Source organism: Cyrtonyx montezumae, unplaced genomic scaffold (assembly GCF_038088225.1).
Source record: "Cyrtonyx montezumae isolate F1298 unplaced genomic scaffold, pur_monq_1.0 scaffold_2, whole genome shotgun sequence".
NCBI lineage: Eukaryota > Metazoa > Chordata > Aves > Galliformes > Odontophoridae > Cyrtonyx > Cyrtonyx montezumae.
The window spans coordinates 53792239-53936417 of record NW_027071936.1 but is presented as its reverse complement, the minus strand read 5'-3'; the positions used below and the strand labels follow the sequence as shown (position 1 = coordinate 53936417).

Here is a 144179-nt window from a genome sequence, read left to right as displayed (position 1 = left end):
GTATAGTCACTTCAGTAAGTTTATAAAAGTTGATGTTGAAACCAGTTAGGTTTCTTGTTCCTCTCATCCTGCTGGGAAGCTGTTCAAGAATCCCACCAATCTGGTTGTTTTTATTGGTTGTTTTTTTCATTTATTTTTCTTTACCGTGGAAAATAAAACCCACTTGCATATTTGGTCAAGTATTTCAGCAGCTCTACTGTGAGAAAGGGAAAGATTATGTATTTCTAAGAGTCTCCTACTTCTAATAATGCCCAATCAAATAAGTGTCTCCAACCTGTATTATGTACAGGTAATGATGATTATCCCTAGTCTCGATGGGAAGGCCATGTTCCTACTTGTATAAATACCGATACAAAAGTACTACCTAGAGCTTAAAAAGAGGGAAAAACAAAGTTTTTTGTGACTTTGGTGTCACGAGTTCACACAACACTTTATATGCTCTTGCAAACAACAGGAGCCAAAACATAAGAAGATACACAGAAGGTGGTTTGATTTTTTCCTGTGGCACTGGTTGATTCAGAGCACAAGAATTTAATAGTTTTGAGCTTAGGCACAGAAGTCCAGCTATGAAACTCTAACAGAAATTCGAGGAGCACTGCATTCCTGGTAAAAATGAAACACATGAAGTATGTGCTTTTAATCAGGGCATAGAGGAACGTGAAATTACAGAGGGGGTTGTGATCAATCTAAGCCAATTTTGCAAGTCTAACTAGGACCAGATATGAGATAAGATTGTAATTGAGATCTGGATGAGAAACTTGAGTGTTCACTGGAAAAGCCAGAATTAACCCTGAACTATGCTATTAGAATTTACAACACAACTGCAGCTGTCCAAAACATAATGAAGATTATGGGATTATGAAATTTAAGCAATTCTCTAACACCAAAGTCACTACTACAGATGCTCAACAAAGGAAAGATCTCATGAAAAAGGTTAGTGGAGTTCCAAATTTTGCACTGTCTACGACAATGTAAGCTGCGAGAGTGGAAATAAGAAACGAAACAAAAGAGGAAAAAATGCAACATACAGGGATGATTGTCCCCTCTAAAGAGAGAGCTAAGTAATAAGCACATGGGTGAGAACGAAACTATAATAACACCTAGAGAAAAGATATCATTGTTATCATGTTAAAACCTCGTCTAACATTCAGTCTTAATAAGCATGTAAACTAAAATGATTAAAGTCTCTGAAACAATCTTCAGACAGAATTTACCCCAGAAAACACAATACAGATAATCTCATCACCTGGACAAATATTGCTTTTTCCTCATGACAGATGCCAGTGGAGGAGGCCAGGAAGCACACGGTTCTGGGCATACCAGAGAGAAACAGGTAAGAGTGTGAGCACGCACAGTGCACATTGTTTAAAAATAAAAAAAAAACAAAAACAAAAAACAAAAACAGAGAAGACAGAAATCATATTTTATTTATTGCTAAGTTATGTAGCAAGGAGCAGGAATGTGAAAAGAGCATTTTTATCACTTGCCAAACAAGAGCTCTGGTAGGAGGGAAGAAATATAATGTATTTCAAATATTTTTCACATGTGGTGTGAGAAGTTGTCCTAATAGTGTAAAAGAAAAACAAAGTTAATATCAATGTGGAAAAAAACAGAAATACCCTACAATTTTTGTATATTCATGTGGATTCCAGTTGATATCATTGATACCATATCTGAACACACTTCAGTATCTGAAAGTACATAAACAGTACTTTGGTTTTTTTAAATAACATTTCAAACTGGAGAAAAACTACAGAAGAGTAAGATTAGAAACTCTAGGCAATATTTGTCAGATCCACATTTAAGACAAAGTAAAACCACAAATGTATAAATCCTGTGTGGCAAAAGTAACAAATAGGAAAGGCATTAACTTAATAGAGCACATAAGCAAACTGGGGTATGATGAATAATCCACAGGAAAAAGTGATTTACATATTACTGAAAGTAATAGAATATAAATAATAGAAATAAATGAAGTTGGGATGCAAATTCTGACACTTCCTTTCATTTCTTCCCAGTGCCCTTGGTGGAGTTTACTGAAAGGCACTGCAGAACATGGTTGGTTGTGGCTGAGGTTGAGGGGCTAGTTCGTTGGAGGTTTCTAAATTGATCTGCAGTAGATTTTGCCAGCACTCATCTCAAACTTCCCCAGCTTTCTCCAGGGTGCAGAGTAAGAGGGATCGAGTTTAGTGCTTAAATTAATTTCTCAAGAGTGTCTGAAGTTTTTCTGCTTTCCTTTGCTGGAGATGAAATATTATTTATTCTCTGATTCTATACTTTTTCAGTCAGTCTCCAGCATTTCAGTAAGCCTACAGGACCGATCCTTCTCGCCTTCCACCACAATTCATTTGTGTTCCATTCTAAAATTTTCTTAAACAAGTACAGTTCTATTCCTGTCAGATTTACCCAGCTCTAAGATCCCATCTGCTTGGTTATATATTCTCAAAGGGAGTCTGTTTGCTATATGCTGACCTAGTTCAGTGTTACATTTGCTCATTGACTATTGTGTACTCTAACTTTTCCCATGCAGAACCACATATCACCAACAAATTAAATGCATTTGGGTTATTATTATTTTTTTTAACTCAGGGCATTTTTATAGATTAGGAACAGTACAAACTCAAGTATTGATCCCTAGGGACCCCATTTAATACTTTATCTAAATTGAAATAGCTCTTTTTACAATCACTTCTTATTCCATATGTGTAACCACTGAGCTTTTCATCCAATTTCGTATTATTGCATCTCTTGAATCCTTGAACCTCTTTACTGTGGGCAGTCTTGTGACAATGCTTGCTGGGTAAATACACCACATTATGCCGCAGCTGCATACATCTGAAGTATGCTATGTGAATCAACCTGGTGTTACATGTTGGGTCACCTAATGATCTTTCTTTTGCTTATGTCTGTTTTGTTTATCAGAAAAGGAAATAACTCTGTTCTTGCAAATGTAACTGTACTTCGTACACTCAACAAAAATGCAGTGATCAAGACTGACTGTCATTTATAAACTGTTCTCTATAGTACAGGGGTTTGGTTGCTCTGGTTGGTACAAACCCATATGTCATGATCAACAAAACGCCTCATTGACAGCAGTTGCTGAGCAGTAACTTCATTTTGACTGTTTTTCCATTCCCTATACAACAGAGAAATTTTACTGGGCATTAATATAGAGCCCACAGTGAACAGACCTTATACCTTATAAAGGGTCCAAAGCTCTACAACTCCTGTGTAAGGCAATCAGGCTGAGAAAGGCTAACCTAGAGATGAGAAGAAAAGTTCCAAACCTATCAAAAATGACTGGAGCAGCCAACTAGAATTTCTTTATAAGTCAAGAAGCAGATTTTGTAGACAAAGGTAGTAGTATAGCTTCGCTTCCTCAGCAAACTCTGTGACAGCAGAGAAAAACCCAAGATGGCAGAAAAAGCCCAGCATTTTAAGATCTTTTTCCCATTTTTATCTGGTTCTTACTGAGAAACAAACTCCTTTCCTCTGCCTTCTCTAACATTACGAGGAATCTGGAGACTCTAATCACTCCTATAACACCTCTCAAGGAACTGGAGAAACCCATTCTTAAAAAAAAAGGAAAAAAAAAAAGGCAATTATGAAACTAAAAGAGACAATGCCGAGACAGAGAAATTGCATAAGTTACTCCAGAAGTAATGACACCTATTCATCTCCATGGAAATTACAACAAAGGTCTCAGTAATACTATTTGACAGAGCACATTCTCAGCTACAAAGCACTACTTTTCCAACACAGACATCACCATTAGCTATGTATTTTCACTAGCGATGAACAAGAACCCGCAAGCTGTGCTCCTCAAAATCTGTACCAGAGGAGATGATCCACTGCCTCTTTCTCCACTGCCGAAATTCACTACTACTGCCTCACTGCGCTCACAACCCCAGTTTGGTCTCCAGAGAAGTTCAGCAATTGTCAGTGAATGTCAATAGGTGCAGCCTTTTCAGCATGGAGTAATTTACTTCCACATATATGCTTCAAATGCACTTCCACGTCAGGCACTATTTTGTCAGACTGCCCCTCTGCTGCCATCTGTCACACAGCGACAACAAGAAATGGGATATTTTTTGGAAGGTTCAGCCTCTGCTGCTGTACCACCACCATCTGCCTCTGACGTAGAGGGCCAACATCATAACGCAGGAGGCATTAATTTACTTACTCACTTTAACAAAATAAGTATTTTCTGCAGCTAAGGGACTGACATGGTAGCTTCTGGTGGCTGAATCTGCCAAGACTTTAGAATAAGTAGATCTCATTCACTAATGTCTCATAATATACTGAAGAGGGACATTTAAGAACTTCTGGACCTAGAGGTGGAGCTGATATGGGAACTACATAATTTAACCATAATAAGAGAAGCTTTACTCCTCTCTTGGAACAGGCATCAGAATCAAAGAAAGGCAGATGCTGATTCTCTTGCAGTGAACTGCCAATTGCAAGAGGCACAGAGATAATTATGTAATTTTGGAAGCCTCACAACATCAGTCCAAAACAACTGATAACTGGTATGCTGGAACTAGATAGGGAAGTTCAAAATAAAAAAGCTCACAGAGATAAGTCAATACATCCAAACTTTTGAAGCAGACGCACATTAATTCATACTCTCATATACAAATGTACAAATGTGTACATACATGCACACTCAGCACACTTAGTGCTCATATTGCAGCTCCTTGGAGGTCTGCCTCAGGATTTCTAATCCCCACATTTGGCTGTCCTCCGCTGCTAATGGGATTACTTGGTAAACGAATATGAAGTTACTCATCACTCTGTTAAGGAATTGCCTGTGGAGGGTCTTCTTCTCATAAACACAAAGGTTACTTAGAAGCTCAACCATATTATTTTCAACGTGATATTAGAACATTATGCAATACTTTCTCAGTCTTTCTTTGATATACAATATGATACATGCCACCAATCACCACTTCCAAATTCCTCCATTCACAGCTGAGAGTGCACCTGGACTTGACCCATTAAATTATCCTACCCTGCCCATTTGATATATTTTAAAATAAACAGCTTTGCATTTTTTCCATGCGACTGCTCACACTTGGAGGAATGCCTTTAAGCATCTGCAAAATTACCTCATTATCCTCTTTTGAACTTTCTTTGCAGCAAACCTTGTGCTGAGGTGGGGTAAGGAGAGAACAAGAGGAGGGCCAGTACGTGTTGTTACCTCCTGCAGAGCCTCAGCAGACACTTGAGGCTACAAGCAAAGAATAATGTTGTTGCTGTTAAGCAAGTTGGAAGATTCTTTTTCCCAGCATCCGTGAAATAATTCTACATTAAGTTTAGCTATGAAAAGCATGACCCTGGAGAAAGAACTTGGCACTTAGCCAAGTGTTTTTCATATTCAGTTTCACTTTCCTGGTATAAAATATTTAAGAAAACATAATTCCATTTAAAATAATTCCATAAAAAAGTCATGAAAGCAATTTCTTGTCTTTTTTGCATGTATCAGTAAGACATTTCAAAATGATTTCGTCCAGCACAAGGCTTCAGCCCCCCCTCATGCTGTAAGTGATCAGTACTTGTGAAAGCCTACAGGGTTTACACTGAAAGGAAAGCAAAGAAAAAAAGAAAAAGAAAAAAAAAGTTCTCTAATGTATTAGAAATCCTCCTCCTCTCATCTCAGTGTTTGTACTGTCACCAGCCATTGGAGAATGTGAATGTTTCTACACAAAACAGATTAGTGCTAATGAAGTCTCTGGTAAACCATGTGGAATTTCTGGCCCTTCTGTCTGTTGAGGCTGTGGAAAAAGCTCTGTTCTAGATGAGATTTTAGAAAATTATGATTATTTAAGAAGTGTGAGTGGTTGGCATTGTGAGTGACATTCTGGTTTTGATAGAAAAACTTTATCAGATGGAGAGGTTTAAAAGCTTTTCTTGAAGATGGCCAATTCAACTCATCTCTGAAAGTTCATTTCACAGTCAAGACCTTTTATCTCCAGCTTTTTCATGTCCTTCTGTATCTGACATATGCTGTACTAAAAGAAAACAAAAAGAAAAGAAAACCAAGGAAACAAATAAACAGAAAAAACAAACAAATAAGTAATAATAATTAAAAATACTGCTCTGTAATTTGGAATCTCTACAAAGTAGAACGTCACTTGGCTAAGATTAAAACACTGCAAGTTTTATAGTCCAGGCAATCATTCTTGTTAACCAGTATAATTTATTTCATTTATTGAACTGTACCATTTGACTTCTTAAATAATGCTTTTATATAATCTTCCTGTAGAGAAGTTTTTGCTCTAATAGTTTTTATGATGAATATAACCTGAGCATTCGGGAGCACTAGATCTTTCCTTTCAATCCAGCATTTTTGAAATGCTCATGATGATATATGTCAAGAAGCTATATTGTGTTCATGTTTTAGAAGATCTTTAGTGCTGCTGGTCTGACTATGCAGCTGAGGAGGATGCCCCCAGAGTGGAAGTTTTTCCTTCACTCGCAGCCACAATGCTTGGCCCTTTCCCAAACTTGGTGCTACAAATTCTACCATATGTCTGCCCAGCTGGGCAAAGTCTGTGAAACTCAAAGTTACTCACAGGCTGTTTTTTGGGTTGTTTTTGTTTGGTTGTTTTTTTCTTTTCTTTTTCTTTTTTTTTTTTTTTTGCTGCATCGCAGAGGAAGCTCATTGATTTTCCACAAACTGGCTGCAGCAGAGCCTGTTTTCTCCTGCTCAATCTATTTTCAGGAGCTCAGTGAAACCACCTGATATTTGATTTAAACAGGGAACAAGAAAGAAATTGAAAGAGGCTGCTAGGCCCAATCATTCCTGGTGCACAGAATCCAGAGGGATGCAACAGTCACTTATTTCCTGAAGTTACAAAACATCAGCCAGCAATGCCTCCTTTTTATGAAATAAATTAAGAAACTGGTATATTTAGTAGCTGAACTTCGTGTAAAATGAATTTCTTGTTGGTTTTAACATAGAAGGGTGAACAAAGTTGCTTACCCATCACCAGCAGAAAAAAAAAAAAGTTCACAAAGGAATTGCTTCTGTCCCACAGGGTTCCTGAAAACCTAAGTACTCTAATATGTAGGACTAAGGCAAAGTAGCAGATTACCACAGGGAAATGAATGATTTCCTGACCAAGAGGACTCTGCTGGAAGTCTTCCTCTCTTTTGCTCCTCAGAATTTGCCAGTCTGTTCTGGCAGCAAAAACTGCCCTGTACAGCCCCAGCTACAACCCACCAATTATTCAGGGCCAGAGAGCCCATCCTTTCAAATGTATCGATCTCACTGCAGTCATCTTTATTATGCTTCTCACTTTTAGGAATTTAGAAAAGAAAAAGAAAAAAGAAAAAGCACTTCATTCATTGAAAGTAATTAACCCTTCAGAAAATAATCATGTTGTATTTCAGGTCAATGGCAGAAGAATAAGCATTCTGGCTTCAGCTCACCAAGGAACGCATACTCCCCTAGGGTATCTCAATACGTTGAGTCAAGTCCTGGTCAGTATTAATGGTTTCCAAATGCAGTTCACTTGGCTACAGCACATACTATCTTTTTTAGTTTACTACAATACCTTATGCCCAGATCACATCACAGGGGTCAAGCACCAAAACAATTTTGTGTAAGCCAAGATATATTGTAACATCACCATTTGCTGATATCATCTATTACCATTCCACATTTGGTCTCCTAAGGCAAACTGGCAAGGACACGATTACCCCATGAACACACACAGATGCTGAAACTATAGTTGGAAATATAGCTTGTAATGTCACATAGATAACAGCAGTTATAACTTTAAGTTAAGAATTAAAGCCACATCCCTGCACTCCAATTTCATGGAAGTTTATTATTTATACATATTTTTCTGTCCTGTGGGTTTTTATATCCAGCTCCTATAGGACAAATAGAAGCAGTATTAATTAATACTATAAATATTACAAATTTTCTGACAACTTTTGCTTTTCTATTTTGTTTTCTGTTTAGCTTCTGTTTGTCCTTTTCATTTTTAGACAAATCTGAACTCTGGCAAACACAGCAACCATACCCTGAGTGCGTCCCTTGGTTCTTACAATCAGCAGCTGATCTTTGGATAAGTGCTGAGTTTCTATATTTGGCATATTGGAGCGCCCACTAATAAGTGAATTTTTATCCCTCCAGAATAAATACTTTGAGGCTTTTCTGTTTTCTTCTCTTTTGTTTATTTCACCCTGGTAAAATACTAGATCATCATTTCCAGCCAGAGTTTATTTTACCCATTTCCCAGAAGAAGACTGTCTCTTTTCTGGTGTTAATTATCATAATGTGAAGTCCTAGTTTTATTCATTTGAATCTTGGTTTAAATGAAGCTTCTCTCTTCTCAGTCTCAATCAGATTATTTACCCCTCTCACCTTGATGGAGTCCCATTTATCTCAATGGCATTATCTTCACAGAAAGGCACAGCTTTCGGAGTACATAGGACCTGCAATCCAGTGATTTAGCAGTAAGGTTTTTAGTATCCTTAGCAAGGATAGCTCTGTTTTGTGCATTATTTTGGATTTTCTTGATTTTCTTTCTTCCATTCCATTTTAGCCCTATAATCAGTCTTCAGCCATGGAACGTTTTCTTCTTTTAAGATTTGCTCAATCGAGTAGCTTTGGAAGAAGAATTTTTATTAGCATTTCACAGCAATTTTATTTTATCTTTAGTTTATGGTTCAGTATAAATTAATTCTTGGTTAAGGCACTGTGTAGCTCCATGGGACATTTTGACATGCCTTACATATTAATAACTCAAAATTTCCAGCCAAGCTTCCTTCTCCCTCCCTTATTTAATGCATAAAAATCTCTTTCAGGACAAAACCCATGTCTGTTTGAGTATTTGTGCCAAAGGATGGGTCCAAAGCATCAGAGGCATTTCCAGGTGTTACACTGCATTCTAGGCAGTTCTGAGCAGAACCCATTTGAAAATAGCAGGTTACATTTTATTACTGTTTGATTGATATTTTGGTGAGATAAATAAATAAATAAATAAATATTTACAGTGACTTTCTATCCAGCATTTGTTATTCAGCAGGACTAAGCAGCAAAAATATGGTTCATATATTTTAAATTTCAAGGTGCATAATAAGCACTGAAGATGAAAATTTTTTCAGTAGCGACTAGTTTCTGGATTACATAACTATATAAGTAACCACCTCTGCCTCCATAGTACTGGTGACAAAAACAAAAGTAGACTGAAGAGTGGAGAAAAAATATCATCAGATCTTCTACCTTAGTCCAAATCAGAAAATGTCTTAAGATTCCTCTATGCTGTAGACCCTTCAGCCTCTCTGTTTGCAAGAAACTGTCAATGGAAACAATATTTTCTTTTCTGTCTACCAGAGAAAAAGGGATATATTTGGACTTCTAGAGTAATAATTATTTCCAGTACCAACTAGATGAATCTGCAGCCAACAGCATGAAAATAGGTAGCATTACTTTCCCAAATATTTTGCTCCAAATATTTAGTTCTGAGAGTCAGGGTTACCCAAACTGGTGATAGAGTAGATTTTGCCATTAGTTTGTTCATTTCCTATTTAAGTTTATTAAGAATACATTTATATGAGTAGAAATAATGCAGAAACATAAATACCATACAAGTAAGAAGCTCCAAATCAAGCATCAATCTTCATCATCACTTTTTCAAAACTTACTGGTTTACTTAGGACAGCTCTGGATTTCTCAAAATCGTAGCATCACTTTATTTATAGCTCCCTTTAGCAAAATAGTTCTGAGGTTATAAAAGTTTAATATTCTAATAATACAAAAATCAGTAGAAACACTGAGAGGCTGTACAGCCTGACTACTCAGTCTTTATTTTCTAATACTCTAAAACCTGCTTTAGCTGATAGAAGTTACCACACACGGAGCTGACAACCACCTTGACTTTATGCAACATTGTTCCAGCTGGTGAGATTTACATATCTGAAAAGTTACCATAGAATCACAGAATGGCCTGGGTTGGAAAGGACCTCAAAGGTCATGTACTTCCAAAGTCCCTGCTGTGGGTAGGGTCACCAACCTCTAGACCAGGCTGCCCAGAGAGACATCCAGCCTTGCCTTGAATGCCTCCAGGGATGGGGCATCCACAACCTTCTGGGTAACCTTTTCCAGCGCATCACCACCCTCAGTGAAAACCTTCTTCCTAACATCTAACCTAAAACTCCCCTGTCTTAGTTTAAAACCATTCCCCCTTCTCCTATTGTTATCAACTCATGTAAAAAAAGACTGTGAATATTTAAGTCATATTAAAGATTTTTTATGAAAGTTCTAGTTACAAACACCTAACGATAATGTAGCAGTACAATCTGACTAATGAATGCATGGGAGTGCTACACCAATAAGCAGGTTTCATCTTGAAGCATAAAAATGATGTTTAGGGGCAACTTTACTATAAATGAGATGGCAGGAGAAGAGAAAGCATTGAAGCTGATCTCGCCTTTGAGCTGTGCTGACCACTGGATCAATAGCTATCATTAGTAGAAGCCTTGCAAAAGAAGCTAGTTGCCACTATGTTGAAATATAACCTGTGTAAGGTAGCACCACACATACATACAGAGAACTTTAAGTTCTTAAAGCTAGAAAAAAGGAAAAGCAAAGAAGATACCAAACCTAAAAACTAACCCTCCCTAAAATGGTTCATATTTTTAATATCACAGCACAATCACAAAACACTGAACATACAGATCATGTTTGCATGTCCATTAAATTAATAAGACCCAAAAATATTTCAAGACTATTATCTGCATGCAGATGCAAAACATTTTTGTCTCTTAAGGCACTGAAGTAAAATCAAACTGTATCTGAATGCCGGATGCCTTCACACATAACACTGTCTAGAAAACTCTCTGGAGAATTGGATTTCTGATAGTTTCATCACTGTGCAATCATCATTATACGAGATAATCCCCTTACACCAAAAAAGTTGTAGTCAGAATAGATAAGACAAAAGGGAAAGACTAGAAAGAAAAACAAAAGGAAAGTGAAATACCCAGAGTTAGATAGGACAGGGTCTTTCAAATTCTATTCTAATACCACGTTCATCAATACCCAGATAACACACACACATAAATAGTGTGTTAGCACCTATTGTTACTGATTCTTGCTTAAAGACCATCTTCCCCCATTCAATCAACTGCACTTAAGAATATCAGACTTAAAATCCAAAAATACAGAAGATAGTTTTCTCTGCAAATTCAGCCTTTTTGTTTTAAAAAAACAAAACTGACTAGTAGGAAAAACCCCAGGTTCCAAATTCTCTTTCAGATTCACAGTCCTTCCAGACAGCAGTCCTCTAGTATATGAGGGATTGCAGAATGTATCTGCTACACCAAAATAGCTAAAAAAGCAACCACTAAACCCATAGTGGAATAGAAGAGTAATCTCAAACAGATTACAGATCCGTGATGTATTCCAATAAGAACGTGGGACAAAAATCCCTATGTGTACTTTGCTTCTGATGAAAAATGTATATACTTTTATATATTTAAGTATGTATATAATATGTAAATATACTTCTGATGAAAAACTAGAAGGCTTTGTCACAAGAAAATGGATGTCAATTTCCTTGCATACCAGAAAAGCCTACAATCTTGCAAAATTACCTTCCTTCCATGTTGCATGGCACTAGGATAATGAAAAGTTCTTAATTTGCCTTTAGAGAGAAGGGAATCCTGTGTAGTTATGCCCTTAATCTCTGTTACGCCCCACCCACACTGATAGCAACATCATGTCACTTCCCACCTCCTCCTTTTTTCCCTCCATTCTCCACTTGCCCCAGCTCAGCAATCACTGACAGCCTGTCTTCAGCTGTCAACTCCTTTTTCCTCAGTGCCCTAGAGCCTCATAGAAAATAGGCCCAGAAACACCTGGCAATGTGGTAAACAAGTTAGCAAGTCCAAACACATGGATGTGGTTGCTTTGATATTTTCTGAGGAAAGATTTTTCACCAAGATTTTTCTGAGAGTAACACAGCTGACAGCAGTGTCTTCTTGCTCATACACCTCCTGAAATACTTCTTTTTAGCAGTAAATAATAAATGAAATGGATGTTTCATTACTGCATTGTTTTTATTTAATGCTCTCATCTCCATCAAAATTTGTTCACAGGATCACTGTGTAGCTTTGGAAACTGCTACACAGTTAAGATAAAAAGAAATACAATATTTGACAAATACCTGCTGCATTCAGTGAGAGATCATTTTTAGCACAATCCTCTGCCCAGCAGCTGTACAGTCTTCTTCCTTCAGATTCTGTCCATTCTGCAGGTGTTCAACACTTGGCAACAATTCTCATTCCCAGAGTTGTCTTTTATGCCCAGACTCACTAGGACATCCATTTGAAAATAAGAATCGTCCTGATTTAGGATGGAATTTAGTTAATTTTCTTCCTAGTAGCTAGTATTGTGCTGTATTTTGGATTTAGGTTGAGAACGATGAAAACATGCGGATGCTATACTTGGTGCAAAGCAGTGCTTACACAGAGCCAGAGATGTTTCACATCCTCACACTGCCCTGCCAGTGAGGAGCTAGGTGCACAAGGAGATGGGAGGGGACACAGCCAGGACAGCTGACCTAAACTGGCCAAAGGGATGTCCCATACCATAAGGTGTTACACTGAACAATAGTATTAGGGGAGTGGGCTAGGGGGGATGCCATTTCCTGGGGACTGACTGGGTCAGCAGGTGGTGAGCAACTGCATCATGTATCACTTGTTTGTTGGTTTTACATATATATATATTCTTTAATCGTTATTATAAATTTATTTTCCTTTTCTGTCCTCTTAAACTATCCTTAACTCAGCCCATATTTTAATTTTTCTCATTTCTCTCCCAACTCCATTAGGGGTGTGAGTGAATGGCTGTGCAATGCTCGCAAAACACATGGAAAGCTGTCACAGTTAACGAGGAACTCAGATAGGAGCAGTCTGATCTAGAACCAACATCAGGAAAAGATGGAGTGTCAGCCCTAAGGAAACTGCCACTTTTTGAGGAGAAAGAACACAACGTAGACAAAATAGATATTTCTTTAAATCAGAAGTATGTCTTATCCTCAGCAGCAATATACTTTCATGGATTAAATTCTAACAGAAATGGATCCTGAATTATTATTATTATTCTTATTCCTGAAACCAAAAGGTACACTTGTGCTAACCTTTCTACTGCAATAATGAGAAAGCAACAACAACAAGATCAATGATTCCAGGAATTTGAGATTCATGTGAAAGCTGCTATAGCTGCCAAAAATGGTAAAACAAACCTAGCAATTTGGGGAGAAGTCCACTCAAGAGCAGATATAATTTATGTGGGTTTAACGTTCTAAAAATGTGAGAATAAACAGTTTTGTTTTTCTAAATAAATCAGAACAAGATAGTAAAGATAAATTTTCTATTTCATCATGATTACCCACAAATACTAGTAGCCTGCTGCTTGTAGGATACAAATAAAGAACATATTTCTTTAACAAACCATTTGTAGGTAAGATTTAGTGCCACCTCTCTTTCATATACATTCATTTCATGGATTTCATTCCATCTTTTGCTTTTAAATAGTTATTTTTTGATAGAAGAGATTTTTGTTGGGTTGAAAACAAAAGAAAGCTTCAAAATATAAAAATTAATTTTACTAGAAAGCTAATGACTGTACCATAACTCAGATTTCCTATGGCTATCACATTAGTGATGAAGAGTTATGAAACTTCATGCTTTTATATGTTTTGTTGAGCTTGCAATCCCAGTTAAAGGAGAGAGCAAATTCTCAGGTGCTAAACATCAGATTGCTTATTGGAACAGCTGCTGCATTGAGCTGAGTAAGCAGAAGATGCAAGGAGGGACTTTTTCTAGGCTAGTTTTTGACCAGCTTCAGTGCTAACACTTACAAATTAGAAAGGAATATCTCCTGTTTAGATTATTATTGCCGTTCTTCTACTAAAAGCAAAGACACAAGTGTTATTTTTGCATCTCTTGCTCTTGGTTACATGGCTTTTATGGAATGCTGGTTAGGCTCTACAGTGTCTATTTTATGTGTCGTATTCTCCAAGCTGTAAGCCCTACTTCAAGCTAGGGAGGGGAAATGAAAATCTTGTTCCTTTTGAGGACCAGGGACATACACTGGGGTAAAGCTGCATTCTCCTCTTCCAAAAGAAAAAAAATACATAACAACACTAGGTCAGGAAATTCTCCAAAGTAAAGGTTCTCATCTCTGAATGCATTATAGGAAAAATATACGTATTCCTTCATTTCACGTTGAGTGGACGGAGAATGTTAAATACCGTGGATTAATACTGATTAGAATTTAGATTATTCAAGATTCAAACTTTCTAACAACAGAAATGAAGCTGGATTTCTTCAATTGACTTTGATGATGAATTGAATAATTTTCTTGGGAACAGGCTAGGCTGATCAACAGTTTAGTGCCTCTGTGATGGAAACAAGATAATTATTATGGTGAACAACAGATTTTGGCTGCCAAGTTAGAAAAAGGGCACTGCTGGAGCACCTTTCACTACAGACCCTCTCAGTGCTGGTGAGCTCTGCAAGCAGGCAGGAATTTCAGAAGTAGAAAAGCATTAATACCCTTTTCCTACCCCTCTTCTCATTTTCAGGCTTTATTTCCTTAACCTTTGATTTCACTCTTACTTTTTCTACATTTTTACTTAACTTTTTTTTTTTTTCTTCCCACTACTGAAGCAGGGGTTCTTCCTTAATAAAAGGTGCTGCTCCTGAGATCCACTAACTTTGAACAACGACTTACTGAGAAAGTCAGCTTCTGTTTCCAGCAGGTTCCAATTCAAGTTAGAAGCCTGCAGGAAATAGGCACATTGCAGCATCTGATTAAAGACTTTCATTACTTAGATTAACACAGGGTTAGCTGGTGAAAAATCTTTCTTTAATAGAAAGCAAGCTCAAACAAAACTAAGAAGTTTATTTACTGACAAGTCAAACACAAAACAACAAAAACCCACCAAATATCCAAATTCTGTAAAATAAATTCTAACAATTGTATGGATAATCTGAAAACTCTCCTAACGTGTATTTTTCTCCCCAGCAGTAAATGGGCATCCATATTCTAACAAAAATCTCCACATGTCAGTAAGTAGAGAGAGATAATTACCTAGAGATCAGGAGATATCTTCCATACATTTTCACTACACTTAACAATAAGCAAGTATAACAACATTCAGAGGTTGATTTATGAAAGTCCAGCAATGTCCTGATACACATCCAGGATGCGGTCAAACCTTCCCCTCTTCACCAGCTGAGGCAGAACTCTTGCATTTTCTGAACCATCACTCTGCTAATTTTCTTTTCACTTCACCATTCAAGATGGAAACTTACTAATCAGTGTCTTGATTCCTAAGTCTGATGCTTCATATAGTCTATCAATATCCTCCTTCTTCCTCCTAAGCTCTCAGGTTCTCAGATTTCTAGCCCTTTTAACAACCTACTCTAAGATTTAATCTCCCAGGTGCTTCCTGTTTGCAGATTGTGGGGCAATAAACAGCAACATCAGCAAGTATGCAAGTTAGCATACTAGCAAGCTACATCTTGCTAGTCAGGAATCTTGAGAACAGGTCTGAGAGAAAGATGATGTTATTTATGTATATCATTTTGAAAACTTTGTAAAGAGCTATGATTATATTTAGCTTTGGTAGAAAATATCTGAACCTAGATCTTTGCAAATTCTTCTGAGCTAATTCACCAAAAATATTCAGTAACTGTGCTGACCACTGTGAAGATGCCCTTGGGCCATTTAGCTCCAGAATGAGTTATGCAGGAAATGTAAGAGAGGCATATCAAATGCTTTCTGAGCAGACAGTTTTAAACAGGTCCATACCCAACATCCCTATGCTTATAAAGTAAGTTTCTTGTCAAAGTAACTGTATGCTTACTTTCCCATTTAAGTAATTTAGTAGAACACAATTTCAAGATTGGACTTTAGTGCCTTCTTAGCTGCTGAAAGATACTTAATATCCTTTGGGAAAGCTGAGTGATGGTCAGGAAAATAGAACCTTCTTGAAGTTCATACCAGACACCTGCTTTCTCATAACTTTTGAAAAGCTTAATCCAAGCATCTCCAAATTAATATATTTTCCTCTGTTTGAGTTCTGTGGTCTTCACTATGTTTCTTAGTGAGGCAATCTTGCAAGTCTTGAAAACTCAGGGTCCCACGGTTTTTGTGATGTTTTTTTGTTTGTTGGTTGGTTTGTTGGTTTTCTTGCTATGTTACATTTGAGTAGTGAGCCAAACACAATGTAACAGCGTTGGTGTGGAGGAGCAGGTGGCTTAATACAGCTTCTTTTCCAGACTAATAAAGAGCCTTAGTTCTTCCTTTTCTGGTTATTTACTTTCCAAGGTCAGACAACCCATCTTTGTCTACAATGCTGACTTCTCTTTGAAGAAATACACAACCTAAGTGAATCATGTTAAAATCTGTATGTAGCAAAATGGAGCCTCACTGTAATTTCCTGCACATTCTATCTTCTCTTTCGAAGTATACCATCCACCAAGACTGTTCAGATTCCTACAGGTATGAAGGCCTAAAGCATACTCTTTCCTATGTCTTTGTCTAGAAAAATATATATATATATATTTTTTTTTTTTCATTTTCCTTCCAAGACTTTGGAGAAATATATGCAAATATGTGAAAAGAAAATAGGGCTGTCTTCCTGAATCTGCCTGCAAGCTGTTGTGGCAATGATATGCTGTTATTACTCAGCATATTCCTCCTGGAACAGACTGAATTTCTAAACTGATTAAAGTCTCTGCTATGAAAAGGGCACAGACCCCAGCTAAGAATCCAGCCAGGAGTCTTTGGAAATTGTCCCCACAGCAGCCACAGCAGCTCATACAAAAACAGCAGACACAGGTAGTATAGTTATTTCTTATGGAAAATGTCTCAAAAAAGATAAGAATTGACATAACAATAAAAAGGGGTTGGGAGGGGCCTCTCCAGAAGTTGCTGGCAGAGCATAGAAAAGCAAATTTCTCTGCTCCTTCAACGTGAACATGGGAGGCGGGGGTGAGAGCATGAAGCAGACAATCCACAGGAAGAACTTAGCACAAAGTTAGATATTCATTCTTTTGGTAGTCTTTCTGAGTGTGACTTTGCATTGTAACAAGATGAACCACTATTGTGTTATAGTTCAAATTTACAGAAATCGGCACAGGTGTCAGTACAGAAATCACAATTCAGCAGCTTACCTAAGGCTAAAAGGTTGCCAGTAGAGCTTGCCCAGATAGGAAATTTAATGCTAGGTTAACTAGTACACAAATTCATACTATACGTACAACTTCCTTGTGAAGCTGAAAGGTGAAAGCAGCTTGTCTTAAATGGAGAAGACCTTATGCCCTGTTGAAGGTAGGGACAACTACATTGCACTTGCTCTTCTCAGTAAGTACCTTGATGATTTGGTAGTAAAGAATAGCTAGTACACTGGGAATCCCTAGCTAACTTCAGTTATATTCTGTATAACACATACCCGGTCTAAACAGAAAATGGAAAAATGAGTAGTAACTCCAGAGTATCCGACTCTATTATACAAAATAAAAATAAATAATAATTAGAAAAGCATAAAGTTTAGATTTGTTTATTTATTATCAATTCACTTAAACTACTTCGTTGCTACATGTCATTTCAATTTTCATTAACAAATCCTGGAGAATAAATTTAAAAGGTCTTCAAGAACTCTCCCCCTCAATTTGTTCGCTGCCATAGTTCAGCATTATTTAGCACCAGTGTGTGTTGGCCCTTTAGCACTTTTCTTCACCTTTAACATAATTTATCAAAGAAGGTAACAAAATACAAGTTGATCAGTCTCTCTAGTTTAATTTAACAAGGCAGGTCATAAAGGCTTTGTTCCTTGACCAGCCATGCCAAAGTGCTGCTTTCACATATTAATGTGACATGACTTGTACAGTCATAATTACTTTGACAAGATAAAGGGAATTAGTTAAAACTTAATTAAAACCACATGCCTTACAACTGAGACACTGTACATATCCAGTAACTTTACTTCTTTATTCCTGGTTTATCAAAAGGGGAAGGGGTCCACATGAATCTTCCTGGTATTACAAGTGCATCAATTAAGAAAGAAAATTAAACACCGATCATAAATAACTAGATAAGAAACAAAACTGAAAGAAGACAAGTACTCTGACTCATGGTTAGTAATGAGTTTTCTCACTGATATCTACATACTAAAGAAGCACTAAAGGCTGAACAGCAACTCCTCTTCCAAGGGTATGAGAAAAAAATCAGTGCAGCGCCTGCGTTGCATTATTGGGAGCCCTTTCAAAGCAGGCATTGCTGAACATCATGAAGAATAGAAACTGGGCTTGTGTTTTCATGTTACAAATAAGGGCGACCAAAAGGTTTATCGTTACACTTCACAGCTTGGTGGAAAACATAGAGTGATGCAATTTATAAATTTAACCCTATATTGTACACTGTAAGAAGCCAGCAACATCTAGTTGTGACTTGCTTCAGCAATCACTCAGTTTTTCTATAAAGAATTCAGCTATGCAGATGTTCTGCTGTTGTTTGTTCCCAGCTTCTCTTTCCTGCTAGGCACTTCCCCAAGGGCAGGGCTGTTTTCTTGTGCTACAAGTACTCACCGGTATCAGAACAAAATGTTACCCTTCCAGGTTTTGGCTGCAGAATAACCCCTTCTGCCATTGTAGAAGTCACATGCTGTTTTTAGCGCAGATATTCTCAATATCATCTGGGCTCCACAGCTTCAGATTCCCACCAATCGGGCATTATTGTCTCAGCAACTTTATGGGCTTCTCATTTTCAAAATCTTAATTAACTTTGTATGTCGATGTGTTTCTTAACCCTTGTTCACTAGAAGGAAATGACAACAACTAAGAGAAAGAGGAGAAAGCAAAAGCAAAAAGTCTTACTGCCTCAGTGGCACACAGGGATGTTTCTTGATTGAAGTAAAGTCGTGGCTTATCTACCACCCTGGCACCAGTGTAGAATCACAAACAGACCTTCACTGCTATATCCTTAAGCTGGAAAGGTGTGTATTGTGGAACAGTGCCAAAACATCTAAAATCTTGGAATTTAACAGCATTCACTGGCAAAATCTATACATACGCCTTTCTGGTTTCCTTTGTAAAGGGAATGCTGCTAAAACAGACAGTTCGCCCAGCTCTCAGTCCAACCCTCAGCCTGACGCAAGCTCAGACTGCTTTGTAGTGACTGCAGCTCATGCAAGCAGCCATAAGCAAGATTAAAACTACCTCGTTCAAGTGTCACTGGTAATGTAGATTCGGCAACAGAATGTGGCATTGCCATCATCCTCATTTAGCCAGTACCTCAAAGGGTGAGCCTTAGTGTGAGCTGCCATGACCATCCAGGTACAGCACCCGTACTTTCTACAGAAAGCTGATGCAGTAACCCTTTAAAGGAGGGACATAATAATAGCAGTCTGGTTCTTCTCCTCACATGACTCAAAATAGTTTCACAAGAATCAGAAAAGCATGCAGCAACATTTAGTTTCTACCCAATATTTTGACATTTACTCCAAGATCTTTTGGCCTCTGAGTACACCATATAAACATTCATTTAAGAGGGTTCCACCTTTTCTGGCTCTTGAAGTAGGAGGAATTAACTGAAATAGAGCCTTGAGATTTTAAGACAGAATTGGCATCTTGCAACTCCTAAGACTAAAAATAATTAAAGTGAGAAATAATCCGATCAATAGCGTATAATCCCTTCTCTCTCAACCTGGGTGAGCCACAATGCAGCTAATTCAATTAGATCACGTCTACATATCAGTAAGACTGTATCTATGTAGATATTGCAATCCTGTTATTTAAAATAGTTACATGTGTCTGCGTACTTTATAAAGTATAACATGTTCTATATGAGTGTAATGCTAGCACAGAAGTAGAAATATTGACAAACCAAAACTCTATACTAATTTAGAAAAGCTTTGTCCTCATGGTAGTTAAGCAGGTAGAAGCAATAAAAATAGAGTTTTTAGATATAACAGACTAACTCCCAGGCAAAGGAAAGTGCTCAATGGTATGAGATGTTATTGTCTGCACTTTTTTACATTACCCACCTGCCTTCACAGCACAGACAACAAAAGCGAGCTCCAGACCACAGCTGACTCTGTTAGCACAGTCTTCAGTTTAAGTAGTTTAAGTAAATGCACCAGAATGTAAACTGGAGCACCTGTAGCAAAGATGCATATTCCTTTTTGTTGCCTTTGCTGACATATAGCCATGGGACAGCATAAAAAATTAAAGGTAAATATACCTTGTCTCATTTCAGAAAAGTCCAGGCATGCGACTCTGAGTGGGATCAGATAACAGAACTCAACTTACTTACAACCTCAGAGCTGTGCCAGCACAAGTCCACCATGTATCGTGCACTTAACAAATTTAGAACATTTCTTAGCTAGTTACAACTCAACACTGGAATTGATATTCTGCAAATTGCACATAAACACCTAAAAAAATGAAGCATGGTCTATCTTTAGCTTTCAAGGTAGACATCCCTCAGTGACTAGCAAAATCATCAACATCTCAAATCAAATGAGAATATTTACACAGACTAAAATACACACCTTAAGGTAGACCTATTGTAACCACTGGGATCTGCACATTTCTAAAATGGTGAAACTCTTTTGGCACCACACCATCTGCAAATGTGAAAGATGTGAAAATATCTTTCTTTCCCCAACAGTAACACATCAAGTGTAGCACTGCTGAAAATGTTTCAGACAGCAAAATTCTTTGAAAGGTATAAATATCAAGAGCAGAAATAAAATCACAGAAAATAATATTTAAGGCTGTAGCAAGCCATGGATACACAGAAGACTCGGATTCATAAAAAAATCCAAATTAAATTTTGTATTTTTAATTTATGAAACTTCTCCATTTTGAGCTGCTGCATATGGGGTTATTTATTCACTGAAAGCTGTAGTAACAAAATAGGCATTTCTAATAACAAAACCCAGACCTGAATGAATTCAGAAATACAAGTATATCCAAGCAGGCAAAACCACAGAAGATATGAAATACTTTCTGAACAGAAACATGACATTGTCAGTGGATGCATGAGGATAGAAATATGCATGAAAGCCATGTAAACATGGAAAATTTTTTGAGCTTCAATCTTTTAAACCTACCAAGTTCAAAGCACTCGTTGGAACTACTTTCCTGCCATTTTGCAAACAAAAACCACTCTGATCCATGAAACACAGCTCCTCTTACTGCTGAGAACCTACCCAAATAGAGTTCTGCATCCCCTGTGCTTTCATCTAGAGATCTATAGCAACGCTCTCACGTTATTTAGATTGTAACCAGAGCAAAACCTCCACAAGCTGTCAAGGGAAACCTCTCTTGCACCCCATCCAACAAAAGCCTTGTCCAGTTCTCCACCTCCAGCTGTAACTTGTAGTAGAAGAGAGCAGGTCATCCTGGTCACCACCAGCACCTTTCCCCTCTCATTTGGTATCTTAAAGGTTTGGGCTGAGTATCTTAAAGGTGCCTGCTTGCCCATTAGCATCTGCTCTCATCCTGCTGGCCAGGAAGTGCTGAAAGCCCTTTTTTGACCCAGCATCACTATCTGCCTCCTCTCCACAGCCTCCTATGGCAAGTTTTACAGGTTCAACACTAGTCATTAAAAACAAAAACAAACAAACAAACAAAAAAACCACAGCTCTTCTTTTTACTTTTCACCAAGTGTCCCTAGATCTAGTGTTGCTGAATTTCTTGAGTAATAAATGAATTCTCGCACACATCAGGCATAATATTTTCAGCTTTTCTCTCTCCCAGGTGAAAGGCCTTTCCAGCCGAAGCATCATCTTTGTCACCCCTTTACTCTTCTCAGTTGCTCTCTTCCATAGCTCTGCTGTGTTCTCTGCAGGGACCAGAATGGCACACAGCACTTCAAATGTGGGTTTTTTTAAGATTGTACATAGCACCAAAGTGATATCTTTTGTCTTGTTCTCAAAACCACTCCTGATGGTGGCTGACATTTTGTTTGCTGACAGTGGCATTGAGCCAATTGATTCAGAGAACAGAAATAGATGGTTACCCTGAAGATCTCTTTTCTGAGCTGGAATTACAAGTTCCAGTTTTGACAGGATTTATGTTTTAAATCAGTTTTCAGCACGTGCATTTCTGTATATTTATCTGTAATGACTTCATCTGATGCATTCTTGTCCCCTCACTCAATTTTGCAAGGTCCTTCTGGAGCTCATCGGCAGTGTGGGATTTGACTACAGTATTGTTCATGACTTTGGAGATTTCATTGTGAATTCCATTCTTCAGGTCACTAATGAAGGTTTTGAATAAACAAAACAGAACTAAGCACCAGTCTCTGGTAGTCTCCATTACTAGCTTTTCCTTCATAGAGACCCTAACGCTGCATGCTTCCTAGTCTTAAAACAGATTTGAGTCCTCAAAAGGAACCTTTCCTCTTGTTCCTTTAAGAACCCCAGCTCTCATTTCTTCCAGAACTCTAGCTTGTCCAAACAAAAAGTAGTGTAGAGAATAGTCTCAATCAAGCAATAATATCCATGCATTCCTTCCTCAAATCCTTACTTTTCCAGAAGATACTCTTTTGTATTATCCTTAGCTTTCTATGTCTCTAGCGACAATGTGATTATTTTCTTGGGCCTTCATTTCATGTTATCTGTTACTTTTTCTCCTCTAAGTAGTTCCAGTGCTGCTATACACCCCTTGTACCTATTCCTCCCTTCCTGACTGTCATGGTTCAACCTTACAGGCAGCTTAGCATCACACAGCTGCTCACTCACTCACTTCAGTGGGATGGAGGAGAGAGTTAAGGAGGTAAAAGTATGACAGCTCATGGGTTGAGATAAATCAGTTTACCAGGAAAAGCAAAAACTATGTACACAAGAAAACAGAAAAAGAAATCAATTTTTAGTGCTATCATAGAATCACAGAATCACCAAGGTTGGAAAAGACCTGCAAGGTCATCCAGTCCAACTATCAGCAATAGCTCTTCTTCACTATCAGCTCATCTTGAGGCTCAGGGGGATATCAACATAATTCTCATAAAAATCCAAAACAGCATTATACGAGCCTCAACAAATAAAATTAACTCTGTCCCATCAAAAACTAGGACACCAATTTAAGTAGTCTTTTTCCTCATTGCACTCTATCTGTTGCTTTACTGAGTCCCAGCAGATTAGAGGAACTGTGTTTCCTTGTTTAGTTGTTTAATTTTCCCAAATAAAAGCACTTGTTTAGTTTCCTGTAATCTTCTTCTGCATGTTTTCATTTAAAAAAAAAAGTGTAACCAAGATTTTAAAGAGCATTTAGCAGACAGGAGGGAAAGTTGGGTAATAATTTCATAAGCAACACAAACGTCTAAGAAATTATCTGCCAATTTGTGACTTAGTTACACTTTCTTTACATAAATGATTTACAGATGAAGAACTAAACGGAACCCATTGAAGGGGTTTTTTTTCATCTAGCTAGCAACTTGCTGCTAGCTAATCTGGTACAGCAGGAACCATGTCAGAGGGGAATGATCAAAGTATTGAACTAAAAAATGAAGTAAAAAGGATTGGGTGACAACAGTTTGATGTCTCATTTTGGAGAGAGTAAGGCTTGGAAACAACTTGCAACATTTGGCTGTATGTTCAAAATTGAATTCCTGTGTAGCATACACCAATTAAGGAAGGAAGGGATATTTGATAATACTATTTAATCTATTGGTGTTTTTCTGGTACTTATTAGCACCTACTTGTCTACACTGACAAGTGAATGTTTTGGATAAATGAGGTCTTTGTTAAATATTCAACACCTCATTTCTGGTTAGGTACCTCATGATAAACAGAGGCCAAGCATTTAAGACAGGTGAGGAACATAGCCCTCCCCAGACTTGGTCTATCTAAGAGTGCAAGGGTATTTCCTAATTTGGGCTAGGAAGCAGAAAATGCCCTCTGTTGGCTGATGCTGCTGGTAAGTCTGTTCTCATGTGCTGTTAGCTGAAGAATTTGGCACAACTTGATCAATTTACCCTAAGGATTATTATAAACGTGTTCTGTAAATCCAAGGTAGACCAAGCACTTCTAACATGAAGACAACCTGTTTCTCCCTTAAATGATCAAAGGATGGTGCTGGTGGCCTATTTTAAGAGGAAAAAGAAGGAAAGAGAAAAAAAAGAAAAACAGAAATAAGAGAGAGGAGAGGGGAGAAAAAGAAAAACAGTAAGAGAGTTCAGAATCTCCTTAACAGAGTTCAACCTACAAAATCAGGGGATAAAAGACAGAAGATGACAGGCACTTAGTCATTAGGCAATTACATTTCTGTACCAAGGTATACTTCTGTATACTCTTTCTAGAGCCTTCTTTGTTTTCCCAGGAATGTCATTCTGTAGACTGCCTCCCAGAGATAGGATTACATCTCTGTTTATATTTCTTGTAATAAAGTAAAACATTGATAGCATGGCAGTTTACATTTTACTGCACTTCCACTATGCTTAGGCTAATACAAGGTGGTAAGCATGAGCATTAACCACTTCTCTTGTGTTCCATTTAGGTGGGATTTGTCTTCCAGTTGCCGTGCCAACATGACAAGAACCAGAACAGGGCTAACTAACACTGACCTACTAAAGCAAGCTGGTTAGCGATGCACTACTAATATTGATGCTGGTCACTTTTTTTTAGCTCCCCTCTGCTTTTCTCTAACTGAAAGGAAAGAAAATACAATTCCTGAGATACATTTTGTTGTCAACTGCAATATAGTTGAAGCATTAAGCTGTTGGATCTTCACTTATGTTTTTGAAAAGCATAGACTGAAGTTTTGTTACATAGACCAAACTGAAAGGGAAAAAAAATCACCAGGGCAACCTGAAGCCAGAACTCCAGGGATTTTTTTGACTTAGGACAATCAGTTCAAGTTAAATAAAATGTTTTTTTGATCTATCACGCTTCTGGGTACATGTTCAGAACATGGAACAAGGAGATCCTATCTTGCTCACACCTTGGAGAACACTGTTGAGACAAATTATTTCAGGTTTATTTCTCTGGAAGAATTTGGCCTGGGCACTGCAAAATCTTGCCACCATCTAGAACTAAGTAAAGAAGATTCTCATCTTCAAGTTCTTAGTCCCATGGCAACAGGAACTATGAAGGATCACTTTAACCTTTTCTTAAAGATAAAACAGAAAAACAATCAAAGCACTGAAACTGTAAAGTTTTAACTCACGCTTTTATATTAACTAAAACTTGTTCCTTTGCCCTTTACTTGTACAGACATTTTTAAAGTGAATCGGTCCTGTTAATCCTTCAGGTTTTATCAAAGATGGTAAGAACTGTCCTTTTAGCAACAGTTGGTATGCATGGGAATTGCTGCTAAAGTTCAGTGTTGCTTTCTTGAAAACAAAACAAGACAAACATACACCTAAAGGAAAGGCAAAAGAACAGCAAAGAGCAGAGGCAGTTTTTGTTGACAGCTTCCCTACTGTGGAAGTCAGACACTGCACAAAGTTTTATCAGCAAGACTTGAGTGACCTGTACCAACATCAACCTGCTTAAGACATTGCTTTTAGTCACCTTCTAAATTACAACTTCATGGCAGTGTCAATAAAGAAGCCTTTTTAGCCACAAATTTCAAAACAGAAGGCAAAGAAAAGAGGAGGGTGGGATTAGAAGGAAAGGTAAAAAACAGACAGAGATTATAGAACTAAATACTATAGCAGAAGTACTTCCTCTGGCTAAGATCTTTTGTGTAGCCACAGTAGCTGTTCTTTGGAGCAGTTAGTAATAAGCAAACTCATCAGTAAGGTGCAGTAGTCGTGAGTGAGCCTCCCCAGCTCAATCTGACAGATCTAGCAGCCCTGGTAGTCACTGCAGTGCCCTTTTCATCTGCTTGCCTGCATCCACTCATAGGAAAAATAGTACTGCTCTGCCTGGCATGTACTAAGAGAAGGCACAGTTCTGTTTTCCAGAAATCTATGCAATGCAGGGTGTAGGCTCTGTCAGTAGTACTTTTGGTTTGGGAAAACTCATGCTGTGGTTTTGTGAGATAATAAACATAACTTAAGGATTTCTAAATAACCAAATAAAAATGCTGTGTCTACAGCACTTACATAAGAGCTTAAACTCACTCTGACAGTTCATATTTGTTCAAAAACATTCATACTGCCAGGCTCAATTCTGGATCAAGTATCTCCTATCTTTCTACAATCAGCATAAAATCAGTGTAAAAGGGAAAATGTTGGCACAAAATTCATACCATGTTCTGATTAAATAGACAGAAATACAATTTTGCACTTGCATCTGAACCGGATCTAATTTGTTTTGCTGTATGACTCTGCAGAAAACAGATCTGTTATTAATCATCACACAGCCATAGCCACATATCTCTTTTTGTTGTTTTGGGTAAAAGCTGAACTGGACTTCTGGTACCTCAGACAATCTAAAGCGTAGACCTCTGCTGAGGGGTGACACAGATTCAAATTCTCTCTGATCTAGCGTAAAGATTCCTAACAAAATCTCCATGCAGTCTTTACAAGAGAATTTCTCCACTTCTGTCAGATTGTCCCACCCTTGCAAAGGTTCATTTTATGGTACATTGGAAAAGGCCACTCACGTTTCTGCATTGTGACCTATGTTGTTACTTGTTCTTCTCCTACAGTGAATTGTCACCCAATCCTTTTTACTCCTGCCTTTCCTTTAATTTCTGTACTTGGCAACTGAACTGGATCCATAGCACCTTTAGGTCTAAGATTCAGGATTCCATGGGACCATCTCCCAGGTAGCCAGCAAGGGTAAAAGGTCTCCAATCCCTGATCATCGTATATTCTATGTAGACAACTAAGGGTACATCTCTAAGATGCTCTAAGGCATGGTGAATGCTGGCTTTACTTAAGTCAGTGCATTGAGAGGGGAATTACAACACCTGTCAGCAGTGCTCTTTTGTCCCCATGATAAGCCACATCTATAATAAATCTCATTCAGGCTGCACGTCAGGCTAAACGGATGTATGAGAACTTCGGTGTTTCAGCAGAGCCATGCTACTAAGAGCTTCAATGTGCTGGGAGCCAGTTGGCTGGAAAGCAACTTGGCAGTAAAGAACAAGGGAATCCTGGTGGCCACCAAGTAGAACATGAGCCAGTAGTGTTCCCATGCAGCAAAGAAGGCTAGTGGTATCCTCAAATGGAAGGCTAGTGGTATCCTCAAATGCATTAAACAAAGCACAGCCAGCAGATGTAGGGAGGTGATCCGTCCTCTTTACTCAGCACTCATGAGGCCATAGCTGGACTAATAGGTCCAAGTTCTGAGCTCCACACTGCTGGAGAAATATGGATGTGTGATAGAAATTCCAGTGAAGGACCACAAATATGCTTCAGTGTTTAGAGCACTTCTCAAAGGAGGAAAGGCTAGATCTTGCCTTTAAAACAGTCTACTCTTTGGGTTGCAGTGGCCTCTTGGAACAGCCTTTGGCAGAAGGTACACTGCAGCCGTTCTGTACTGCTATAACCTTTCCTCCCAGCAGACATCTTAGTGCCAGGCATTTGTGCCAGGATTTATGCCAAAGGAAGCTGGCAGAACCTCAAGTAGTACCTCACCTGATGTTTTAAGGAGTCTCAGAGCCAGCTGAGGGAGTTTGTTTTTCACATGCCATCATTTGTTATGGCAGCACATTCCCAGCCCTAGTCAGGCTCGAAAGTTAACTTCACAGAGGTGAAGTATAGAATTCAGTATAGAAGTACAGAATTCTTCCACATCTGAAAAGGGCTTGAATTTTATTATTGAAAATGAAATATACTCTCTCTTCTTCACTCTGCCCTCTTTCTACCACTGCCCTTGTTATACATCTCATTCCATTAGTTAAAAACCTAACACCATGCCTGTCCATCACATTCCATGGATATTCCAGTAGCCATTCTGCAAAATATAGAGTTACTACTTGGAGGATGTTGTTTCTTCTGAGGAATAAAAAAATGCAAAGCCCAAGTGATAGTGAAAATATTTGTGAAATTATGCCAGATTTCACCTTAATCAGAGGACCTAAAGTTTCCTTAATATTCACAATCTGAGGATAAAACCTTCCTAACTTCTTAGATAGGAAAGGACAGTAAGCTTGCAATCATGCTTACTATGGAATGAATTGCTTTCTCATTCTGCAGAGACAGACTTGATAAGAAGCCTTTTAGAGGCTGAAAGATGAACAGCTACCTAGGGAAATACAGTGGCCAAAGTTTTGGAGTAGATTGGCAGTAGCAGCCAGTACAGAGCAGCATGAACTGAAGCCTTTCCTCCTACAGAGCTGCAAAGTCAGAGCTAAGGGCCTGAAGAAACATTTAACAGTCCAAAGAGCAAAGATGAATGCCTTCTAGTGCTGCCATCTGAAAAAATGTAAAAAAAAATCAGGCTTTAAAAAATCTGAGATGAAGATACATATAGTTTATTAGGAATCTAGTCTGTCTACATTACTAAATCCAGGTCTCCACTATGACAGCCAGCCACATCACAGATACTTAGTTCAGAAAAATCCATGAACGCACGCATTTTGTCACTAACTGAGCTCACGATACTTCCCATCTTCCTCTCTGAAACTTAGCAAATATAATGAAAGCCTCATGCAATAATATAAAGATGTAGGAGGTACAGTCTTACAGCCTGTTACAATAGTAAAGAATATCTTCAGAGAAAATGTACAGTACCCAATCCTACTTTTCTTAGAGGGGGAAGGCACAATACCGTGCATGGTCCCAAGCCAGCCTGTTGTGGGGAGAAGTTATTTAGTAACTGCAAATATGAAATGTTTTTCAGTACTTTTAGGGACAACAGTATAATTCAGCAAGTGCTATTTGTCTAGATAATCTAACGTGCTTTTGAGAAAAAAAGTAAAAATTAATTTTATATCAAAAAAGGGAAGGAATAAAAGGGAGAGTTATATTTATTCCCTAGGTTCAGTCAGCAAAAGGACTGAAAAATCTGATTTATGTACATACTCATTAAGGTGCAACAGGGAGTGATCAAGTCTCCTCACAACCGACTTTGGGAATACAAGAAAATCAGAGACTCAAAAATCTTGTTATGAGTCCAAATTTTTACCACGTGGATACATGGTCTACAGAGTTTTGATCTCTCCCAGACCAGCTATTCCAACGCTGACATGTTGATCTGCTACCCCTTCTCACAGATTCTAATGAGCTCTGATTTAGCATTTTGCTACAAAAGCTCTTACTAATTGACCCAAGTGAATCAGGCATTGAGAACACAAGAGGTGCTCTCACTTTTGAAGTTTACAATCCAGAGTAAAGAATGATGGACACTCTGACAAGCTGATCGATTGACATCTCCAGAACTTTCAATTTAATGGGAAAAATTATTAATTTGCACTAGCATGCTTTCATGCTTTGTAGCATTAAAACATTTCAGAGCATATAGGAGAAAACTGAGGTGCAGTCACGCACTTCCACAGTTTATCTTGACTATATTGCACCTCTTTCTGTACAGACAGCAATTACCTAGCCTACAAGAATAAATAGAAATTATCTCAGTGCCTAACTGAGTAGTAGGAGTGCAGCATGGAATGAAAAATCTAAGCAAAGTAAAAAAATATAAAGCCATTTAAACAACAAATCTGTAGAAGGAGTTTTGCATTGCTTTGACAATGCTGCCTTTCCCCTCTCTTAAAAACCATGTTTAATTATTTTCCCAATAGGTTTTTCTTTCTTTTTTTTTAATGAAAATATTTGAAATAATTAATTTAAAAATGCTGCAGTGAGCGTTTCAACTACTATTATCCACTTCCTCTTCTTTCATGCTCAGGGACTGATGACAATCAGAGAGCCCAGATGCCAGCCTGTATTTTGTAGTCTCAGCCAGGGTATTTGGCTCCTTGGCGAGATCCACAGGCAGTTATTCTGGCAGCTCTCAAGTTGTTCCTGCCTAACAAACAATGAAGGCTGTTGACTGACTACTCAGACTACCCTGGTCTGGACATCTGGGCTTTTTTCACCCTCCCTGTACTTGCAATAGAGCAGCTGTTCTGTGCATGTAGTGCATTTGTGCAAGTGTGCATTCATTCATTAACAAGGAACCAAGAAAATCATGTTTATTTAGGACTCTCTGAAGTTACAAAACACATGGCTACCCCCCATCTTAGTATGTTTTTGCATAAATTAGAGAGAAAGCTTCCAAATCAGTAAACACATACACATGTAGAAACACTAAATCTGGAAAAAGAGCTGTATGCACGTAGGTCTGCAGCAGGAGGCACAAACTGCCTGTTGGTTTCCCCTGGAATCTGAGGAACACTTGTTTTAACATGTGCCTAAGAAAGTTGCCAGAGACACTGTGAGACCTGACTCTGACCTTCACCACCCCTTTCACTGCCTGCACAGAATTTCCTCTGCTTCAAATGGGCCAGAAAAACTCCACATGTGATTGATCTCTCAAAAGTATTGGTCTTAAGTTATTTATTATTTCTTGTGTGCCATCAAGTTATCTGGGACTGTGCAATTCTTGGTGAGAGACAAGGTCCCTATCTCGTGAGGAGATGGAATGCTTACTGCAGGCATTCAAAACAATACTACACAGCACAAATAGATGAAAGACCAGGCTCAAAATTTCATTACTCAACCCTGTTATTACCTAACAGTATTACTGAACGTGTGTGTTTTCAGTAAGGCCAGGTATGAATGTAAAGACATTCTTAGATTACCTGCATCAAGAAAGAAGGTGAGAAGCAACATCTGATGCAATCATTCCATGTAAACCTTAGTACAGAAGTAACAAAGTCGCCAACAAAAAATATCCCACTGTGATTTAGCTAATTTTATTTGATGAACAGGTATAGACAGCTATAGCCAAAGAACTGCTTTGTTGGGTTCTTTCCAAAGGTTTTGCTGCCACAACACCACAGTAAAATATTCCTAATGTACAAAAGACCTAGAACTGCTCTGAACACTACCTACAAAACTAGAAGTAGGGCATAAATATTTTTGGAGAACACTCGGATGGAATATACATGGCAATTTTCATAAGGTTACATATAATGTGATAACTACCCCTCAATAACTACTTCCATGCCTGGTCAGGCTCAATGGTTTTATATGCTTACAAGGGTTTGAATTGAGGGGAAAATGACTTACAGACAGGTAAGCAAATGCAGTCAGATAGTTATGGGAGTAGTTGGCACACTATAGGTTTCCAACTTAATCTACCTCATAGCAATTTGTGTATTTACCTACATGTTTTAATAAGTAACTTTGCCTCAGCAAATGGACAAGAAGATGATGTGGAAAGAAGTGTGCAGAGTTCCAGGCACAGCTGGAATCACTCACAATTATGACTGCAAGGAAACTGGAACTGAATGCAATAGATATGGGAAAGTCGTTAAAAGGATTCAAAAGCAGAAATGCCACAATTTAAGGGGAAAATGGACTGGGTTAGTGGGACAGAATGAATTGAGAAAGATTAATACAGAGATGAGTGAAGTATTCAAGACAAAAACTATTTGTCAGATGTCCCCTCCTCAACTAGCTTATTGAGAAGATGTCCTCCCTCAACAGGGCAAATGCTCAAGATACCTGGTTTGGATGTAACCCTGAGGATAGCCCACCCAGACATCTTGCTTTTTATGCTTCATGGTATTTCAAATCCTGGTCTAAATTCCCTTAAATGAAGAACAAACATGACTACTAACTGCCTACACATGCCCATCTGTTCAGATGGCACAGCTCCCACTAGCAATTTAGTTGGGCAGTTTCACTAAAGCCTAGGTGCCAAACCAGCATACGTTTCACAAAGATAGTCCCTATTACACTACAAGCACCATTTCCTTGATTCCTTGTCTGGGACAAGTTTGAAGACTAGCCTCCTAATATTTTCCTGCATGCCTGGTTTCATAGGAAACAAGATTATGCAATCACAGCATGACTCCTCATCTGTCAGTCTGCCCTCTTCTCTCCTACAGAAGTTTGGCAAACCTGAACCTGATCTGACAGAAAGGCAATGGTTTCAAAGTTATTGTTTTCCTATACATTTCATTAAAATAAATGGCTGGATAGAAGAGTGGATTTACTAAGGGGATTTCAACTGTGTGACCCAAAAAACTATCAGACAACTGAAAATTGACACAGGTGAACACTGTTGAGGAAAAGTTACTGTCAGAGCTGGTAGTAGAAAGCTATCAAATCAATAGTGAAGAGGTTAGATGCCCACAGAACAACTTGAATTGCTCACACTTCTTGTCAACAGATGCAACCAAAACAATCCATAGAATCACAGAATCCTTAGAGTTGGAAGGGACCAAATCCTCCCCTGCAGCCAACAAGACATGCACAGCTAGATCAGGTTGATCCAGTCTCATCTTGAAAGTCTCTAGGAACAGGGCATCAACCACATCTCTAGGCAATCTGTCCCAGTGCCTTACCACCCTCACTGTAAAAGACTTTTTCCTTATATCCAACCTAAATATACAGTCTTTGAGTATGACGCCATTTCACTTTTTTCTATACCTGAAGACATATACTGAAGTATCTCAGAGAGCTTATAAACATTTCTGGCCACAACTCAAATGCCCAGTGTGTCTATCAGAATACATTGGTGGCATACTCTCAGCTGTGGCTCGCAGGAAGCACAGTGCTATCCAACTACACATGGCAAAAATACACTGAAATATCTATTGGGTTTTCACATTTGATGAACTCCTTAGTAATTTCCTAATGAATGTTACAGAACTTGGAAAATTCATGTAAGCGCTTTCACACTTTCCTGAATGTTCAGTGCTGTCCATCAAACACCAGGCTCTGAAAAAAAAATAATTCAGTGAGCAAGTCATTCATGGACTTGTACAAAATGAATGAAAGGTCTGTGTGAAACAGTTTCTCCTGGCAGGTATGGTTCATTCTAAATACCTCATGTCACTTCAGCAATATGGCTGCTTATAAAATTACACCATTAAGAACTTTTGATCAGAGACGCATTGTACTATGAAGATCATTGGTAGCAAAATGAGCTGTTTTTCTGACTCAACAAATGGCAGCACAGATTGGAATGACAAAATATAGGCTGATTTCCAAAAATAATGATAATAAGTCAAAGTGACCGGTGCATACTGTTCATGAGAGAAGGCAACTGTTCACCTTTTTAGCTTGAAAACAAGACAAAGTCCACAAAATAACAAGCACACACACTTTCTCTACAGAAGCAGTGAGCTGTAGCTAGGGATGGGGAGAACTACCATGTTTGTGCTCATGTATTGCATAACCACACAAAGTCAGTGCCAGCTGTCACGGCTAAGAACAATGAGACTAAGGTCATGAAGAGAACTGGATTAGCAGTTTGAGGGAGATGGCCAGCATCTGCAGCACACAACTGATGTAATCCTGACAGGAAGAAGGAACATCATCCCATTCTGTTTCAATTCACATTTTGCCCACATGCTCCATCTCTACCAGTAAGTTTGTGGCAAAGAACAGAGCTGAATGAGGGTATGGGAACCATACCAATATCAATAGCATCAGTATTCCCACATTCTGACTCACCCTAGTGGTGCTGCTGAAACCCAGAATAAGATATTAGTATGGGAAAAGGCAGAGCATCCCTCATAAATCAGAATTCATTAGCAGAAACAAACCTTACTTGAATTTATTATTTTGTGCAGAAGGTATCACATTACAATAGTTTTTGTAATTTTTTTTATTATTATTTAAAAAATAAGGGTTTGCAACTGTATTATTTTCACTGATACTCTATCTTATAAAGAGCATTCCCAGTAGAAATAGTGAATTTTACAGGCATATTAATTGCCCCTCTTGCTATGTTTTTGAATCAAACACAGCACAGTTTGTACGGAAAGATGACTATCATCCTATAGAATCGCTTAATCTGCATTCAGAACTAACAATAAGAAAGAGAAAACTATAAAACATAACAATAAATTATCATTTCCATTTTTCTTATTGTAGGTTAGAGTGAACAGAAAAATATTCTTCTTGTTTTCTGAGAATTTTTTGCTATGTTAGGTAAAGTGGCTGAAGACTTCTGAAGGATCTAATTTTACTGGCAGTTAGACCTCAAACTAAATCAATAACTCCAACAATTTTTAATAGCAGAGCTCTTCCATCTGAGTAGCTGCAGTTCATGTGCATAAACTGCAGTGATGTTTATTGTATATGAGGATGGAAAAGCTAGACTTTAAATTGTGTAACTTTCCATAACACGGTATTCCTGAGGGCTGTTCAACTCAGCAAACAAGCCAAAGAAAAGGGAGGATGAATGTTGCAGACCCATTCCTTTCCAGCTTGAGATGCAGATGAGGCCCCACCCAGCAAACCAAACTTGGCATTCATCCACACAATCCTCTGGGCTATGGAAAGAGGAACCGTGGAACAATATCACAGCACAACCCTCCTCACCCTTCTCATCCTGGTGCCTTCTTTCTCACGGAAACAAATGATCCAACTAGTAAACAAGTCTGTCAGATTAATGGTCCTCCACAATGGTAAAGCAGATATGTAAAGCTTGCTTCTAATATCCTAGCATTTACCCAGTTTCAGTGTAGTAAAAGCTACAGATTTTTTTCCTCATTTCTCATTGTGCTGTTTGTCCAGGACATGAACAAGGTGAACTCCTTAGCATGGGCCGAAATCTGTTCTCTTTCCAAGCATAATTATCAGTGAAGCAACAGAAAAACTCACTGATGGGAAATTTAAGAAATAATCACAGTTCCCTCAAAATCCAAGATTTTTACTGCAAGATCAATGTGCAAATAATTTGGTAGAACATCACCATCTGGTGGATATACCCTCTGACAATTTGGTTTTAAGTTTCTCTTTAGTTACCATATAGTTTCTCAGCTCACAGAAGAATATTAGATCATAATGTCACAGAAGAAATGCATTCAAGCCATTAAACACCAATCCAAAGCTTCTCCTCAGAACAAGATACAAACCTGCATAAATAGGGGGAAAACTCCTACTTTCATGCACCATCATAGGTGACAAACCCATTAAACACAGAACTTAATCACCAGACTGGACAGTATCAGCAAGTACTCCAGGCTACTGCACAAGAATCCCACCCATTGTGGAATGTAACAGAATGGCTTCCTCTAAACAAGGTCAGACAGAAGACACTACTCTGCTATCAGATAGCTGAACACCAAAGCTCAAACCTCTTTTTCCTTTTACTCTCAGACTTCAGAAATTAGTCTCTTTATTGATAGAAACCATTCACTTTGTGCAGTCCCTATTTCCCAGCATGTCAGCAAAGTGCAAGATGTCATGCTCTCCACAAGTTCTATATGGACAATGAAGAACAGGAAGAAAATAAACAGAAAATGTCCATACTCTGCAGTTTCACATGAGCCATTAATATTTGCCTTATATGAACATACATTGTCTGAATGTTCACTTGCTTCTTTCAACTAAAAATTGGGAATGGGTAATAAGTCTCCAGGCCCATCACATCACTGCAAGTTCCTTGTAACCAGGCTGATATATAAAGAATGGAATGAAAACTATACCATTGAGGATGCTTTTGCAGCACAATCTCACATACCGATACTACCGAGATAGCATCAGATATGGAGCTCAGGTGCAGAAGTGCCCCAGACAATAAGGAAGAACTCTGACAAGCTCTCTGGATACAATTCACGCTTCTTCAGAGTCACCATGTACTAACACCCACAGCCTACCATTACAGACGATCCCATTTCCCTTACACTGTTTGTAACTTACACCTTCACTCCACGAAACTGATATCCCTGCACACCTAAACGTTACCTCATACTGAGAGCTGTAGATATTCAGCGAGGAAGAAGTACAAAATCAAGGTAATTTCATTGGAACTGAATGCTGAGAGGTTTATATCATGATGCATCATGAACATTAAAGCATAGTAACAGTTGGGAAAGGAGAAGAAAGTCTTTTGGGTGAGATTTTAGACAACAAAACGATGCCCCACACATGCAGCTGTTTCCTACTTTGCTTGTCAGAAGTTTGTATCACAAAATGCCCACAAAAGCTTGTGACAAAGAGTGACAAGGTGAAGTAAGCCTCTTCAGCTTTATCATACCCAGTGTATTTTGAAACAGTGACAAATATTTAAAAATAATAATAATTTTACTCACCATATATATGAAAAAGGTTTTTAGCACGTATGCAAAAGACATTACAGGATACTACAAAAGAGATAGAAACTATCACTAGCAGGAAAATTCAGGCACTAACAGAAAAACACTGACCCTTATTTGTTAGTGTGGGAGAGGTTCCAGGGCAATACATGGCATGACAGAACACTGTTTTTCACCATTGTGAATTCACAAAGAGAATCAAAACAAAACACCCGAGTGCTAGTTGTGTTACCTCAAGCTTCTGTTATATGTTTTAAACAAAAGATCTTCTAAGACAGACAAAATAAATATTCAGAAGATAACAGGAAAACAGGATCAATAGCGGATCAGAGATAAACACAGAGATAAGACACTGTCAATAAAACAAGTGCAATTTGGATTCATTGTTGTGGCAAAAGCCACTCTGTAAAAAAAAATGTTTAAAAGCAATTAAGCAATTTTAGAGAAATAGTGTAGGATTTTGTGCAAAGGGAGAGAGACTCCAGGCTTGCCTCATCTCCTAGAAGCATCCCATATTCTTAGATGTGACGTTGCCATGGCAACCACAACTTGGTGACCTCGTTATTTCAACCTAATCCTGCTTTGAAATTATAGTTGCTCCACCCTTTTGCCTGGCTAGCCTGATAACATAATCATTGTAAATGAGGATGGAAAAACACAGCAGGATACCATTCCCCCAGTGACATGGGACTAGTCTCACCTTATCAGGGAAACAGACCAACAATTAAACTGCACAAATCTAAAAGCCCAAAAGTAGATTTTTTTGTTGTTGTTGTTTGTCATTCTGTTTTGCAGAAAATCCAATAGCTCATCAGTGCAGGGATTCAGTCTGGAAGGGGGGCTTTTGGGGAAATTCCTTTTAATTTAATTTAATGTCTTTATCAGGAAATTAAACAGTAATAAGGGGGTAGTTCTCCTTAATTATGTATTTGTTTCGACTAACAGCTAGAAAAAGATTTAAGATGTACACAAAGAGTCAGGACAGAACTTGTTTAGCAAATCAGATAGGCGGTTTTAGGTTTAGGCTCGCCTTGTTTTACTTAAACTGGTTAAAGCAGTGAGCATTACAAAATCCCAGTTGTAGCCATTGTGGAAATACTTACATATTTACTCACATGGAACAGGAACATTACTGTAATTCTGCTCTTATTAAACACATGGACAACAGTACTGCTGCCGTCACAGATTTAAAGAAAATATTTTCTTGGCTCCTTGGGGAGGGAATTTGGAGTTTTCTATGTACATAGAACATATGAAAGCTAGGGAAAGAAGATGTGGAGCAAACACATTTAAGAGAACATAACTCTGGAACTATTGATGTGTGATCAAAATGAAGCTCCATAGACTACAGTTCACAAAATCATTTTGTCACTGTTCTTAACATGCTTTTGTCTCCCTCCCTTTCAGGTAGATCTGACCGATTTCTCCCTTTCTCAGTATCTGCACGTCTTAGGACTTGAGGGCGGACGTTACATTGGAGGTTGTGGCATTGCTTCTTGAGGGATCTACATGCAGCATGGTAGCCACATTTGTAAATCTTGGTCATCACTGGGAGAAGAACACAGAGGGAGAAAGCACTGCTACTTTCACAGAGAAATTCAGAGGGCACATACTGGGTAAGGATGCAACTTCTGATATGGTTACTTTCAGGAGGCTGACATACAGAGTTTTTTAGTGCTCAGCAAAGGGTCTGAGTCAGCCTCGTGATTCTAGAAACTCTGTATTTTAACACTGGAAGATATAGTGCTAAATCATTCTTACCAGTGTCCATGTCATAACAGGGAAGTTGGGTGATGTCCTCTATAATAAATCAGCAAAGAGTCCACACACAAGCAGGCATACCTATCTGGCACTCACAGATTTTCTCAGTCATGAGCCAGGCAACTTTCTACACAGAAATTGTTATACTAACAGTATAATCACAAGTCTGTTAGTAGTCATTGAATGGGTCATTGAATGGGTGATGAAGTAGCAGAGCAAATAAGGTGCCCCTCTTCTGGTAAAGTTTTACACAAAAAACTTCTGAATAGTAGTATTTCTGAATCAGAAGTATTTGGGGATAATTTTCCTGAATAGCCAAGAGAAAAAATAAAGAAAAAATGAAAAGCACTATACCTGCTATACCTATACACTGAAGGTACAGCAGGTAAGCAGAAAATTGAGCTCTTTCCTGTGTATCAAGGAAATATCTTTGTATTCAAAAGCACCTGCAACAGGCAGGGCTAAACCGTTACTTGCCTCTGTTTAAATACTTGCTGCTTCCAGGTAGAGAAAATGAGACGTCAGATAGCTCACCCAGTCTCCTTGAACTCATCAGCACAAGGTGTCTTGGGCATGTAGAATTTAGCTTTGCTCAAAAAAATAATGGGAGAATGACAAAACACATCGTTTCCTCCACAAGAGGATCACTTAACATCCCCCCTTGCCTTTCCCTTCAAGTGGGGCATTTTGCTGTCAATTGCTGATCATTAAGTGATTAGAACAGAAAAATGTGAACATAATCATAAGTCATTTATTTCTTGAGGTGTTCAGCAGGGGTTAGAAATCAGTCTCCATTTAAATATTTTTCTTAAGCTCTGTTGAATCCCAAGAGCGGAGAATAGACATGAGTAGGAGATGTTTATACAGCACTGCAGCAAAGGAAGCAGGTTTTCCTTCACTAAAAGGCCAAAGTTCACTTTCTTAGAATAGCAGCATACATTCCAAAATGGTGCCTCACTTTTACTAAGAGATACCAGTGAACAAGGAACTAAGATTTATGTCCAAATTGAAATTTAGTTCTCCAACATGCAATAGGAAAAGGGCATACCATTCAGTACTTGCTCAGATTTTTAGTATGATTTTTCCAACCTTACTAGAGCTCACAATTATATCGTGTGTAGGCTGATTAATCCTTCTTACTACAGATTTTAACACACAAGCAGGAACCCCAATAGAAATTCGAAGCAGAATGTTTTCTCTGATAATTGATTATCTATTCTTTTTAAATATAGTCTGACTTCTTAAATCTGTTGTTACAACCTAAGGTTTCTTTGCTTGCTCCCCACCTCCATCTCAAAATAAACAAAAAATCTGAAATATTTTCCCTTTTGCAGCTGCCTTCCTTAATTTTAACAGTAGCTAAAATCATTCTGTGTTAGGGGCAGCTAACATACTGAAAAGCATTATTCTCTTTTTTGTATAGGTATAAGTGGCTACATAGCAGAGTCTTTTGCTAAAATCAGAGAATATTGTGCCTCTTTACTGATGGTGATATAGATTCCTTAGCTATAAATTTTAATAGACAATACAAAAGTTCTCATACATAAATGGTTTTTCTTTGTACAAATTTAAAACAAAAATTGAAACAAAGCTTCGCTGCTCTCCTGGTTCGGTAGTGACACCTAGCGACCAAATACTAAACAACAACGTTCGGAGAGAACTGCTTTTTGACAGTGTGTTGGATTTCATTACAAGAAATACTGTTGGCTTTCGGCAAAACCAAAACCGCAATAACTCTAGAGTGTGGCACGAGGACATAAATGCAAACTGACATTAGCTATGGGATGGTTTAATTTTACACAGAAATAGTGCATTTGCTTTATAGCTACATTATGCCGTTGTTCAAAAGAAAGGAAGGGACATTCATCTCTAACAGAAGCAGTCACTTGGCCAAGCAGAACGTGTTCACCCAGCAAAACCTGCAAAGGTGCTGGGGAAGAACATTCCTGTGTGTGCAGAATATCCATGGGACAGGCAACACTCCCTAGCTGTAAGTTTTCCATCTCATTCAAAGAGAATAACTACCAGAACAGAGTGCAGCTGCTCCAGTGCTATGCTTATTCTGGCCCAAGTTCTTGCTGATGTAAGTAAGACTCACTGACATTAACTATATTAGATCAAGTAGAATAACTTATTCTACGTCAGAGCCATTTTGCACCTGGACTTCAGAATAATATACTACTTGAGAATAAAAATGACTTGGTTACTATTGGAAATGAGCTAGACCAAATACATAGCTAGCTCCAAGCTGCAACCCACCTCTCCACTTTGTAACACAGGAGAAACTGGGCATGCTAAACTTGCACTGGTCACTTGTAGAGACAGGCTTTGCTTTATAGGGAAAATGTGCCACTTCCTGAAAATTACTTTTCCTTTCCATTCTTTCACTCTGTTTTAAGATGGTAAAAATGCTCTGAGAGCAACAGGAAATAAGGACAGTTAAAGAGATGTCCCAGTGGTAATACTAGAATTTGCAGAGGAGCAGAATAGCCAAAATAGAAACAAGGAAGGAAAATCTGGGCAAACTCCATAGATAAAATAAATGAGCAGATGTACCCTTCAAATCAAAAGACAAATGTACAATCCAAAAGCAGAATCATTAATTCCATCTGCAATATATTCTATAAAAAAAAAAAAAAAGAATTTATTTCAGATTTTACTTAAGATTTAGGGGAACAAGTGGACAACTTCTTAGCTTCAATTCATATTCATTTCCCATCAGAGAAAGCAACTCCAGGTCTCTGTGATATAGAGGATCGAACTGCCTAACCTGGAGAAACTATGCTGGACTTTTGCAAGCATGCTTGCACAAAATGGTTCAAAATCACAGATGGATACAGTAGGTGAAAAAGAACATGGAACCTTGCCTGAGTAAAAGGAGAGACTTTCACGACCAGCAGCAAGAAACCATTAGCCACAGAGCAGAAGAGATACCCATGCTAGGACAGGTGCACTAGAAATTTGTTCAGAAACGAGAAAGAAAACTTCGTGCTCTTTGAATTTCTGTGTTATAGAATATGGAGAGGGGGGAACAGATGTCAGAGAAGTTTTTTGTCCTACCAAAAAAATGAAAGCTGCAGCTTTGAAGGGAAGCAGTGTCTGTCAGTAACAGAAATGGGAAACATCTTATATCCAGAAATCCAGCTGTTACCACTGCATATAACCAGTTTGTCTCATAACTATCCCATCAGACTTCACTTGTGCTCCTGTTTGTACCACAATGTAACAGAGGATGCTTCAAAGAAAGAGGAAAGGCCTCCAACAGAGACTTATTTGATTACCCCAGTGAGATAGCCCTAGAAAAGCTCACAAAACAAGCTGCACTGAACCAAGAAGAGAAAGAAAAAGGCCCCGTGCTGCACTTTTTTTTTTTTTTTTTTTTTTTTTTTTTTTTTTTTTTTTTACAGACCACCAGCAAGAAAACTAATGAGACTAGCCAGCTCCCTTGACCTGTTTTGCACACAATGTAGGTATATTTGAAGAGGAACAAAAGTGTTTGCTGATTCAGTTTGCCAGAAAGACTGATTTCTGTCAAGTAGATAATCAGCACAGGTTCCTGAACCTGAGAAAAAACAGTGTGCATGGTCTTCAATAAAGGCTAAGGTCAAAAACTGCTGAGTCTGTGCAATATTGCTAAGGAATCCATGGAAATGAACTATAGCTATTATTTGACCTTTTTGAAATCTCTAAGAATCTGAACCACTTCAGTAGTCTACAGAAAGGAACAACAGTAAAAACTATCACCTTAAAATGATAGGTTCTCGGTGCTGAGCCATCTCCAGTGTGGCTGACTAAGACTTTGGAAAGGGTTTTGTCACGTACAACACTGAAATAATCAGCGGTAAAAAAATGTCGCTTGTTTATATCTTAATTTTAATCAAGATTTGTAGTCTCTTTATGTAGCACCTTTCTTTATAAACAGTGACAGAAATGTCAATACCTAGCAAATACATAAATTATGTTGTGAATAATTACTACAGATGACAAATAAGGTGAGATGATCACACACTTGTTAGCTCTAATTACAACAGAAAAAATATTAATTATTGCTTTATATTACAGCATAGCTGGTACTAAATGTGTTCAGCTTCACACTGTACAACTTAAAGTATTAGTGGAGTAATAAAGTATTAAAGGAGTATTATTATTATTATTATTATTATCCTTAAAGTATTAAAGGAGTATTATCCTAAATACTCCTTCCACATTTTTGCAGTTATTATCTGAAAAACAAAGCTGACAACAAGTGCACTCACATTAGAGCATGGAGTGAGAGAAATCCTCCAAATATTTAATAAAAACTATAATAAAATAAACAACTCAATGTCAAATCTCTCATTTCATGTGAAAATTATAACTTTTCCCAAAATGAAATGGAATGCTAAACCTCAAAAACAATGACCTTTTTTAAATAGATCAATCATATAATTGCATTATCTCTTAGTTTCCTAGGTGGTTTTGTCCAATGGCTGTCTTGCTAATTTCAACATAATTAAGCCTAACATACTGAAAAATCTACTCAACTGATACTGAAGCTGCTGATGAGGAGCAAAGGCCTGTTAAAACTGACTAAAACATCAAGTTCTCCCTCCCAGTAAAATAAATAACAACTCCTTCTGTTCAACAAGCAGCATTGCAGAGTATTGCTTTCTTTCTGGTTGAAAAGGATACCACTCAGAAATGCATTTCATTAGTCATGATTTCATGATTCAGGCTTTTTTTTTTTTCCAGTTATCCTTTTCTGTGTCAATTCCTGTTTGTTAACAGTCCCTAGATGGAAAGGTAAAAATAAAAATATTTAAAGGGCTTGTGGAGAATACTACTGGCCAGCTAAGGTCAGAACTTAATATCAGTAAATTAAAAAAAAAACAAAAACATTTTATTACAGACAGAGGAATATCAATTACATTGGTAAAACAGAAATCATGCTTTGTTTTGGACAGTATAGTCACTACTAGGTCTCTTATTCAATGTACAAAAAGCATAGATTGCTGCCCATGCTGTTGTGGAGGACAATGAACAAGTGTAAAAAAATAAACATGATAGGTTGCTTGAAGTCAAAATTCCAGGACTATACCTCTAAGCAGCCAAAAAAAAAAAAAAAAAAAGAAAGAAAAAGAAAAAAACTTTTATCCCACAACCACCTCAATGTTTTGCAGGACTAGACTGAGAATCACATCACAGATTTGCTGATCTGCTTCTAGAAGGGATTAAATTTGAGCCAAAATGAGAGAAATCAAAAGAGAGAACTGCTTAAACCAATTAAATCATTTTTTCTTCCCTTATACTAATCTTAATTTCAAGGACCATATCAAGTTATAGCTACATAGTTTGTAGCAAAGTAAATTCTCAAAAACAGTTCAAAGCACCTCATACATTCAATAAATTTTGAATATTAATTAACCAATAAAAATTGTTATGAAAAAGATAGTGAAGCCCTAGGACACATTGCCCAGAGAGGTGGTGGATGCCCAATCCCTAGAGACACTCAAGGTCTGGTTGGACTGAGCTCTAAGTGACATACTCTAGCTGTAGGTATCCCTGTTCATTGCAGAGGAGTTGGTCTAGATGGCCTTTAAAAGATCCCTTCCCACTCACATGGCTCTATCATAGAATCACAGAATGGTTTGTGTTGAAAAGATCACCTACTTTCAAATCCACTTCTGTGGGCAGGGGGGCCAAGCACTAGACCAGACTGCCCAGAGCCACATCCAGCCTTGCCTTGAACACCAGCAGGGATGGGGGCATCCACAGCAACCTGTTCCAATGCACCACTACCCCCTGAGTGAAAGCCTTCATCCTAATCTGTAACCTAAAACTCCTTATCTTAGTTTAAAATGTGCTATCACTATCAACCCATGTAAACAATCACTCTCCCTCTTGTTTCTATGCTCCCTTCAAGAACTGGAAGGCCACAATGAGGCTTCCCTGGAGCCTTCTCCAAGCTAATCTAGCCCAGATCCCTCAATTTTTCTTCACAGGAGCAGTGCTCCAACCCTCTGATCATTTCAGCAGACCTCTTCTGGACCCCTTCCAAGAGCTCTACATCTTTATTGCATTGGAGGCCCCAGGCCTGGACACAGTACGTTAGATGGGGGCCTTATAAGAGCTGAGCAGAGGGGGATATCACCTCCCTCTCCTCTGCTGGCCACCTCTTTATTAATGTAGCCCAGGATATAGTTGGCCCCCTGGGCTGCAAGCACACACTGCTGGCTAATGCCCAGCTTCTCATCCACAAGGACTTCCAAGTCCTTCTCTGCAGGGCTGCTCTCCAGTAGTTCTTCCCCCGATCTGTATAAATACCTGGGATTGCCATGACCCAAGTGCAGCACCTTGCAGCACCTCGTTTCCAGTCAAATCAGCACTGTACACTTTCTCTCTCAGCCCAAATCCTTACACTTGCATCATGAAAAATTGGTTCCTCATTCAAATCTATCAGCAACAGTTCATGTGAGAAACTTCCTTCCATATCCCAAACCTTTTGTTAGCAGCCCCCTTCCAGCCCCACTATAACCAGGTTTCTACCTTTGATGGGTCGAGTCTGCCCAGCTTCTATTAGGGACTTCCAAGATAGAAACTCTTGACCATAATATCCAGCAAAATCTAAACATTTACCCTATCCTTATAGGAAAACTGAGTACCAAGATCTCTCACATAATTATGACTTTGTTCAAAGACCTTCAAGATCTTCTAGCACTGAAGCAGTCATTATCCTCAGAGAAAAGAGGAATTTTTGGAATTCTCTAAATTTATTTGAAATTTTTATTTCTTAGGAATAATTCAGAATACCTTACCATCTGCCTCAGACACTTCCAGCTGGATGTGAATGCAGTGGCATCAACACTTTTGACTAACTTATGTTAGTAAAGCTAATAGAAAGGGTAACGAGGTTTCAGAGTGAACTGCTATCAGCATACCAGTAAACAAGTTTCACACAAATTTAAAGTAGTTGTGTCTAATTAGACAGTCAGAATGAAACAAAAGTTAGTCCTCTTATAGCTAACTTCCTGCTTCCAAATTAATATAATTCATATGTAGTTCTTTTGCCATTAAGATGTATTGGGAAGAAACCTAATTAGAAATAGGAGGCAACTTTGTGGAAGTACTTTCCGCATTTAGCATGAATAGATTCACATGATGGAGATTAGTAAGACATCAGGATGTCTACAGATATCTTACGGTGACTGAGCTTTTTTTTCCCCCCAATGCTTGCTTTGTGTGGTCAAGACTTTTGGAGTTCTTCCTCGCTTCTAGAGCAGATTACAAGGTGCTACTCTTGTCCACTTGAAGCTCCAGTTTCTGCAGATGCTCTCCTCATTTTATTCTCACACAAAAAACACTTGTGTTTTTCACATCTGCTGTAACCTTGGATTTGTTTGGAAGAATTCTGAGCCTGTAGTTAACAGCTAGTTACACCACTGTAATCCATTCAAATACCTGATAAAACAGAATCCTAAGGATTGCAAATCTTAAACGCTTTTTGACTGAGGATAAATTTGGCTCCTGATTCTCCTTCTCTACAGGGAAAAAAGTCTGATGCTATCTAAAACACAAGCTTTTGCATAACTGCTTCCAGCACTGTTATGTTCCCTGGTGTTGACCAAGTTATATCAGATAAATCCTAACTCCTGTAACTTTTGAGATTTTTATCCATCTTAAGTAGAATTGAGCACAATGAGAAAACTATGTGATAAAGTATATACAAAAGAGTAAAACAGAAATGGTTTCTGAGAAGCAAACCTATCCAAAAAATGAAATTGACCCCATATTTTTTCCACAAAGTAACACTTCTCCATTGAATTTTTCTTTGTGACTTCTCACTATTTCTCATTCTAATATCACTTAGAAGTATGACGAATGTTGAATTGTCCCACAGAATTACACCTATAAGAATGTTACTTTTTGTTTTATTCTTCTTGCTTTGATAAGGCCTTGTACATTCTTTACTCTTATTTTTATAGCTGGGAGGGGACATCAAAAGAAACAGGAACTTCTTGTGATATTTATACTTTCTGGAACTTAAGTGTTTCCTAACACTGTAGCTGTGTACCCTACAAGCAATACAATTGTTTAATGCAATTTACTCAAGAACAGCTAAAGAAGAGGAAGAAAAAATAATCTGACTTGGGAAAAAATTTAGAATGTTTCAGCTTCGCTCATTATAAGTATTTTATGTTTCCACGTTTTAAGTTTCATGCCTTTTACTTTTTTGTGAAGCTGATTAGTTTCACATAGCAGCCATTTAGAAAGAGTTGGATTTAGTTTCTCATTTGAATAGAGAATTAAAACAAATAGCAGCTCGGTGGCTGTGTCATGGCTTTATGATTTTTGTTGTCATAGTTCCACACCATAACACCATGTGAGGCACTGGGAGTTAAAGAGTTAATGCTCCAGTTGTGTGGACTGCTGAATTTCTGGGCACTTGGTTCTCAGAAGAGAAGAACTACATACCCCAGAGGACTTTGCATTCCCTTTTTCCACTCAGAGGGAAAGATAAATCCACATGCAAGTCCCTAGACTTCCTTCTCTTGCTGGTCACTGTGGCAGTTGATGATCCATAGCTGTCTCACCTTCAGCTTTAGAGTAAGGTCTTCGGGTTCAGACACTCACTCTCTCACTTGAGTTATTAACTTCAATTCCAATTACGTTTTATTATACAAGATAACACAGTATTCCTTTACCTTATTTAGGTAAACTAATTTTCCTTCTCAGATCACTGCCACTGTTTTGCTTTTGAGCCTGTCTCTCTACCCTTTCCCTTTTTCCCCCTTACCCTTCCCCAGGGCATGGGTCTGTGGGACCCCAGCCTGATTAGTCATGGAACTGGGACAAGGCAGCCCATAAACCACTGACAGGTTCCAATAGGAAATAGAAAGAATGTGTTTTGAAAACTAAACCTGGGTATATCCAGTGTAACAAAAACAAATTCCATTAGTGCATTCCTTCTATTTTTCTGTTAAACACAGCAAGATATCATAGTGCTCAGCTTTCAGGAAAAAAAAAGAAAAAAGGAATAATAATGTAACTTCAATATTTTTGATACTCTTAACTTTGTCCATAAATGTTAAATTCAAAGAAAGCAGTGAATTAATCTTTTTGTTCTCTTAGAAAACAATTAGACAAAGCAGAAAGCGAGTTCAAGGTAAGTAGGAGAGGACTGAAGCATTGAAATTTCAGCAGCAGAAATTTGGTGCTCTGACATTATGAATACATTGAAGGTTGTTTAAAAGCTTTCTTTTTTTTATTCAATACTGAAAGTCAAGACTGATTTATTAGTGTTAACACCACTGTAGATCTTCAGTTTATTGCAATAGGACAAAGGAAAATTGTTTAACAACAAGCACCAGCAAAAAGAATCCTTCATGCAGAGATAACTCTTGAGATCTACATTTAATTCTGGTTCTCCAAATTATAAAAATCTTAGTATCTTAGTCCACTAATCCATTATCACTGAAGAAAACTCCACAAGACTCAGCAGCCACTGAAAGCAGAAATAGGTCTGAAATGAAAGCCACTTCTAAATTCAGCCTAGCTTGGCACAAAACTTGGCCTTGAAAAGAAATAAACAAGTTATGCTCCCATTTAAATTCAGCTCAGAATACACATTTATCATTAAACAAGCACATAAAGCTTTCCCTTGCCAGCATTCATGTATATCCATGCCTAAAATTGTTCACTAAGCACATCAGAAATCAAAGGGCAAAATCCTAGCTCCATCAGTATCACCTGGGACCTCACTGTTAATTTTAGTAGAACAAGAATTTCAACGGACTCTAAAAACCTAAAACCCAAAACGAGTCTGGAGACATTTCAGCTGCCCTATTACAACATGGTTTTATCTTAAAAGTCTGAAAAGGAAAGATGAAAAAGTTACTGTATTTCCAATGCTAACTGCTTTGATTAATGTGTTTATCTACAACCATCGAATCAAATAAACACAGAAGTAGAAACTCAAGGGTTAAAAATTATCATGGCAAAATTAGATGACAAGAGACTAGAAGTTCAAGTCACGTTCACAAGATAGAAAAACAAGACAGAAAAAGCAAAGAACCTCAGTTCTTGCCAGAAGGCTTGGAACAAGGAAATAACTTGCACATCATCATCCAAGTAGTAGCATGGGGCTGTCAGGGAAGGGCCAGGATGAGTGTTAGGAAATGGTACAGAGGTGCCCAGGCACAGAAACATGCTCCCCAGGGCAGTGAGCCCAGCACCAAACTGACAGCTTAAGTATTATTTGGACAATGCTCTCAGAAATATGGTTCAACTTTTGGGTGGTCCTGTCCATTACAATCAGGAGTTGAACTTAAGGATCCTTATAAGCCACTTCCAGCTTGGAGTAGTCTGTGTTTCTGTTATTAATTCATCACTTCAAAGCGATCACAATCTTCACTTTGAAACTTTGCCTATGTTACTCAGTGCTAAACAGAAATCATACCCATGTTTATTGGGGTATGAGTAGAAAAGCTGTAGAAAACTGAATAACTGAAATAACTGCACTGCATATTCTGTTCCCTAGGCAAGAGAGAAGGGAATCAAAGTAGAGCTGAAGAGTCCAAGTTCAGTAAAGACAACATAGCTCAAATACTGACCAAAACAGAAATTCTAGGTCAGTCATGATCATGTAAATATCATATGATGCAACTACTAGCACATAGTCATACTGTAATTTTCATACAAGAAAGCAGAGGCAAGGACAGTGGATGATCAAAAGGTAGCAGACAGTGCTCTTGAATTCCACTCTGCTTTAGCTTACAGGAACACTTATCATTAAAGGATTATTTGAGAAACTCTGTGAGAACAGAGATGTTTATGGCTAGCTTTTGTATGGTATAGGGCCAAATATGATACTGATAACACAGAAATAGCCTGCAATTTCTTAAGTTAGTTGTCAGCAACTTCCTACTTGATCTGTGTGTTAAATCAAAAGTTTCCCAGTCTTTTCCCAGGAATAGTTTGTAGATTAGTATTGATGACTGGGTCTCACTTCACACTGACACAAAATAACATATGAACACTTCACAGTTCACATACAGATGTTTACTTTGCTGAGCCATCTGTTCCATCTGAAGCACAAAAGAGATCACAGAAAATGAACTCTTACTCTCTGAATAGACAGACAAACAACTGGGTTCCCAACAAAACAAGACTGTTAGTTTTCAAAAAAGATTGCAAATTACAGAAGACTCAGAAAATAAGGTCCATGATCTGAAGTCTGGAATCTTAGTAAGACAATGATGAACAAATAACAATTGCTTGATGCAATCAGCAGGGAGCATACAGGCTGATCTAGAGGGGTTTTTATTTCCAAGGTTGTGTAATTCTTTTTATTTCTCCTTTAGAGTTTTAGGTACTTAGTTCTTTTGTTTTCAGACAAACACACACACACCCCTAAGAACTGAACTACATCAGGGAGCAGAGAAGTGAGACAAGGTAATAGAAATGTATTGAATGACAGATTTTTAAGATAGAGTAAGGTGAGCAGTACCAAAGTGAAACATCTATTTTCAAGAGTAGACCTATACTGAATCAAGTTATGAAGAAACCGTCAGGTAAGAGGCATAAAATGTGGATGATGCAGGCACGAAGAGACGGAGGTAGCAGGCAAGACAGGCAATTAAGAATTATTTAGTTCTGATTCAAATGACAGGAAAGGAACAGTGTAACAATGAAATCTGCTAAGGGAACAGAAAGTTCAGCTACTTGGCTCAAGTGGAAGACAGGAGAAAAAGGGAACAGAAAGGTACAGCTTCAGCACTGTCAGAGAACTGGTTGCCCAGAATAGCACTTACATCATCAAGAGGCAGGGACAGGTATCTGTACTACAATAAGTATTCCCTTATTTGTTTATTATTACCTGCACTAATCTGAGATCATTTCAAACATTGATCCTCAATACTAAACATCTTAAACAAAACTTCAAAAAGAAAAAAATAAGATCAGTAGATACAAATAGTTTAGCCAAGGGTTGCTCTGATCCTCAAATAAATGAGGATCAGTAGATTCAGAACTCATGGAGAAGAATACTGTAACAGCTTAAAAGGAGAGGGTTCAGTGTGATTACTAACTACTATGTTTACACAAACAGTTAACTTCCCACACATCAGGACAATTCTCACTATGCATATGAGTTGGCCCTCATTACAATAAACCACATACTCCTGCACTGACACATTTAGATTAAAATACTTTCAGAATGAAAACTTTCTAGTATACTCTTTAGAATTAGAAAACCACAGAGATTTTGAAGTGTAATGTGATTGAGACCCATCAAACTCATGGTCTGATCCCTGGCCAGGCGTTAGACTAAAGTTGTACTTGAACACTAAAAGGCAGACATCCATGAGTCAAAGCAACACAACCTCACTTCTCGTATGTTTTATTAATATTCTTATTTACATGTGTAAAATAGTGCAGTTATGCACAAGTAACTACAGTCTTTAAACCTGCAGTTTGCATGGATACATATGAATACACTAGGTATCAGTGAATATCTAAGGAAGTACTATATATATACTTATTGGAAAGTAAGCACTAAATTAGCACATATATATATTTTAAAAGGGAAGCTGTCCGATGTTATAGCAGTAATCTTTTACTAAAACTGGGAAATTAAGATTCTGATTAAATAGAAGCATTAAGCAATTGCATTAAAAATAGGATGAATTAACATTTCGATAGATCTTTATAACATAAAAGTATTTGTTCACTTACAAAGGTAGCCCCTGAGTATTACATTTCAAAAATATCTTGAAATATTTGATGTACATGTGAATTCGATAAATAAGAGCAAGAATAAAAGTTAACACAAGTCATCATCTGTGAACCCATTAATACTTCCTACACAACTGTCTAGAATTAGAAAAACTTGAGTTACATTGAGAGATATCCAAACTAGCAATAGCCAAACTTGCTGAGACACTGGAAACAGCTGAGTGATGTTGTTATGCTACCAATCTACTAAAGCTGATTTGACTTATCTTGTACTGAGCAGAGCAACTGTGTGGTAGGAGGAAAGCTATATTAGAGGTGCTTTACCACCTACACCATTACTTACAGTAATACCAATATTTGCAACAGCTCATTTAGATCAAGCTCATAAGTCTGGGCACTGCCCCACACTATACAGATCAAAAATAGCTGAGACAGAGCAACGAGCTTTTGAGTATCTTGGGATTTATGTTCAGTCTGATCTCTTGTGGGCAAGTTTTCTATCTGACCTCTTGCACTATAAAAATGGTTCACCTGGTATACATGAAACTTCAAACTTCTCTGTCAGAATGGCTGTGCGTTATCATAGCAAACAGTGCTTTACGGAGCGTGGCTGTTGAGGTAGGACACCACGCCAAAACAAGTTAAATTGATGAGTACTGGCAACTCCTGTCCTTTTATTAGTAATCCTTTTATTAGGTGATACCATTGGCCCTGCACTTTTTGTCATGATGCCACATACATAGAATACCACTATGCCACATACCTAAACTGAAAAGTTCAGCCACTTTTTAACATAAGATACAACCACAGCTCTTCTTTCAGGGCACTGGTCTTGGTATGAACTGAAACAGCTGATCATATAGCATAACAGATACTGCCTCAAATGTCCATCTTTGCTAATTCTCTTACTCCTGTGTCTACTCCTTAACACACATACACGCTCCTTATAAATCAGCAACTGGGAGTTTACAGAGACTAGTCAAAAAGCTCTCTTACCATAGAGGAGCTGCCATTTTGCTTTCAGTTAACCCCATTCAAAATAATTTGTCTCCCTGCTAACTTTGATTTGATATGCAGCCCTTTCAGATTCATTTCTGTTGCTCTTAAACAAAAAAAAAAAACAAAACACATTCTGTTCCATTCTCTACCTGAATATAACCGCATGGATTTATGTTTGATGCTATACTCAGTACAGTGACAGCATTATTAGAGCACTATTTTGTTGCCCACAATAAGCTCCCTCTTGTGCCTCTGGTGTTCTGTAATGAGGCCCATTCAGACACACACAGTTTGGTTATTATGGTTCATCAACTTATAATGTGTTATTCTAAATGGCTGCATTTTCACTCCTTTCTTATTTTCCCCCTCCTATGAAATGAAAAAATAAAAATAAAAACCAGATAATAAAGCTAAAAAGAATTACTCACCCTTCTTCTCGATCTAACATAATGTCTATGGGCAGCAGGGAGAGCAGGAAGATGTTCTTGTGAAGAGAGGAACTTGAGCAGCTTTACAGGACAACAACCTAGGAAGAAATGACAAGCCAATACCCACGTTTACTGTTTGTAAATCTGAGCATTGATTCTGCTTTCACAAGTGGCTTTCATCAAATGCAAATCAGAAGCCTGGCATCTGCTTGAGTAACCAGGCAGCCCTGTCCCCCTTTCAGGAGAACAAAAGCCATACAATCAAAGGGTTCTAAAAGGATGACAAACTTATTGTAAACTAGAAAAGGTTAAAAGTCTGCCAAGGCTTAAATATACCTCTCAGAACACCAAAGTATGAAAGCATTCCTGACCTTTATGATTTTTTTTTTTTTTTTGCTATTAAATGTTTCCCTATATTTGAAATGTTATAAGAAGTGACCAAACAGAAGAGATACAAATTCCTTATCTGTTTTATTTCCCAAATGATTTCAAAAGTTCCAGAAAGCAAACTTATATTAAGACCATTTTATTTATTTTCAGATGTCAAAAATCCTGCTCCAAGCAGCATCACCGTGGCTAACACAATAGGGCCTACCCATACACCACCTGCATCAGCAGTGCATCTCCTCCCACAGAGATAGAGAGCAAATGGCATTCACTCCAAACATGACATTTCCTCACTGCAGAACACTGCACTGAGGCTGGCATACCCTGGAAAACCATCTCAATCCTATTTTGGTAGGAGAAAACACATTTTATAAATATGCTGAACACTTACAACTTCACTTCCTTCCACTATAATCATGCATTCCCACTACCAGAGAAAAATCAGATGACTGTTTATCCTGAAATCTTACAGAAAAATGTCTATTGCTAATTTTATTGTGGAAATAAAATATTTTGCTGCCTGGTAACAGCAGAATAATAGGGATTTAAGTAGAAATAGTAATGCTTAGCAGGCTCATCATAATGTGTCTTTTAATAGCTTTATTTCTCATTCATTTGGGAATAATTACAAAGCTTATCCCAACGACTGTGAAAACAAACCAAAGTTCAAAGATCTGAAATGAGCCTGAAGTGTCAATCTGATCAAAATGTTCAGGTTTTTTTTAATTATTTAATGATTTGTTTATGTATATTTTTTACAGTACAGAAAGGAACATTTCACACACAAGTTTTAGCTTCATAAGAATATGATTCATCAGTGCTGTTACTAACTAGCTGGAAAATAATTTAGTCACAGTAATGTCTGAGGGGTCCCGCTGCTGTAAGGAAATCACTGTTAGTAATGAATTTCATTGAAAACAGGTCTTGGTTCTAACGATTTTGAATATAGTCATTGTTTGACAGAGCAACTTATGATTTCTTCTGAAGGAGTCAGAACCATATCCTATGTTTAATAACAAGTATAAAGCAAAAGCTAACAATTCTTTAAGGTATGAGGGGCTGCTCTGAAAGGAACATCTACTTTTATTTTGTTGGCCCACTACATCATAGGCTGATATTGGCAATAGGGAAGTAGAGACAGAACTTTCCTACTGACATTTCACTACATTTTGTTGCTGCACAACAAAAGGCAGCAGAGGTACAGGCCAACAAAATGGCATCTGTGGCTGAGAATTTGTTTTATCAAATTGTGTTATTGTGCTCTTTGTATCTCTTGTAACTTCTACAGAAATAAATAGGAAGCATTACTTTCGGAACAACCCACGTAGAACCAGAACAATAAATTCAAAGCAATAAGAAGAGTTAAGTGGGGAGGTCTTGGTGGTTTCTGTTTGTTTTTATATATTATGAACAATATGAATTATATTATGAAGCTCAGTGTCACAAGATGTCACAGAGCCCAAAGCACTTGAAATAAGAGAGAAATCTATTGGCAGCCTTTAAATATGATGGTACAGGTATAACCTTGTAAGAGACTAATATCTTATACCATTGCCTCAAAGTTTGCTGATGAACATGTCCAAACATGTACAAGCTAGTCCTGGGCAAGGGTTGTGAAATCCTTTCTCTATGGGACAAGCTGATGGGCATGTCCTGGGGCAGCCTAAGCTGCAGCTCAATGACTGGAGAACACTCTTTTGTGGAACTCATGTCCAGAGGGAGATAACCATCTCAGGCGATACCCGCCTGACGCCCAAGCAGGAGGGGTTGGAGGGGTTGGAGGGGTTCGTCACGTAGACTGGAGAAATCTGGGAGATAAATAGAGGGATCCTGCAGCCACGGAGTTGGAGGGTTTTCTCTGGAGTGGCTTCCTCTTGGAGAAGCTTTCTCTTAGTAGAGACCTCCCGAGCTGATCACTGCCTGCTGCTTCCTGGAGAGGCCTTCTCTTTGGAGAGACCTCACGAGCTGATCACTGTTCGCTGCTTCTCCTGTGCTGACCCGGTGCCTCTTCTCCAGGACAGCTGCTTGCTGCTCAGGGCTGCCCGTCGCTGCTGCTGTTCTCCCCGCTTCTGCCGCCCCTGCTCTTCTGCCTCGGACCGTCGGAGCCGCTTGCAACCAGACCGCCCCTAGGATCCTGGCTGGTGACTTTCCCCGCGTTGTACAAACCCTTGCTTCCTTCCTATCTTTCCTATGGCTCGCCTTCCCTTCCCCATCACCCTAACAGTGTCTGCCTTCCCCATCTCTCTGGTCAGTATTGGTAATAAACTGGTCGGACCAACATTTGAACTGTTGTTTCTTAATCTCACACTGGGTATATACATAATGTAAGAACCTCGTCTCCCTCCTTTATATTGGAGCATGACAAACCTTCAGCTCAGAAAGACTGATTAAAACATATCAGGCTTGCCCTACACTTTCTATTCTTTTAATTCTACATTCTCAGCATCCTTTGTTGGCAGGTGTCTTTGTTGGACTACCCCAAGAGTAAGTCAGTTTTGTAGAAGCATCTTTCACTCTAAAGCACAATCTGGAGTTCAAATAACGCAGGTGCAACTGGCAAAAAGCTGAAACAGGTGCGATGAGTCAAAAGTAAGTAAACTTTGAAAAAACAAAGTATCAAGGAGTAAACAGACTGTGTTACTAAGAACACTGGACATAAGTCTACAGCAAGGAAGAAACATCACATAACTGCAAAGCGTTGACTGCATTCTCAAAGTTTAACAAGTTTAATACAGGAAGAGCTCAAAGAATCCTAAGTGGCAAAGCCAGGGAGCTGCACAGAGACATGAGTGCCCACAACAAGCACTGCTAGCACTTCCCAGCGGAGCTGACGTAGCAAAGCTCTCCCCAGAAAGAACTTTGTTTTAGGTAACACTGTGACCTTCTCTTCCTAAAAGTGAGGTCTGGGTATTCTGCATCTATTCATATGTCTATTTCAGACTAGGAAAAAAAGAAATCCTCTGCTGAGACATTCTCAGAATCATTCTCTCTCTCCCACCAGCCTTGTCAGCAGCAGGTACTAGAGACAGTAGTAGAGAATAGTCCTGTAAATACTGTTCATCATATCAGCCTTGCACAACCTAACCGTCACCTGCAGACCTTCCCAGGCCCAACCCCAGAGGCCCAAGGGGTAAGAACAAGCATTAGCACTGGCACAGCAGCCTTCCTGCTGCTCAGTTGAGACTGTGTGAGTACTTCAACACTCCACGTGGCTGCTGAGGCTCTGCACTGCACCTTTCTATGCAGCAATTAGGAACAAGGTTTAGCTGAAGGTACTCAAATGAAAATTTTGTACTTCAGGAATGAACTGCGTATCTGATGAAACTCCCAGCGTGATGTAGCTTATCTTGGCAGTTCTGAAGGATGGCATTGTTAGAAATTAGACTGGTATGCTATGTTTGCTTAAGATAACTATTCAAATGTATCTGCAACGATGCACGCTGCACAATAAAGATGATAAATTTTACTAATACTATCCAAAATGCTGATAGCATAACATTAAGGACAGTACCCTTGTTTATTGTGTTTATACAAGATAGCCCTGCATAATATGACCAAGGCATGCTGTAAGAAAACTGAATGCTAATGTAGACATTGAACTAGGATGGTATTGCTTTTCACATAATCCCCTAATTTTAGCTAGATCTCACTTGTAGCTCTGAAATTACCAGATAATGCATGCTGACTACCCTTTTCTGTATAGACCAGACTGTTTTTTAAAGTGTTAGTTCCTAAACCCCATTAAAACAATGGAGTACTGGCACCCAGAAACATCAGCTCCCTCTCACATGTCAGCACCTGGGATAACAGAGATGAAATGTTAAAATCATCTGCTCCTCCTTGCTAGTTGTGCTTTCACTTCAGATTTGCTGTACTCTCAGCCTAGGAGTAGTCCCAACTGTAAGTTCTCCAAATGGTTCCCAAAAAAGTAAACAAAACCAACCATCAAATATTTAAATTTTTAGCTTCTCACCTTTCCTTTCATGCACACTTCCTTCTCCCCCCATTCTCACAAATACAGACATATGCACTCACACATACAAAACAAATGCTTAAGATTACAATCCATACATATATTTTTTTTTAAATGTGAAAGTTTGGAAGTACAATGTAATAAACCTGAAGCCACTATTGTTTAAAGTCTGAGTGTTCAACACAATTGCTAACTTTAATCAACACATCTCATTTTGCTAATGCACACGGACTGGATGCCTGAGTGCTAATGAGCGTCCCTGAATGCTAATGGCTCTGTGGGGCCGGATGGCCTCTGAGCATCACAGGGATTATCTACAACTGATTTGCATCTCAGATTCCCAGCACCATTCAGTTTCACCTCCCTTTGACCTTGACATTTTATAACCAAGGAGAACAGTTGGGTTGGGTTATGAAAGAAAAGCCAAAACTAAACTTAAAAGGCAGGCAAGGACACCTTCACCTAAAAACACATCTGAAACAATTTTGAGTTCTCTGACATCAGAATTCAAACTTTGATCACTATAAGTGATTGTACATAGAGCTCAAAGAAAGAAGCTAAAAATACCTAAAAATAGTTCCTTTGAAAACCTCTTTTCTCCACCTCTTTATTCCCCCCCCACCCCCATGAATATATGTTCATATATGTTTACATTTTTTTGGGAATGTTTCTCTGCCAACAAAAGACTAGAAAAAATTTAATGGAAGAGTATGATGTCACTTTTTAAAAATAAACTCTTTATTGCCCTCACAATAGCAGACAGTGTTTACCCATGTCTATTTCCCAGCTTGAAATACTGTGGAGGGGCTTGATTTATGGCTAAAGTCAAAACCCAAGAGGGGCATTAGATCATCTGTTTTGATCCTGGCAATGGATACTGCATTTACCTATCAGCTCTCTTGTGAAACCTAGGATGCATGGTTGACTCAAATGTACCTCCCACAAAACTGCATGATTTCAATCTTTTGTCTTTGCATCATGGATGATACACATTGTTGGCTTCACTACAGTATAATAGCCTCACATATTAAAAAGTATTTCTAATATTGTTTCTCCAGTTTCCACTTCCAGTTTTCCATTTCTCTACCTGATGACATAGAGAAAAATAAATGAACTGTTTTTCTATTTCTGTATATGCTTTCCCATCACCCACCTGAATGTATCACCATTGGTACCTCGCTCTACTTGTCCTTTTTCTCTTTTTAATATTAAGATTTTCACTGTTCTGCTCTCCTAAACCTTATCCGGTACTCTAAGATTTATTAAAAGTTACAGCCATGCCAGATGTCCTTATAGCTCTTTAAAGCTGCTTGGTACAAATTATCTGCAACTCTAAAAGTGCTTACCCATTAGTGATTATCTACACACAGGAAAGTACTTCCTTATCCCCACGGAACGCAAACATATGGCTCTCCAAGTACAAACCAGAAACTCTTATTGAATATTTCTACTTTTTCTACAGCATTATTAACGATTTCATAGCTTTACAGCATACCCTGAGTTGGAAGGGACCCACAAGGATCATAGAGTCCAACTCCTGGCTCCACATAGGACCACCCAAAATTCAAACCATATGTATGACAGCATTGCCTAAAGGCATCTTGAGCTCCGGAAGGCTTGGATGTTTAACTCTCTCAGGCTAGTAAAGACTCTATGCCACAACTAGAATTTCTTTGACACCTCATTATTATTAGCTTTAGGTTTCTCCTGTTTTCCAGGCTTCTTTATGAGCCCCTCCTAGATTTCTTATCTTTAAAATAAACTGATTTTTATTCATCAAAATCAGTTTTGTTTTTCCTCCTGTAACTATGTAAAATTTAAGCTCTACAGAACAAGAGCTGAATTTATGAGACTGTCTCAGGGATACCTATAAAAACTAGGTTTTGAACATAGAATTAATTTTCACATTTGTTGCCATTCACATAAATGTAAGTAGATCTTTTTTAATATTCTTGAGGGAAGATCAGTGCTTTGTAACCTGTCATGTTTTCTTCCAGGAAAATATTCATACTTTATATCATAAACAGCACATAACAACATGGTACACTCTGTCTTGCATCCAGAAACAAAGAAATATAATACCAAGTGTTCCAAGTGTTTATTAGATTTCTACTTCTTACAAAGATCACAATGTAATATTTGTTACAGAAGGACTTTGGCATCCATGATAGGAGCTAGCATATGCTACAATAACAACGATAACATATAAAGAAAAAAATATCATGCAAGTAAAAACATCTTAGTTGCATGAACATTAGCACAGTAAAAGGTGTGTTGATAAAGTAATCAAGTAACTAATTGTTAAAGTTCCAGGTGCACTCTTAGCACAACTTTCATTTTCAAATCACATCAAATGATGGAAAACATAAGAACATCATGCTGCAGCAGAGCAGCAGTGTTTACCAGCCCCTAATGTCAGCAATAAGCAAATAAACATAACACCTGAAACTGAGGTTTACTCTGAATATTTGCCTTAATGCTTCTGGAAAATCTCTACAACAAATCTTCAATTATAATACTGTTCTATTGTTACCAGAAACTACAACAGGCTGTGTAATTTAATTTCAGTCTAAGATGATGTTAAGATGATGTACCTCTATTCAGAATCTTCTCAAGTTTATCAAAAAGTTTAGGAGGCTGAAAAATACCTATGACAAATTTTATAACTTCCAAATGTTCTGTTCCTATCTTAATGTGGCATATAAAAACTTAATTGAAAGCAATATTATCAGATATTTAAAAAATTCTGTGAAGTTTGAGTTTGCTTGAAGAAGAGATGCTTTCCATCAAATACTACATTATATACCTTGTATATACCTTCCCCAGGGAAATCTCTATGGGGAGGATGGGAAATATGGGAAATAGGTTCAGTGGGAAAGAGGGAAATGAAACCCGAATGGAGTTTTACCTACATCAGACAAGCCTAGACTGCTGACTTCTGCAACACATTATAAATCGCTGTTGTAGGGTAGGTAATCTGGACAAAAGCATCCTGTCAGCTGCCTTAATTCTCAGTCATTTCTGACAATACACCCAAGAAACAAATTAATTCCTCAGTGCCACAACCTTCCAGAAGGTCTGAGTACATCTTCCAGGCAGAATCTACTGGGGAATGGGCAATCCATACACAGAGCTGCCAACTCAGGCTTCCTTCTGACATCTGTTTTGCTTCAGATCAACTCATGCCTGGAGATTTTTTTTTCCTCAAGTTACAGCAGTTAAGAACGATAAATGCTAGGAGAAGAGATGAAGAATTATGAAGTTTGGCAATTATTTCACAGGATTACTTATCTACAGTGTAAATGTGAGAGAAGAGAGGAGGTGAATGCTTGTTTCTGAGCAAAGCTCAGTTTATTTCCTGCCTTGATCAACTTTTGTGTTTACCTGTTGTCTTCTGCTTCAAGCACTCAAACACTAGATCTTGACAGTGTTGGAAGCAATCTAGCACAATCCTATTCCAATCTGAATCTTAACTGAAAGATAATCTTCAATTGCAGCTAGAGGATCTGCATCGAGTATGATGGCCTTTGTCTGCTGACAAAGCAAAATTGCATAAAAGAAATAGTGCAGAGTTGGCAATGATACTTATGATTACTCAATGTGGGCTTGGTAAGAAATTCATTGAGTATTCCTGGTTTGATGCATCATAGAAAGCAGTTCTTTTGGCAACTGTTATAACTCTTGTTTTAACATTCTCCACAAGCAGAGCTGCAAAAATGATTTCAAATCCCCTTAGCCCACATCCACCATGCAGGACATCTCAATTCTGGCAGCTCCATCTTCTTCAAAACCCTGGTTGGAACCTTATCAGGAGGCTGATCCAGCTTGAAGGCAATTGAAGAAGTAGGAAGCAGCAGACTGGACCCACACATTCTTGCTATGCCATATCTATAGCAAAAGCATGTGTTGCATGGGAAAAAGCCATAAGAAATAGGAATATCTCGTGTTGGTACTGGTGCTGAATTTTTCTAACATGAAATGGAAGTCTGATACAAACAAATCAGATGACTCTGGACATAACTGAAGTACAATTGTACAGAACACAGCCTAAGTATAAGCTTACATTCCTTCAAATTTGATAAGGCATTTTTCAGTAGTTTAAAGAACAGATGCTTTAACATTTTCCCCTCTCTTCTAAAAAGATCCTTTCAATGCAGACAGCCCATAGAGAGAAGTAAGCTCACACAGCTAGCTTCTGCCCAGGTGAGATGGCTCCTGAGGTCTGATACTGCTGCTCATTACAGCAGCCACCCAAATGTTGCTTTATCATCCCTTGTTCTCATGAAAGCAAGCAAGACTAAGCTTCACCTTGTCTGGCTGACAAAACAAAGCTCAACCGTCTACTATTAATCCTATTATGTTTAATAACAGCCTTGGAAGCTACTGCACAAATATCTTAAATAGCACCATATAGCATATTCTAATCCTGATTTAACACAGCTTTTTTACCAAGGAAAAATCCTATTAATGATTCTGATAACTTCCCAATACACAGAAATAAGTGTTGGAAAAGGGTTTGACTGATGACATTTCCCATGGAGGCCTAAAAGTTCATAAGTTCATAAGTTCATAAGGTTGGAAAGGACCTATAAGATCATCTAGTCCAACCATCCTCCTATCACTATCTCTACCCAACTACTAAATTAAGTCCTTAAAAGAGAATGAAGAACTCCTGGTGCAGTTACCCATGGGCACATCAAACATCTGTGTGAAGCCACAGCAGTTCTATACATCCCATGAAGAGCTGCCATCACTTTTGATACCTAGCAACACCAGGTTTGTGTGATTGCATTACAGAGATACCATAATAGAACAAATTATACTGCTACTTAGTCTGTAAGCATTAAAGCTTTATTTTTAATACCTGCATATAATATATATAACAGTATATATATAATAATTCTGTGCGTATTTATTCCATAGAATAAAACTTTAGAAAAATCTGTGGTACTTCACCTGATTTTGACCCAGTCAGGTGTTACTAAAACACAAAAATATACTAGCAAATGTCAATATTTTAGCTCTTAATCATTAAATTAAAATCTTAATGACAAGTATTTTTATGAATTTTTAAAGAAACTTAAAAAAATACCTCCATTTATCAAAAAGCATTCATTACATTTCCTAGTTCATAACATAAATTACCCAACAATGAAAACCAAGTTCATCTCAGCAGGAATTAGAGAGGTCAGCTCAATCTCTTTTACATACAAAAAAGAAAAACTGAAACCTGGATCAAAGGAAAATTCTCTCAACTATTGTTCCTATAGACAAGCAGTAATCTTCTTGGAGTTTTGCACAAGGTATTTTCTCTCCCCCCTCCCCATGAAATACAGATCACTAATTCTGCAGCCATCAGTTGGTCTGACCTCAGGCACTGCTGAGCAAACCCTAAACTGCAAGAGATGCATCTCTTTTCCCTTCTTACAAAAAGTTGGCAACACTCACACCAGAAAATGCACTGTTACAAACACAACTCTGTGAATGTTTTGTTCCAAAGTTCACGGCACTAGGGGGAAGAGAAGACAAAAAACAGACAATACTGAAAGCTGCATACTATTTCATTCGCAACTTCAACCTGTATGACTTCACACATTCCAATTATGGTGCCACAGATTTAGTCAGTCATTTCTCACAGCAACAGAACTACAAAACAAGACCAATCCTGCTATACTTATTTGAACAAGAAGGACATTCAGGAAATGCATGTTCTCCTGATCAAGATCAGGACTACAAACCAGCACCAGGCCTTGCCTCTGTCCAGTGCTAAATCAGGGCTAACTCTACTCTTCCCAGCACGCAGCTCAGAGTGCTGCCACAAGGACGGCCACCCAGGCTACAGCATTTGGGATCATTCCAAGCCAGTGGTGTCAGGAGGGAACAATGAGCAAGAAAGAAAGCAAGAAGGTCTCTGACAAATGATTTCCAGGACAGATTGACTGTGCAGCACCTTGCCTTCACGAATCAAAGCCATCCATCACACGGTCACTCCACAGCATTCTGTAAAATGCTGAGGTATTACATCTTTTGACTGCCAGTTTATTTAAACTTGGATCCACAGAATCCACTTGTCATTTATTTCTCAGTTTCCTGTGTTATTCAGAGACACATTTCAGCTACAGTATTTTCAAATTATTTTTTCATCAGGCAGTATTGGACAAAACCCTCAAGCAGGAATGTGTGCAAGCTCTTTAAAATGCAAGATTCACCAAGGGGGAAAAAGGCTACTTCTGCAAAGGCAAAAATGTCACTTGGCCAAATACATCCTCTCATTATTTCCAGAAGCTAAAGAAGTTGCTGGAGGCAGAAAACTGACAATAATTATATTGCCTGGAAACTGACAGCACACATAAATCTAGTGTGTTAAGCCTTTACTCATTGATTTAATTCCCAAAGTAAATGCTTGGGGTGCTTCTAGCTCCTGAGCTGAGGGGTGGAGCACATCAGTCCAAGTGGCAGCCAAAACAATAATAAACAATCTTAACGCTTCCTGCAGTTACTAAACCAGCTTTGCTTCTTCACTGCCCTTTACTGCTCACAGGTGTCCAGCATTCAGTCACTTCAGTAAAAGTTATCCCCTTGGTATAAACAGACTACAAATGCCATTAAAAGTTTGGAAAGGTGTCCTATCAAATTAACAAATTACCTGTGATGTTTCTTTGTCTCTGATTTTTTAACAGACTGATATGCGTTTGCTTTGCTTGGGATATTATTCATATGGCATAGCATTATTTAATAGCATTTCAAAGCCAAAAGGCATATTAAGAATTGTAACACTTCTATAGTTACATCCACAGGATGTTGCATGTAGACAAGTGTCATCTTCTGTGGTGACAAGATTAATGATTAGTCATTTTTTTTCTGCTATAAATTTCAAAATAAACTCAGCTGAATTCAATACTGTATAAGTGACGCCAGCAGATTTGCACATTACTTATTGCATGCTAAGAAAACAGAATGGCAACAAAAGAGGTACAATTACCTGAAAGCACAATCACAAGGGCTGTTAACCCAGATAAATATCTATGTTCCACAATTTATTAATTGCTACAGACACATTTAGGCTTCCTTTGCCACCATAAGCTCTGTAGAGTTTTTTAAATTCAAGTTCCAGACCTCCTACATACATCCATTTGTACTCAGGGAAGCAATTTTTTTGTTTGCTTTCTAGAAAGCTACATAACTGTGCTCAGTAAAATGCAAAGCAGATTTTTACCTTCCTTTTTTTAGGGGCAGAACAGATGTAAATCCTGCATTTACTCAACAAATGTGCAGTAAACCTAGAATCCTGAAGGACAAGTGAAGGGAAATGGGCTTGAGGTGTTCATAAATGTAGCAGCCAAGCAGGGGCACTACTGATGCCCCTTCTGGGTCCATCCCTCTCACCTGCACACTTCTTCCCAGTTGCCCACAGTAAGAGGGCCTTAGGGCACAGCACATGCAGGACAGACAGCCCAGCTCCTGCAGCATGCACTGCTGCCACCCCTGGGTTGGGTGCCAACAAAAGATGCAGAACACTTTTGTCAGTACTGCTACACCTACATGAAGAGTTTTGGTCTATTTGCATTACAGGTGCAACAGTTCTGCTGCTGAAACCTGAGTAACTTCATGCATCTTGAACCTATACAAAGGAGTTTTTCCACAGAAATCCAAGAAGCCTTTAGCAAAGACACTGCAATTTCCACATACTCCCAGTTTCTTAAGAGCAAGTCAAACTTCACACTCAGTATGGAACTAAAATTAACATCTGCCCATGTTGCAGCCTAGCCTCAGAAAAAAAAAACAGTTGCTTAATAGTCATTCAGGAACTATACCATATCTACAGCTTTGACTTCTATACTTCCAGGAAAAGCTCTGAAGAAAATTATATATATATATATATATAAATATAATCTCAGCATTTAGGACTTCCTGCCTTTATCTCCCTACACCTACAAACTTTATATAATGTTTGCTCTTGCTTTGTAGAGAAAGAGGTTTTTCCATCTTCTAGGAAGGAAAAGAACCAAATGGGCAACAGAAAAACAAATGAACTGAGAAATAACAACAAACCAGCTACAGAATTCCCCAAAAGAATAGTGCTCACACAACATAATAAAGATGGACAGTATATTTTTGGATGGATTACCCAGATGGTATAAAGACACCTGGTAAATTAGGAAGGCTCACCTGGAACTTTACACAGGAGGGATCTCCAACAAGAGACCCTTCCCCAGTGCTGGTCAGCACTTAAGTGGGGTATGGGAGAAGTGGAGCAAGACTCCACCCCTTCTGGTCACACAGGTGAATTGCCTTCACCCATGCTCCTGTGGCTGACTCAGTGCTCACCTCACGTGATCAATCAGCAGTACAGGAGCTGTTGAACCATGACATGAACACCTCTCTACATGGACATTGACTCAGCTCTTTGAAATTGGCAATGAATAAGTGCCCAAGTACAGTATTATCAAACCATGACCCAAGAATCTCCTGGGAAGGGAAAGGGATGTCACTGTTTCATCACAGGGAAGAGGGAGTCATAACAGCAAATCTCTATCCAAGTGCAATCTGCCCTATGAAACAAAAAAAATCCCTGCTCTAGCACCAATTAAACTTATTTTGACAGAGCAGTCATTGGTGTGATCTACTGTTTCAATTGTTTCTAATATGCTGCTAATAACCTGTTATGTACTACTTACACAGTACCTGCAGGTTGTGAGGAAGACAACAGTATAAATATTTTGCTTCACTTCTATTAAAAATATGTTCTCCTGATCAAATATTTTCAATAAATTAATTTATCCTTATCATGCATAAAAGACTTTCTAAATTAATTTGTAGGGGTAAGATAATTTTGGGTTGCTTGTGGCATCCTAACAGCACAGCCAGTTAAACCAATTCTATTCCATGTCTTTAGTGACAGGTACCAAAGAATCACAATGAGGTCAAGAACGTGATGGACAGACAAAGCCTGGAGGAATATTTTTTTCAGATGATAAGCATCCCCTTCCCTCTGCCACTTTAAGAGTGCCTGTTTAGGCTATCAAAACAAAGAAGAAAGTAAAAACATACGTATACTACACAACTACCTCAGAATCAATAACTAGCACAACAGATAGGTTTCAGCACTTCTTGACAATACAGATGGGAAATTTTTCCCACACGTGTCTTATAGAAAAACAGTATCATTTCAGTCAAAATTTAAAAATAAAATAAATACATGCAACTATCTTTCCTGAGTTACTTTCTTACTATGTTCTGTTTGCTTCCTTTTCTTCCTGTTGAAATTATTATTACTTCAAGTTTTTGATCATGTCACCATCCAAGCCTTCTGTCTCAGACTTGATCTTCTATGAGACTTTAAAGAAAATCTCTTGCTTTGGTTTGCACTGGTGACTTATCAGTCATTAGTGAACTCTTAGCCATGATCTTTTGCTTTGAAATACAGTGTATGCACCTTAGATTATATAAACTAAGTTTCCACATGACATTTTCTGAGCACTCTGGTCTCAATCATTTGCTTCTCCACATACTATTACTGTCAAATCACACATAAATCTATGTCCTGTTTTTGAATTAACAATACATGCCTGCCTATAGGATGGCAGTCAGGTGAGCCTGATTGTTGGCAACTGCACTTCATGGTAACAGAATAGAACGCATTCAGCAGCCCCAGCACATTCCTCCAAAGCCAGAAAAGGAGCACAACAGTTCATTCGAGTCATCAATAGCTATACAGGTCACAGTGCAATGAAAAATTTGTGTTTCCCTTAAGCAATAATATCCAAGTAGGATATGACCTCTCTGGATCATTTTGAGAAGATCTAGAATCTAAATGGTGCTCATGCAAATACTACAAAATACATCTAGGAAAAAAAAATAGAGTAGATGAAATCTAAGACCTTTAGGTCCCTAAGGAACAAAGAGGAAAAATCTATCAATCTGCAGATCACCAGCCCAGTTCTCTCTCACCAAGCAATTTTATAGAAGGTCAGTCTGGAGGAGGCAGGGAGTTACTGTTGCATGCAACAGAAAGAACGTAGGGCTAGCAACCAAACAAATGTTATCGGTGCTGCCACCTGCACTTCCCTAATTCACTGCATCCTCTGACTGCCTCCTGTCTTCATGCTACCACTGGTTCTGTTCACCTGCAGAGGTGATGAGCAAGACATTATGTAAAAAGGCAGTTTGGGACTGTGGCTTTGTCACTGGAGCAATTTCGAGTCCATTCACATACTTTAGGGATCCTGGCAGTGCTACCCTCCTAGAACAGGTTATAATTTACATTGCTCTAGTGTGACGAGGTAGTGCATGGCAGGACAAGAATACACTGCTTACTTCTTGAGCTATATATAATAGGAGCAATGGTTAAAGAGTTACTGACAAAGTAACAGAGAAGCTTGTAACCTGACTAGAGATGAAGATCATCACAGCTCTCCAACACATATGTAATCATTTGAAGTAAAATAGTTCTTTTCATGATTGTAAGCCATCGTTCCTAACTCCAGCAAAAGATTTGCTAAGTACTTGATCATTCTAAGAGTAGCTTTTCTTCTCTTCTTCCCTCTGCATCTCATCTCTGCCCTCAGAAACCCAACCAGGTCAGCCTCAGAGCACCAGACATCCCACCTGAACTCAGTGCAGCTGCACACTCAACAGTCATACTGTTTTTCCTTATTCAGCATGTATTTTGAACCTGCCTTTCATATCCAATTCTCTTTTTGCCTCCAGAGGAAACAAGGTGGTGTTAGTGGGAATTGGCTATCTTCAGCTTACAATTTGAATAAAAACCATCAGAGCTGCTGATTTCTTCTGTCTTTTCCTACATAGAAGTGTCTGAATTTCTACATAGGGATGGAAAAAGTGGCATTTAGTCCTTGCTCCAGGCAGCTTCAGGTCATGTGGCTGACAGCTAAATGGCCAAGCTGAAGATCCTGCCTGACATGGCTGTGACTTTGGTGTGCCCCAGGATGTAGGTCAGTGTCAGCACACAGCCTTTCCCATCTCCTTTGCTCCCATGATGCATTTAGATGATTGTGCATTAACGAGACACTCTTTCAGAAGTTGTAAGATGCAAAACCTGTTTCCTACATAAATGATTTTTAATTTGTAGTTTCCATGACTCTTGACATCTGCTATCACACACATCATCTGTTTTATCCTCAAGAGGAGGGCAGACCTCAGCCACCTCCACTTCAAGAACTCATCATCTTTTAACAGCCTTAATCCTGGTTTCCAGAGGTGCAAAAGAGAATCCTAAGGAGCAAGTGTTGCTGCATTTTTTGTGTGTAAGCAGCACTGGAAGGCAAGGAGCTCCTAGGATTAGGGGACCTTGCACTTTGTGTCAACACGTGGTTGCAACACAGTACTCCCCAAAAATTCAACAAGTTCCATCTTGAAGCCAAGGTTAAGTTTTGCCTTTCTCTAGTCCCACCAAGATGGCCATTCTGAAACCTTGTTGTTCTAATGACCAAAGCCTAATCCTAATTTCTAGGCAGCTCAATAGCTAGTTGTAAGTATGCATAATACACCAAAAATCAAGCCTGTCTGTTTTGGCTCACCGTATCCAAGAGCAGGCAGCACAGGATATTTAGGGGAAAAAAAAGTTGAAGTTCTGAAAGAACAAGATATATAAATACTGTGACAGAAATAAGCAGTCTAACTTGAAACAGTCTTTGAAACTGTAGTTCAAATGAAAATAAACCAAATGAGCAGATTTTCTTTGGTCCTACTCCTTGTTGGCCACTTTAAGCATCTGAGAAGCATAGTAGAGAAGAGAACTACAGGTGCACTAATATCACTTAATTTAAACATTTTCTAATTAAATAGCTCAGCCTGAACCTTGACCTATGGCTCCTGTACTCTTGACATACCTGGGCTAGTTTAAAACCAGTCTGAAATGTGGACTGGGAGACAGTAGAGGCCACAAAGCTGTACTCAGTATTATGTTAGGACCTGTAGGGTTATTACGTATAAATAGATACGCTTTTAAAAAAACATTTTAGGTTGACTTCCTAAACTTAGTGCTCCTTAGATTCTAACAAGGACAGTGCTACATCTGTTTAAAACCCAGGAGATCTACCTTACCTTACATTAGCTCACTTGAGAAGAAATGCTTGATTAACCAAAAATTTGTTTCAAGTTCTGTTTTGGAAAAACTGATTTTTCAGTGAAGGGAGCATTTGAATAAAAACTCCAAATAACAACAGAGCAGAGCTCTGGACCTGATAGGATCAGTTTGAAGCAACAAACTAGATACTTTCATTTTCACCACACCTGCCACAAAGCATTTCACAACATTGTGTTATTATTAAGCTAGGAAAGCAGAGGACATTCTTCTTAGGACACACAAAATGACAGTTTCATCACCACTGCAAGCACCTATAGCTGCATTCAGAGCCATTCCCCATGTGACATTTCATTCTGGTTATGTTATCTGTGTGCCTTTGGAACAGTGGGAAGAACTGAAGGCAGGCTGAACTTTGTCTCTTACATCCTTAAAATAAGAGGGAACTGGGCAGCTGAAAGAGACCTAATGGGGAGGCTGCTGTTGTTAAAATAGGGCTGGAAATAACAGGGAACATAGAAGGAAGAAGGCTACAGTGGAAAACCATAGAGGTGAATTTGTCTTACAGCTCCAGATCAATCACAGACTTTATCCTCCATTTTCAACACCCCTTCCCTTTAGGAAATAACTCTAATCATTTCCTCCCTTCCTCTCCCTGTTCCTCTCACTAACTCCACCTTGCACTTCTCATTTCTTCACAGCAATCGTAACTGTTTGAGAAAGAAGGAGAGAAGATGCCAATAGTCAAAAGAACCCTGCTTTTAATTTTGGCAGCTATGTTACAGACATTCCAAGTCCTGATGTGAGTAAAAAGATGTGGAATTCAAATACACTTGTTTTCCCTGGGTTCAGATGAGTCACAGCCAGGGGTCACCTCACGTGCCTGTATTGTCACAAGAGACATACACTTACCATGCATTTCTAATTTTAAGCTCAAATAAAAAGCCTATTTTTACCTTACCTTAACTGCTATGAACAGAAATGGGCAGAACCTTCTTTTGGAAAGGAAACTTAAGTGTTTTCCTAGCAAAATCTGAGCATGCTTGCCTGGGCAGAATATGTTAACAGCAGAAAAGTGATAGAAAGGGAGACAACCTCCTGGGGATTCAGTGAACCTACACTGTCACCATCCAGGCAGAGAACAAAAGCAAAGAGTAAACTTAATCTGCAACTTATTATCTGTAACTTATTTTCAAACCCTTTTATTTCATCATGTTTCTCTTGGTCTGTCTCTGTTTTATAAGACAAAGACTTGAGTGTGTGATTTAGTCAAATGCAATGTAAAGGATCAGCAGTCTCCTACAGTACAGCATTCAACACTGAAGTCTACTTTCACAAAAGAGCCCATGCACAGAAGATGAGTAATGAAAGAGTTTCGAAAACAGCATACTTCGGAGAAGATCAACACAGACATCAGAACTTGAAGAAAAAAGTATAAAAATCTACGTTAAGTGCAGGATTGTACTGTCCTTTCATACTCATTTCTGTACAGTGAGCAAAGAACATTCCCAGCAAAATAGTGGGCTGTCTTGCACACGTATGAATCACAGATAGTTATGTGTTACTACAAGGGTCAAGTTAACAAAATATAGAAGCCTTATTTACTCAGGAAATAAAAACCCAGGGTTAAAATGTTATATTTTCTAATTGTTACACAGATATATTGCTCCTATCTTCTCCCTGATAATAGCTTAATCTGGGAGGCTGACCAAGCGTAACACAACAGAAAGTACAGCAACGATAGCAGAGTAGCAAGGTCTTGGGCTGCAGCAAGCGAGGAAAAGCTCAAATGCAACAACCATGAGTACAGAAATAAAGGAAATAAACTGCTTACCTTCAGAAGGCCTCAGGTAGGCAGAGATCTTCAGTGAGATCCTCTTACCTCCATTGTCTACCCTTAAACGAGGTCTGGGAAGGGGTGGATTCTGGCTCCACTCATTCCAGTCACTCAGGCACATTGCATACACCTGAGCTGCCCTGGGTTGGCCCTGCCTTCCTAACAGGTGTTCAATCACTGCTTCAGGCCATGAGTTAGCATTTCTGCTACACAAAGTTATGCAGTATTTTCACATTTGTATTAAGAACACATGGAGTCTTGCTTCCTTAACCCAGAATCAAGAGAAAAAAACACCTTTTTAAAATTCATGCCTGCTTCATCTGATTCTTATCTCAAAAATCTTTCAAACTTTCTTCCCCATCTTGATCTTAAGTTCAGGATTTTTCTGCATCTGTATATAGAACTTTTTGTATGATACTCCCTCATGAAAATGTGCCAATTACTGCAAGTGCAACCTTAAGTGTGCTCTATTATTCAATAAGAAAACAGAGGTGTTACACAGCTCAGCTTCTTGTCATACACTGGTGTTTAGAGCTCATCCTTCTACCTTTGATTTGAAATTTAGCCCCCTTCTTCCTCATATCTTTGTTTGATTTTTCTCCGTTCTGTTATCTGCTCTACCCAGCATGCAGTATCACCACCACCTCCCGGTACTGCTTGCACTTGTTCTGCATTAGAATAAGCTGTGCTTTAATGTATACATCTTAGCCCACCCACACCAGAGACCCTCAGTTGTAAACAGTTCTGCTTTGCTCAGCAACCCAAAGACACCTCCAAGCACAGTGGTTGGAATTGTGTCTCACATAAAATGTTTTTGGAAGAGATTAAAGAAAAAAAGAAATTAATGGAACAAAGAATAACAAGTTTAACAATGAGTAAGTGGAACAAAACTACTGAAGATCAATCCCTTTTTTGCCTGCCAAACTTAAAAATTACCCTGTAAATGCCACCCTCAATGAAAATCATTAAAAGGGGAAAAAAAAAAAAAACCTCTAAATACTAAGAATTTTCCTAATCACAGCATGTTTATCTGCATTCAGAGTCTCTGCATGAAACTCATGGAATGCAGCTGTGCACAAAGCAACCGCTCTGTTTTGGTCTGTTCCCTGTGGAACGGCTGAAATTAATTAGTTAAACGATGGCATGTAACTCACATTTGCTACAGTGTTCAGAAGGCGCCTACCCCAGTCAGTGCGTTGTAGCTGCTGCAACTGGTGTCTGCCCATGAATGGGAGCCACCTAACCAGATCCAGAACAACAAGAGAGGCACTCCCTCACTGGAAGTTCAGTGTTTCTGGTAATTTGCTAACTGGAAGGAAGTAATTTACTAAGATGTGGTGGTTTTGGCAAATTAGTAACTCAAGAGTTTGATGGCTGGGCTTGATCTTGAAGGCTTTCCCGACCCAAACAAGTCTATGATTTTAAGTATGAAGGATAGGGAGAAAATAGGCTGTATTTCATATTACTTTCAGCCCACAATGAAAACAGAAGAGTGGGCATTTCAAGAGTGATAATTCTTGCTGGGTTTTGTTGTTGTTGTTGTTTGTTTGTTTGTTCTTCAAATTTAAACAGCATTTCAAGAGACATCAGATATCAGACACTCAGGAGGGAATTAATTATTCCCATACCTCAGAAGTCCACTTCTTCCCTCTCAAAGGCCCTCTCAGCCCGCAGCCAGAGCTCACAGCCGAGTGCCCCCATGTGGGGTTTGCATCTTTAACTCACTCTGTGGCCAGAAGGCAAAACTGAATGAAAACTCACCTCACTGATTCCTCGTGAAGCTCACAAACTGATCCTCTTTTAACCTGTTCCCATGGTGTTCTTCCCTGCCTCTCTGGAAGGGAGTGGTACAGAGCAGTGTGGCGTGGCCTCCATGTTATGGAGCTGGCCAAGGCAGGCCACAGCCCCTTCATGCCAGCTCAGGCACTGCTAGAAACAAACCTCCAGCATGAAACCTTGTTAAGAAAGACCCTGGTAGCAGCCAGGTTACACTTCTAGGTAGCATCATACTGCTAATAGAATGATCCCCACAGTCACAAACTCCGCAGGTGGTGTAAAGGTTTGCAGGACAATGCTTTGGTTGAAGATGGGCCTGCAAACAGGATGTTTGGGGTTTTTTCAGAAGAAGAAACTGAAGTTGCTATTCACAAAAATTAAAGCTATTTTTAAGGTAATGTGCATAAAGCAGGTCTTTATTACCTGCTGGATAATGGCCTACTTCATTAGTGAAATGGTGCACACATAAGGCTGCTCCTATCTCAGCCTTTCAGTATCTACAGGGGGGCTGTAAGGAAGAAGGGGATAGACTCTTTATCAGAGACTGTTGTGATAGGACAAGGGGAACAACAGGTACAGATGCAGAGATGTCTGAAGTCTTCCTGCTGACCAGTAGCCAGAACAGGATCAAGGGACCCCAGTCTTCAAATATACTTCTCATTTGTAAAAAAATCTGTATTACCTGCTTAGTAACTGTATTTAAGAAGTACATCGAAGAAAAATACTGTGATTATCAGTGTAGTTCATTTACCTGCAGGAGATGCTGAATAATGAATATTCAACTATAGAAATGGCAGTCATGTGGCTTGCTGCCTTTTTTTAATCCTACCTTTTTTTTCATTCTACAGGTAAAGGAGTTAAAACTTTCACATTCAAAACTGTATACTAATTAATTGGTTTTTGTTTGCGAGTTTAATCTGTTTAATAATAGTGTTGTCTGAAAAGAAATCAAATTTAAGGAATAGGAAAAAAAAAAAATTCTGCAACTTCTTATAATCATTAAGCATAGCACAGGATTTTAACACTCTCTTTCTTCTCTAGTGTTCAGTCCCTTAAAGCTGTGTAACAGAATACTGACTGACAGCGCACTTGCTGGTAACACATCAACAGTAATGCTCCACTCTGATGTTGGACCCCTTTCACAGCCTCAGCTCATATGTCTTTTGGGGACAGAAGAGCAGTAACCACTGTGGGTTTTTTCTATTTCCTAGTTTGTTTTTAATCAGACCGAATGGTTTTCAGAATTTCTGGATGCAGGATATATAATATGCTTACTTATACTAAGGTATACAGAAGGCCATGATGTTTGGGCAATAAAGCAATCAAGAAAGATGAGCCCCTCAACAGAGACTGTGGCACACTTGCAATCTTGTCAAAAAGAACACATTACATGTTTGGTAAAGAAATATCTCTAATGTACTAGAAGTTTCTGCCCTCTACTGGCATTCCTGAAGATCAGTCTCAACTCAGCTGTGGGAGTCTGTGATCATATCCCAGATGAGTCCTTGCAGACTGTGATGGAGACCGGCTGTATTTATGAAGCTAATCCTTTAAAGCATGGTGTTTCAGGAAGTGTAGGAATGACAGTGTCTGACAGGGATCTAAATCTCAGCTGACATTTGCAATGACTTCTGAAATGCTTTTCAGATGTCTGTCTACTTCTCTCACATTGTTCAACACCACAAAGGTTAGACCAAAGCATCTCCACATGCTATTATAGTCCCCCTCTGTTTTTCCCCAGACAGCCATTGAAGAGAAGAATAAACAGAAAAATAGATGTTGCTTTTTGTTATGGTGGGGGTTTCCATTTTTCCATTTCATTACTGAAAAAAAAAAGTGTTAGTTTAGCATAATGAATTATTTCAACAAAATATTTCACTGTGCAGTTTTAGGTTAATTTAGAACTGCACCTGCTAACTCACACAGATACCATCACATTTGGAACCTATTTCATGATGTTGAGGGGGAATCATTTTGTTGCATGGAAAGCATAATTTTAAACCTTCATTTTGTGGCAATTGTTAGCTAATTTACAGAAAGCTAATTTTCTCATAAAAATACAGCTTTGAAAAACTAGTTAAATCTGTTGATAAGTGAATTCTGAACGCTCTTTATCACTGACCAACTTTACAGTGAAATACAAAAATACTTCAGATGCAGCCCTGCAATGATCCACAGATGCTGTACAGCAACTGGTCTGTGCATGGATCATGCTTCTCAAGATGGAGGGCTCAGTCTGAAGAGCAGCTCGAGTTCTCACCCCCTCATGCTAGAAATGTTTAAAACAGCTTGCTATCTAGATATTTTGATTTTCAGTGATATTCTTCCATGCAATCATATTCTGTACTTGAGTTTTGTTAAAGTTTATCTTTTCTAAATCTGTAGGAGAAAAAACATTTACACAGATTGGACCTGTCCCTGCCTTCAAGGAATTCTGGAGAAGCTGTATTTTAAGAGGCACATCTGTACCCAGTGCTACTGTGTCAAAGCTTGCTGCAGTTCAGAGTAACAGCATCTCTGTATGTGTGAAGGTACCTTGTAATTGCACCACCTTCTTAAAGGCATCTTGGCTCAGGTGCAGAAAGATTCTTTTAATAAGAACAAGGGGTAGATGGCTACATCTGTAGAACAAGAATGAAGCAGCTTGTAGTGTAAGAGCAGGAATGACACACATGGCATTGTTTGGGTTTTTACTTTTCCCCAGACCTCACAGATCTTTCTTCAGTAAGTAGTAACATGTATCTCCAAAAGCTTGTATGAGAAAAGTGCCTTACTAAACTGGCTCAATACGTGCAAATTTTTGTACTTGACACAAGTTGTATTGTGTTAAACATAAAACTGATATATTAATCTGCTTAATATGTATATTTCAATTTGCATATTTCACCACCCTTCCATTACTACAGCCAACACACTGTATTTTCCTACCAGGTGCATTACCACTTGTTATCCAGCAGGCAGCAATATAAGCTGAGTGAGGACACTGAAGCAGACACCTTTTATACAACAGGCATTTTCTACCTTTCCTCCCCCTTCAAGCAAGAGCAACAGAAAGAAAGCTCTGTTGCAGATGTGCTTGTTGCTACAGTCACACTCAGAAAGGATTATTCCATCTCACAAGTTTACACAGATAATCCCTGTTATGGTAACCAGGACCTCTCAATTACCTGGGTAAGAAAGCAGTACACATTATCTGCTTCAGTGCCTGATGGATTCAGGGGCCTGCACTGGAAGCTCCAGGGGCTAGTAACACCACTCCATTTTCAACACTATCCTGTTCCAGAGCCATGCTGGTGCATTCATGTAAGCCAACATGGGGGAAAGACAACCAACCTGGTTACTTTTCCACAGGCTTAGCGACCTTCTCCCTGGCACAGCATACACACCACTCAATATCCAAACCTGAAGCAGCTAGATGTGAACTACAGATCTGCTTCAGGTTTTCCTATCAGGGCCACAAGGTCTTCCCAATGAAGAATAATCTATGCAATGGATCCCATATCACTTTCTTTTTTTGATATTTTGATCTCTTTAGCAAAACAAGCCTTAATTTCCATCTCTCCCCCTGTATAATCTCAGGGTTGGTTATTTAGAACCCTGAAGTTAATTCCACATGGCAATATCCATTGCCTTTTTTTACCAGGTTAATAACAAAATGAAGGTAAAGGCATGTGTTTGTAATTCAAAGATGCTTGAAAAGCCCTTCTAGCCTCTAGCAAGTAAAAGATTCTCTGTTCACGTCTTAAGTTCTGTTTACTGTATTACCATCTTCTACCACAGCACGTTCTACAAAAATATCTGAGCCCAGCTGGGCATCCAATTCAAGGGTGTGATCTCTTCTCTTTGGGGAACTTTTGAGATCCAATTCTGCACTCACAGCCTGAAGAAACTGCTATTCAAACAGAATGGTCATTAGTCTTCCAGTTAAGACTGAAAGCAGCTTCAGACTGATTTGACAGAACATCAGATTTCCCCTGCAAGAAAGATGTGAATTCTCTTGCTGTTACTAAAGTGCAAGTTCAGTTTAACATATCAAAATATTACACGTTTAGATTACAGGGTCAGACAATTCAATATGTAAAACAATATTCATTTATTTAGCACAAAATATTCGTGTTCAAATAGAAGTATACATTTTTTCCTAGTATTTACGTACTAACACAAAGGCATTTGGCAAAACCACTGTTTTATCTCAGAAACGTAGGCCTGACAGCAGTTTATAAACTGTAAGGCAAATTAGGAACTCCTTCTCAAGTTAGTAATCCCTATACAGTTCCAGTCACTGCAGTAGAACACACACAGAAAAAGTGTTAGCAGACTAGGACACGTGATCACAGTGTTTCCTATAATTACAGCCTACATAATATGCAGAGGTGGGGCTATATTCCCAGACTAAGAAAAAAAAAAAGACAACTGAAAGATTCATGGTAAGTTGGTAGAAACACTGAGAAAGGTATCCAACCATTACACATGAGGTTACACAACATGAATGTAAGTCCCATTTCAGAGAAAACCTGCATGTCACCATAAAATGCTCAGGATTTAACACATCTAAGACTCCAAAGCCTGCAGCTTCAGTTTAGAGACAAATGCATGATACCTTCTGGTAAATAAACACAAATAGCTCACAACAGACAGCACAGAAATACTACTTGAAATTTAATTCCAATAATGACGCCGTTACAATCACTGGATACAGACAGCCACTCATATTATGTTGGCAGACAGACTTTCCATAGCTTCTTTGCTGAAGTCTCACAATCTTAACCATCTGACATCAAAGATTTGCTGGAACTAGCTCAGTCTTCCCTCCTGCAGTTATCACCTGGATTAGACTCCCTGAGTTTGGTCGATTCTTTCCTGTTATCCAGTCATAAAAGGTTCTGTTAAAGAAAAAAAAAAAGAAAAGTAGGATGGGGAGGATAAAAAAATACTACAAGGCATATTGACAGGAAGTACAAAATAGAGACCCAATTATTTCCCTTCTTTTCCTACCTCCTTCTGTAGTAATTTCTACATATGTCAAACACTACCAATGTGATCATTGGATTCAGAACTTGAGTCAGATGGGGATCTGGAGAAATGAGAAGTGCTTCACAGCACGCACATGGGATTTTCAGAACACCCCAAAGGAAAAGGCCTGGTGTTTTAAAGATGAAAGGTTCATCCAAGTTGAAAAAAATAAATACATTAAAAGAGGGAGGCAGGAGCTATGTAAGTTGCCTTTGTAGCATACGTCATAAACACAGACTTCTGGCTAAAGTAAGGCTGCTGCATCTTAGAACACTTACAGGTTAGAGATTAAATGATTGTTTTTCACCCCATATCTCTGTAATTCTCTTTCTATTCTCTCTCCACATATTCCTTACTTTTCAGCCTACGTAAGTACCATTTCTTCCCAAGCTCTTCTTTCTTAAGATGCCCTGTGAGCAGAACAATAGGTTAACTGCAATAACAGCCTTGGCAGCAGTACAGAAAGTTCTAAGACATCCAAAATATGCTGAGTAAGATGGACTTGTTCTGGATAGCACTCCAGAACACTGCTTATCAAAATTAATAAAGAAGAAAATATTTTTCAGGTACATCAATCTTCCCACTATCGCAGACTTATTAGCTACCACTTAGGAATATCCTGCCATCTGACAAAGGAGCTTCCAGGATACAGCAGACCTCAAAACAGAAACACAGTATGAGAAACATCCTTCCCAAGATATTACCAACTTTTAACACCACTGAAATTCTCTTTTCCAACACTAGAGCAACTTTCAGTTTTCAAAGCTAGATTTAAAGTTAGGAGAATGAGAAGCTAAAAAAAATAAAAACACTCAATCTAGTTCTCCCACAAGGAAAAAAATCTTTAGAAGTTAAAAGCTGATGTGTAAAACCCTAACATCTGGCCACATACAGTACAGAACATTTTTTGATTAACTGAGAGTAACTGATGAAACCCTTGCAAAGAGTCACACTGAACAGCTGCATGGGCTTCTTGCACCAAAAGCCATTTCTGACATCCAACTGAAAAAAAACTCACATCACGAAGAAATCAAATGTCAAAACTAAACCACTCTGAGCAGACAGCGTAAGATGAATGTTATTTCAGTGTCAGTTCTAAAAGCTTTTACATTTGTAAGAGTAAAGACATTCTGTCCTTTGCAACATACAAAGGCACATTCACCTGTTTTTCCTCAAAAAGGCAAGACAACTGCATCTGTGTTTTGCTGTTTTTCTGTCACCATCCTCAGCAGAATCATTGCTACTCTCCATTACCTCACAGAAGGCAGTACTTACGTACCTTCTCTGACAGCAATTAGACACAATAAATCTTACAGTCTCAGCCTGTTGCTACAGCTGAAGTTTCTGCATTTTGCAGCATAATGCAGGGCAAGCCTTTGCGGATAATGGAAGAAAACCAAAACAACTTTGACTAAATTATTCTAAACAAAAGCAGTAAAAAAATATCAACACAAATAACACCAAAGTTTACATGCATATCTGTGGTTTACCTTTAAGCTAAACTACTGACTCCTGTGTCTGCAATTTAATTTGTATAAGAGCCTTTACTCGAGCTTCCAACTGCTTAAGGCCATCTTATCATTGTAACTGATGTAGAAATGCTGAAGTTGATGGAGCTGGGCTAATTTTTTTCTGTTTTAAGAAGCCTGCATAATAGGTCCAACGTCATCTAGATACCTACAAAATCAGGAAAATCATGGGGAAAAAGTGCCCAAATCCAAGACAGATATTTAGAAAGAGCAGGCAGGAAGATGCAGCAGCAAAAGAGACAGTAAGAATTCCCTAGTTATCACAGGCACACTCACTCCGCAATGAATTCTAAGGATGTCCAGGAGCTGAAATCTGCATCAGGCATTGATTTCCTGTTCGCTGGTGTATCCAAGGTAACTCTGTGATTAAAACAAGATAAACCCTTATTTATTCATCATGTTTCTGATAAGAGCCACCTGCTTCTTTTCATTGCTGTAACATATGCTTGAATTTTATACCGTGCAGTACAGACCTTCCTTGCATACTCTACACGTGTTAACAGCATATAACTATCAGTTTCAATGTATATCAAAGGCTACAGCCCATAAACCCTTAGCTACCTGCCTTGCTGATGACATCCAGCCTGCCAGGCCCATCACTTAGCACACAGCTCCCTCCCAGCCTCTCCCATGCAGACAGGCTGTAGCAGTAATATCCTTGCTCACATGTACCACACGTGTGCCCTACTACCACTGCCCTCAACCTCTGCACTTGCAAGATGAGCGTGTAGGCCCAGTAAGTTTTGACTTTGATGATACTAAGGGATGAAGCTTTCAGAACTGTCCTGCGGATGTGCTGATTGACAATATAGCGCATAATTACTCTCAAGAACTCACTCAAGCAGAGAGTTTTGCATGAGAGCTGTGCAAATCCAGAACAAACAAAAGTGCAGTGCTGCTCTTGGTGTCTGCCTGACTGTAAAGCACTGCAGAAGGCTGTGTCAGTTACCCCAACATTCTCAATGCTGTTCCTTTCTGACCTGAAGGAGTATTTGTATGAGGAAAACACGCAGTTAGATTTTGGGCAGTATTCTAAATAACCATGCAGAGCTGTTTAGTCTTAAGTTTTGGCTCCAGGGATGGACCTGGCAAGATAAACAATTCTTGCAGCAAAACCAATGGACTTTGATATAGCAAAGACCTACTGGCCCACTCATTTTTTGCTTTGAGAAAAGTTAGTGTGACAAGATAGCTATGATAGACAAATACAAGCTAGATTTTTTCTTCTTGCAGATCCTCACTGACTAATTTTTATTGATCAATCCCAGGTGCTTCTGTAGGAAATTTGCATATCTTCACCTTAGTAAAAACTCATTAAGTAATCCCCTCTTTGCTACAACCAACCAGCTAAGTCTAAAATTGTGCTGAATTCTTCTCATCTTCAGAGTCTGTCTGTACTGAAAAAATTACATATTAATAGCTGGCTACTGTTAGACCATTTAAAGCTGCATCAAAATTTAATCCTCACACCTGCTACTGCTTTGCACATCAGCAGGAAAAAAGTTACGCACTGTTAGGATAACTTGTGCATTGCTACTGTCGTGTATTCCAGACACTTCTTTTCTCAGTCTAAGAAGCTATTTGAGTAGTGTGGACAGGACATCACAACAACACTAGTGCAACTCCAGGTTACAGCAGTAATAAAATGATGCAGGCAGAGGTAACTACACAAGCACTTACGGTAAAATAGCAACAGCAGCAGAGCCAGATGGCAAGCCACTATTGGCACCAGCCAAACTCCGACAGAGCTGGTGCACTGCTCCTTTGGCCATGCCATAGCCAACCATCCCTACCAACAAAAAACAGGCAAAACTGAAGCACAATCAACAGTTCTCAACATCATCAATAGTACAACAGAAACTCACACTATTTCAGTAAGTTTAAAATCACTTACCATCACCAGAACAGAATCTGACTGAAAACATAAACATAATTAAAGAAAAAAATTTAAATTTAAAAAATTTAAAAAAGAATTTAAAAAAGAACAAACCCAAACAAAACCCTTTGAACAGACAACCAGGAGCAATGAAAATAGCTCTGTTTACTCAGCATTATAGAATGACAAACTTACTGATTTCAACATGTTTAAAATTAACACTTCAGAACATGTCGTGAGTTCTACAGAGTTAACTCTACTACTTTAGTTTTTGTTGTTTTCTAAGTGTGAAGAGACTCACTGACTTGAATCAAGCAATCACCTGTTCACTTTGAGCATAAGGCTAAGGTATTTAGAGGTTTGGACCCGAGCAGATATAGCACACCTCGCTCCAGAACAGCAATTCACTGGAGCAGCATCCTAATTCTGACAGGCCCTTTGGAGAAAGCTACAAAAAACTAACAAAAAAATCCCCACTCCCAGCAGAAAGCAACCTGCATGCAAATCCAGCTTCCTCAGGAGCACTGTTTTTCAGACAGCCAGTACTCAGCAGTGTAAAATGCAAGGGAATGAGAGCATACAGCGTACTGCACAAGACCTGGACAATCAAGGTGCTACAGCTCAACTCTCTGCTGCCTCACAGTATGCATCTGCCAAACAGCCTAGATACAGGAAAAAAATGAATGCATTTTGTCTACTATAACTGGATCACTTTCTACCTCTCTGTACAATTCATTTTCAAAGTTCCCAAGGAAATATTCTGCAATGAAGGTACAAAGGTAATTCTGCACTACTGAAATATTGGTTAGATTCAATTAGATATACTGTATAATACCCACATTTATTAGGAGGAATCACTGTCAGCAGTAGCTATCTCAGTTTATCTTGCTGTAAAATATTTACACTTCTATCATATTTCCCTCTTCTGTAAACTGAACACCAAGTTGCCTTAAACTTTTCCTTATGCTTCTTAGCCACCACTTTTGAACTACTTACTGTAGCTATTGCATTATTTTCAATTTTCTTCAATTTGCATTGAATGAGCCAACATTTTCACACAGAAAAAAAAAATCACAGTAAGAACAAACAAGAAAAAGGAGATTCGTTCCTTAATGGCTGGTAACAACAAGCCAGCAAGTCATATTTGCAAAAGTTGAGTAACCATTCTTTCCCAATCCTTCCTGAAGTTAATAAGCTGCATGTGTTTGCCCAAAGCACTGCTGTGTTGTTTTCTTAAATCCAGACTCATTGAAAACCGTTAGTTCAAAGCATGAAAGCAAATCAGTGATTCTTCTGCTGTGGTCCCTACCTCCCAAAACGACCCAAACAAAAGGCATTATGAAAGTCTGCTGAAGTTCACATTATTTCATGTGTAGATGGTCAGTCAGTAGTAGACAGTAAATTATGTATCTGCTTATTCACATAAAGCAAGCCTTTTATCTTCAGACCATGCCGGATGCAGCTGCAAACTTAGAAGGTAAATCATTAACTATAAAATACAGTATATTTCTCCAGAACCACTTTAGATGTGGCTTTCAGGAACATTCATTAATTTGTATAATGTGCTTTACAGTGTTAGTAGCTATGTCTCAAAGTATCGTTAAGTCACACTAGTAAATTGGGAAATAAAAGTATTTCTCTCAAAAAACTTTCCTTGCCTGTGGGCTTGTGTGCCTTTTTCTTTTCAATTGCTCCCAGATTTCTCTCTCTGTGCAGATCATACTTAGGAGTGGGATGAAAAAAATCTGAGAAAGGTTTGTTCTAAATAGGCTAGAAGGCAAAGCTGAAGGTCAACAAACTCTGTGTTTGAAGCAAAGGTGGACTGGAATCAGAACATGCACAGGACAAGCACATTTAATAGAATTAGCTGAGTCATCACTAATTGAAAAATTACACCTAAGGACTTTACTTTTTAGAATACAAATAAGAGATTTAACTTTACATAAGCACTATACTTAGAGCTTGCTGAGTACTTTTATTCTTCACTATTTCACAAATTATTTTTTACTGTATCCTATATTAGCTAAATCCATTTCACCAACGCATATCAACCATTACCCAAACACCAATCCTCTCTGAGCTCCAGCTTCAAGAAATTCAGCACTGTCTCCTGTAAAATTACACTTACCTCAAGCATTTCTGCAGCAATTTTCCATTTGTAATGAATGTCAAGAAACTGGCAAGTAAAACTACTCTCCATGAGCAATACTGCTCAGAGTAACACGTAGGTATAACTGTTCATGTCTCAGCAGTTACCATACACAGCATTTTACCTGGAGTTCCAGATAAAGCAGCCTGAGCTCCTGTCAAAGTCAAGAGACCTCCTTCTTTCAGATGTTTTGTGGCAAGGTGACTGGAAATAGTGGATGTCCAAACACTCTGTTTCCACATCAGATCACAGTTCTTGTACAAAGCTGATTACGAAGATAATTAGTTAAAGTAACTACAAGAAAGATTTCTAATTCTGGTTTCCTCCCTGTCACTTATAGTGTATCAGTACTACACAAAGTACTATAAAGACATGCTTTCAATTATTTCCCACTTCCACACCGGGTAAAAATACTACTTCATACATTTCACATCTCCTTAGGTGCTGAATCCCAGCTCTACAGCATGCATTCTAGGCAATTAGCTGCTTTCAATAAAAATTAGAAATACAATATATAAATGTCAGATAGTTCCCTTAGCTCTCCACTAATGCTTATACTCAGTTCAAAGAGTTCTAAATTCTTCAAACTTCTGCAGGGAATGCTTTGTCAAGGATCTCAAAATTCTCATATTAGCTAAATACCAGAGAGCAAATTCTACTTTAGCAGCCTATTAGGGCTGGAGAGAACACCAGTAACTTCACATGGAAGCAAAAGTCAAGCACTTGTTATTGCTTTTTTTCCTTTCCATGTCAGTATTGGATAGCAAAAAATGACTAGCCACATCAAAACATCTTACCATTCAGAAAGAATCCCTTACAGAATACAGCGCAGAACAAGCATAAGCAACTCAGTGAGATAAGCTGACCCTGCTACCCTACCAGAAGAATTACTATAAATCAGGGTTATGATCAATCACCTTATTTCCAATACAGCGCATACTTATTACAATCCAATATAATGTAATTGTGCAAATGCATTCACTTTGATTAAAACGTACATGTATTCTCACATTCCCTTCTTAAATTAATATTTTGCCTATCATGTCTGAACTGGGAAATGGGAGGAAAATACAACATGTAACAGATTAACACCACACAGAAAGCAAGGCACTTTTTCTACCATTATTAATGCCTATACTAGCAGAAAACGCAACAAAATAGTTTCTGAATGCTACATGTTTCAAAGCTTCATAAATCTATAGCCTTTTTTCCCTCCAGGGTGGTCCTGAATTGTTAGACAGCTCTGGCTTGTACAGTAACAGCTCAGAGAGCTGCAGCACAGAACTGCAGTTTTATCAGTAAAGCAGTGAACTGCGCAACAACATCGACGTACTGCTCAGCTGCTATCTCATGTTATCTGTGAGCTAACTTCTGATGAGGCAGGCAGCTTACAATACTTTTAATACAGCACATCAAGACTTCCCAATTGAAAATGGTGCACTAAAAAAACTCTTCCAAGAACAGTGAAAAGGTAACAGGCACCAATAATTCAGAAATGTGCTAAGAGGCATTGTGACTGAGCTCTGCTGCACTATTAGGCTAACATCCCCTTCCACACTCTAGAAGAAAGATGATCTCTCAAAGACTTTTATAACGACGATTTTTAAGGATTCCTCTGAGATTGCATTTACATATGAAGTGGCATGCACAGGCTCACATTTAGCTTTGGCACTGCCTCCAGCCCATCCTCCTGCTACACATACGATTGCATCCACCTTTTCTTCACCAAGCAGCCTTCCAACCTCTGCTGTCACCTTCAAAACACAGAATAAAAACATTCTGAAGACACTGGATCGTTGAGATAAAGGAGTAAATATCAATGTAAAGAAACAAACAGCAAGATAGCTTTAAAGGTGCTCAGCTATGTAATCAGAGGGAAAAAAACAGAGCATAAAGCAATTTAAATAGCTGCAGAAAGCTAACACGACCCATCAAGTGAGAATAACAGGGTTGAAAGATAGCTAAAGATGACTAAAGATGAGTCAGGTCATACAAGTGAGTGATGCCACTGGAAATAACTGATTCAAGCACCTGAGACGGAGGCGTATGGATACCCAGCATCTCTCCCCCCGCATCACGTAATGAACTCGGTTAGGTATTTCCCGTGCCTCGCTGCAGCGGGACCCCATTTCAGCAACCCCGGCACCGTCCCCGCGCACTCCCACCTGCTCGGCCTGCTCGGTGAAGGACTCGGTGGCCCTGACCACCACGCTGGCGTTGGCCTCCTCGTTCTCGGCCAGGTCGATGCTGGCGACCCACTGCGCGGCACGAGAAGCGGGGTTAGCACTGTTCCCGGGGCACGCAGGTCCCCGCCGCCTCCCCGCACCCCGTCCCGCTCCGCCCCTCCCCGACCCGGCACACACCCAGTTCCTGGACTTGAAGTACTGCACGCACTGGGAACCCAGAGCCCCTCTGCCGCCGTACACCAGCACCCTGCCCGCCGCAGCCATGCTCGCCGCTCACCGCCCTACCCCACTCCCGCCCGGCAGCCCGACCCCCCCCCCCAATCCCCGCCTACTCCGCCTGCGCATGCGCAGACGGGGCCAGGTCCTGGCAGGGGTAGCTCAACCCGCCCCCGAGGCCGCAGCGGCGGCTTGCGTTACTGCCCTCGGGGACGTCGAGAGGATTAATTAATTAATTAATTTTTGGCTCTGTAGGGCTTGAGTAGCAGTAACCGTAGAAGCGGGAGCAAGTAGTGGCGGCTCGTTAGTGCTGCCCGATGGACTCGCAGCTGGGATTGCTGCAGCCGGCTGGAACAGACCTCTGAGATCACCTAGTCCAACCATCAGCCCTCACCACCATGCCCACTAACCATACCCCTCAGTGCCACGTCTCCACGTTTCCTGAACGCCTCCAGGCACAGTGTCTCCCCCAGCTCCCCGGGCAGCCTGTGCCACTGCCTCACCACTCTTCCTGAGGACAACTTTTCTCTCATTTCCAGCCTGAACCTCCCCTGGCGCAACTTAAGGCCGTTCCCTCTCATCCTATCGCTGTTACCTGGGAGAAGAGGCCGACTCCCACCTCTGCACAGCCTCAGGGAGCTGTAGAGCGATAAGGACTCCCCTGAGCCTCCCCTTCTCCAGGCTGAGCAATCCCAGCTCCATCGGCCGCTCTAAGACCCGTGCAGTGCCGCAGCCCGTGAGCTCTGGCAGCAGTGACATTTAGGCTGGCACAGGAGGAGCACGCAGCAGAGATGTCAGCAAAATTCTGCTTGCAATGCTGTGTAGCTGATTAGCCACGGTTTTTTAACAATCTTAAAAAATAAATAAATAAAATCCTACTCCTCGTTTTCTTCTCGTGTGGTTATGGTATAGATCTCAACGTCATTCGAGCAAGACAATTAAACCTCTGGTGAAACATTAGCTTTGCAATAGATATAGGATTACTTTCTGCAGAAAGAAGCACCACGGCGCTGCAGGGTAATGAAGCCACGGTTTGCAACCGTTTCAGGATGCTGTAGCAGCAAGATGTATTTTTGGACTTGATTTTTAACCACACAGATAATTTCTGGAGCTTCAAAATATAATGAAATGTATTTTGCAATATCTGCTGTTCAGTTGTGGATTTTGGAGCGTCAGGAAAAATTGGGAAGGTGCCTAATTGCTGCAGAGAGGCCTTGGAGATGACTCCCTGAGAGCACTAGGATGCCTGGCTGTTTTAAAAAGACTTTATTTACTTTGGCTTCTGCAATAAGTTTTGCATCTTTTATCTTGATTGTTGTCGCAATGGGGACCCCAAAGTGGATGACCGGGAAGATCCTGTGCAAAACAGGAGCGGAATTAGTCAATGCCACAGATCCAGAGCTGGTCAAGTTCATTGGAGAAATTTACTACGGACTTTTTCGAGGTGGCAAAATACGCCAGTGTGGGTTGGGCGGGCGTCGCTCCAAATTCTCAGGTAAGTGCAGTTTTGGTGGAAATCCCTGACTTGGATGAGTAGTTCAGCTCTAAAGGCATTCCAGTTTGTTTACACAACTTGTAGAGTACAATTCATTATTACTAAACCCACATTTCAGGCTAGTTTTTTTTCCTCTGGTAATGTTCTGTAACCCTGGAATCGAGTAACAGAATCCCTAGGTTAGACTGAGGGTTTCCTTTTAGTCTTGTAAAGTGAGTGAAAGTCATTGCTCGTGTCCCAGGCTGAGCTCCAGGCGGAAGTACATTCGAGGTGACCGTGTAAGTCATACTATCCCCTGAACTGGCTTTCCTCTGACAAGTGTTGCTCTGCAGTAACTCAGTGCCTGTATTGTTGCCTTCATTGTTGAGCTCCTCACTTTCTTTTTGAGTGTTTTTTTTTTCTTCTAAGAAGTAGAGATGTATTTAGCTGTCCACATTGATGCATTTCTCCATCTGTCCCAATGCAGATGCTTGCTATTGCAGATCCTCCTAACCTTATTAACAATAAGTTTGTACCTTCTTTTCTGGTAACTCTGAAGACAAAAAAAAAAAATACTGAATGCGGACAAGTCACATTTCAGTAACCAAAACAGCTGGCAAATAGGCAAGCAGGGCAAAGTTCTTCTTGCTCATCTCAGCTGCTGTTTCTTTGTAAGATATACAGAAATACAGTCCCAGTTCTTTCACCCTATCCACAGCTGTGAGACAGAATGATGAAAAAGGTAGCTGATACCCTTTTCATTCCTTCTACAACTTTCTGGACTCATTAGTATACTTTCTGATTAATTACAGTGTAAGCTGAGAGGAAGGCCTAGCATTCCACCATCACTATGGAAGTGCACTGATACATATCTGAAGGATGTGATCTTATCCTTGGACAAACAAAGCTCTCACTTATGCTAATAAGAATTTTCCCCGTTAGAACTATAAAATTGGGTCATTAATTGCAGTGGACATGCCCATGTGGTTAGATAAACAAGTGTGAAACAGATGTTCCCTTTTAAATACTTTAATAGCTCTATAAAGGTTGAAAACTTAGTAATATTGGCATCAAAATGGTATCAGGGTAGTACTACAGAGCTGTTAGATTCACCCCCTCCTCGAAGTGTTCCATTCATACTGTGTTGTCTGTATCAGAGCTGTGGGGTATTTCTGGAAGTCCTAAGGCACCTAAATTGGTGTGAGATGCTTATGTTTTGACATCTGAATTGAGCCCTGGGCTCAACGAGCTGCGGAAGCAGACATTTGTCTGTGTGCACAGCAGACACAGCTGGAATGTGTCAGCAGCCCCCATGGCAATGTTCTTACTCAAGATTCTTTATTCAGCCAGGCTTACTGCTTATGGCTCTGGAAAAGAGGCAAAAGAATCCTTACAACTACCCTGATGCTGGTTCATAATAAAGCTAAATACTGTGTGCTTTGCTTTTTTACTGCCAGTTATTTTCCAGCGAGAAAGCAAGCCAGTTTCTGGCTTCTCATTTCACAGAATCACAGAATTATACTGTAAAACCAAGAAGGGAATTTGAAAAGGGAAACCTGTGAGATTAGGAAATGTGAATTCAGCGTAGACCTCACTGGAGCCAGTAGGAAGAGGGAAAAAGAAGAGTCACATGAAAAAAAGTCAGAGAGGAGCAACACCTTTTCAGACAGCAAACACCTGGAAAAGGAAACTGGGACTCCTGGATTTCAAAGGATTGAGATTAAAAGCATGGGACAGGAATGGGAGACTGAATAAGAGTTTTGAGTGGAAGACAGAGGTGTTTAAGATATTAACAAAATGAGATAAATAAAACAGTGCTTAACTCTGAATCCTTACTCACAGGTCCTCTGTGAAGGATTTTTCACATGGTAGAGTATATCCTGTTTGTCTGATACAGTGAGAAATAAAGCATAATGAACTAAGATGAGGGTAACCACATGAACTGATTGCTTCTTTAAAAAGAGTCTTGTTTAGGTATAATTTGAGTTTGTTGTATGAGCATAGTGTGCTGTTTTTACTGTTGTCAAGAAAAATTACACACTGAATAGATGATTTTTTTCTTGCCAGTTTTCCCACATATGGTGAAGAAACTGAATACAGGCCTACATGTGATGATAATAATGTTCCTTTGTGTGGCCATTTCCTTTTCTCTGGTCAGTTTTGGATTCTGCATTCTTAACGCAATAAAAGTTCCTTACCGGGCTATTAAGGGTCCAGCAGGAATATGCCTTTGGAATTTCCTTGCAGGTAAAATAATTTACCAGTACTTTTCATTAGGGCACATCTGAAAAAAAAAAAATGTTAACAGCAGAACTTCTCTTGCCTTACTAAATATCTCCTTGACTTAAATACTTGTGAATATAATGAAGTTGCAGTAAATTCTCATCTACCAAAACAGATCTGTCAGATGCTTATTGTCAGCTTATTGTACCTGGACAACTTTTTACAGGAGCTGCAAATGTCGGTCTTTAGAATCACTGATAAAGGGACTTTGTTGCAAACACGGTATAATGCTTGGCCATACAACAATGGCTAAGCGCTTTGAAGATGTTTAAGCCATGCCCAACTCTTTCCCATTTGGTCCCTTTTGTATTTAGTAAGTCTTTCTGAAGCACAACCAAAATACCCGTCCTGTTTGGACAGCAATGCTTCTTTTGTTTTGTTGCAGGTGGATTCATAGCACTCGCAGTCACTGGCTTTATGGCTGCTGTAAAACTTCACCGCCTCACAGAAAGGATTGCCAACTTTCGGGAAAATGTCTTTCAATTTGTTATCTTAGAAGAACAGTTTGAAGACTGCTTTTGGATTTGTGTGGCAAGCGCCACAGCACACGCAGTGAACTTGCTGCTAATAGCCATTAGTTGTATTAATTTCCCTAAAATTAAGACTAAAACAGAAGAGGCAAATGTTACAGCCGAAGATATCATGTACTAATAAATCTACCTAAGGTTTCTTTGATGAAGAGAACTACCATGATAAAAATGGCTTCTTGACTTTTCAGCTTCTGCCTTGGGTGGAGAATTTTGGTTTAGACATGAGTAAAAATGCCAAGTGTGAAATTCTGCAGTACTTTTTAAGGCCAGTCTATAGCACCAGCAGTTAGCACATATGGGAAGGTAGGACGGACAAAAGCTACAAATATTATGTTCAAAAATGATCTGTACGTGCAGTATATGCTGATGACTTTTGATAAAATCTACGTTTTAAATACTTGGGAAAACTAAGGTGAAGAATCATTCCACCTAAACCAAATGCCTTTTGTTGATGTTGTTTAGAAAGAAAATGCATTCATCATAAACCTTTAATAGCATAATAGGATTAATGCAGAACAACAGGAATGGACGTTTGCCAGTTACCTTCTCAGAATTATCTGGAAATGTTTAAGAGCCATCTAGGACATGTTTGATGATGGTAAACTGCATTGAAGAAGACGACCTTGCTATCTGTGGGGCTAAACTTAGGGGGAAGCACAGGCTAGGTGTGTGTGACAGTGTTTAAAAATAGAAATTATCAAACTCCACAAAGTAAAGAAGGGATAAAAGTAAAGTGTATGGGATGCTGGTAGGCTATGAATAAATGACGAGCTGCAAGATGAAGGTTTCATTGCGAGTTCTGGAAGTAAAGTAAATAGAGTCAAAGTAACATTGCTTTTAGGTAATCTGCAAAGTGTGACATTAATGATCTTCAGCCCCTCGTCAATTCTTGCTTCTGTCTGAAATCCAGCAAAATAAATATATGATGAAAGAGGACTAAAATGAATAAAAATGGTTACATGGATGGAAGGTACCAGGAAGTACCCTCGTTCTGACAAGTGTTTTAGCAGTTCTTGCACCATGAGTACTGAAAAGAATACACAATTAGACATGCCCTTTTTTTGCTTTAATTACTATATTGAATATATTCTACCTTTTTTAGCAATAGGAACTATGTATAACTGAAGAATTTCTTTAAATGAATGAAAGAAGATATTATCTAAATTCACATCAATAAATTATTTTGTGGTCAGTTGCACTTCATCATACCAGCAGGTTGTGTAACTCCACTCCTGTGGCAAGTTCTTTGTAAAAAATAGTGACATTTGAAGAAGAAGGATTCAAAGTGTTTTAAAACATCTCAAGATATAAAAAAGAAACTATTTTTTCATTTGAAAACATCTCTTAAACAAAATAGTATTGTAAGGGCTGGAAGTATTTTCAGAAGTGCCTAGAACTGTGTTTAATGTACCCAAATAATTATTTTATCACTGAATTGTGAAGAACACTCAGTAGAGAAAGTTATCAGAATAAGCTGACATTCAACATTTTTGCTGACTGTTGCTTATGTAGATATTTAAATGAGGATAACTCAGCTTAAGTCAATGAGCTTAATATCTTTGACCCAGATACTTATTTTCCTTCTCCTTTTTACTTTGTTTACATATAAAGATCAATGAAAACAGCTGACTTATGAAGAAAATTCTATTTTCAGTTGGTATTTTTTATAAAATATGTTTTGCTATTGTAAAAGAGTGCTCTTAATTTACACAGCAGACTCAAGCCACTGAATGCTCCAGCAGTTTATGTGCAAGCTCCATATGAGGTATGAAATTAAAATGATTCATTTCATCTTCAGCACATAGTCAGCATGACCAGCAGGCATTTGGAAGGGCAATATCACAGTTTCAAAGGAAATACCATAAGCCAAAGTCAGTCTAGAGATGTACTAAGCAGTCCCTCTGTTACTGTGTGCTATACCATCTCTGGTTTTGGTCCTACAAGTTCAGCAGGATTATGAGCGGAGAAGAAATTTGTGCACCCGCTTTTGCAGCACGTATTAATAATTTCTTTTCTTCAGTACACAGTTAGCCACTCTTCATTTTTTAGGAGCACACCAGGAATAAATAAATAAGTCACAAAGTTTTGTAAGTCTGAAGCATTTACTACAATTTTAGCATAAAGAGGACCCTAAAAGGTAGAAGAAAAAAAAAAAAACATTCCTAATTTATACCACTTACTTCACTAATTTCACTGGTATTTAGATGCATACTCTACACTGGGCCACAGCTGCAGGAGGATGGTGCCATACCCTGTTCATGGGGAGGCAGCAGGCCAGCCCCTTCTGTGATGGTACCTTTGGTGCTAACAGCACAGTGCTTCTACAGTACCACCACCTTCCAGAAAGTTCAGAGTGGCTCTGAAATGCAAGACCTTAAACTGATAGATAACCACGTAAACAGAAAATGAAATACTTGTTGTTTGTAAATGTTCTATGTACATATAATTTAGAAGTAGTTGTTGTACAAAAACAATTATATTGTAATGTATAACAGCCTCCACTATGTGTAATTCTCTCTAGGAAGTGAGAGGAAGCAGATTTAGAGGTGCCCCATGCTGAAATATAACTTTGACAATGCTTTTCAGTTGTACTAGTGTGTATGTAATGCCCCCAAGGCTTCCTCCACAATTATTACTCAAAGTGTTACTGAATAAGAACAGTGAACTACTTACTTGGGTAATGGCAAGATTGCTGGACTGCTGAACTGGATTCCTTGGCAGGTCCACAGTAGCTCTGAAAAGACCGTGAGAGAGCACTGCGTTAAGTAAAGAGAGACAGTTGTGCTGACCAGCTTTTGAATCTTGTTCTGAATCTACTCAACAATGGAGCACACTCTGCAGTAATAGTCCAAAGGATGTCTGACAGCAGAACTATGAAACACTTCTGATTCTTATTGTGGGATGTTGTAGCTGCCTAAGCTGAATGGTGAAATAGCTCTGTCATCCAATTACTGCGCTGTGACTTGGGAGAAAACAGTATTTTCAGTTCTCTTTCGAGTGAGCAGAAATATCACTGTGCATGAATCAAAGTGAATTAAATATATATTAGGCTAAATTAGCATTTCAGCTGCACAGGCTGTCACAGCGAAGCACAGCTGAGACATACTGATGGGAAAATACACAGAATGTTTACCTGTTGGAAAAAAAAAAAGGTAAAATGCAGTCACACGTAGCTAAGCACTCCTTAAGGTTAGCAACAGCAAGCACTATCACTTAGGCCTTTTCAGCTTTCTCTTTTACATCCTAAAAACTTTCAGAAAATCTGGAACTTGATATCTAAAGAGTGATTTACATTAGTTACATATTTTAGCTATACTTCATGTAGAGGCGTGCCTAATCATATGCATACTCTACATGTGGAACTTAAGACTTCTTTGGGGGGACTTCTTACTCTGGAAGATTTGAAACCCCAGGTGGGTTAATTTATGAGGTATCTGCCATTTGTGAAGTATTTGTCCAGAACTTTAAAGAGATTATGCCTCAAATCCTATTCTTTCCATAAAATTAAAGACTTCTTTAGATGCCTCAACACTCACCTATATCCCTGCAGAATATGGAGATGCTCCTTGAAGGAGGCAGAGAAGCTAAGGGGCCGTTCCTCAAAGAACAAAGAGGCTATTAATTTTACATAAGAACCTCCCCAAAATAAACCAAGATAAGAATAACTACCACTTTGATTCTTTGTTAATGTTGTTTAATATTAAAAATAGATGCAATTTCCTTCAGTCATTTTCTCTGAGTGACACTGTCCTTAATAAGGCTCTCACACCAATGATACTGCATTTAAGTAAACCCCAACACTTCTTTTCCATGTGGTGATTTTGCTAGAAAAACATACATTTACTTCTAGCATTACACCGATGACAGAGTATTCTAGTGTGAATTTTTCTGATGTAGCCACATAATTCTTTTATTTTTTTAATTGGGGGGGGGGGGGAGGGAGGAAGGTAGGATTGGGGTTGCATTTTGTTGTTTAAATTTTACACAGGGTTGTTACTACTTTTGCTCAGAACCTAATGAACTCATGCCAAGATGTTATCATAGATCTGTTTGAATTGCAAGGGAACCTTACAGGCCATCTGGTCCAAGCGCCCTGCCCTGAACACCTACAGCTGGATCGGGTTGCTCAGAGCCCTGTGCAGCCTGACCTTGAGTGTCTCCAGGGATGGGGCAGGCACCACCTCTCTGAGCAATCTGTGCCAGCGCCTCAGTACCCTTATCATAAAAGAAACCCGATTCCTCCTAATATCCAACCTATTCACCTCTTTTAGTTTTGAACCATTTCTCCTTGTCCAGTCACAGCAGACCCTGCTGAAGAGCCTGTCCCTTCTCGCTGGCTCACAAGCACAGCGCCGTCCAGCTCGCCAAGCGCCGTCCCGGCGCGGCTCAGCCCAGGGCCCATCCGTCGCCCAGGACTCCGCCTCCCGCTCGGCGCGGGCTGATGAGGCGCTGGGCGCGCCGGGCCCGGGGCTGCGTGCCGTGCCATGCTGCCGCTGCTGCCGCGGGTGCCGGGCCGGGCGCTGCCTCTGCTCCGCAGCCGCTCGGCGCGGAGTCCTCTGCCGCGGGGATACAGCCGCGGGGCGGGCGGGAAGGTGAGGGCTCGGAGAGATCCGCGTTTGGGGGCCCGGGAAGAGAAAGCTGTTTGTACTTCTAAATGACAAACTGGAAGTTAGCAGGGACGATCGTTCCTTTAGTTGCGCTGTGCCTCACGTACAGCCGAGCGCTTTGCCCCGGCCGCTCGGCGTCTCTCCGTGCTTGCTGCCTCGCGCTGATCGTGTCGTGTGCCGTTCGCAGGGCCTGCTGCTGGGAGCCTACGAGCAGGACGAGGGCGCCGTGCAGCTGAGCGCGGCGGGAGACGCGTTCGACGGCCGCGTGTCCGGGAGGCTGCGCGAGCTGCTGGCCGCGTGAGTGCCGCCTCCGCCCGGGCGGGCGGGAGCGCCCGCAAGCGGCAACGGGGCGATCGAATTGGTCGTCGTTGGCGTTTAAAGCCGCACCCGTTTCCAGGCCTTGGAGGGAAGCTCCTACGGGACGCACCAGAGCGCTGGGGGATGCGGTGCGGTGCGGAGGAGCGCTGCGTGGCTGTGGGGTGGACGCGGCGGCATCACTTTGTTACCGTACAACTCGTTCACTGAAACGAGCTTCTTGTGCTCTAGGTGCGGTCCCCCCCTGAAGAAAGGCAAAACACGCCTGTTCCACGGTTTGCATCAGGTACGGACTGCGGATTTTCATACGTGTAAAAGATTTGCCCATGTGGCTTACTTTAATTAGCTTGGCTAATTGGTGTGTGTGTATAAATGCACGTGAGATATATCACTAGGGTGTGAGATGGGGATCCACCTGCTTCAAGGTACGCCCCTGCTGTCACTGAGAAATCCTAGCACACTTATTTCCCTGCATGGAGCTAGCAAATATGATTTGTGCCTCGTTGGGGTGAGGCCACTTAGGCATACAAAAGTGATTTTTAAACAAATCTGTTTGTAGGAATTATTGCCTGCCACATGTAAGGCCCTATTGGGATTCCTGTGATGCTGATGGCTTGATATGGGATGTACAGTCTTTGTAAAGCTCTGTGCTGCGGCTGTAACGATGAGGAAAGTGAATCCATTTGTGTGTTGGCTTTGTGTAGGACTTTCCAAGCATGGTTGTAGTTGGTTTGGGTAAGAAGAACGCTGGAGTAAATGACCAAGAAAACTGGAATGAAGGCAAAGAAAATATCCGTGCAGCTGTTGCAGGTTACCTGGTGGTTTTTTTGTTTGTTTGTTTAATTTTCTTAAATTATTAGTCTAGAAAAGCCTTTTAATGGTGCAGCATATTCCATTATAACCATATATGTCACAAGCTGAGACAAGAGGTCAGTCACACATCTGTGGCAGCTCTTTGTCCAGACTGTCTCACTAGCTGCCAGAGCACATCCTTTGGGAACAAAAAAAAGAATTTATGGAATATGCTTTGGTTATGGTATTGTCTGTTTGTTTTCTACTATTCATAAGAGCATGTATAAGCTATTTCGTGAGGGGAAAAAAAGTTATAGAGTCTTAGCAAAAATCTAAATCACAGCAAGTGTCTGATACCTATACCCATCATCAATAACACTCGAGACTTTATTTGAAGACTTTACTTGGGCCAAGCTTAAAGGAGTCAGAACAACTGTGAAATTCAGTCTTTATTCTTTGGCCTAATTGTTGGAATTTATCAAGTGATATTTTTCATCAGAATTTATCAGTATATGATAACTAGCATTTAAAATTATTTTACTGCATGATCTTTTTAGTTGATTTATTTATGAACTTAAGTAAACTTTTTTTCCTTGTGGTGTTATATGGATTGTATCAGATACCTGTTTTGCTTTTCTGTGCAGTACTTGGCCTACTAATTCTGTACTGTATTTTTCAGTTGGCTGTAGACAGATCCAAGACCTGGAAATCCCTTGTGTTGAAGTGGACCCTTGTGGAGATGCTCAGGCAGCAGCAGAAGGTGCTGTCCTTGGACTGCATGAATACAATGAGCTGAAGCAAAAAAAGAAGCCTGTAGTTACTCCTCAGCTTCATGGAAGGTGATGACAAAAGGAAAAGTTGCCTGTGTATTTATCCATTTCTTTGGAAGGCATATAAACCTTATGTTTAAAGATCTAGGACACTTTCAGAATTGTGAGGATTAGGACAAAACCAGATGTGTTATGTAGTTTCACATCTGCCTGCTCTAGGATTCTTCTATCTTTCTCTGAAGCACTTGACCAGAGATGAGAATTAGATTTGGTACTCTGTGGATCTCACCCAAAATTCCTCATAGTAATGGTAATGGGATGTTCTTAATTGCCTTCATTTAAAGTCAGTGTACTTTCAAAAAGGGGAGAACAAATGAATGCTGACATCTTACTGTTTTAAAGGTTGACAATCACAGTTTACATATTTTTCTGTTTCATTAGTGCTGGAAGTGAAGCCTGGCAGAAAGGTGTTATCTATGCAGAGGGTCAGAACCTCGCTCGGTACCTTATGGAGGCTCCAGCTAATTATATAACTCCAATCAAATTTGCTGAATATATTGAACAGAAGCTTGGAAATTTTGCTAGCAATGTGAAGGTCCATATAAGGTAAAATCCCTTGAAATTACTTTTCTATGGAGTAAAAAACCTTCTATGCCATTGAAATCAGTAGCATGCTCTCATTTTCATTCTGCTATCTCAAATAACAAAAGCAAGTGAAGCCTTTGCTGAAAAGGCAAAAAGGTGCCCAGGCTGCTCTCAGTTAGAAGGTGAGCTTCCATTAGCAGAGTAAGCAGATGCACTGACACAGCAAAATGATTAACAGCCAATTAGTCACGCTGTCAGATATCTGCTTAATTGACACAAGGGCTGTGAAGGAGGATGCTGGGTGAAGAATCTAGTGAATAAACTACAGATTCTTGGTACCTTCTTCTCTAATACCTCTTCTTTTATTCCCAATTGTTATATATACCTTTCCTGTTGTTGTTTATTTGGATGTGGTAATTAAGCATCCTTCATTGCTGTTGCTGGTTTTTGTTTTCATGAGCCCTAAAAGCCTGTGCAATAGTATTAGCACAGCTAACTCTTCTCGTCTCTGAATTTCTAGTTACTGACCTTCAGCAGGAATGGGTTAGCTGGCTGTCTGAGAGTCCCGGGGGTGTTCTGGTATGAAGTGGAAGACTGAGGGGAAATCAACTGTACACTTAGTATCTGTCCTGAAAGGAGAAGGCAAAAAAAGTACAGGGGTGCAACACTGTTACTCCATGTGCCTTGAGAAACTACACAGACTGATAGACAAGTTGAATGTTTCTGATGCAGAAAGTACAGATTTGGTCTTCCTTAAAAACAAAAACTAAACAGCAACTTTGAGGCAGTATTTTTCTGTTTCACAACAGAAAGAACAGTGGGATTTAAATGATAATATATGATATCCTATATGATGAAAATGATATTCCAATATAACTAAAATTGAATTAATTATGTACAAGCCTTCAAGAATTGTAGTCTTTCAAAAACAAACAATCATGTCTTGGTGGGTGCCCAATTAAAAAAAAAGATTAATATGTATTTCTGTTTCAGACCAGAGTCTTGGATAGCAACACAACAGATGGGAGCATTCCTGAGTGTAGCCAAGGGTTCAGCTGAGCCTCCCATCTTTCTGGAGATTCACTATTTAGGAGGTGCTAACACAAATGACTCTCCATTGGTATTTGTAGGAAAAGGAGTTACATTTGATAGGTACGTGTGGTAATATCTTAATGTTTGGGGGCAAGGGGAAGCTATGGTTTAGTTATTAAAAGGATGGAGATCAGATGGACTGTTTGCATAACTCAGACAAGAGATACACACTTCAAACTGTAATTCTGTTAAACACAGAGGTGAAGCCTTGCTCGTGCCTTCCTGCTGTTCATCTATTTGTGTTTTGTTTTTCTTTTTTTTTCCTGAGCAAACCGTGGGATGGAGGATTTCCATACTTATAACTGCAGTCTGCCACTGGACATCTAGATGATGTTTAAGTGAAGTAAAAGCAGTTCGTTCTTTGCATCAGGTTCTCATGTGGGACAGAAAAAGCAGTTAACACACACTGAAAAAATTAGCAGTCTGTTCTCCTTTCACATGCTTGATTTTACCAAATCTGCTATACTTCTTTTGTATTCTATTATGAAGGCTGTAGAGTACATGACATCTGTTATGTTAGTCCACTGCAGATTACCTGAATTCTTATGGTGTAGAGGGAGTAATTAAGGTGTATTTTAGCTGAAAAGCAGATAAACACACTGAAAACCAGCCTACTCGGGTGTTGTAAGGAGATCTGAAACCACTGAGTCTAGTATTTACTAATTTTTTGATGCTAAAACATACTGATGGACCTAGTATTAATGTATGCAACATTTAACTCCTCCATGCTGGATGACATTTATTCTGCTTATTTCAGTGGTGGCATTTCACTGAAGCCATCATCAGGTATGGATGCAATGAGAGCAGATATGGGAGGGGCAGCAACTGTCTGCTCAGCCATTGTGACAGCAGCAGCTTTAAATCTACCTCTTAACATAATTGGTAAGTGTTTGTGTGAGAGTCTGAAAACCTTAATTTTACAAGATTCTCTTTCAATGAAGTCATTTTCTAGTAGCAGAGTGGTAACTTTTAAGTCACTGCCATACAGAAATGCCATTGGCTCTTGCAGTTCTGCTTGTCTCATTGCCTAGCTCAGCCTCTCTTCTGTTTTCACTTGCTTATCAGAAGTCACTACCTTGGCATGAATAAAGTAACACAAGGCAGAATTAATTTTTTTAAGCATGATTTTTAGAACTTAGAAGAGGGACTCGGCAGTTGATAAACCTATTTTTAACAAGTTTTGCAGAAGTCCTGATGCTTTGTTACAAGAAGGAATTTGGATACCTGCCATTGGAAATGGAGTTAGCTGAGCTACCCCTGTGTTGAGAAGGATGATGCATCAGCTTTTTCCTTAGGAGAATGTCACAGCAGAAATGAAAAAAACAACAAAAGAAGCTTTCTGACACTATTTCTTTAGTTAGGGACAGTGCTTATCGTCTCTGCCGAAATGTTGGTTAGAATTAAATCAGCTGACTACTTCAACCAGTAGAGGGCAGCGAACCACACATTCTCACAGGATTCATGCTTCCCAAGGGAAGGGCTAAGCAAAAATCAGTGGAGCAGAAATGTGTACGTAATAACTCCACTGAAAAGCAGTGGTTTGCGGTTCTTTCAAGCCGTCGTGCTTTGGGCAGAACTTCACCCTTCGTGCTTTTGGGAGCAGGTTCTGTGAGTTCTGGGAATGGGGGCTGTCTTTCGGCCCACTGTTCCAGTCACTGTTTTCACACGGACTGAAAGCTCATCCGTTTGCTCTTTGTATGGTTGCCATTCTGTGGCAATTCCTTGGGCCGCCACACAACGAGGAAAGCTTGAACAGCTCAGGCTTCAGAAGGTTTGATTTTCAGAAAGAAATAACGCCCTTACCATGTGACTTAATTGTTTGTCTATGGAAGGCATAAGACAGTATCTCTTGCCAGAAGCTTCAGTGAATTTTAAAGCTCCTCTGCTTTCACTTGCCTGAGTATGTAAAGTAGTAGTAAATCCCAGTGGTAAAATGCTGTAGGGGAGAAAATGCTGTGGTGCAACATGCAGAGAAATCTCACTGATTGAAAATTAGACCATGTGACTTTTGGTGGTGAGAAAAACTCAAGATAGTGAACAAGTCAAGGTGAAAATACTACTGCTTTCTTAAGTTTGTTGTTTGTTTCCTATTTTTTCCTGTATCTTTTGATAGAGATGCTAGTAATGTACTTTTTTTTTCTTCTCTGAGGTTTGGCACCCCTCTGTGAAAATATGCCCAGTGGTAAGGCAAACAAGCCTGGGGATGTAGTTAGAGCCAAGAATGGAAAAACAATACAGGTATGCCTGTGAAACTTGGATTTTTGAGTACTCTGAGTGAACTGGTTTAATCAGGTTGCATGACTGCAGCCAGAGGATATGCAATGCAAATATATATATATATATATTCTTTAAAAATGTAAGAAGTATCTTATTAATTAGAAATAGCAGTTATGGATTTTTCAAATATATATTGAAGAACGTGTTCTACAGTTCTCTAAGAAAACCTGGAAAGTATGGTAACAATGAACAGGCTAGAAAATACTGTCAGCTCAAAAGCCTGCTCATAAACACAGGCTCTCAGAATGAGTAACTTGCTTCTGGCAGACCACTGAGGACACTCACGTGCTGTCTGCAGTAGGATCTGAGAGGCCTTTACTGTGCCAGCTGCTCTGTAGAAGTAGAAATGAACGTCACAGATCTGTTAGTTTGGCAAGCTACTTTGGACTACTGTTTTATATTTAATTCAAGCTACACTATTTCAATATATTAAATGGTACAGAAAGTTACTGAGCAGTAGACTGCTTACTTTGTGTGGAAGATGGCATACTCAATATTTCTGTCTGGATTTCTGTGATTCTACCACATCTGACCTTGAGATTCTCTCTCCAGTGCTGAGTTTGGTGGCATTCAGCTTGGAGGGAAAAGACAGTGTGCGTATTCCTCCAGCAAGGAGACATCCAGAAGAAACAGCCAGTGGCTCAGAGTGCTTGCAATTAATCTTGCAGAATTCATTATAAGCCTTCTCTGATAGGGGAAAGATGCAAAAAAACCTTTGATTTATTTTCTTCTTTAGAGGAGAAAAGTCTCAAGATCCAAAGAGTAAGCAATATCAAGAGGAACTGTTTTCTGAGCAATATTTCTCTGAGTAATTTTGATTCATTTCCTTGGGCTTGTGACAGCGTAGTCATAGTCTGACAGCTGTTTAAGAGAACGTGTGTGAAGTCAGTTAATAAGATATTTTCAGTAGTTAATTTCTTGATTTTTTTTTTTTCCACCTGAAGGTTGATAACACAGATGCAGAAGGAAGACTGCTATTAGCTGATGCTCTCTGTTATGCTCACAGTTTTAATGCAAGGGCTATTGTGAATGCTGCAACATTAACAGGTAAGCTGTCTCCCTTCCCTGCTTTGTTTTGGTAGGCAATTTTTGGCTATTCTCATTAAATGCTTTGGGGATTTGTTGTACTATGTGTACGAAGGCAGGCTGAAGTTGAAAGCAGGTGAGGTAACTTTGCATGTTGCAGGACAAGAGCTTATACAAATTCTGTTTTAACAACTTCTGCAGCTGGCAGTGTGTCTCCAAGACTGGGGATACTGCTGTGCATGGAGCACATGAAGCAATGTAGGTGGAATTGGGCCTGACCCAGATAAGCTGGAAAGGATAAGCCCAGAAGGACCTATGCAGACTAGGATGTTTCTGCACAATGTTTCCCTGGGCTTCTGGATGAACTTAGCAGTAGGTTCCAGACAATTATGTCATCACTCAGCATCTTATCTAAGCACATCCAGCCCCCAGGAGTGGCTATGCAGTGCAGAGATACTGGCATTGCTGTGAAAATGTTGCCTGTTCCATATGGCAGTAGCCATGCTGAAGCCAAAATAGCTTCTTTAGGATCAGCCTCTTTGGTGCCTGAGTTGTGACCAACCTGGAGCCACTTCTTCCATCTGCTGAGCTGTCTCAGTCTCCATGATCCTACCTAACAGGACAGTCGTTACCATCTTCCCAGGAAGTGATTTCATTGCATTATGCATACTTGAAAGCATAAAATATTTTGTTTCTTCTCTATATTTATGTATGAATTGAGTTATAAATGTAAAACCTGCAAAAATAGTACTTTGCATCTCATGAACTGCAGCAGCAGTCTGTCGTGGCTGAAGTGATTGTAGCTGATAGTGAGCAAACATGGAAGAACCCATCAGATAGGAGTCCACTTTAATAAACAAGCTGAGAAAATAGTTACCTTTCTTTGCTTTAAATCATGTTCCATAAGCTTAACTTGTTCAGATGCTTGGAAAGTTTGTATAGATAGAAGCTGATTTTAAGGTGGGTGGTTTGTATAAAAGTATTTCCACGGTAGGAGAAATAGGCTTCTCCCACTCCAGGCTATTCTGTTTGGGATCCTCTGGCACCAGGCAGGAAGGAGGACAGCTCCCATATAAATTTCTGACATTGCTGAAAGTTTTGCTTTTTAAATCTCACTGGGATTGAGTACCTGAAATAGCATCAGTGTTAAGAGAAGCAGATCTGTGGCAACCAATGAATAACTGTATGAAATCTCACTGCTTTAGGCATGGTTTATTATTTTGATGGGGATGATTTTCATTTAAATTAAATTTGTGTGTGCTGTGCAACACCCTCTGTGAGTGCAATTCACGAAAGAGAAAGTACCAGGTGGAAAACTGGATGAGGTTATAGACTTGAAAAAGTCCCATTTTCTGTGTAGAAACTGTAAAATTTACTTTTTTTTTTTTTGAGACTTACTGCTGAATACATTAGATTAGACACAGCTATTAAGCTGAAAACAGTCAAGTTTTATGAGATCTGGAATGTAATTTTCGTTATTTCTTGTCCTATTAGTTAAACCTTTAAATAACTTTTTTTTTTTTTTTTAATAAGTGGAAGTGCACTAAAACCTGTGGGTTTTGTGGACTTCAGAAATCGCTGATAGTGAGAATTAAAAAGGAAAGTACTGTGAGGAGTCTGTCTGCGGAGTAATAACTCCCATCCACCTTAGTGTTCATTGTATAACCATCAGGATGTGTCTTTCTGTAGGTGCCATGGATGTTGCACTGGGGTCTGCTGCAACTGGAGTGTTCACAAACTCATCCTGGCTTTGGAATCACCTTTATGAGGTATGCCATCAATATTATTGCCAAATGATAATAATTTGTTAAGAACTGCTGTTACTAAAAAGTTAGTTCTTGACAAAGTCTTACCTTATGCAAATCTGTTACTGCATAAGCTCTGGACTACTGACAGTAATTAGCTCTTGTTAAAGAGATAATTGGTGTACTGTTAAAAGCAAGACCAAGAGAGACATTCAGAGAGGCCTTGCAAGTAGCTGAAGTGTAATGGATAGAGGGAATGTATGGAGGGAAGGATTTGTGAAAACGTATATAAGCAGGAATAAAATATTACAGGGGGAAAAAGTATTCTTTGTATTTTGCCTTTTGATTGCCACTTCCAAAAGTACACTGCAAACAAAACTAGTGCTATTTTCAAATATCTAACATCATTTTGGACCACAGAAAATTTCAGCCAGTGATCAAAGCTAGACAATACTAGTATTCATAAATATAGTTTAAAAAAAAGGAGGGGAAAAAAAGCAACAAACCACACACACACACACACACACACACACACACACACACACACACACACACACACACACAGTGAACTTTGCCCAATGTGTTGCCTTTTCTTTTTCAGGCCAGCATTGTGACAGGAGACCGAGTGTGGAGAATGCCTCTCTTTGAGCATTACACAAAACAAGTTACAGACTGCCCTCTAGCAGACCTGAGTAACGTGGGGAAGTACAGCAGGTAATGTCGTACTATCGTACTATCCCTCACATGCTGTCCCTGCAGCCTCTCTCCCCGTGGTGTTGCTTAAGAAACGATTCCTCTTTCTGTTTCCTGCAGAGCTGGAGGAGCATGCACAGCTGCTGCGTTCCTGAAGGAGTTTGTGACAGCCCCTCACTGGGCTCACCTGGACATCGCCGGCGTGATGGCCAACAAGGACGAGGTGCCGTACCTGCGGAAGGGCATGGCTGGGCGCCCCACCAGGACGCTGGTGGAGTTTGCAGCTCGATTAAGCCAAGACAGTCATAATCCCAAATGAAATGCTTAAATGTTTATTGTGAAATCATCTGCTCTGCCTTATGGACAAAAAAAAAAAAAAAAAAGCACTCTTAAAAGGTATGGATAAGGGAGTGCCCCAAAGATACTTACTGGAAAGCGATGAACTAAGCATTTTATAAATCAAAACACCTCACACGTGAGGCTTGTTTTCCTGTTATGCATCTTAAAATTAAAATACACTGTTGGACCTACCCTTTTTTGGGAAAAGGGGAACTACTCCATGGATAAAGCACAGTTATTGTAACCAATAAATCTCATCATGGGGGCAGTGTGTTTTGATGGAGAGAGAAGTAACGGCAGCAGGGGGTGCTGAGCCGTGCTGCTGTGGGTGCCCTCGCTTTCGGGCTGAGGGCCATACAGGAGCGGGGTTTCGGTTTCCAGATATGCGGCGGGCCAGCCGGATAGAAACCGCAAAGCCCGGAAGGCGTTTGCCAAGAGAAGCCGCAGCTTACCTGCGTGCCGGGGCTGTGTGCCGGCTGGGCAGCCCCGCCCCGCTGCCCGTCCTTCGCTGCCGTCGTCCCCGCCAAGGGACCGCCCCTGAGGCACCGCCCGCCTTAGCCGCGCGCGTGCGCAGTGCCGCAGCCGTGCGCCATGGCGGGCGCGCTGGGCGGGATGTTCGCCAATCAACCGCCGGGACCGCCGCCTCCAGGAGCTCCAGGCGGGCCCGGCCCGGCCGGCCTCATCCCGCCTCCGCCGGGACCCCGCAATGCCAACAACACGTTGGTGGACGAGCTGGAAGCGTCCTTCGAGGTGCGGCGCGGGCGGAGCTGCCTGCGGCCGGGCGGGGGTCCGTCCCGCGCCGCGCCCTCACCTCCGCGCTTCCCTCCCCGCAGGCCTGCTTCGCCTCCTTGGTCAGCCAGGACTACGTGAACGGCACCGACCAGGAGGAGATCCGCACCGGTGAGCGCTGCCGGGGCCGGGCCTGGGGGCTCAGGTCACGTGAGCGGGTGGGATGGCCGTGGTGCGGAGGGGCGCATCAGTGTCAACAGGCACGTACTTCAGGCCTTAGGCTGAGCCTGGCTCTTGGGCTCACTGGGAAGGTTTCCTTTCCAGCCACGATCCGCGAATTATTTTGTCGCTCTTTGGCATCGTATAAAACTCGATAAAGCGCCTAGTGGGGAAAAAAATGGTTTTCTTGCACCTTCAAAAGCGGTGTTTTATACGGAGAGCTATAGACTGTGGAAGTTATAGAGTTTATAGAGCCTTGTTCTAGAAACACGTACCAGAAATCCCTTTTAGTTGAGCATCATATTTTTCTCTAAATGGTATTGTAAAAGGTATTTTTAACAGCACGTACTCAAATGCCACTATGGGTCTGTGAAGACTTTGTGAACCTTTCCTGTTGTTCCCTCTTGCCTTTCTACCTATAGGTGTTGATCAGTGCATCCAGAAATTTCTGGATGTCGCAAGGCAGACTGAATGCTTTTTTCTACAAAAAAGACTGCAGCTGTCAGTCCAGAAACCAGAACAAGTAATTAAAGAGGTACGCTATGTTATAATTACAGAGGTATGCTAAATGGGTTTACCTGTGCTGTGCTAGATCAGATGCGCTGTGCAGCACTGCAGCTAGATTGCCTCATTGGCAATGTGGTTTTCTCACTGAGATGCCATACCTGAAGGTTGTAAAATGTGGCTGTCAGCACAAACCTTGGGAAGGGGGATGGGGGCACAAATAGTGTTGATTCACCCGAAGAAACAGAGATAGGCTTTGCTAGGAATAACAATCACAGTGTGGTTGAGGTTGGAAGGGACCTCAGGAGGTTTTGTGCTCAAGCAGAGTCCCCTGGTGCACACAACCCGCGATTGTGTCCAGCTGGCCTGAGTATATCCATGGAAGGAGACTGCAGCCTGTACTTCATCACCCATGATGCACATGAGTTCTTCCTGGTATTTAGCTGGAACTTCTCTGAAATGTGACCTAGTGTTTTCTCAGGGCCTTAAGCACAATCTCTAGAAGACCAGCTTGACAAGTCAAGTTTAAAAGTTACATGCACGTTAAATGAGGCTCTTTGTTATTCCTTGCAATACTGTCTTATTTCCTGTTACCTGTTTTTTTTTTTCACCCACAGGACATTTCAGAGTTAAGAAATGAACTACAAAGAAAGGAAGCATTAATTCAGAAGCATTTGAGTAAACTGCGGCACTGGCAACAGGTCCTGGAAGATATCAGCATACAACACAAAAAGCCTGCAGAAATGCCCCAGGGCCCACTAGCATACCTGGAACAGGCATCTGCTAATATTCCTGCTCCAATGAAGCCAACGTGAATTTACGCAGCTAAATCTATGTGATGGTCTCATTACTTCATATGCTTTTTATATCGTGTAATTCTAACTGTTCATATTTGTAGTACAAATTAAGTTAAATAAACTCTTTTTTTGGAGAAAAAAGAACAAAACAAAACAGCCTTGGTTTTATGTTTAAATTGGAAGTACACAGAGCTGTTCACAGTGCATTCTGGTAGAAGTGTGTGCTCCAGAATACATCCTGTTCCTTCTGGAAAGAGTGCTCTTAGTTTTCCCCTGATTGTATCTTGCTGATATGATGCAAATACACACAGAGGTTCTTTTTAGGATAGATGGATGCCTCTGCATGAGCAACATTCATAAAGCTGAGGAGTAATCTGGGATTCAGGTCCTTCAGCAGTTGCAGACAAGCCATCCTAGCCTATAAATGTAGACTGCTAGTTGGACAATTCCCTCCCCATGTTTGTTGAGGAATTACCTGAAAGTTAATTCACTTTCAGGTGCCTTTTTTATGAATAGCACCATTCCTCCCCAGCAGTAAGTTGGTTACTATGGTTTGATGTTCAGTCATCAGCCCACAGCATAAGAACAATATGGGGACAATGTACGCAGTTCCCATAAATGTGTAACTCCTGAGTGTACCAGTCTGACTCATGCTTCAGCATAACAGCACTGCTCTGCAAGCTGTGAAAATTGGTCACTTACAAGCAAGTTTTAATGTTTGTACTTACAAGCTATCCTGATTCATCAGTCTGATTGATTGCTACATGTGTTCAAGTGCAGCAGGAACATTACATGACAATACTGTACAAAACAGTTCATTAAGCAAAACAGACAATATTTCTATAACAGCTTGCTATAAGCTTGCTATTCTTGGATGTGTATCACATGCTGCTCAGCATAAAACAAGTTTAACAAAAAAGCAATTTAAAACAAAATTGCATTAGCATGCAGAAAAACAGCTGATGAAGCAAGGATATAAACCTAGAGAAATCACATCTTCAGCTGGAGTCAGTGTAAGAGGACATTACAACACACTGCATATTTAATGTAAGTGTGGGGTGGCACATTCTCTTGAATAAGAAGTCATTTCACATGGCAGTATTAAGAATTCTGCTTTTTTTTTTTTTTAAACAGAGATTATTGAAAAAAATGCATTTTGCTGAAATCCATGCCTGTGACTCCATTGTAATCAGACATAAGACAGTGCTGTCATTCCTAAGGATTTCCTTGGAAATTATTTCAGTACCTCCTGTTGTAAAACTTACTAGATTACATCCCCTAACCAAAAACAGCTTTTCTGGTAATTTTGAGGAGTATGTAAATGATTTCCTTTAAAATGAGAAGTATTTGGTAAACCATTCTTGATGCTCAGGGTCTTGTTTTTGTTCATCTTTGGTTTGTGGTGGTTCACTGCCACGTATCCTGTGCAAACAAAGAAATATTAGAATTGCTTACATTCTTACCAGTACTTAATATTGTGTGGGTTTTTTTCCTCAGAAAAATGTGAGAATCCAATGAATGGATCCGTGTTCACATGAACTGCGTGAGGCCAAAGGGAGTTTGCTACATAGTGGGATCTGTGCTAGCTAGACACAAACTGAGCTAATAGCATGGGTATTAAGACAAAGGAGAGTGAATAAGAGCTAAGCAGTGATGGAGGAATGTTTGAGTGTAGTTCTTGACATCTCAGAAATATAATAAAAGGAAGTTTTGTGAAAATGGCAGCTGCAGATCACTTAAAAATACAATTAAAAATTTGGACAGAATTGTTATTTGGAACTGAAAAAATAATTTATCTTAATGATAACTGGTGTCTATAATTGATCTTATTACATAATCCTTGATTTTCAGGAATCAAGGTTTTTTTGTTTTTTTACATTTTTGTTGATTTCCCTTGGTTTACAATAGCACCTATGAGTTCACATCGTAGTTCACATCATCTAGTTCCATCTCCCCTGTTACAGGCAGGGACACCTCCCACTAAACCAGGCTGCTCAAAGCCCCATCCAGCCTGGCCTTGAACACCTCCAGGGAGGGGTCATCCACAACCTCTGGGCAACCCATTCTAGTGTCTTACCACTCACAGTAAAGGATTTATTTCTGATTTCTGGTTTAAATCCACTCTCTCAATATAAAGCCACTTCCCTTTGTTCTGTCACTCCATGCCCCTCTAAAACGTCTGTCCCCAGCTTTACTGTAGGCTCCCTTCAGGTACTGGAAGGCTGCTATAAGGCCCCCCCAGAACCTTCTCCAGGCTGAAGAGCCCCAGCTCTCTCGGTCTGTCCTTATAGGGGAGGTGCTCCACCCCTCAGATCATCTTTGTAGCCATCCTCTGGACCCACTCCAACAATGTAATGTCCTTCTTCTGTTGGGGGCCCCAGAACTGGACTCAGTACTCCAGGTGGGGCCTCACAAGAGCAGAATAGAGGGGCAGAATCGCTTCCCTCAGCTTGCTGGTCACAATTCTCCTGATGCAACACAGGATACTGTTGGCCATCTGGGCTGCAAGCACAAATTGCTTGCTCAAGTTGAATCTTTCATCAACCGACACCCCCAAATCTTTCTCCTCAGGGCTGCTCTCAAGCCATTCTCTGCCCAACCTGTACCTGTGCTTGGGACTGCTCCAACACAGGTGCAAAACCTTGCCCTTGGCCTTGTTGGACTTGAAGAGATAGGCATGGGCCCACCTCAGGCCTGTCCAGGTCCCTTTGGAGGGCATCCTTTCTCTCTAGCATGTCAACTGCACCACTCAGCTTGGTGCCATCTGCCAACTGGCTGAAGATGCACTCAGTCTCACTGTCCACGTCATCTATAACGACGCTGAATAGCTCTGTTTGCAGCAATGATCCCTGAGGAATGTTACTCATCACCAGTCTCCACTTGGAAATTGAGCCACTGACCACAACTCTCTGAGTGTGACTATCCAGCCAACTCCTTATCCAGTGAGAGGTCCATCCATCACACTCATTTTCCTCCAATTTGGTGACTGGGATGTTAAGCAGCACAGTGTCAAATGTTTTGTAGAAGTCTGGGTAGATGACATCAGTTGCTCTTCCTTTGCCTACTGACACTGTAACTCCATCATAAAAGGTCACCAAGTTTGTCAGGCACAGCTTGCCCTTGGTGAAACCAGGTTGGTTCTCTCTAATCACCTCATCTTTATTTTCCGTGTACCTTAGTAGGGATTTCCAGAGGATCTGCTCTATGATCTTGCCAGGCACAGAGATTAGACTGATTTGCCTGTGGTTCTCTGGTTCTTCCTTTTTTCCCTTCTTGAAAATGGAGGTTATGCTTCCCCTTCTCCAGCCAATGGGAACTCCACCAGACTACCATGTTCTTTCAAATATGATGGACAGCAGATAGGTACTCCATCTGCCAGTTTACCTCAGAACCTGTGGATGGATCTCATCAGGTCCCATGCACATGTGTACCTTCAGGTTCTTTAGATGGTCTCAAACCTGATCTTCACCTACAGTGGGCAGATCTTCCCTCTCCCAGTTTTTACTTTTGCTTTCTGCAACTTGGGCAGTGTGGACAGAGCCTTTGCCAGTGAAGATCGAGACAAAGAAGCCATCAAGCACACCAGCTTTCTCCATATCTCTTGTGACCACATCTCCTTTTTCCTTCCAGAAAGAAGGCCTTCATCTTCCCTAGCCTTCCTTTTATCATCTGTACGATTACATCTTGTTCCCCTTTATATCCCTGGCTCAATTCTAAGATCAAATTCTATCTAGGTTTTAGGTTTTGTAGCCTGGTCCCTGGCTGCTTAGACAATGTTTTTTTTAGTCCTCCTAGGTAACCTGTTCCTGCTTCCTCTGCCTATAGACTTCCTTTCTATGGTGAAGCAAGTCCAGGAGTTCCTTGCTGACCCACAGAGGCCTCTTGGCATTCTTGCCTACCTTTCTCTTTCTTGGGATGTATGGGTTGGACAAGATGATCCTCAAATACAGACAGCTTTATAGGGCCCCTCTTCCCTACAGGGCTTTATCCCATGACATCCTGCCAAGCCAATTCATGACTGATTGATTTAAAAGAATAAGAAGCAGCCAAGCTACTCTTAATGTCCCTATGTACTTCCCTTTAAAATACAAATCCAATTTGCCTTGGCAGTCATCTGGTATGACACAGAGTTCTTTCCTCTTTAAGATGTAGAAATTGCCAAGCTGGATCCAAGCCAGCACCCCGTGTTACTGTCTTTGGCAGGAATCAGCACCATCTGCCTTCCAGGAAAGAACACCGCAGCATTCAATGTGAAGGGTAATTACCGTCCACTAGGATGTAGATGGGAAGGCTGACTTTTGTCCTTAAGTGTAGTGGTTACTTTTATATATCACTGTAACTTTATAACATTAAATACATAAATTTTTAACTCTTTCTTAGAGTTAATTTATGTTTGGAAAATCCTAAACATTATTTAATAATAGCTTGTAAATCTGAATAAATATAAGCTTTTCAGCACAAAACCACTAAACTAAGAAGTTGTTTGAAATCAAGAACAGCAGAAGATCTTGACACTTGACACGTGACACTGGAAGACCACTAAGTATCAGCTAATCAGTTTTTACATTTCTGAACCCTTTGCCTAGGTTCCTTCAAACATCTCCTCATACAAAAGTTCATCTACATCAACCAGGTGCAGAGCAAGGAAACAAAAGTAAGAAACACATATTTAAGAGAATTACTAATAGGTTCTGTATAGGGACTGTTGAGTCACAGGCTGAACCACTGATTGAGACCTGAAGGAAAAACCCAGTCAGCCCTGGAAGCACAAGTGAAAGTGATTCACCTGTGTGACCGGAAGGGTTGGAGGCAGGCTCAACCCCTCTTAGACCTCATTAAAGGGCTGAGTGCCACTGAGGAAGAATCTCTTGTTGGAGATCTCTCCTCTGGAGTTCTTTCCCTGTGAGCCTAGATCCTTGGAGATGAGTGAGCATTCATCTTTCCATCCTATTGTAACATCTCCTTGTTTGCACTAGTCTCTTTGCCTTTACAGGTACTCAAAGTTTTAAACAGGCACGTTCATTATTAATCATGCTCAAATATTTGCAGCATTTATCCCCCTATATCTGGCAGGCTTGCAATGATAAACTCTGCTGGGCAGTTATAAGAGTCCACATTTGCAGTTAAGTTCTGAAGAAAATTGATCTTCAGTAGTGGACAGGAATCTTGCATCACCTTTTACTTCCAGATGTGTAATGTGTCTACAAGATTCAGAATACAAATTCACTGAAATTCTTTGAAATCACATCAAAACAGACAAATACCTTGTGTCAGTGCTGCTGTCTGAGGTTTGTGCTGTTGGAGAGCTCACTCTGAGGCATCCAGGACTCCGGTCTAAGCTTGCTGATTTTGTTATTTGAGGAGCACTTCTTTTTGATCTCAGGTCACCACTCAAAAAGCTCTTTGCGTAGGAAGCTAAATTTGGTACACTGACAACACGACTGGGCACCTCAACTGGTCTCTTCTGCTGCTTTTTATCATAAAAGAAAACTGTATCACGCACACATTTTTCACACTATAGTGTAAAAACAATACCTCATCCCTAGTCAATTTGGGAGGATCATCCAAAAATGAAGTTTCCCAACTTTCTCTAATTTAGAATACATTCTCAGGGTATGCTGTGAGCATCCATGGGCTTAGGTAGTCTGATTAAAACAACTTGCATATTTGATTTCATTTTAGATATACACAGAGCTCAGTTAGGTGCTGACCAAGGACAAGTAGCACAAACCAAAATTTATAATCTTTCTTGATACATACAATATCGAAGTAACTTCCAATGACTTGCAGTCAATAGCTGTGCTTAACCCAGTGGAAGACTAAGCTGATTAGGGGTCTACTGCTTTGTATTTGCTTAAAAACTTAAACTCAGCAGAAGTGCACAGGTACAAGTTGTACTCAGAATCTGCTTACAGGTCAGCCTACTGGAAGAATTCTACGGAATAACATTACCATGGAAAATTAAGAGGACCATTACTGTCCTGGTTATTTGTATGATTCAAATAGAAGGAAAATATCGTGATCTGTAATTTTAATTGAATTACCTATCTTACCTTTATAGAAGGAGTCAAACATCCTGGATTAGGGGTGAAAGAAAAAGATCGGTTTCTGTAAGATTCGGTGTTGGCTAAAAGTGAATGCTGAAATCTTCTTCCTTCCTGATGGAAAAGAAATTTATGTCTCTTTGGTGTGTAAACATATTTACATCAAAGAATTGGAGTGCAGAGAGAAAGTATCTGAAGCAATGCGTGAAACATTGTCCTTGAACAGATACCAAAAATATGTACGTAGTAAATATAAAAGGATATCTTACCACCAGCTGCTTAATAATTTCTTCTCTCTCACTTAGTTTATCTTGCAGGCAGCTTATAAGGTGTATATCTTCTGGTCTGGACTCCGGTTTTCTTGTGTTTTCTTCTAATTTTTTAAGTCTGTGCCGAAGGAAGAACGCAGACCAACTAAAATTTTCCTTAGGTCAGGTTCAAGAGACACCTGAGCTGTAGTTTAAATTACATGACTAAAATACAGAGGCATAATTAGGACTCTTCTCAATAGAACAGTACTTTCAAAAATGGGCATCTACATGTAGACTATATATAAATACGGAATGCTGTTGAGTTCCAAACTAAATTGCCTACCCAGTGTAAAATCCATCCCCAGTAAAATACTAATTAAACTTGCACATCATATTGCTTATCTAGTTTACTAATGAGAAAAATCTGTATCCCTCAATCTATTCATATCTGCATCCATCTATTTGTTCTCTTTCTGACCCAATAATTTTAGAATCTACAGGCTAATCCCAACCATATTTGGCTGAGGCCTCAGAAACACAAACTTCCTATAATTTTCATTAAAAGAGAGGTTTGGATGGTCTGCTGCTTTAGTGAACCCTCTAAGACAAAGCCTGTAGTGTGATTTCTGCTCTGTAAATACCTTATTCAAGGAAAAATATTCAAATCAAAATTTACAGCTTCTTAAAGATGGTGTGGAAATGTATGTTTGATTCACCCATGAAAAAACAACTGACTATTTCATCAGCCAAGTTTATGAATTTTGCTGCTCAGGAAACTGAGTGCCATGAATTTCATCTGCATACAGTGAGGCTTATTACAGAATACAAACCACTTTTTTTTTTTTTTTGTGAGAGGAAAAATTTTGAGCATACAAAAAAAAAAAAACAGTATTATCCTTTTGATTTAGTATCTCACAGTTTAGATATGAGCATATAAATGTTCAAAGACCTGCCTACTTACAAGTAGGTCTCTCTGCTGGAGTTATGCTGCACAGCTGAGACTTGAATAAATAACAAGGTCAAAAACAAAGACTATTAGTGGGAGGTCTCTAGTGTACAGCCTGAAGAACCACAGAACTACTTCCTTCCAGAGAAGGCTGCAAAATGCATCCATTTACACCATATAGTGGGGACTGCAGTTTAAGAATATCCTGAGAAATTTGCAAGGGAGTGAAAGTGAGCAAGAGCTTAAAGCTCAAGGGTGCTGTTGTGCTGAACAGAATTAAGTGCAAGACAATGAATCAAGGCCTCTGGTAGCACCTGTGACAAAGATGATTTTACACATCATAAAATTGTAAGATGCTAAGTGCAGGGTTTAATTTATTATTGTAAAACTGCATAGTGGTTTCCTTTAAACAGCATTCCATTTATCACAATGTATCTGTATTTGCGTTTGGAAAGGAAAACCCTACACACTTCTACTTCTGTGCTCACTGTATTCTACCCGTAAGTCATTTAAATATGTATATACAGTAGGAATAATTATAATTAAAAACAGAATTCGTTGCCTCTATGAGTCACAGCTTACTTCAATGACACACCCAACTTCTAAGGAGAAACTTTGCTTAGAGATGTGCCTGAGTGCTGTTGAAATCAGATAACAGTTTTGACTTTCTTCTGGTGATTTTGTTTTAGTACATCCAGTTCTTTTTTTTTATGTTTCATTTTGAGGTCTACAATCTTTCATTTCATCAATTTATTTCATTAATATTAAAATGTCTGAATTCTTATGTTTTAATACTAATTTAATATCATTGATGAAAACATGCAGTTTTCAGGTCTTTTGGTGACTAGAAAGCCAGCTAACAGTGCAGCAACTGGGGCTTCTGCTGACTGACCTGACTTATCACATCTCTTGCAGTCTGAGGCTGAACCACACTAACAATGAGAGAGACAAGTTATTTAGAGAAGAAGCACTTGTACTTCAAGCTCCATGAAGTGGAGGAAGTTTTTTATATGATATTATTGGCATTCTGTCCATGGTTAGTTCATACATTAATCCTAATGGTCAAATGTGACAAAATATTCTAGGAACTTTTATTAAGTAAAATTATTTTGAAATCTCTGAGATTTTAAGATGAGGTTTTGATGCTATTCTTCATCCCATCATAGCATCCTCCTAGAAATAGTTAATAATGCCTACCATCATTCTAAACATAAATTTAAAGAAGTGAATGCAAGAAACATAATAGAAATGCCTTTACAATGTTTGTCTTTAACAGACAACCTATTTTGAAAGATACTGTTATTGCATTTGCACTAGCAATTGAAAACTAAAAAATGTCTGATACTTTTTCAAGCCCAGCCATAACATTGCTTTTTGATACCAAACCCCAAAGCAAAATACATTACTGAAGAATCATGGCATCTTCCTGACCTCTGTTTGCTAATGTTTTGTTATATCCTAGAGAAACTTTTTCATTTTCGGGACTTGTTTTCTCTTCCCATAAAAAAACTTTGACTCTTCTGATCCCAATCCTTATAGAATGTTTTTGTCCCTGAGGTGGAATTTTCACGACTCAGGATAACAGAAAAGATTACTTCAAGCAGATAACTGGCTGCACCTAGTTGGCAACAGTAGCAATGTTAATTTTAAATAATTGGCTCCAAAAATTTGTCACGTGCAGACAAAAAGCCACAATGAGCAGAAACACCTATATAACTTAAGGTCGCTGTTGCTAAAGTTACAGTAAAAAGCTGCTATTTTTATGTGCTCACCAATTTAACTATTGCCTTACTCAAATTACTGGCCCTGCAAAAGCAAAACAAGACTTGCAGGCTAACATTCCACATTTTCTATGGGTTAATCTCTGAGGAGCCAGAATCAGATGCCTTGGACCATTTGAGCTCTTTGATTTTCTCCTCTTATTTGAAGGATTTCTTGTTACATAATTTCCATTAACGCTGCTTCTGTTTACTACAGTAGAGCTCCATTATCTAACCCCTGTAAAGGTTATCCTCCAGCCCAGCAGCTTTACCATTTGAGGCCTTTTAGACCTCATCACTGACATGTGGCTAATTCTTCTCTTCATGAACAGAAGCTCTCAATTCCTCCAAGGTAGCTGCAGGGCACTGATGAAACTGGTTGCAATTCTTTCTGTTGATCTTGTTTCAAAAGATTAAAATGAAAGTCACTTTCAAGTATCTCTCCAAAGAGTGCAAAGGAAAAAACTTTCTCAGTCTTTAAATACCCACTGACTGCTAGACAGCAATAGAATTACTTTGTCCACTCTGACAGCCTGCAGAGAGACATCCCTTGAGTGCATTTCTCTAGACTATGAAACAGATAATTTAAAAGCTTATTTTAAGGATATACTCCTCAGAAATCCTTTTATATATACAGCTGAAGTAGTCAGGACCACGCATTCTACGCAACCGCAGAAATGAATTGAAAAGTACTCATGTGCCAGATCCATCAATTTCTTTGCAAAGAGAGTGTGTTAAATACTATGACCCAGAAACTTCAAATGATTCTATAGCCATATGAATGCATGGGACAACTGCAATCTCATCTCTTATTTTAAAAGTATGTACTCCAGTTCCCTGTGAGGACATGGGGACACTGCTACTACTGCAACACAATGCATACTCTGAGCCTGTGGTTAAGGATGCTAACAGGATGCAGTCCATGTTTTACAAAGAAAGGCAAACTTGCCCTTCTGTGCCCTGAGAGCACATTACAGTTCCAGGCTTCCATGAGCACAGAGGGTCTGTCAGTATCTGCTATGACTGCCCTCATCCTGCCGGGCAAAGCTGGCTGCTACAGCCATAACAGTCTCAAAGAGTACATATGGCATTAAGTATTCCCTTTACAGATAGCAACACATGAATTTCAGCTACAGAGAATGGGTTTAAAAAACTGACATTAATTCTCAGAGACTTCTACGTTGTTTTTTTTTTTTTTTTAAACAGACCTTGAATGACTTTGGGGTTTACAGTTTCCAGTCCTTTTTAAACATGGCCAGCATTATGCAGTTTTTCTCAGGTCACTCCTGTGGGGCCACACTGGACAAATTCCTCTGTAATGCACAACTGAACAATTACTTGAAGTGCTTTTAGTATGGTTGGAAAAAAGAATATGATTCCACTGCTTTTGCAAAATTCCCCAGCATCTACAAGCAAAATTAGTACTTGAGAAAAGCAGAATTTCTGACATCAGAGTTAGAACATCTCTAATGCTAGCTTCAGTTATAGACTCTCTAGATAGCAGTGTCAAGTATGAATTTAAGGCAAACCTTTTGTGTTGTCTCTCCTTATCCTGAAGCTGTGCAGCTTCTTGCTTCTGTGTCTCCAACTCAGTACTGAGTAGTTCCATTGTGTCCTTCAAAAGTAAGTTCTCTTTCTTGAGCTTAGAAATTTCACTTTGACATTTTTCCAGTTCATCATGAAGAGATCTGATCTGGCTCTGGCTACTTCCTTCCTAAGCAAAACATAAATTAATTATTCATAGCCTCTTATTATTTATCCTGAAGATCACACTGGACTTGTGTGCACTGATTTTGAGTGAACTGATTTATCAATTCTACATGAATGCACATGAAAAAAAGTCTGTGATTACATTTCCCTAAACATGCATTATATTATCCATAAAATACATTTTTTTGTAACATTCATTCATTTACTTGTGTTGAAGATTCAGATCTTTAAACGGAAAAAGTCTGCCCTTAGGGAAAATTTGATAAACAAGGTTAACATTTTTAAGTGTGATACGAAGAAAGGAAACTGACTGTATTTCTGCAAGAGACTTTTATTATGACTGGAGAGATAAAAGTGATACTACTGCTTTCAGATAACACAATGTGATAATGAAGTAGGAACTAGATTCTTGCCTGTTGCTTCTTCAAGGTCCTCACACTTCTCAGCTCCATTTGGAGCTCTTCTATTTGTTTTTTGAGATTAGTGCATGATGTCTGTTGCTCAGAAATTTCCACTCTTAGAGATCCTAACAACAACCAGAGAGATGATAATCAGGGCAGTCAGAAGCCAGGTGGCTGAGGGAGATATATATAGACAATGTTGACACAAACTTTAATACATTACATTTTGCTTTGTCTCTTGGTGCCATTAGGTATAATAAACAGTAATATAAAGAAAAAGAAACAACCTGTCCGGTAAAAGCCAAACCTATCAATAGTCAACTCAACTAAGCAGTGGCACAAAGATGCAGAGCTACAACTGCAACAACTCAGCATCTTCTCTGGAATCAGAGAAGAAAGGTCTGTGTCAGCTGTTTTTCAGACCAAATCACTGTAACTGGTTCATCTAACCTTGGACTTAACTGCAGCACTCCTGAGCTTCACTGCTAAGTCCACTTCTGTTATACATAAGGCCATAATGCAGTCTGAGAGCTGTGTGTGTGTTATCAAAATGCAACACATAAATAAGCAGATCTGTCATGTGCTGCTATTTTGTAGGTTGTGTACAAGTTTCAGTATGGATGAAGTACAAAGGGAAAGATGGTTGCTTCCCTCATTCTTAAAATTTTCCTTGAAGCAGCAGAACATAAATTATATATGAATGTATTAACTTTAGAGAGCAACAGATCTAATAAATTTGAATGACTGAAAAAAAAAAAAAGCAAGAACATATCCTTTTTATACTTAAACTACTTTTAAATTATTCTCTCTAGGTTGAAAAGCATTTTATAAATGAGCTTTAATAACCAGAGTACAGACCTGAAGATATTACGTGTTCTCATATTGCAGTGTTCTGTTTAGATCTGAACTATTCAGGGAACTTTCCAAACTGAATAAACAACATGTATGGAGCCACAGATCTCTACTGCTGAACTCAACAGAAAAGACTTGAATCATATATAATAATTCTCCAGATAGAAAAACGAGACATACATACTTAATACATCTGTTAATGCATACTTGGATGTTGTATACAAACTGCTGACAGCAGAGCGAGGCTAACAAACAAAGGTTAAGTGTGTTTTGCTGGAAGTGTAGGGTACAGGAAAGGAGGTGATCCGGAAAATGGAAAGGAAAATGAATGGGAGGAATGCCAGCACTTCTCAGCATATCATCAAGCAGTAGGAGCTGTGTATGCCATAAGACATTATACCTAGCAACAGAGTTTGCTGCTTCTGTATCTGCTCAAGCTCATCCTGTAATTCTTTCTTTGCTCTCTCTTCCAAGGTTTGCATTTCCAGCCTATGAGACTGATGTTGGATCTTGAAAGTCTCATTAAATTCCTTTTTCAAGCGCTCTTCTGCCTCCTGTAAGCAAAGCACGCCCAAAATACAAAGTAGTTGGAGCCTATTTAACACTCTGTTGGTGTTACTTGCAATACCTAGATGAATCTGGTCTTTCATTGCAGAACTTCATTATTTTCATAATCATTTTACATGACATTTCATCGACAGAACAATAAAAATGACCAGAAGATGAAAAAGAAAACTTACTAGGGACAAGATAAATTATCACAATATCTACTAGATTTGTTGTACATCATGAAATAATATCAACATGCTTATTTGGCACTAGAAAGCCCAAAATTTGACCTGTACACCATTACTTATCACACTGTCAGATAAAGGCTTCTATCTTTCATTTAATCTTTCTTGGACAGAACTTCCCATTGTCACTGGAAGTGCTGCTGATACACTGCTGAAGTAGTTGCTCTGTAGTGCAAAACAAGCTCCTATTACCAGTTGAATTTTTACCAGCTACTACCTTCAGCTTGGTCTGATAATGCTGGGATTTTATTCTGAATATTATTCTGAATAAGTAAACGAGACATCATTTTTCAGGGTGGTTTTACCAAATACATTATAAAAGGCTTTCCCTAATGTAATATACAAAAAGACACATACTAACTCCATTTAACTCCATGCTACAATCAGATGTAGATTTAAGCTTTTTTTTTCTCACTTGAACAACAATTTCCTTCAGTACCTCATTATATTGTATTAACATTTTGTCACTGAAATAAATCCCCTCAAACCTTTAGAAACTTTCGTTATTTATTTATAGAATTCATTAATTGAAAGCATCTAAGCCAATACACATTATTATACAAGCATACTATACTTCTTTTATACTTTTTATGTATAAATGAATAATAGATGAAAAGTAATAGAAGTGAGTCCTGTTAACAAACACTTAAGAATTCCTCTTCTAGCACAGCAAGAAGAGCACGCATTCATCCTATGTAGACTAGGATACATTATTTTATGGAAATAATCTCACTGATTCTGTGATCTCAGAAAAAGAAAGTTAAAACGAAAACAAGACCACCACCAACAAAAAGCAACAGCAACAAAAAACAACCCTTAAGATAACAAAAAGTTTCAAACTCAAAGAATAATTCATTATGTGCCACAGTGGCAACATAAGATGGCAGGTAACAACTGAGCTATACACAGGGGTTGCTAACACAGTTTAGCCCACACGTATTTTTTTTTTTACTAGTATCTATCTCATAAACTGACCTTGAGCTCCTGTTTTTTGTTTTTCTCCAACATTTTTAAGACTTTCTGATGTGATGCCTCCAGCTGTAGTTTAACATTTTCATTTTCTTTAATGGAGTTCTGAAGATCCTGCAAAAGCTTCTCCTTTTCTTTGCTGGATTGTAGGTTGTGTTTCTTCAGTGACTCCTTGAAATTGTCTGCTTGTTGGTCTAATATCTGCTTCAGCTGAACCACCTACCAGAAAATCACAAAAGGGTTAATGGCTACATTCATAATGGAGAAGAATTATATAGATTTGAGTACATTCTATGATCTTGCGTTGCTCCATGAAAAACAGCAAGATGCTTGTTTCATGCAATGAGCCCTCTGCTTCAGTGAAGAATGGAGCTAAGTGACTTTTTCCAGATGGCTAATACAGTAATTCAGAATGGTTTTACACAGCTGAAAATATTAACAAATTAATTTTAAAAGCTTTTCTTCTTTCTTTGTTAAGTTTGTAAGTATGAAACTTTGAATTCTTCATCTGAAATATTTCATATAGAAATTTAACTTAATTTCTCTATTGAAAAGACAAAAACACTTCAAAGAAAACAGTTATTGAAAGTTATGACTTAAAGACACTCTTGAATTTTCCTTCAACCTTTCACTGCTTCTTAATTTGATCAACAAACAGAAAGCAAATGATTGGTGCAGCTTTAATGAGTACTTAAAAAAACAACCCAAAAAACTAGAATAGCTCCTTCTGAAGAACATCTCAAAGCAAGAAAAATACAACACTTAAAGTTCTTCTGGGAGGCAGACACCCCTTCAAAGAGAATCTGGTGAAACATGACATACCTTTTGCATTCACTGTCTTTTGCCCATCAATTACTTAAACAGGAATTCTACACATCACACTTTAGACTGCTGTTTTTATTTTCCTTCCTTTCTTAGCTTAACTACTAAATACATTAGACATGTCTATAGTAGTGGTCACAAAAGAAGAGTTCTTTTTATAAGAATAACATTGTTGATTTGTATCTCTTAAGTGGGGAGAGGAATGAGTCTGCTCTAGTTTCTATTCAGTAGGTTTATAAACATTCAGCAGCAATTTGTATTTGGCCTTCTTCCTAATTCTGTGAACATCTTAATTGCAAAGTCCTGAATAACTTCCTTTTTCATGAAAGGACAATGCATACCTAGTACAGTCAATTACCATTTTTGCTGCTGTATCTTAAGCTTCCAAGTTTGCTTTCTCACTTTGTCATGTCACTTGCAAAACCTTTATATCTCTTTCCTTTTATTTTTGGAAGCATGTGAAAGAGCTGTATTTCTTGTTTTTATGCTTATGCTTTCCAAACTTAGAGAAACTCAAAGCAAACTGTGAAAAGGAGAAGTTGTCTCCTTACCATGTCTTTTGATTCAAATGATAAATCATACAATGCTCATATTACTTAGATGATACAAATTACGTAATGCACATCTACAAGTTAGATATAGCTTATATCCTATGAGACTCCTTCACATTCTTGCCTCTATATTAATACATGCTCTTTTTCTCTTCTTCATTGTTGCCTTGACTTCTCTTTTTCCAAGTAACTTGCAAACAGATTGCTAGTTGAGAAAGCACTTTAGTAGTTAAACAGTTGTTTTTAACTTGAGCTACACAGTCATAGTCCTTTCTGGTGCAGCATCACAAAGGCAGGATGAAGATTTACTAAATGGGCTAAAGCATCTACATCATTCACATTTCATTCACAGTAAGCTCCAGTCTATTTTGGGATATACACAAGAAAAGGAGATGTGCTGTGCAAAAAGCCCTTACTTCTCATTAACTTCTTGGCCACTTCTTGCCATTGCACTACCCAGAAGGAGATAATAACAAGGTTTGCCGTATTTCCCTAAATCCAAGGAATACTTTCTCATGATAGCTAAATGTATTCCATCCACTTTATGGCTCTTTTCATTCTCACATCAGTTGAACATGCAGACTTATTTTCTCCAAAAGATATATTCTTTTTCTCCCTCTCTTGAGGCTCTTCTCCTTTCCCAGATGGATTGTGGCCCCTGTTTGCATACTTTAACAAAGCCTGCACTTTTCCCACAGGTTCCCAGCACCTAACAGTGAGATCTACAGAACACTGCTGGGAAGGCTTAAAAAGCTGCAAAACATCTACAAGAGTGTCACTGTTGATTTTTTTTAGTATGGTTATGGTTGTACATCTGCAATTCTGTACACAAGTCAATTTACTGTGCTACTTCTATATAAATAAATTTGCTCTTTGTTTCAAATCAAAGTCATGTTTCTTTTTCTGGTTAATTGATGGTGGCCACTACTGATCTTCACTAATCTTCAACAGTTTTCCCCTCTGAACCACCTCCAACAGACTGCTTACAAAGGGCCATACCACTCTCATGGTTAACATGGATGCCCTTCACCAGATGGGGCAGTGCACTATATTTGAACTCCAAAGTTCCTCAGCTTATCACTGATACTTCACATGTTCTGAGATCTACAGCAGTATCTGGACTTTAGATGTGAGAGAAGTCTGCAAGCAGAGACGAATATTGTTAAAAAACTCTTTAACAAAATTTGGATGATTTTTTCTTCTTGTATGGTAAAATCAAGCAATCAGTAAAACTCCTAGTTGAATCAGACCAAAGGCAATGTTTTGGAAGGTACATGTCAAAATGAAAAATTCAAATGCATTTCCTTCAGACTGAATTAAACATCTTGCAAATTTAAAAATAATTTATGTCATCCCTTATAGGGAGATGAATGACTTTATTCACAGTACACAAGGGAAGAAGAGAGAGTAGAGTTGGTTCTGCTGTGTGTATGTAAGAAAGAAAGCAAACACGGAGGCACAGAAAAAACAAGGCCAAGAGAGCACGTGCATGTACACTGAAAGCAACTGTGACACTTACCCAAGTGATGGAGGCCTAGGTTGTCCAATGACAACTTAACACACACATGAAGAAGTGGCAACACGAGACAGTAGTATCTTATAACCCAGTGACAAAGGAACTCTTTAAATTGAGAGAAAGATGGCAGAAGGGAAAAGAAAACCATGATGCCCAGCTCCCCCACACTTTATGGGAATGCTAGGTTGGTAAATAAGAAAACAAACTTTCCTTCACCAAGTGTTATCTGAATCACATCATTTATCTTGTTCTTTTGTAAGTGCCAGAAAATAAAATTCTACCATCTCCCAGATAGATTCAAACCGACACGGTATATTTAATTTCCTACCAAACAGTTTTGAATTGGCAAATCTGAAAAAAAAAAAACCACAACCATCTAACTTCAGCTGCCACAGACTGTGAGTTGAAGCTGACTAATCTTACAGTTGTTCCTTGACTTTTTCCTTTGTGTCATTCAATTGAACACAAAGACAACTCACTGTCAGGACAAACAGATGAAGAACAATGTTTTTCACTAGAAGTAACATTAATCCAATATTTGTCTTTAATGTACCTACATGATGAGACCTATCTGTGGGCTGGATGTACTCCAAGAACAAGCAGATGCCAGAGTCACTTGCCAACTATACCTTCATTTCCAGAGCTGCTGCAACTTTTATGATTTTCCAAAAAGTAAATTGTAAATCATGAGATTTTACCAAATGACATCTCAGTTTGCTTCCCACCATCTTCCAAACAAAGGAAAAATTATCAAATATTAATAAGAGACAGATGTGTTTTGAAACATTTCAAAAGTCTTCCAATATTAATTCTTTTATTACCATAATTATTGTGCTTCTTGATTCTCTTGAAGAAGGACCTCTCAGAGACTAATAGCCAATGGGCAAAAATACTGGGTAAATACATGGCTGTGCATGTTACCACACCTGGCTCACCCTTTGACTTCTTTCATTGTTTCAAATCTGTCCTTCCAAGCACTATGAATATTTGAAGCCTAGCTCCTACTAGCTCTCTTCTTCTTGTATTTGTTGCATCTAAGCATGAAATCCCAAAGACAAGATCTAAAGTTGGAATTATAATATTTTGACTTACAGTATCTTTTAAGTAGAAAGATTTCAATACACTGCTAGAGTTTGAACTCATACAAGAATTAAAACTGCATTTTGATGTATAATAGAAGAGTCATCGCATTTGAGGGCGTGCTCAGAGAGTCAAAATAAGGCACCCAAATGCTACTCAGTTTTACTCATACTATGATGTCATTACATCAAAACAGTAACACAGTACAAGAAGTAACAACAAAATAACAAAATGCTATTTTATAGCAGTCTTAAGCCTTATTCCACAGTTATTTCAGTTAAGCTCACAGTTAATCACCTTAAAAAATTTATGGCAACTCCTGACTGGAGAAGCAGGTGCAAGCACAACGGGCACACCTCTACAGATACTATGATTATATGGTGGTACACACAAGCCTGCCAGAAAGGTTCCAATGAATCCTGCCCTTCTAACTCCAGAACAGTCTCTTTACAGTTGTTGAACAGATCTTGTAGTGCAAAAAGTAATTAGCACTCCAATTAATTAGCATTCAATCCACACAGGACTTCCTATCTTTCCTTCCAAGGCACCAAATAGGTATAAATTTGCCTCATTTATCCATAAATAAATAAATAATATAGAAACACTGCAGTTTTGAAGTGTGTCCCCAGAGAAAACTAATTATCATGATTCTGACTACTTTACACAGTGCTCTAGCTATGTCAGCCCGACCAAAAATATGCCGTATGCTGCTAAGAAAACTATTTTTAGACATGAAATAGCATCCAGGTTAGAACTGGATTAGTAACAGCACATTGCCTAGTCTCTGAGGCGGAAGCTCTGGGCTAAGCCACTGCAAAGTTCCCAGCTGGGAATCATGCCCTCAGTGAAACAGCCTGGTATAGTAAATGGCTGTTTCTTGGTTGGAACAGTCAAATATCTATAGAAGGAAAGTATTCTAAGTTGAAACCACTTTCCTAGTAAAGTTATTTCAACTGCTTAAAGGCAATATCTCAAAGTAATTATTTCAGAAAGTAACATAAGGAATACCAACAACAGTGAAAATTTCTGCTTCAGAAGAGTCATTTCCATCTTCATTCCACTGTTAGATTCCAAGATACACTGAGTTGTTTTATAGTGTCTCTTTTAATACTTACATGATGTTGTGAATGTAACATATAATATGACATACACTATTATACTTGCTTTATCTATGCATTTAGCAGCAATATTTTCTCAGTACCCCTTGCATCTACTATAAATTCACAGGACTAGCAGATAGGAAACAGGCTTCCCCTCCTGTTGTTCTGGACTGAATGTGTGACTTCAAGAAAAGTAATTTGACGGCTCGCTGCTTTACTTTTTTGCATCTGCAAAACCTGAACAATTACTTGAAGAAATAAGCCTTTTGATTTCTCTGGGACCTTTCAGTAGAATATAAATGCATAAAATGTATGCAGTATTATCAGGTTGAATCAGTATCCATCTCTTCCCCTTATACCTCAAAATCAGTACAACTTTCAAGCACTAAATATATCAGTATATCGTGATAAGCTTTCAGCTTTTAATAGACTAGGATTTTTTTTTCCCTTAAGGGAAATTTAAAAAAGAATAAAGATGACTGATTTCTAAGAACCTAGATGTCATATTAGATGAAAGGAAGTCACCCTAGATAGGCCAACACAAGTTGGATTGACCTGAAATTCTCTCAGTGAAGACCACTATAGAAAACAGTGATGTGAAGATGTATAATAAAACCTAAAATTAGGACTTAGCCAGAAGTTTAGAACACTGAGAACTACATGTATATTCTGAATTTGTAACACCGAGTAATGGATAGAATACCAGAATGCAACTGTTTGATACCAGAACGTGTAGATCTGCATTACAAGTGAAATAAAAAAGGACCATACTTCATTCAGAACTATCACAGCTGAATGGGAGAAAAGCAGATGTTATTCAGTAAGTGACCACAACACGTGCTGAAATATACTACACCAAGCAGCATAAAGGGAAGGGGAAAGTGAAAGCAGGTGGGAGACGCAACATCTTGCTTAGGCCCCCCAATGGGTCTATCTGTCCCTTCTCTGTCTTTGAACACTGAAAGAGTTTTTATTATAGTCACTCAGAAATGACAAAAGCCAGTTGAGAAAAATCTAGGGTTTCATCTCTTGCTGAGCTGTTGCTATGCAAGATCCTACTGAACTTGCTGGAACTGAAATTACTTAGAAGCAGTGAAGATACAAAACAATGGAAACTACAGTCAGTCACAACAACAGTGGTTATCTCTCATTCACTAGCTGAAGAGTGCCAGCTACCTAATTCCTGTTGCAGTCCATTACTTTAAACTAAATGGAATTTTGTGTATTTGGGAATATTCTGATTTTCTTTGTCAAGATTTTGGCTTCTTAAAACCCAGAATGGCAGGAAAAAGTATAAAAAAGTTCTCATGATAAAAGCACACATGTCCACCTATAATCTCCCAGAATACAGAACCACAAACCATTTCATTGCCAAAAAAGGCAACAGACAACAATAAACTGGGGATAGAAAAATGTAGTACTGAATTATCAACAAAACTTTAGAACTTTTCACTAGGATAGAAATTTCAGTTTTCTTAAAGCAGTCGCTTTCTAGCTTATCCATGAGATAAAAGTACCAAAATGTGCACAGGCAAATCCTTCACATAAGAACACGATATAACCTGAGTATAAGATTTTAAAGTGGATAAGATTAGTGTAAGATAACTGAATAAAACTTTGGGGGAACACCTGAGAGACAGAACACATTCACAGGTTGTAAAAAATTTTTAAGGTGTATTTTTACCTTGTTAAGTAATTGCCTTGCAGGGGTTCTGCTTTGTTTTTACAGAAAATTACCCAACCTGCAGGCATGGCTTTTCAAATCACGACACTTTACTGTACAAATATTTTGGCAAATGTACTAGTCTAAAAATTTTGCATTGCTTGTCTTGCAAATAACTATACTTACAGGTGGATAATCTCATACAGAAACATCTCAGGTACTTATATCCAGATTAATCCACAGATTAGCAGATTTTTGTTACGACTGAAATGGGGAATAGTACATAAGCCACGTAATCCTCAAAGTTCATTTGGAGTCACATTGCTTTCTCTACTTCATTTTTGATCTTGAGAACACAGACATAATTGCTAATATACAAACTACTGCATGTTCTAACCCACTTCAGTCACCCCATCAGCTACCTCATCAAGCTGGCAGAGCAAAAACAGTGATCTCTTCAATCTTTTTACCATTCGATTTTCTTGCTTAAGGAAGCAAACAAGAAAGACCTTTTACATGTCACAAATACATACACAAATCAACAACAACAACCAGAAAGGAAGATTCCAAATCCATATAGCCCCATATATAGACAAACAGTTGAAGTCACCATCCAACACAGATAGAGCCAAATTCCTTAGTATAAAGCCATAGCATGACACCAAACAGTGGTATATTAAGACATTTATCAAAATAAATAGGCATGTCAAAATCTTCATAGACACTGAGGAGCAGTAAGTTTATCTTGCATATTTTCTTGAATGAATGACAATGACAAGCAAATATGATTACACAGAATCATAGAATTGTTTGAGCTGGAAGGGACCTGTAAGGGTCATGTAGCCCAACTTCTCTGCAATGAACAAAGACATCTACGGCTGGATCAGGTTCCTCAGAGCCTGGTCCAGCCTGACCTTGAATGTCTTCACAAGGATGGGGCATCCATCACATCCCTGGGCAACCTGTTACATATGTAATCAAGAATCTTTCAGAATTAAAAATGAAGAGCCCCTTATAACTAATTTACATTTACACATAGCTTACCTCAAGTGAAGAGTTTTGAAGCTTCCCAGTTAGTGTTTCTTTTTCTTTCTCCAGTTGCTTTATTTCACACTCAGATTTTCTTTTAAATTCTTCTAGCTGTGTTTGGAGTTCCTAAAGTCCAAAAATAAAAAGAAGAGAGTATACTCTGTGACATTCAAAGAACAGACTAGGCAATAATACTTATTGTAAGTAATAAACATCTACTGGCATGCTTTTTTTTTTTTTTTACTATATTATGAAATGATCAGCATTTAAGTTTGGTGAGATTCTGCCTAGCATCGTTTTAAGTATACCTTGTACAAACGCACTCTCAGAAAACAATACTGTATGTAGTACACAGTCCATTTACACTTACACTTGATAGTGCAACTATGTTCCTTGAAACACTCTATCTTCACATACTGATCATATGTGAACACTTTCACAACCAGACAAAATAATTTACTCTCACAGATTCCTCTATGAGAAGTGGCACTGCATAAACGTATGGAGCTCAGCATTTTCATAGACAGAAGTGAATTCTTCTGAAGAGCACTTAACACAATTCCTAGACTCCAAAATCTAGGAGAGACTACAAAACACGGCATTAAGTGGCAGGAGCAGAATATCTTTTATGTCTTCAGAACTCATCAGCAAGAGTTTTGATTATTCTCAAAGAAATGTTGAACCTGAAAAGGTTCAGCAGCATTAGAACTAAAATATGAACAGCAACAGTAAAGGTCTACAGAACACTTGGCCAGTGTGATTGTTCAGTTCTACAAACTGCTCTTTAACATTTATTTATTTTTTGTCTAATAAGATCCTTGACAAGCATCACACAAAAAACAGTAGGAGATGGAGAATAAATTCATCTTTAGTTTACACTGTAGTTTGGCAAACTGCTTAGACATGCACTGAAGTGTGAGCATCACAGTACATTAAAGCATCTGATTAAAATTAAACACGTTTTCCTTCATTTTAATGGATTTCTGCTCACATTTGTGTTCCTACTGCATAGAAGCATTACAAACTGCAAATCTCCTGAAGCCAAAGGACTCATGCCATGAGGTGAGATAACAGTTTATCACAGCACTTCCCATGAAAGCAGAATTCTTTGAAGAATGCCTCAAGCCAATTGTTACCAGTGTGTACCAACAAGAAAAATTAAAGCTCAGCCACTTAAAATACACTGAGAGAAGGTATTGCTCAGGAAACTTGTCTGAATCCACAAGATGACAATTATTAACTAAACTTAAACAAGGCCGTGCATACACACATTTTTGTTTTAACTAGTGGTCATGTCACTAATAACACCTGCACTCCAAATCTATTTACTAGCACTTTGTAGAATTAGTTCCTCTGACTAAACAATGCAAAATGTTGCTTAAATCAAAGTATTTTAGTATTTCACAGCAGAGATCCATGGAACTTTCAGTCAGAAATTGGAATATACCCACAATACACCTTCCTCCAGGAGGGAACACACATTAATCACTCCAGCTATCACATGAAAAGCATGTAATTCTAAGTGTTGCTAAGAAGGCAGTTTGTCACATCAAGGATAAAGTCACCTTCCTGTCTCTGGAGCTTTCTGCAAAAATATATCAGCTTGACTTTTTTTTTCCCCCCTCTCAGTAAGACCATAGCAAGAAAATCCTTGCATGTTATGATTCAAATTGCCTCCAGTGAGGATAAATCAAATGATGTCACCGTGACCAATAAGATTAAAATAGATGAATTAGAGCATCTATAAATAGAATACTTCTACCTTCTGCATTTTTTTCAGCTTGCTTGAAGTTTTAGATTAACTTGATTTCCTTTATATGCTTCATTACAAATCTTCCAACTCATTTAATAGTCATTCCTTCAGACAAGTCTCTTCCTTATGGAACTGATAGTTGCCTTTATAATGCAAGTTCGTTGTGACTTTAATTCATATCTTCTTTTTAATTAGCTATAGCTTCCATAGTTTATAAATCTCCTTAGTTTATAAATCACATTAGTTACATTATGACAAAACCAAGGTAGAATTCTTGGGATCATCACCCATTTTGGAGGGAATACTCTAATTCAGTAGGTATTCTCTGTTGAAAAGTACTGTACTTAAGTAAACAATAATGAAGTACAATCATTCTGGGTTGCATGCCTCATGTCCAGCGTAGGTCTGGTTGGTTTGGGTTTTTCTGCTATTTTGCTTTGGTTTTGGGTGTGTGAATCATTTCTAAGTAAGGAGGCTTCCTCAAGGACAAGTAACAATGTTACTTTAGAAAAATGCAAAGGATGATTTGTTTTTTCCATTATGCTTCCAATAGTGATTCTAATTTTACAGACTACCAGCATTAAAAGTCTTCTAGGAATATTTATATACAACATACATATAGAAGTATATTTACACATAAAAGATTTGGGTCTGGACAATCGATAGGAGAGGACATTGTACAGAGACAACTTTCAGGATACAAACAGTCCTCATTGCACTGACTATTTCTGGCATTATTTCTGTGTAGCTTTTCAGCAGATCAGTTTCTGTTCTCTACTAAAAAAAATAATTAAAAGTTTATGCTTCAATTTAACCTCAGCAAAGAAAGTTGGACTTGGATCTCTTTCTCTTACACTTTTTGGTTGCAGAAGTTGAACACTGTCCTGGTCTAGCTCAATTTCACGTTAAGGATATCAAGAGTTTCTTTGCTGTTATTGAGCAGCTCTTGAAGTTATGAACATGAGTCAGTGTTCCACTGGATGAGGCCAGAGATCTAGGAATCCCACTAACTCCGATAAAATAACCCAAAAGCAGAAAAAACACTGCAAGAAAAATTACATTATTTTCAGTATATTTTTGCATGCCGTGCCTTCGAATGTTTAAGAGCAAACCACCTGATTAAGCTCTTACATGTGTTCAGAGCCTGTCTCATTTCAGTTTTGTTTGGTAGAAGTCATTTGCTGCAGTTTTATTATTTGATGTTTTAGATCATCTACTTCATTTGCAGCTTTGCTATGGGAATTCAATACAGCTTCCCAACCTTCTGCAGAAGGAACATTTACATTTCAAATAGCATAACTAACCTGGGGAATTTCCAATGTGAGTGACTAACAAGAGAAATAATTCACAATGACATTAATGAGCATTTTACCTTCTTTCTGCAGGATTTCCTTCTCCTGGAGCCTATTTCTCTATTTGACTACACTTAGATCTTCCTCCACATTTTTTTGATCCCAGAATTTCTTGCTATATTCCCTTAAGCTACACTTCAAAATCCTAAAACATGTACTGTGCTTCTATGTTTATTATGTATGTTCATTTTTTGTCATCTGAAATAATCATTTTCAGTAGAGAGAGACATTCAGATTTTTGAATTGAATGTCTGACTGCCAATCTATACATTCAATTTGAAAAGTTGCAGGCAGAGTATTTATGCTGACTGAAAATTGAGTCATAAATATACTAAAAAAAGGATAATTCTTTTGCAACCTTGAAACTTATTCTCGAATTCCATTATCATGATGGAAAGCACAGCTGCTTATTTTTTGCCATTTAAAGGACTGTGCTTAACTAACATATCAAAATCCTTAACATCATTTGCCATCACTTGAGTTAATACCGCACTGTTCCCACTCTGTGTCCTGGTTTCAGCCCGGATAGGGTTAATAGCACACCAATGTTTGGTTGCTGCTGAGAGATGGGTGCTTGCTGGTCATTGCTATGATGGCAAGGGGCAGGCCACATGTGGGCATGGGTTGGACATCTGCTTTAAATATTCAAGGCAATATATTAAGTTGGTCATGAGCCAGCCTCATTTCACAGTCTTAAAGAATCTGAAGTGTAGAAGAGTTGAGCATAAGTATACTGGAAAAGATTTCAGTTTTATCCAACTGATACTGAATGCAAAAATCAAATTGCTAGAGACATCATCTTCTTATTTCCAGTTCCTATTGTGTTTTAAATTTATTCCTAAAGCACCGTGTTTCTAACATTATGAAGTGAAAGAATAAATCACATGCATACATTTTCATGCCATCACTCTTCATTTCTCCTGGATGCTATTTACTAATTAATCATCTTAAGTCATCCTTTAAAACTCTCAGCACTGTAACCTTCCATTCCCGTCCTGAGTCTCAAGCACTGCTCTAATGCTTACCAAAGCACCTGACTCAAAATGATGCTTAAAGATCCCTCTTCCCCAGATTTTGAAGAATTATAAATTCTGGGCCCCTCACTACAAGAAGGACATTGAGGCCCTGGAGCGTGTTCAGAGAAGGGCAACAAAACTGGTGAGGGGCCTGGAGCACAAGTCTTATGAGGAGCGGCTGAGGGAGCTGGGATTGTTTAGTCTGGAGAAGAGGAGGCTCAGAGGAGACCTTATTGCACTCTACCACTTCCTGAAGGGGGGTTGTGGTGAGGAGGGGGTAGGCCTCTTCTCCCTGATAAGTAATGACAGGACGAGAGGGAATGGCCACAAGTTGCGCCAGGGAAGATTTAGATTAGACCTCAGGAAGCATTTCTTTTCTGAAAGAGTGGTCAGGCACTGGAATGGCCTGCCTAGGGAGGTGGTTGAGGCACCATCCCTAGCGCTGTTCAAGAAGCGTTTAGATGAGGTGCTAAAGGACTTAATTTAGTAGTTGGGTAGAGATAGTGATAGGAGGATGGTTGGACTAGATGATCTTATAGGTCCTTTCCAACCTTATGAACTTATGAACTTATGAACTTATAATTTGCACTTTCATAGACAAAGACAAGGATCACAGTTGTACCTTACCTGTATTCTTTCTTTCAGCTTCTGGGAATGTTTCTTCTTCTCATTTATCTTCTGGCTTTTCTCCTCCAGGTCTGCCTCCAGTTTCTTTACCTGTTGCAGCCAAAAACCTCCCTCAGCCTCTGAGCAATTCCTTTGCTCCATTTCTCTTTGCTGATGATGATTCTTTGTTTCTGTCATAGATCGCTGTTTAGACTTTTTCAAAGCCTCACAGGAGGCTTGCAGCTGATTTGTTTTCTGAGTATATTCTTTAGTTGCTCCTTGATTCTCACTCTTCAGGTTTCCCTTTTCATTTATTAGAACTTGTCCTTTGACGCTAAATTTTTCAGCTGAATTATCTTTCTTATCTAAATTTTCTCTCCGAGATAGTTTGCATTCATTTAGCAGTTCATCAATCTTCTGATCTAAATGCAGAAGTCTGTTTTCAGAGTCTGCATTGGTATCCACTGTGTCTGTGGAAAGGGCCACCTGCATTTGTTTTATCTGTGCTCTTGGCTCCCTCTCCTCCACCTGCTTCTTGCACAATGTTAACTCTGCCAAGGCTTCTTCCTTCAGTCTCCTGTGTTGTTCTACTGCAGTTTCAAGGGCTTGAATATGTTTTCTCAGCAATTGTTCTTCTTCAACTTTATTTTTGTATTGGAGAACTGTTTCCCTCATCTCAGCAAGAATGTGCTGAACTTCTTCTTCATGAGCTTCTCTCAGAGCCTGTACACTATCTTCATGTTCATCATTCTTAGTGTTCAGGGCATATATCACCTATTGATAAAAAAAAGCAATAGGAGATTACAGAATCTAGTAAACAATAGTGTTATGAATTCAGCTGGTTTATCAAAAGAATTACACTACTATTCAATATTTTTTGTTTTTTCCCAACTAGCAACAGAAGGGATAATTAAAAACTGCAGATCCTTACAGGAAAAGAAGACAATACATTGCTAAATACCTTTTTTCAGACTTTTTTTTTAATGCCCTTATTTTATTCTTGGAAAGTTATTACTTCATACATCAGGTTTAATATTTAATACAGACCCTCCCCTCGCCCCTTCAGCCTAGCAGCACCTTCTGCCACACCGCCTTTAGCATTATCAAGTGCTGAGGTCCTACAGTGGCAAAAGTCTGGAGTCTGTGTTGTATAAAGCCTGAATATTTTTCCTGGATTACTGAATTTGCTTGGATGTGTTTAACCATTTTCTGTGCTATCTGTATACTGAATAACTTATTCAATTTCAGTCATCCATAAATGAAAGTAAACACACAAATGCATCTTGTGTGAAGTTAACTTCCTCCTTGGCAATAACAAAATAAATCACAAAATCACAGAATTGCAGGGGTTGGAAGGGACCTCAAGCCATCATCAATTCCAAACCCCTGCCAAAGCAGGTACCCTACAATAGGTCGCACAGGTAGGCATCCAGATGGCTCTTGAGTATCTCCATAGAAGGAGGCTCCACCACCTCTCTGAGAGCCTGTTCCAGTTCTCTTACCATAAAGAAGTTCTTCCACGTGCTTGTACAGAACTTCTTGTGATCAAATTTCAGGCCATTACTCCTTGTCCTATCACTACACACCACTGAGAAGAACCTGGCTCATTCATTTGCCTTCCACCTGTCTTCAAATATTTATAGACATTAATCAGAACCCCCCTTACTCTTCCCCAGATTACTCAGTCTTTGCCCTTTATCATCTCTGTGGCCCTCCACTAAACTCCTTCTATGAGATCCCTGCCTTTTTGAACTGGGGAGCCCAGAACCAGACACAAATATAGAAACTGTGAAGAGTCAAAAATGCAAAATGTGGTCTGAATATATTTCTAGATGAATATGCGGCAAAAGACAGTAAGGTCATCATGTTCCAGAATACAAGCTGACAGGAAGTCATTGTCTATGCTTATATATATATATATATATATTGTTTGACCTTAGATTGTATGTTATTAAAATTCCTCCATTATTTTTGATCATTTTTTCTATGAAACAGAAGTAGTTGCACAATACTAAGCAGAGTCCCTCTCTCCATAAATGGTAACTGAAATCACACCACAAACCTTTTCTGTTTTTTCTTCTTCAGGAAATAAGTCTTAGAACTACAAGGAGAATGTTAATTTTGCTTGTGGCTGTGAAATGACCAGTAATTATCTCATGCAAATCTTCAACTAACTAGGTCAGAAATTAGCAATCACATTTCTGTATTTGGTTCCAACAGCAACACAAAGAAAAGCATTAAAACACCCTGCCTTTGTGATTTAAAGTCTTCCAGCCTTAGAGATGAATTTATCTAGTAAATCCGCCTGTCTTGTATTATGTCATATTCAGTCTGACAGTGGAATTTGGGTTCCTCTGAAGTCTGACTTAATTGACAAACTCCCTCGAATTCCACTGAGCGTTAGAGCAAATTGGAGACATTCTGCATTAACCATTAACACCAACATCTTATATAAGCCATCTAAAAGATCTGTGAGAAACCGATCTCTCTGCTCTATCAGTTATTTATATCCACCTGTTCGATTGCCCCTAGAATCACAATGAAGAATTTTGACTTCAAAACTCATACTTTTCAATTTAATATTCAAGCTTGACTGTTGAAACTGATTCTTCAGTATCCTAACCTTCTTAAAATATTTAATTTTCAGAAGGCTGTTGGCAAGTACTTTCTGAAATTTAAGCCCATCACAAATGTCTTTCACTCCCTACTGAATATAGTAACTGTATTCCTATTCCACAGATACCTCATTTAAGAGACTAGAGTTATGTGTAGACGAATCTGGGAGTTTATGTGCGTTCTGCTGTAAGGAAAAATATTGGAAAATGATTTCAGCACCTGTACATTGCAGAGCATACATGCTGCTGGCTAACGCAGTACAAGACTCTCAACAGCAGTGTTAATAAAGAGCTCTTTAAAAGGATCTCTAAAATGGAATGGTTAGGCAGTAAAGAGAATTGCCTTCAAATGCAAGGAACACTAGTTCACTCCAGGAGTAACTAGCCTAATAGCAATGGCAACCACTTCCTTCCAGTTCTCTAAAGGTGTTTGAGTTTGTACTGATTTTACAACACTATTACACGGTATACATCACCAGAGCATTATCAGCGCAGTGAATAAGGATACATGTAATTAGCCCTATTTTATTCTCCTAATGATGTAAATCTAAACGGCATTTTATTTCCCTTCTGCTTTTCTTCATGCTGCAGTAAAATAACAAAAGATACATAATCAGCTCTACTTCATTAGCAAAGACAAAGGTAAAGTATTCAAACTCAAAAAGACCTCTGTATTCCTAGAGTAGCATTAGTAAATACTATTATTATAGTAGCTTAACTACCATCATTAAAAAACAAAACAAAACAGAACTGGTTCTAGCAGGCTGCTTTTACTAGCTGAATAAGAAATGAGAGAGTTTGGTATGGAAGATAAGGATGATAATAAGCAGCAAATAAAGGGTTGTAAAAGGTCATCTTTTGGCCCCAAGCTAGTAGACAAAAATCTTTCCTGGCTGTGACAGCCAGGAAAACAAAAGAAACAGAAGGAATCTGGACCCTAATGCCTTAAGTTAACTAATAAGTAAAGGCCCTGGAGGAGGTGCCAAGCAGGGCACTCCTGGCAGTACCTCAAACATAGCTTGCCAATCTCAATGAGGCATCATCTCCTTTTCATTAGTAGCAGTATTTTCTTTTTACTAGCAAAAGAAATTGTTTCATTGAACTCTTATGCTGTATATTTCCCAAGCAGATTACAGTATAATGAGGTATATAAACGTTTCAGTCTTTAAAGGGTCTCTTTTAAAACAAAGGACAGAGAAATTATTACAGGAAATTATATTCTCATTCACTCTAACACTGAAGAATGAACGCCATTTCTTAAGTAAGGCGCAGATCAAAGCTATGATTAACCACAGCACTTATTTCAAGCTTCTATTTGTCAGTGTGTTATTAAAAATATTTTTTCAAAATTCCCACCTCTCAAATTTCTGTCTATCCTTCTGTAATAGGCAGGGCTAACAAATTAACAAAGTCAGAGATGCAAAGAGCATTGGACCAGCTTACCATCAATAGGTTTCATGAGCTCAATGGCAGAGCTCGAAGCCCTGCTTGTGTTGCTAACCTCTCTAAAAAAATATCTAGACTGTTTGCTTCTAGCTCTAGAGACTATGATAGGAAACAAATGAGCTCTGAGGATGCAAGTTCTACGAAAAGACAGATAGCTGTCCTAGCATCATGCTGAAATATACACAACTGGCTTCACATTCCTTAGTCAAGTTCAGGATGCTCCATCCTGAGCTGTGCAGACCACAAGAATCCCAGACGATTTTCACAATTTCTTGAGGTTCAGAAGAGCTGTCTCACTTGCACACTGCACCAGAATCAATCTTAAATACTGCATGAAAAAAGGATTTTGCTTCATGAGATTCTCTTTCAGTCAGTCAGGGTCAATCAAAATCCCTGCATCTGTTGCTCCCACCAAGGTTATGAAGCTGTTCAGATCTTGGACAGGGCACAGCACAGGGGCAGTCAACGGCTCAGTGTGAAATCTGCTTGCGTTTAGATGATCTGAAAGCTCACTGTGCTTTCTCATCCTTACAAATGTACCAGAATATCCATAACAGTGGGGAGAAATCCCACTGAGAGAAGGAAAGGTGATGTTACATTCTTAAAGTTCAAACGTATTCCATTTTTTCCTACATGCACCATGTATTAGGTCAAAAATAGACTGAAATAATGAAATGCACCAAAAAGCTACAAGCACAATCTGCATTTTACCACGGATATTTTTTCAAAATCTCTTTCAAAATGTCTTTTGATTTCTGTCTGTCCCTTCTCATTTTAGTTTAAATTTTATGTAAGAACATCCCACAAACATATTTACTTCTTTCCATTTTGATTTTTTTTCTTTTCTACATTGCACAGTAGAATACCAAATACAGAAAACCTTAGTTTAGTGGCTTATGTATTGCACTTGATCTATTTGCGATCGAATATAAAATTAGACTGATCTAAATCTCACTGCAGAGACATCCAGCTGTCCCTCATTTGTATTTTGAAATTTCTAGAGATAAACAATGTAACTGTCAGGCAACTTCAGTACTAGGAAAGTAAAACTACATTGCAAGAATGTTCCCACAAACAGATCATGTACCTTAAAAGGCACCAATACCATGACCCAACAATGACAACAAGGCAAAAACATACTACAGAATCACAAAGTTTCATTTTAGAGGTCAATTTTTCTGTTAAGAAACTCATAAGCATTCCCTATTTATTTCTCTTTATTCCTTCCTTTTTGACACAGAGACTCTAAGAAACTGATAACTGTCTTAAAGCACAGCTACCACAGAAGAAGGTCCAAGGCAGACACCAGTAATTACTGCAAGATAATAAGAAGGAAGTTTCCTATACAAGAGATGGGATTTATCTCACCTAACATCACTCGTTTCACCATTACACATCTAATCCAGGTTAACCAATGGAGAAAGCCAGGTGCCTCCAAAGGGCAATGTTTCCATTTCCAGTGCAGCTGCTTAGAACAGGTAACGTAAGTGAAATGAATTCTTCCTGGTGTTTGACTGGCTTTGTTGTATTTTCTTTTCTGTACAATCAGATCCTCAGCTTTTTCCCTTTGTAGAGTTAAGACAAAATCATACGTAGAGGGAGGAGACAATTTTTAAAAGCTGAAACTGCTTTATTTTCCCCTGCCCTATGGGGATTTGTCTGCATCCCACACTAACATCTCGCTTCACACTGTTTTTGTGTCTGTACATTCACATTACATTGCTTTACAATCTAAAACATATTTAGCATTCAGATACTGTGCAAATCAGCTTCGATGGAGGATTTTGGAGAAGCAAGTCTCTTGCAGCTCCCTTTTGCTTTTCATCTCTTTACTTCTCTCATTCAATCTTGTTTTGGTGCTTACGACTCCCCTTGAATTAATATCACCCGTGATATTTAGTATGCTGTTTATTTTAACTTCCAGATAATTAATATGTGAAATAAAATGAGCTCAAACTCATGCAGAAATGAAGAAAGAAAATTTGCTTATATTTAGAAGGCCTCGGGTAGGCAGGGATCTCTAAAAAGATATCCTCCCCTCCACTGCCAACCCTTACATGAGATCTGGGAAGGGGTGCATCCTGGCTCCACACCTTCTGGTCACTCAGGTTCACTGCGTGCACCTGAGCTCCCCTGGATTGGCTCTGCCTTCCCACCAGGTGCTCAATCACTGCTTCAGGCTGTGACTTTGCATTCCACTACAGAAGGTAATCCCAATATCTTGATATCATTCTTATACCTTTAACTTAAGTTACAATGGTTAGCCATATAAAGAATAAGACTTTGGGTAACTTCCTAATGGAAATGGTGGGTTTAGTCCTGCTTTTGATTAGTTAACACAACTATATGACATTGTATATAGACTGAATGAGCTGGAAGTTCCCATCTAGTTCTGTAAGGAGGTAATAGTGTTGACAGGTAAAGAAATCTGAGTTCACATATTTTCATCAGCTGAGAGGCAAAAATAATGATATCTTTGAAATCCTGATAGAAAAACTGTACACGAAAATCATTAAAAGTAATAAATCATCAAATAAAGTGCATGATATTGACAGCTGATCTTTTTAGGACATACAGTAAGCAGCTTTGCAAAAGATTCTTTCCTTTCTTTCTTTGCATACATGCAAACCTGCTTTTATATCTTTTGCCCAAAAAGTACTGTTGCTCCAAAAGCCTGATCCTAATTTTTATGCTGTTCCATTTTGCTTCATTTCTGTAGAGTACTGAATGCCTCTCTAGAGTACTAGCATCAAAAAGCCTCAAGCACACAGCAGAACTCTGGCAGCATGCCAACTAAATGCACACCAGCCAAGCCAGGGGAAGCACAGGTTACTGAGTATTGTCAATGCATCATAATAAATAAGGTCAAGGAACCTAGCAACATTTCTAATGAAGAAAAGCAACATATTTCAAATGGAAACATGGGTAGACAAAAGGAATGCTCAGGCAGCTACAGTTGCTCAGCTGATACGTGCTTCTAGAGTAGACCACTGAGATTTGATTGTGTTTCCAACTTAAATATACGTCACTTTTTAAGAGACATAAATCTGAAAAGATTAAATGATCTGATATGCTGCAAAATAATGGAGTGGTGTAGGCAGCTGATGTGCTCACACACACATACCAGACAACCTGATAATCCTTTCCAGAATCTTATACCTCTAGAAAGAAGTAAATTGTCATGGGATACTGCTAACTTTCTTCACAGACACTTGTATGATGCCATGTTTTGGATTTTTGATGAAAGTAGTTTTTATATGCCTAATTGCTGCACAGCAGTTCCCACACAGAGCCAAGAACTATTCTACTTCCTGTGCTGCCCTGCCAGTGAGGAGCTGTACACAAGGAGCAGGGAAGGGACACAGTCAGGACAGGTGACTCCAAATGGCCTAGGGGATTTCCCATACCATATGGCCTTCCAGGCCCCAAGCACACACTGCTGGCTCATGACAAGCTTTTTGTCCATCAATACCCCTGCACTCCTTCTCCACAAACTCCACAGAAGAATGTATTTCATACACTTTTGGGCACATTTTTCCTTGAATCACTAATGAAAACAACTTTTACATATCTGGCTGATTTCCCACTGTAGCTTATTAAATAATGCATACATTTGCTACTCTGCTGACTGAGCTGAGGGGCAATAAACCCCCTGGCGACCAGTGGTGATAAGCAGCCAGATCCACATAGAGCTATTTAAGAACGTCTGTCTATGCTGCAGCTTGCAGAAAAGGAATACACCTTCTCCCACTTGACGTTTCTTTCCCCCGTAGGTGAAAAAAAAAGAGCTCTTATTGTAATTTATCAGCAATTAAATTTTCCCTGCATTGGCACTCTTTTCCTCTGTTGAGGCCCATAGCATTCAGCATACACAGAATTCTTGCCAGACCACTTGACTGGTTTTCAATAACAATCTACTCAACAAGAAATACTGAAATTAAAACATATTTTTTGCATCAAGGCTTCCAACTTCCTGATACAGTCACATGAACCCCTAGGGAAAGTGAGTAACTACCTCTTCTCATAAAAAATACTCCACCACTGGTGTCCAGGAAATTGTTTCTTAAAAAGGAAAAAGAAGTGTTTCATGACAAAGGTAGCTCAGCTAACCAGGTAAGATCACCATCCTACTTATTTATACTAGGCTTAGTGCCAGAAGTGGATGTCAGAAAATTAGGTTTGAGCTCCTCTAGCAGAGGTTTGAAAAGAAGCCTGAATAACATGGATATCTGTTCTTTATCCAGTTCTTGCAGCACTGACCAAATTGCCTTTTCAGTGAAAGCTGATCTCTCCTCAGTGCTCTTCTCCACTTACGTTTCTCATCCCATCTCAAGTGACTGGGACTGTCCTGAGAATCTGCAAGCACGTGAAGATCCTGGAACAGCTAGTAGACGTTAGAAGAACAAAGCTTGAGACAGCAGGGAGCTCAATGCTTCTCATAAAGTCACCACACATTTTAAACACTGTGTTATTGCTGAAAATACCAGAAATAAAAGAAATAGGCATGCACAAAAGAGCATACCAAGAACGCAGTGCCTGATGGAAGAAACTAAACTTAATTACTCGTATAAAGTTGTACATTCTGCTACAATCATGAAAATACACCCTCTTCAAGTGGTAATTCAAATTCATTTAATTCAAATGCACAGATGTTGTAGAAAGGTATCCACCAAATAAGTGTGCGATCTGTATATATGAATGACAACTACAGATGTGCGTTCCCATCTGGAAGCAAAACTTTTCTTGCATGAACTATTTTAGTGCTTAAATCTCAAAGCTTTTTTTTTTTTTTTCTGGAAACTAAAAGCACAGCTCACTGGGAAATAGCTGCAACTTAACCTGATTTTAATGTCAAAGACCAGAAGACACAGATACTTCTAATTCAAACCCACTAATGTTGCCAGATCTTTTAAATATTTTACTCGCATCCATGAGAATTGAAAAGCCTTCAGGTTTTACTTCTTAATTTTTTCTTCCATATATTGTAAAGGCAAAGGGACCAGCGCAAACAAGGAGATGTTACAATAAGAATGAAAAATGAATGCTCACTCATCTCTAAGGATCTAGGCTGGCAGGGAAAGAACTCCAAAGGAGGGATCTCCAGCAACAGATCCTTCCTCAGCGGCAGTCAGCCCTTAAATGAGGTCTTCCAGTTGCACAAGTGAACTGTCTTCACCTTGTGCTCCCAGGCCTGACTGGGTCTTTCCTTCAGGTGCTCCATCAGTGGTTCAGGACTCAGCAGCCCCCATACATAATTTTTTTTTTTTAATTATTTTTCTCCAATTCCTTTAGCATTGTGGGCTGATGTTTCAAAAGAAGAAACTCAACTGTACAATGAACTACAAAATGCTGACGTTCTCATTACAACAACTACTGCTATCACCGCCTGACACCTGCACATCTAATTTCAGACCCCCAAGCACTAAGTTCCTGTACAAGGAGAAACCAGTGCTGCTTTGGCAGAACAGCATGGGTGTGATGCAGTCTATGTTGAATACCTCAGACATGCAGCAGAATAAATGCACTTAGTGAAATGTCAACTGTGGAAAAAGTCAAGCATCTAAAACACTGCTATAAATGGCCCCTATATGGACTACAGAAAAGCAGTGGTTTGCTGTCTGAAGTAAATTTTTTGGAAGTTTGTATTCTTACTGCTAAAGTCAAACAGCTGCAGAACAGAACAAACAGTACATGACTGAAAGCATGAAAACTTACTGTACTTAACCTCTCCAAAAGTAGAAATAGCAGGGCAGTACAATGAGAATTGCTTTCAAGACCTGTGTATGGATTACTTAGAGAGGGTCCCAGCACCAACACAGGTCTTAAAACATGATCAGTACTTCATGCAGGGATAGGAACTATCACCTCAACCAGTTCAGTTCTACTATTGATGATTGTACACTACTCCTTTGTCTTTGAGCAGGAGACAGCCACTACTGACCATATAACACAGAAACTGAACACAAGGCTGCCTCTGCATCATACACCTGATTTAAACATTTTGTATTTATTTGTATTATTAGATGTATTGCAAACATCTAACTCATAATATATAAGGGAAAGCATATTATTAGAACTCCAGCTGTGCCCCAAGTACTCTGCAAGTGTGCTGTTGGAGCAGAGAAAATTAGTTCTTAAGAAGGTACACTCTAAAACGAATAGTTTGCTTTTCAGAACTTTTTGAGCTTAAAGTATAAAGCATCTTTATTTCAAATGACTTAGAAAGTACCCAGATGAGGAATTCCATGACAGGAATAAATTGTCTCATTCACTTTTTAACAGTAAAAATTTAGCAGGAACATACAATTTGATAAAGGCTTTCCTAACATGCCAGGATGCCATGCACTGAGGTGAATTTTTTGTCTTTTTGCTATAGAATAGCTCTCTACGCTTTTTTCCCCTCAGGTCAAAGACTATGAAGTAACAGAATTTAGAAAGGAATAAGGTATTTTTTCCTCAAAAATACAGTTGAGATTGCAGAAACTTCAAAAAGAATCATGTTATATAAAAAGGAAGGCATAGAAATCTCTATGGAAAATGAATGCAGCTTTGGAAAGATGAACATGGGTTTCGTTGCTCAGATCTCATCATTATGCCCTAAGTCTGCTATTGGGAAATGCATCATTCCAAAAGAAAAAGCTGGTGACTGGTCAACTCTTCTACTAGGAAGTACCATCACCTACCATTTAATTGAAACACGGGTGTTGGTGATCTGTTAGAAAAAGGGATAATGTGATTTTTTTTAATTTTTCTTGAATGATAGTTACAGACAAATTTTACTTAATGTGCAACAGAGTACTGGACTGAAAACAAGGAAACTGAGGAAAACAATCCAATTTATAGTCACCTTTTACATACACTTAACTGTGTTTGAAGAATCAGAAACAAGTGTTAATAAACAGAAAGTTATCCTCTCTAAGAGTAAGAAAGGAACGCTCACTTACTTGGAAAGCTAGCTTACCATTACTGCAGAATCAAAGAGTACTTCATGGGCAAAAAGTAGAGATAAAATTAAAACATAAAGCACCAGTAAGCAAGCATTGACTAAAAATAGTACAGCTAAGCATACGTGTAAGTACAGGCAGCTCTTGTGTATGCATTCATACACAATATACGTTATCACGTATGGTCATTGTTAGGAGAGAACAACGACATTATAACTAGTAAGCATTTCTAACTCCAACAATTCAATGATTTCTGATCTGCATTTGCAGACAGTGTTCCTTCATTGTAAAAATGCCCTTCCCAATTGCAGTAAGGTTACAGAACATGTAAAGCTGAGTTAACCAACCAGGCTATGAAACAGCATTTTCTCACTGACGAAGGTGAAACACAAAAAATACCTTACAAGGTAACCACCACCTGCTACACATTTCCTCTTGTTTCTTAACATGGGGGGGGGAGGGGGGGGAAAGTATTCAAAATACTCCATAGTGCAGCCTGGTATTGACTAAAAGTTGTAGTATCGCGCAGTACGGCAGTTAGACAGCGAGCTCCCCTCACTCCCGTCCCAAGCCCGTCCCAAGCATGCAGCCGGGTGCGAGCCCCGGAAAGCCTCACAGCCGCACCGGCCGGGGAGCTTGGAGCGGCCCTCGGAACTGTTGGGAGCCTCACCTCCCCGGGAAGCGAGACTTACCTTAGTGAGCTGGGCGATCTTCTTGCACATTTGCATGTGAATTTCTTTATTGAACCCTTCTGCCGAACAGCAGCGAGGGGCTTTAGATCCATTGCAAGTCCCGGGCTGCCGACTCTTGTTTATGCCGGAGGCCATTAGCCTTGAAATATTCTAACCGAGTCCGCCCGTGTACGCTCCGGGCTGCGCCTTGCCGTCCTGCTGCTCGCCTCTCCCAGCGCTCACTCAAAGCCCGAGGCGCCGGGGGGAAGTTCAGCCCCAGCCGCGGGCTGGAGCAGCTGCTTCTCCCCTCCGCGCAGATGTCCCGCTCCTACAGCACAGCACCCAGCCGAGGCAGCGAGCAGCACGTGCGAGCCGCCCGAGCGGGAGATTTTTCCTCTCCCTCTCTTCCAATGGTTCTGCTTCCGCCAGGAGATGCCAGCGGCTGGATGCTACACATTCCCCACAGGACACGCCGAGCAGCGGCACAGACGTTGCTGGGGATCTAATAGAGAGACCGCCTGCGGGTCAAAT

The 144179-nt window shown here is 39.1% G+C and overlaps 5 protein-coding genes across 5 annotated transcripts; 3 read left to right on the top strand and 2 right to left on the bottom strand.

Annotated features, from left to right (window-relative positions):
- Positions 1–76080: 76080 nt before the first annotated feature.
- On the bottom strand, positions 76081–85044 carry QDPR (quinoid dihydropteridine reductase). The gene is made up of 7 exons (XM_065735734.1): positions 84942–85044; positions 84744–84836; positions 84236–84332; positions 82703–82843; positions 80234–80342; positions 78830–78913; positions 76081–76894 (listed from the first exon to the last, which is right to left on the bottom strand). The coding sequence occupies exons 1-7, from the start codon at positions 85026–85028 to the stop codon at positions 76789–76791; spliced, it is 717 nt and encodes a 238-aa protein (XP_065591806.1). The 5' UTR covers positions 85029–85044; the 3' UTR covers positions 76081–76788.
- A 1139-nt stretch (positions 85045–86183) lies between these two features.
- On the top strand, positions 86184–89388 carry CLRN2 (clarin 2). Its single transcript, XM_065736138.1, has 3 exons — positions 86184–86475; positions 88522–88701; positions 89123–89388. Exons 1-3 carry the CDS (start codon positions 86223–86225, stop codon positions 89386–89388), a joined length of 699 nt encoding a protein of 232 aa, XP_065592210.1. The 5' UTR covers positions 86184–86222.
- Positions 89389–93751: 4363 nt separating this feature from the next.
- Positions 93752–103495, top strand: LAP3 (leucine aminopeptidase 3). The gene is made up of 13 exons (XM_065736199.1): positions 93752–93859; positions 94062–94171; positions 94421–94475; positions 94894–94999; positions 95661–95820; positions 96193–96357; positions 97330–97488; positions 98186–98310; positions 99578–99666; positions 100650–100752; positions 102421–102500; positions 103078–103190; positions 103290–103495. Exons 1-13 carry the CDS (start codon positions 93752–93754, stop codon positions 103486–103488), a joined length of 1572 nt encoding a protein of 523 aa, XP_065592271.1. The 3' UTR covers positions 103489–103495.
- Positions 103496–104086: 591 nt separating this feature from the next.
- MED28 (mediator complex subunit 28) lies at positions 104087–105826 on the top strand. Its single transcript, XM_065735765.1, has 4 exons — positions 104087–104258; positions 104342–104408; positions 104879–104991; positions 105578–105826. The coding sequence occupies exons 1-4, from the start codon at positions 104100–104102 to the stop codon at positions 105773–105775; spliced, it is 537 nt and encodes a 178-aa protein (XP_065591837.1). The 5' UTR covers positions 104087–104099; the 3' UTR covers positions 105776–105826.
- A 1052-nt stretch (positions 105827–106878) lies between these two features.
- On the bottom strand, positions 106879–143949 carry FAM184B (family with sequence similarity 184 member B). The gene is made up of 11 exons (XM_065735733.1): positions 143670–143949; positions 131994–132746; positions 127261–127371; positions 119491–119703; positions 118122–118275; positions 116882–116994; positions 116288–116472; positions 112071–112188; positions 111811–111915; positions 111022–111227; positions 106879–107179 (listed from the first exon to the last, which is right to left on the bottom strand). The coding sequence occupies exons 1-11, from the start codon at positions 143802–143804 to the stop codon at positions 107089–107091; spliced, it is 2184 nt and encodes a 727-aa protein (XP_065591805.1). The 5' UTR covers positions 143805–143949; the 3' UTR covers positions 106879–107088.
- Between the last annotated feature and the right edge of the window lie 230 nt (positions 143950–144179).

Bases quoted from the DNA above. Each gene is read 5' to 3' on its own strand.
- FAM184B (XM_065735733.1), bottom strand. From the start codon at position 143,804: ATGGCCTCCGGCATAAACAAGAGTCGGCAGCCCGGGACTTGCAATGGA. The intron at 118,276-119,490 runs GTCAGTTTATGA...CTTTGCTTACAG, and splicing joins ACAAAAAACAGGAGCTCAAG to GAGGCAGAAGAGCGCTTGAA. The intron at 107,180-111,021 runs GTATTTGTCTGT...TTGTTTGCACAG, and splicing joins GACAGCAGCACTGACACAAG to GATACGTGGCAGTGAACCAC.
- MED28 (XM_065735765.1), top strand. From the start codon at position 104,100: ATGGCGGGCGCGCTGGGCGGGATGTTCGCCAATCAACCGCCGGGACCG. The intron at 104,259-104,341 runs GTGCGGCGCGGG...CCCTCCCCGCAG, and splicing joins AGCTGGAAGCGTCCTTCGAG to GCCTGCTTCGCCTCCTTGGT. The intron at 104,992-105,577 runs GTACGCTATGTT...TTTCACCCACAG, and splicing joins CAGAACAAGTAATTAAAGAG to GACATTTCAGAGTTAAGAAA.
- LAP3 (XM_065736199.1), top strand. From the start codon at position 93,752: ATGCTGCCGCTGCTGCCGCGGGTGCCGGGCCGGGCGCTGCCTCTGCTC. The intron at 95,000-95,660 runs GTTACCTGGTGG...TGTATTTTTCAG, and splicing joins TATCCGTGCAGCTGTTGCAG to TTGGCTGTAGACAGATCCAA. The intron at 96,358-97,329 runs GTAAAATCCCTT...TTTCTGTTTCAG, and splicing joins AATGTGAAGGTCCATATAAG to ACCAGAGTCTTGGATAGCAA.
- CLRN2 (XM_065736138.1), top strand. From the start codon at position 86,223: ATGCCTGGCTGTTTTAAAAAGACTTTATTTACTTTGGCTTCTGCAATA. The intron at 86,476-88,521 runs GTAAGTGCAGTT...TTTTCTTGCCAG, and splicing joins GCGTCGCTCCAAATTCTCAG to TTTTCCCACATATGGTGAAG. The intron at 88,702-89,122 runs GTAAAATAATTT...GTTTTGTTGCAG, and splicing joins CCTTTGGAATTTCCTTGCAG to GTGGATTCATAGCACTCGCA.
- QDPR (XM_065735734.1), bottom strand. From the start codon at position 85,028: ATGGCTGCGGCGGGCAGGGTGCTGGTGTACGGCGGCAGAGGGGCTCTG. The intron at 84,333-84,743 runs GTGGGAGTGCGC...TGTGTTTTGAAG, and splicing joins TCACCGAGCAGGCCGAGCAG to GTGACAGCAGAGGTTGGAAG. The intron at 82,844-84,235 runs GTGAGCCTGTGC...CTTCGTAATCAG, and splicing joins AGGCAGTGCCAAAGCTAAAT to CTTTGTACAAGAACTGTGAT.